This window comes from Lagenorhynchus albirostris, chromosome 19 (genome assembly GCF_949774975.1).
Source record: "Lagenorhynchus albirostris chromosome 19, mLagAlb1.1, whole genome shotgun sequence".
Classification (NCBI taxonomy): Eukaryota; Metazoa; Chordata; class Mammalia; order Artiodactyla; family Delphinidae; genus Lagenorhynchus; species Lagenorhynchus albirostris.
The window spans coordinates 13,903,396-14,042,839 of NC_083113.1; the positions used below are offsets into that span (position 1 = coordinate 13,903,396).

General features: G+C 48.4%; 6 protein-coding genes and 1 pseudogene across 16 annotated transcripts; 2 read left to right on the top strand and 5 right to left on the bottom strand.

The window, feature by feature from the left end:
* Positions 1-32,089: 32,089 nt before the first annotated feature.
* Positions 32,090-35,203, bottom strand: LOC132510259 (galectin-16-like; annotated as a pseudogene).
* A 14,876-nt stretch (positions 35,204-50,079) lies between these two features.
* Positions 50,080-55,780, top strand: EID2 (EP300 interacting inhibitor of differentiation 2). Its single transcript, XM_060130205.1, has 2 exons — positions 50,080-50,257; positions 54,834-55,780. The coding sequence occupies exons 1-2, from the start codon at positions 50,080-50,082 to the stop codon at positions 55,361-55,363; spliced, it is 708 nt and encodes a 235-aa protein (XP_059986188.1). The 3' UTR covers positions 55,364-55,780.
* An 11,773-nt stretch (positions 55,781-67,553) lies between these two features.
* Positions 67,554-81,002, bottom strand: DLL3 (delta like canonical Notch ligand 3). 5 transcript variants are annotated; one of them, XR_009536953.1, is made up of 10 exons: positions 76,192-78,763; positions 75,752-76,064; positions 74,839-74,896; positions 73,664-73,906; positions 72,519-72,736; positions 71,215-71,437; positions 69,333-69,912; positions 68,998-69,082; positions 68,564-68,658; positions 67,554-67,723 (listed from the first exon to the last, which is right to left on the bottom strand). XR_009536953.1 is itself a non-coding variant. In XM_060130201.1 (9 exons), the coding sequence occupies exons 1-9, from the start codon at positions 76,437-76,439 to the stop codon at positions 68,653-68,655; spliced, it is 1,971 nt and encodes a 656-aa protein (XP_059986184.1). In that variant the 5' UTR covers positions 76,440-78,760; the 3' UTR covers positions 68,454-68,652. The 5 variants fall into 5 exon arrangements, 3 of the variants coding, with proteins under 3 accessions (XP_059986184.1, XP_059986182.1, XP_059986185.1); XR_009536954.1 differs by lacking the exon at positions 67,554-67,723 and having other exon boundaries at positions 68,454-68,658; positions 69,312-69,912; positions 76,192-81,002; XM_060130201.1 differs by lacking the exon at positions 67,554-67,723 and having other exon boundaries at positions 68,454-68,658; positions 72,519-72,733; positions 76,192-78,760.
* Positions 81,003-81,131: 129 nt separating this feature from the next.
* TIMM50 (translocase of inner mitochondrial membrane 50) lies at positions 81,132-88,220 on the bottom strand. Of its 2 annotated transcripts, XM_060130203.1 has the most exons (12): positions 88,090-88,219; positions 87,805-87,930; positions 86,963-87,125; positions 86,400-86,431; positions 86,164-86,185; positions 84,638-84,696; positions 84,426-84,545; positions 83,918-84,022; positions 83,710-83,808; positions 82,577-82,733; positions 82,130-82,236; positions 81,132-81,341 (listed from the first exon to the last, which is right to left on the bottom strand). In XM_060130203.1, exons 1-12 carry the CDS (start codon positions 88,195-88,197, stop codon positions 81,240-81,242), a joined length of 1,200 nt encoding a protein of 399 aa, XP_059986186.1. In that variant the 5' UTR covers positions 88,198-88,219; the 3' UTR covers positions 81,132-81,239. The 2 variants fall into 2 exon arrangements, with proteins under 2 accessions (XP_059986186.1, XP_059986187.1); XM_060130204.1 differs by lacking the exon at positions 87,805-87,930 and having other exon boundaries at positions 88,090-88,220.
* A 1,359-nt stretch (positions 88,221-89,579) lies between these two features.
* SUPT5H (SPT5 homolog, DSIF elongation factor subunit) lies at positions 89,580-116,457 on the bottom strand. Of its 3 annotated transcripts, XM_060132695.1 has the most exons (30): positions 116,386-116,457; positions 116,037-116,114; positions 110,958-111,123; positions 107,266-107,331; positions 106,708-106,719; positions 106,118-106,187; positions 105,953-106,021; positions 105,778-105,843; positions 105,462-105,492; positions 104,655-104,723; positions 100,916-101,167; positions 99,631-99,720; positions 99,452-99,522; positions 97,773-97,878; positions 97,448-97,541; positions 97,223-97,359; positions 96,637-96,792; positions 96,391-96,537; positions 95,379-95,525; positions 95,167-95,292; positions 94,202-94,286; positions 93,758-93,877; positions 93,571-93,673; positions 93,360-93,487; positions 93,163-93,268; positions 92,551-92,709; positions 92,261-92,429; positions 91,942-92,145; positions 90,076-90,171; positions 89,580-89,988 (listed from the first exon to the last, which is right to left on the bottom strand). In XM_060132695.1, the coding sequence occupies exons 2-30, from the start codon at positions 116,109-116,111 to the stop codon at positions 89,845-89,847; spliced, it is 3,264 nt and encodes a 1,087-aa protein (XP_059988678.1). In that variant the 5' UTR covers positions 116,112-116,114; positions 116,386-116,457; the 3' UTR covers positions 89,580-89,844. The 3 variants fall into 3 exon arrangements, with proteins under 3 accessions (XP_059988678.1, XP_059988679.1, XP_059988680.1); XM_060132696.1 differs by lacking the exon at positions 106,708-106,719; XM_060132697.1 differs by lacking the exon at positions 95,167-95,292.
* Positions 116,458-122,077: 5,620 nt separating this feature from the next.
* On the top strand, positions 122,078-124,760 carry RPS16 (ribosomal protein S16). Of its 2 annotated transcripts, XM_060130107.1 has the most exons (5): positions 122,079-122,233; positions 122,371-122,472; positions 124,176-124,272; positions 124,374-124,421; positions 124,559-124,760. In XM_060130107.1, the coding sequence occupies exons 1-5, from the start codon at positions 122,186-122,188 to the stop codon at positions 124,702-124,704; spliced, it is 441 nt and encodes a 146-aa protein (XP_059986090.1). In that variant the 5' UTR covers positions 122,079-122,185; the 3' UTR covers positions 124,705-124,760. The 2 variants fall into 2 exon arrangements, with proteins under 2 accessions (XP_059986089.1, XP_059986090.1); XM_060130106.1 differs by having other exon boundaries at positions 122,078-122,233; positions 124,176-124,421.
* A 1,150-nt stretch (positions 124,761-125,910) lies between these two features.
* Positions 125,911-139,243, bottom strand: PLEKHG2 (pleckstrin homology and RhoGEF domain containing G2). Of its 3 annotated transcripts, XM_060129956.1 has the most exons (19): positions 138,384-139,242; positions 137,595-137,718; positions 136,523-136,794; positions 136,344-136,444; positions 135,360-135,426; positions 135,194-135,240; positions 134,804-134,954; positions 134,345-134,482; positions 133,954-134,154; positions 133,418-133,510; positions 133,242-133,328; positions 132,622-132,655; positions 132,429-132,530; positions 132,283-132,330; positions 132,167-132,205; positions 131,984-132,000; positions 131,622-131,798; positions 130,589-131,513; positions 125,911-130,506 (listed from the first exon to the last, which is right to left on the bottom strand). In XM_060129956.1, exons 2-19 carry the CDS (start codon positions 137,695-137,697, stop codon positions 128,936-128,938), a joined length of 4,173 nt encoding a protein of 1,390 aa, XP_059985939.1. In that variant the 5' UTR covers positions 137,698-137,718; positions 138,384-139,242; the 3' UTR covers positions 125,911-128,935. The 3 variants fall into 3 exon arrangements, with proteins under 3 accessions (XP_059985939.1, XP_059985941.1, XP_059985940.1); XM_060129958.1 differs by lacking the exon at positions 132,167-132,205 and having other exon boundaries at positions 138,384-139,243; XM_060129957.1 differs by lacking the exon at positions 138,384-139,242 and having other exon boundaries at positions 136,523-136,791; positions 137,595-138,226.
* Between the last annotated feature and the right edge of the window lie 201 nt (positions 139,244-139,444).

A 139,444-nucleotide genomic window follows, 5' to 3' on the forward strand; every position in this document is an offset into this window, starting at 1 on the left:
CCTACGTCTTCCCCCAGTCCAAAGAGCAAATTTCATCAGAGAAGTGAGAAAATGCAGAAACAAAAACAGGCAAGCAAGACAAAATAGTAATAGTTAATACCCATAAAACAAAGTCAAGGACCTTTAGTTCTTCCTAAAGGGCTACAGATGATATCCTGAGCCAAATGTATGCGTTGTTTTGCAGATACTAAAACCCTACCAGGTGGAAGACGTTAACTGCATGCTGACCACAAGCACATAGACCTCACACCAGCTGGAACGAGAAGGTTGATGATGTTAACTCCTGAAATACCACCCCGTTACCAATGAATCAGAAGAATGCCCATGAGCTGATCAGGGAGGCTGCATCCCTCTCCCTCATGCCATCTTTAAAAACTCTTCCCTAAAAGCCAACAGAGAATCCAGGTCTTTTAAGCATTCACCTTGCAACAAACACTGTACTTTGCTTCACCACAACCCAGTGTCAAGAGATTGGCTTTGCTGCACATTGGGCGAGTGGACCCAAGTTTGGTCCGGTAACAATTACAATGCATAAAGTTCTGTACACACAAGACTACGTATGCAATATAAATCATACATACAAAATTAAATCATATTTTTAAATGTAATCATTTGCAAGATTATGGAGTACCTGCCTCATATTGTTGCTTGGCCTCTGGGTTCAGCTTTAAAGAAAACACCGGCCTCAGGAAACTCAGAGCCTGAAAAAAAAAAAAAAGAACCATTTGTAACTCACAGAAATACATGGAAAGTTTGATAACCACTATAAAAATGTACCATAGAGCCTAGCTGCTCAAAGTGTGGTCTGTCGACCAGCAGCATCTGCATTACCTCGGAACTTGTTATAAATGGAGAATCTCAGGCCAACGGAATCACCATACCCAAGAAATCAGTATCTGCAGTTTAAACAGATTCCCAGGGAACTTAAAGGTACATTTGAGTTTAAAAAGCCCCATCAGGGGGCCTCCCTGGTGGCGCAGTGGTTGGGAGTCTGCCTGCCGATGCAGGGGGCACGGGTTCATGCCCCGGTCCGGAAAGATCCCACATGCCGCGGAGCGGCTGGGTCCGTGAGCCATGGCCGCTGAGCCTGCGCGTCCGGAGCCTGTGCTCCGCAACGGGAGAGGCCTCAGCGGTGAGGGGCCCTCGTACCGCAAAAAAAACAAAAAAAGCACCATCAGAGAGAGATACACAAGTATAAAATCTGTCTTTACCCTGAAACAGCCCTGCCTCTTGCCCTTGAAACTTTCTCAAGTAGAATCTCTCCCTTTCTCACTCCCCTTACCTCTGAAATGGGAGCTGGGTTAAAAGTTCTCCCTCCACCCGTTGTGCATTCTAGGTTTCCTCCCCATCTTTATGCAAAATACCACATTCCCTATACCTTTACATGGCGCCCTATTCCCCACCCCCACCCCACCCCCGCATCACAGGCTTTTTCCATACCACTAAGTGAGTTGAATTCAGGTGGGTGATGAGTTTATCTCTCTAGCCACTCAACTCAAATAAATGACCCTTTCCCAGCCTGCCTTGCATACACACTCAGGACATTGTTGTCACCTGGAGCCGGTCCAGGTGTATTGTTTTCACTTCAAACATCCAAGTCTGAGTCAATGTTGACCCTTCCCACTGATACACTATCACTTCTCGATAAATCCAGCTGCTTCTAGTCTGTCTTTTATACCCTCCAGTCCTGCCACCCCTCATTACTGTCTTTCCCCCTTTCATTCATGTATTTCAGTCCCTCCTTCTACCCACCCCCCATTCTGATGGGGACCATATCTCCATTCTAATTCTCCCCTCTTCTCTCCCTCTCTTCATCCACTCCTCTTATGCATAGACTTTTCAATGCACTTTTGCTCACTCTTGTCGTGGTCAAATTCAGTATGTCTCTCAAACTTTAGGTCGGGGGAGCCTAACTCAATTTATAGCTGATTTTGGAAGTGGAAGATGGGACACATTGTACAGAGAAGAACCAGGATTGTAACTCTCTCTCTTCCTCTGCAGTCTCCTTCAAAATTTCTCCTTATAACCCATAATTCCTGTTCTGCAATTCTCTGATTTGTCTGAACTTCTGTACTCTTTTCCAGGTACTTGGGCGCTCAAGTTGTGATACTGTTATTTATAATAAGAAATATATATTTTGTCTTAGTCTCTGCTCCTGACACAGAGCTCCTAAAACCCTTGGCATTTCCTGTGATGAGAGCCATAAAGGTGCTTTTCACTGTGTTCATGAGGTGACTTCTGGAGGGTATCACTTTGGGAAGTATAAACATTTTAACCATATTAATTCTTCCAACCCATGAATGCTGGTTATCTTTCCATTTAAATATGACTTCTCTAATTTTTATCAATTTTTTATAAACTTCAGTGTTCATGTGTTTTACCTGTTTGGTTAAGTTTATTCTTTTTTTTTTTTAATAAATAAATGTATTTATTTATTTTTGGCTGCATTGGGTCTTTGTTGTTGCATGCGGGCTTTCTTTCTTTTTTTTTTTTTCGCGGTACGCGGGCCTCTCACTGTTGTGGCCTCTCCCGTTGTGGAGCACAGGCTCCGGACGCGCAGGCTCAGCGGCCATGGCTCACGGGTCTAGCTGCTCCATGGCATGTGGGATCTTCCCGGACCGGGGCACGAACCCGTGTCCCCTGCACTGGCAGGCAGACTCTCAACCACTGCACCACCAGGGAAGCCCAGGGCTTTCTTTTTAGTTGCAGCAAGCGGAGGCTACTCTTCGTTGTGGTGCACAGGTCTCTCACTGGGTGGCTTCTCTTGTTGCAGAGCACGGGCTTTAGGCACGTGGGCTTCAGTAGTTGTGGCACATGGGCTCCGTAGTTGTGGCTCGTGGGCTTAGTTGCTCCACGGTATGTGGGATCCTCCCGGACCAAGGCTCGAACCCATGTCCCCTGCATTGGAAGGTGGATTCTTAACCACTGCACCACCAGGGAAGTCCCAGTTTCCATTTTATTCATCCCATTTCTTGATAACCACCTGACGATTCATAAACTGGTCCCCATACTCACAGAGGGCAAGGATAGACTAGAGAAAGATGTAGATCACGCTAGACTGGTGGGTGACAAGTCTAATGAGCAAAGAAACTTAGTTAAAAGGCTTCTCCTGGGTGGACACAAGACAAGTAGATCCCCACACCCACGCAACAAATCTTAACATGTTTATACAGAGGACTTAACTGGGTTCAGTCACACACTGACTTCGGATGGTCTCAGCAACACCTTACTCTCTCAAGGCTGTGTTCTTGCAGAAGCTTCCACTATGGGAAATGTGGGCAGAATGTACATTCCAAGGACAGAAGACGGGGTGAGGAGTCTCTCGTTGGCTGGGTTCGTCTCACAGGTCACATCCTCTGGATTACTTTCTCCGACATCACCTAAGCATCAGTGACGTGCGTGTTCACGCTGTAGGTGAGGGCTGGTGTTTGATGAAGTTGCAGCATCAGTTCCTGCTCTTGAGGGCTCAGGCATGGACTCTGCACAGCTCCATCAGCTGGGATTAGCATATGGGAAGACTCAGGGAGTCCTCAGTGGCAAAACTGCGGGTATCACTGACAGCCACAAGGGCTGCTTGGTACTCCTTGGTGATAGTGGATAAGGTCTTCCTGCTCTTCTTTTCTCCTCCAGTGTGAGGTCACAGCCGAAGGGATCACTCTTGGCAGCAAGATATGTGGGATGGGAGGATGTGGCGACACAGGTGAAATGCTTCTATTTCCTATAGGGACCTTCTTGGTTTTCCTGTGCCCCACACAGACACTGCTGCTGCTGCTGCTTTTTTTAATATTGAAGTACAGTTGATGTATAATATTATACAAATTACAGTTGTACAATACAGTGATTCACAAATTTTAAAGGTTATACTTCATTTATAGTTATTATAAAATATTTGCTATATAACCCACGTTTAATGATGCTCCAGTCTTTTCCACTGTGGCTGTACATTTCCCACCAACACTGTATGAAGGTTCCCTTTTCTCCATGTCCTCGCCAACATTTGTTATTTGTGTTCTTTTAGATGATGGCCATTCTGACAGGTGTGGGTTGGTATCTCATTGTGGTTCTGATTCGTATTTCTCTGATGATGAGCCATGTTGAGCATCTTTTCATGTGCCTGTTACCCTGCCACTTCTTTTTTTTTTTTTTTTTTTATTGCGATACGCGGGCCTCTCACTGCTGTGGCCTCTCCTGTTGCGGAGCACAGGCTCCGGACGTGCAGGCTCAGCGGCCATGGCTCACGGGCCCAGCCGCTCCGCGGCATGTGGGATCTTCCCGGACCAGGGCACGAACCCACGTCCCCTGCATCGGCAGGCGGACTCTCAACCACTGCGCCACCAGGGAAGCCCACCCTGCCACTTCTTAATTGAACTCCAGAGCTCTCCCAGAGCTATTTTCATCAGTGGATAATTATTAAATCATTGTTTTTTGTCAGGTACAAATGCTGGGACCACCTAGTCCACTATGTTGCTAATGTCACACTCCTAAATGCTTTTTTTTCTTTAGGAGATTAAGATGGTCCAAGGGAAATAGGTATTTTTACATGGTATTAACGGAGCTAGCTCAACTGAAACCAGCTAGGAAAACTAGTTGGTTTCTGCTGTTTCTCCAAAGACACCTGATGACTGTCCTTTATACTGAAATTTGGTTAAGGAGGCACTTAGAGGACAGAAATTGCTGGTAATGATGAAAGATAGAAGGATTTATTCTTTCAGAAAAAAAATAAATTCCTGGGCTGTGACGTGTTTAGACCGAAGTGGACCCATTAAAGGTGTTTAGAAATGTATCTCAGTTGATCAAGATTTGGATCACAGAACCTTCTCAGGATCCATGGATGTGTTTGCCATCACTGTGGAGACCAGGGCCTGCCCTACTCCCTCAGCTGGAGCACTTTGGGAAGAGGTACTGATCTAGACTGCTGGAATCCTCCTCCTCAGGTAAGACGTATAATTGTATAAGTTGATCCACGTCGTAAGGAGTGGAGGCCCAAGGAGGATCAGAGTCTCTGAAACTTATCTGCTGGAGATCATCAGGCAGAAAATCACAGGATGAATTGCGTGGAGTGGTGGCAGCCCCTTCATGTTGCTCAACACGAAAAGCCTTATGTAGTTCATGATAGGAAGCATCTGAGATGCCGCGACTCATGGGATGAGTGTTCCCTGAAGTGCCAGGTAAGGGCATCTCTTCCCCTTTCACTGAAATGACCTGTTGTGGGTCTTCTAGGGACAGATTGCGCTGAGATTGATCCTCTTTCCTCCTTTTGACACGCTGGTTTTTAAACCAAGTCTGGGAAGGGAAGAGATGAGCGGGTTAATAAGGGGGGATGTGTCCAAAGGGGAATCCTCATGTACCTCAGAAATTAGGTTGCTTTGGTGTGTGAAAGTGACTCTCACATGTCTTCATACTTATCTGAATGAGGAAGGTTCTTTCTATCCTCTCTGTCCTGGGATCCAGGGGGCAAAGGGAGTGTAGGATTGTGCTAGCAATTGGTAGAACAGGACAGAACACTTTAAGCCCAGAACACGAGGTATCTTTAAGAAAGTGGGTGTTGTCTTGGCGGATACTCTGGGTTCTCAGAGAGAGGATTCTGAAGCCTGAGAATATGCAGGGGGATTCTAGCTTGGGGTGCCTTCAGGATTCGTTCAGGGGTTCTTATGCCCTGAATATTCTGTGGGTACTTAGCTGCAAGGCATGTAGGTAATTGTGAATGTCATGATTAAGGAGAACCTAGAATAAACAGGAACAGACCCGAATGGGAGTATCTGAGATCCATCATCACCAAAGGATATCATCTAGCATTGTGGGCCTGCAGTCAGAAAGGCCTGGGTTCAAATTCTAGCTCTTGTGTTTATAATTCTCGGAAGGCAATTCCTCTCTGTGACCCTTGGTGTTCTTCAATAAAAGCAGTGGTCATCAGAACAAATATATAAAATGCTTAACATCTGTTCTGGCGCACAGCAATTTTTCAAGCAATCAGAATTATACTGATGACTAAATGTGTGTGAAACTCTGAGTTAGGTGTGCTATCTGGCTATATAGAGACAGACTCAGGGACATACCTTTATTATTGACTCATCAAGATGAATATCTGAAGAAAGTTCTTTTATAATGAACCAATTTGGGTACATGGTCTTTTCAAATGTATCTTTTAGTGCTCCAAGCTGTTCCCGGCTGAATTGTGTGCGGAATCGGCGAGCTGAATTTGGATTTCCTGTAAAAAGAATAGACAAAAATCTTTCATAAAAGATATATCCAGGGCTTCCCTGGTGGCGCAGTGGTTGAGAGTCCGCCTGCCGGTGCAGGGGACACAGGTTCGCGCCCCGGTCCAGGAAGGTCCCACGTGCCGTGGAGCAGCTGGGCCCATGAGCCATGGCCGCTGAGCCTGTGCGTCCGGAGCCTGTGCTCCGCAATGGGAGAGGCCACAACAGCGAGAGGCCCGCGTACTGCACACACACACAAAAAAAAAGATATATCCAATAATAAAGGTAGTGGATAAATCACAAGTAGTAAAATTGATTCAAAATTAATTTTGAGTCCAGAGATACATAAAATAAAAAGATGTAAAATGTGTCATCAAAAATATAAAATGTGGGGCTTCCCTGGTGGCGCAGTGGTTGAGAGTCTGCCTGCCGATGCAGGGGATACGGGTTCGTGCCCCGGTCCGGGAAGATCCCACATGCCGCGGAGCGGCTGGGCCCGTGAGCCATGGCCGCTGAGCCTGCGCGTCCGGAGCCTGTGCTCCGCAACCGGAGAGGCCACAACAGTGAGAGGCCTGCGTACCGCAAAAAAAAAAAAAAAAGATATATATATAGATAGATAGATAGATAGATAGATAGATAGATAACATGGGAGGGGGATTTAAAAATATAAAGTTTGGGATATGTTCAAAATTAAGTTACTATCAACTTAAAAGAGACTATCAAATACATAGTATATTATATATGTGAACCTCATGGTAACTACAAAGCAAACACTTAAATACCTAAAGAAAATGACAAAAGATATAAAAACACTAAAGAAAACAATCAAACCACAAGGGAAGAGAGAAAGAGAAGAAGAAAGGAACAGAGAGGACTACAAAAATAGCCAGAAAATAATTTTTAAATAGCAATAATTACATATCTATCAATAATTACTTTAAAGGTAAATGGACTAAACTCTCCAATCAAAAAACATAGGTGGCTGAATGGATAAATAAAAATTAAAAAAAAAAGAAGCAAGACCCTTCTATATGCTACCTGTAAAAGACACACTTCAAAACTGAAAACACTCACAGAATGAAATGAAGGGATCAAAAAAATATATACCATGCCGACGGGAAGGAAAAGAAAGCTAGGGTAGCAATACTTATATCAGAAAAAATAGACTTTAAAACAAAACATTGTAACAAAAGACAAAAAAGGAATTATAGAATGATAAAGGGGTCAATCCAACAAGAAGATATAACATTTGTAAACATTTCTGCCCCCAACATAGGAGGACATAAATATAGAAAGTAAATATTAAAGAAATAAAGAGAGAAATACACAGCAACAATAATAGTTAAGGACTTTAATATTACATTTTTAAGGAAACTACTTTCAAGCTAAAATTCTCTATGCAGCCAAATTTATCCTTCCATGTGACGACAGGATAAAGACACTTTCAGATGCTCATAGGTTCAACCAACTTATCTTCCGTGTACTACACGAAGATATAGTTCAACCCAGCAAAATAAAGAACGGTGGGTCAGGGAGGAGGAATGTCCCTGGCGGTCCAGTGGTTAAGAATCCGTGCTTCCAATGCAGGGGGCATGTGTTCGATCCCTGGTTGGGGAGCTAAGATCCTGTGTGTCACGCAGTATGGCAAAGAAAACAAAAACAAAAGTGGGGGGGATTTGTGTGGAAGAAAAGAGGATCCACACAAAAGGGTAACAAGGGGAATTCCCAGGTTGATTCCTATACACCAGGCCTGGAAAGCAAGCACCTGTGTAAAAGACACAATAGGCCCCAAACGTGCTAAGCCCCATGTCAGCAAACCAAAACTTAATACTTAACCTAACTCTAGTTTCAGCCCCTCTCAGGAATGTGACCTTTAATCAGTCAATCTAGAATTTCCTGGCCAGCACTAGTGAGCTAATCTTCCCTCAAAGGTGACCCCTGTCTTCCCCCAAAGGTGACTCTGCCTGAAATAATCCTTTCTTTTATTTATGACTTCCTTGTCTCACCCCTTTCTGCCTTTACAAACCTTCATTTTGGGACTTCCCTGGTGGCAGAGTGGTTAAGAATCCGCCTGCCAATGCAGGGGACACATGTTCGATCCCTGGTCCAGGAAGATCCCACATGCCTCGGAGCAACAAAGCCCGTGCACTGAGCCTGCTCTCTAGAGCCGGTATGCCACAACTACTGAGCCCGCGTGCTGCAACTACTGAAGCTTGCGTGCCTAGAGCCCATGCTCCGCAACAAGAGAAGCCACCACAATGAGAATCCCACGTATCGCAACGAAGAGTTGCCTCCGCTCTCAGCAACTAGAGAAAGCCCGTGCGCAGCCAAAAAGCAAAACAAAAAAAACCCTTCGTTTTGTACAGCTCCTCAGAAGCTCCTTTCTTTTTCCTAGATGGGATGTTACCCAGTTCATGAATTGTTATAATAAATAACAATAATAAAAATAAATAAATAATAGAGCCAATTAGATCTTCAAGTTTACTCAGTTGAATTTTGTTATTTAACACACCATATAAGAGACAATCAGGAAAATGGGTTCAATTGATTACCTGATGGGTTTGGGTCATCGGGAAAAAATACTGAATATGCCACAGGCCAAACTGATAAATCACACAGTTGAAAATTAAGAAAGATGCACCTTAAGCATATGAGGAAAAACGAAGAATATTAACACCTCAAATTGTGAAGTTTATGTGACGTGAGTCATTCTGGTATAAATTAATTCTGCAGGGAACAATATTTACATAAGTCTGATTAAAATAAATTGATATTGACTTAATCAAAACATTTTTAAATTTATTTCTTGGCCGCACCATGCGGCATGTGGGATCTTAGTTCCCCGACCAGGGATCAAACCTGTGCCCCCTGCTTTGGAAGCATGGAGTCTTAACCACTGGACTGCCAGGGAAGCCCCCAAAATATTAATATTAAAATATTATTAAATTACTTTAACTAACCAATAATCAAGTGTTAAAGTATTATTAACCTCTATTAGTAAGGTGTATAGAGTGAAAATGAGGAGGGATGGGGCTATGGATCTAAAATCTTCATCTACCAAACTGAGAGGACAATATATAAAATTGATGAATGAACTACTATTTTCATTAGTTCAGTATCAAACAATAGTGATGGAACATGTATCAGAAGAACCAGTTACAAGTTTTGATGAGTGGGCCTGTTGAGGCACAATACTGCTTTCTTCTATTATTAAAAGAAAATTGTCTTAAAGAAACAATTTAAGGGCTTCCCTGGTGGCGCAGTGGTTGAGAGTCTGCCTGCCGATGCAGGGGACACGGGTTCGTGCCCCGGTGCGGGAAGATCCCACGTGCCGCGGAGCGGCTGGGCCCGTGAGCCATGGCCGCTGAGCCTGCGCGTCCGGAGCCTGTGCTCCGCAACGGGAGAGGCCGCAACAGTGAGAGGCCCGCGTACCGCAAAAAAAAAAAAAAAACAATTTAAGGGGACTTCCATGGGGGTCCAGTGGTTGAGACTTTGTCTTCCACTGCAGGGGGTGTGTGTTTGATCCCTGGTCAGGGAGCTAAGATCCCACATGCCTCCGGGCCAAAAAACCAAAACATAAAACAGAAGCGATATTGTAACAAATTCGATAAAGACTTTAAAAATGGTCTACATTTTAAAAAACTTTTTAAAAATCTTTAAAAATAAAGAGTTTAAAAAGAAAATATGTATACAATTATATTCACATCCCTGGACAAGAAGGAGACTTCTAAACTAGGCTTTCCAAATACAATAATAAAAGGGAAATGTTGGTAAATATTCCAACATCAACATTTAAAATATCTGGGCAATAGAACTCATGAGTAAATTTAAAAACACAAGCCACAGATTGGGAGAATATATTTGCAACAAATATAAGAAATACATTATCGGTGTCTAGAATAAAACAAAAATGTTCTACTAAGCCTCAAGGTAAAAAAAAAAAAAAAAACCACAACACTAGAAAAATGGCAAAGAAGAGAAGTGGAAAATCAGCATAAGAGAAAAGCAAAACTTAAAAATAGACTTTAAAATAGAGTGAAGAGTCTCAATTTCACTGGTTAATAAAGAAATGGAATTGGATCAAATTTCAAGTACCCACTATTAAAAACAAAACCCCCCAAATGGAGTCACTTATGCTAAGCTCCACATCATCAAACAGAGACTTAATTTAGTTTCAGCTCTCCCAAAAATGGAATCTTAAACAAATCAATCAGGAATTACTCAATCAGCACTAGTTAGGTAACTGCCTGATAGACTCCTGCCGCCCCATAAAGGGAAGTAACCCTGCAATAATCAATCTGATTTTTTGCCTTGTATAACTTACTAGTTCCTGCTCCCTTCTGCACATAAAAATCATTCATTTTACACAGCTCCTCGGAGCTCCTTTTGATATGCTAGATTGGATGCTGCCTGATTCATGAATCGTTGAATAAAGCCAAGTAAGATCTTTAAAACTTTACTCAGTTGTTTTTTGAACACCACCAAATGGTTGACACTTAAAAAGTATGCCCGTACCAGATGTTAAAAAAGGTGGAGAAACAAAAACTCACATTACTGGTGGTGTAAATGGGGAAAACATTTGTATTCTACTACAAGTTAATCATTAAAGGGATGTTAAATTATACATAATAGCCCATCTCTGGGAACCCTGCCTCCCAGGTAATGATCATTAAGCTAAAATATCTTTGTTTAGCTCAGGAAACATCCTGACCAGGTCAACCTGTGAATGACTGCAGGAATGACTGGCAATCTGACACATCTGCTCCTGAGGCGATGGAAACCAGGAAATGTTTGACTTTACTCCCTCGCCTCTTAGCATAAAAGAAGCCTGAACTCAGGTAAGGTGATTCTTTGGGACATGAGTCCACCGTGGTGAGTCCACCGTGGTAACTCCACCATCTTCTCGGTCTGCCAGCTTTCTGAATAAAGTCGCTATTCCTTGCCCCAACAAGTCATCTCTCGATTTACTGGCCTGTTATGCAGCGAGCATATGCAGCGAGCAGAATGAGCTTGGACTCCGTAACACTGGTAGTCCAGTTACAAATTGTTTTTCAGATGCTCCCTGTTGGTATAACCCAGTGGTTCCCCAAACTGACAACCTGGTGTTGGCAAAGCCCAGGGGCTACCACAAAGTCTCACCCCTCTCACCTTACTTTATCACAACCCAAACACTCAACCTCTAGCATCTTAAGCAGACATTGCCTTTGCCCCAGCTTACCTGCCATGATATTTTTTACAAGTGCAGTGATTCAACCAGGTGTTTCCTGACTCTGAATTGTCGTCTATGTGTCTGCTGGGCTTAGAAGCCTAATATTTAAGCAAAATTTTAACAAAATCAGGTCTCTGCCCTACCCCTCCCTAAGGCCACACCCTCCAATCATCCACTCAACACATGCTTATTGAGAACCTATTCTGTGTCTGGTGCTGGGCAGGGTCCTGGGAATAAAAGTGTGAGTCCAGATTTCATCTCTGACCTCACACAGTGGAGGAAAATAAATGAAAGTCAAGGAAGAAATGAATAAAATGTTCAAAATTGTCACTCAGGACAAAAGAGTAAGTAAACAGGGTGCTGGGAGAAAGAATAAGTTTTGTAAGACACCTGAAATCGGAAGGTGAAGAAGGGGTTCTGTGGGTGGGCAACTCTTGGCCTGACCTGGGGTGCAAGAATGAGGTGTCTAGGGGACAGCTTGTGGAGGAGATGGACTGTCAAAGTCCCTGATATCCAGTTCTGCCCAGCTTTCCCACACGAGACAGCAGCAAACTCGGGTGAAGAACTTGGCAGGGCTTAAATCGTAGAGGAGGTCCTCGTAACTTACATTAAGGAGTTTGGATTTTGGACAGTCGAAAGCCCATGAAGAATTCTAAGCAAGGGAACTTAACATACGAATTGAATTTTAAAAAAAATCATGCCTCTCGGGACTTCCCTGGTGGCACAGTGGTTAAGACTCTGCCCTCCCAATGCAGGGGGCCCGGGTTCGATCCCTGGTCAGGGAACCAGATCCCGCATACATGCTGCAACTAAGAGTTCGCACACCACAGCTAAGGAGCCGGTGAGCCGCAACTAAGGAGCCCACCTGCTGTAACTAAGACCCAGCACAACTAACTAAATAAATTTTTTAAAAAATTAATAAATTTTTTAAATAAATAAATAAATAAAAATAACCATGCCTCTCTCTTGCCTCTTAGCTTCCCTTTCACTGGCCCTTTGTTCTTCATTTTTCTTCCACCTTCATTTATTTATTCTTCCTCAAGACATTTTTCTCTGTGATGGGTCTTACTCATGTATTTTGGTGAACATATATAAGCATTTCTGTAATTTCTGAGGCGATTTTCCCAGGATCCAGACTTGGAGCTTACTCTTTCCCAAAGACCATATGTACCTTGTTGAGCTTATTTTTTAATATGTACTCTGTTGAACTGGTCATTGGAGCCTCCTATAGTCTAGATATCCAGGTAGGGCTTGTAGTGGTTTTTTGTTTGTGTGAATAAACATTTTATTATGGAATAATTTTAGATTCATAGAAAAGTTGCAAAGATAATACAGAGAGTTTCCGTATACACTTCATCCAGCTGCCTCTAATGTTAAGATCTTACATACCCAAGTACACTTGCCAAAAGAAATTCACATTGGTATGTTAGTACTAACTAAATTTCAGACTTTATTTTGATTTCACCAGTTTTTCCACTAATGTCTTTTTTCAGACGTTATTTTTTTAGAGCAGTTCTAAGTTCCACACAAAATTGAAAGTAAGGTACAGAGACTTCCCATAAACCCTCCCCGTTATTCATGCCCCATTAGAGTGGTACATTTTTTATAATAGATGAACCTACACTGACACATCATAATCATCCAAAATCCATAGTTTACCTTAGGGTTCGCTCTTGGTGTTATACTTCCTATGGGTTTGGACACATGTGTAATAACATATCTTATATGTTATAAGATATTATAACATATTTTATATAACATAATAATAAAATATTATGCAGGGGATTTTCACTGCCCTAAAAATCCTCTGTGTTCAACCTACTCATCTCCCTCACCCTGGGGACCGCTGATAATTTTAGTGTCCCCATAGTTTCACCTTTTACTGAATGTCCTATAGTCAGAATCATACACTATGTAGCCTTTTCAGATTGGATTCTTTCACTTACTAATATGCCTTTAAGGTTCTTCCATGTCTTCTCATGGCTTCGTTCACTCATAGCACTGAGCAATATCCCAATTGTCTGGATGTACCACAGTTTATTTATCCATTCACCTACTGAGAAACACCTTGATTTCTTCCAGCTTTTGGCAATTATGAATAAAGCTGCTATAAACATTTATGTGCAGGTTTTCTATGGACAGAAGTTTTCAACTCCTTTGGGTAGACATTTAGGAGCACATGGTGAATCACATGGTGAGAATACGTTTAGCTTTGGAAGAAAACATCAAACTGTTGTTCCAAAGCAGCTGTACCATTCTGCACTCCCACCAGCAATGAATGAAATTTCCTGTCTCTCCACATCCTCACCAGTATTTGGTGTTGTCTGTGTTCTAAATTTTAGGCATACTAAAAGGTTGGTGGTGGTATCTTGTTGTTTTAATTTACAATTCCCTAATGATATTTGATGTTAAGCATCTTATTATAGATTTATCTGCCATCTGTGTATCTTTGTTAAGGCATCTGTTCAGATCTTTGGCCCATTTTTTTTTTTTTTTTTTTTTTTTTTTTTTTTGCCATACGCGGGCCTCTCACCGTTGTGGCCTCTCCCATTGCGGAGCACAGGCTCCGGACGCGCAGGCCCAGCGGCCATGGCTCACGGGCCCAGCCGCCCCGCGGCATGTGGGATCCTCCCGGACTGGGGCACGAGCCCGTGTCCCCTGCATCGGCAGGCGGACTCTCAACCACTGCGCCACCAGGGAAGCCCTTTTGGCCCATTTTTAAATTGACTTGTTCTTCTTCTTATTGTTGACTTTTTTTTTTTCAATGATGTGTTTATTTAATTAGCTCAATCACATCCCCTTTTTTTAACATCTTTATTGGAGTATAATTGCTTTACAATGGTATGTTAGTTTCTGCTTTATGACAAAGTGAATCAGCTATACATATACTTATATTCCCATATCTCTTCCCTCTTGCGTCTCCCTCCCACCCTCCCTATCCCACCCCTCTAGGTGGTCACAAAGCACCGAGCTGATCTTCCTGTGCTATGCGGCTGCTTCCCACTAGCTATCTATCTTACATTTGGTAGTGTATATATGTCCATGCCACTCTCTCACTTTGTCCTAGCTTAGCCTTCCCGCTCCCCATGTCCTCAAGTCCATTCTCTAGTAGGTCTGCGTCTTTATTCCCATCCTAGGTTCTTCACGACTTTTTTTTTAGATTCCATATATATGTGTTAGCATACAGTATTTGTTTTTCTCTTTCTGACTTACTTCACTCTGTATGACAGATTCTAGGTCCATCCACCTCACTACAAATAACTCAATTTCATTTCTTTTTGTGGCTGAATAATATTCCATTGCATATATGTGCCACATCTTCTTTATCCATTCATCTGTCGATGGACACTTAGGTTGCTTCCATGTCCTGGCTATTGTAAATAGAGCTGCAGTGAACATTGTGGTACATGACTCTTTTTGAATTATGGTTTTCTCAGGGTATATGCCCAGTAGTGGGATCGCTGGGTCGTATGGTAGTTCTATTTTTAGTTTTTTAAGGAACCTCCATACTGTTCTCCACAGTGGCTGTATCAATTTACATTCCCACCAACAGTGCAAGAGGGTTCCTTTTTCTCCACACTCTCTCCAGCATTTATTGTTTCTAGATTTTTTCATGATGGCCATTCTGACCGGTGTGAGATGATATCTCATTGTAGTTTTGATTTGCATTTCTCTAATGATTAATGATGTTGAGCATTCTTTCATGTGTTTGTTGGCAATATCTTCTTTGGAGAAATGGCTATTTAGGTCTGTTTAGGTTTATTGGTGACTTTTAAGAATTCTTTTATTTTGGACAAGAGTCTTATCAAGATATGTGTTCTGCAATTACTTTCTCCCAACCTGTGGCTTGTCTTCTCTTTCTCTTGAGAGTTTGCAGGGGTTTTTTTGTTTTTATTTTGTTTTGTTGTTTTACCAGAAGAGACTTTTTTTGGCCAGTAGTTCTCAAACTTTAGGGTACATGAGAGCACCTAGAGGGCTTATAAAAACACATAAGGCTGGGTCCCACCCTCAGAGTTCAGTATATATTGGGTTGGTCAAAAATTTCGTTAGATGCTGTGGAAAACCCAAACGAACTTTTTGGCCAACCCAATATATGTAGATATGGACTAAGACCCACAAATATACATTTTAAGAAGTTCCCAGGGCTTCCCTGGTGGCGCAGTGGTTGAGAGTCCGCCTGCCGATGCAGGGGACACTGGTTCGTGCCCCGGTCTGGGAAGATCCCACATGCTGCGGAGCGGCTAGGCCCGTGAGTCATGGCCGCTGAGCCTGCGCGTCTGGAGCCTGTGCTCCGCAACGGCAGAGGCCACAGCAGTGAGAGGCCCGCGTACCGCAAAAGAAAAAAAAAAAAGAAGTTCCCAGATGGGCTGATTTATTGATCTGGGAAACACACTTTGATGACCATTGTTCCTAGCAATCCCAGGGCAGTCTTTACATATATGTGGAGACCTATTGGTGGCTTCCTGGATGTACTATAAAGCCTTAGGACAACTCTATGTCTGTTATAAATATTTGCAACATCGAAATTTGATGGCAGTGTTTTCTTTTAAAGAACCATTTTAATTTAGGTCATTGTAGAGTCTAGAAATTTTAGGAATACTCAATTACCTTCTACTATAATTTCAATGTTTTGTGAAATTGTGTGCTTTCCATAACTTGGAGGGAATTTCGTTTGGAAGGGGTCACTTGCAACCCTGTAAAATTCACAGGTGAGTCACACTGTGGGAGAGAACAGCTAGATATTCAGCAATCACATTTCCTCTTTCCGAGGCATGTAGAAAATACATATGAATATTGATCTGTAATTTTCCCTTCTTGTGATATCTTTGTCTGCCTTTGTTATCAGAGTAACGTTGGCCTCATAGAAATTCAGCAGTGAAGCCGTCTCATCTAGGAGGGCTTTAGTTGGGAGGTTACTGATTCAATCTCTTTACTTTTATAGTTCTGTTCATACTTTATATTTTCTTCTTGAGTCAGTTGAGATATGTTAAAAAAAAAAAATTCTCTGAGTGGCCAGGATGGCAGAGTAGGAAGACCCTGAGCTCACCTCCTCCCATGGGCAAACCAAAACTACAACTATTTACAGAGCAACTATCTATGAGAACGACCCAAAGACTAGTTGAAAAGATCTACAAATAAAGATATAAAAGAGAATCCACAACAAGGTAAGTAGGAGGGGCAGAGATGCAGTACAGTCAAGACCAACACCCTTAGTTAGGCAACCCACAAACACGAGGATAATTACAACTGCAGAGGGTCTCCCGAAGGAGTGAGGGGTCTGAGCTCCCCAACCCAGGGGTTCTACATCAGGAAGACATACACCCGTAACGTTTGGCTTTGAAGGCCATTGGGACTTACTTTTGGGAGAGTCAGAGGGCTGTAGGAAACAGACTCCACTCTCTCATGCTCTGAGACCCAGGACAGGAGCAGTAATTTGAAAGGAACCTGTGTCAGACACACTTGCTGACCTTACAGAGCCTCTTAGAGGGGCAGGAGGAAACTGGGACTCACCCTGGGGAAACAGACCCTGCCAGCAGCCTTTTTGGGGTACTTATTCTACTATGAGGATACTGCTACTGGCAAGTGTCATTTTGGAATCCTCCCTCTAGCTTATTAGCACCAGGACTTAGACCCACCCATCAGTCAGTTGGCACCAGTCCTGGGATACCCAATACCAAGCAGGTAGATGCCTTGGCACGTGGCCCCACCAGCCAGAAGGTCCAGGACCCAGCCACACCCACCAGTGGGCTGGTACTAGCCCTGGGACCCATGGGGCCCCACAGCTAGCCTTCAGGACACGGCCCTGCCCACCAGTGGGTGACACCAACTCCGGGACCCACAGAACCCTGGAACAAAGACCCTGGGGCACAGCTCCACCCACCAGTGGGCTGACACCAGCTCTGGGAACCCCAAGCCCTGCAGCCAGAAATCCCAAGACCTGGCTCCACCCACCGGTGGTTCAGCAATAGCCCCAGGACACAGCCTCACTCACCAGTGTGTAGGCAGCAGCCCCAGGACCACCACAACCCTGCAGCCAGCCAGGTCGGGACCTGGTTCACCCACCACCAGGCTGGCACCAGCCTCAAGAAAGCTTGGGCTCCTGAGCCACCTGCCCCAGAATCTAGCCCCAAACAACAGCAGAACACCAGCTCTGGGACTCTGGCCCCTCAGCCATTCATACCAGAACCTGGCTCTGCCCACCAGTGGGCCAGTACTAGCCCCAGGACCCTTGGGGCTCCACAGCCAGCAGCCACGTGTCCCAGTCCCCACCCACCAGGAGGTCGGCACAAGGACACGGACTGAATGGGCCATGCAATCTCAGCTTCTTTGTTCTTCCCCTTGAAAAACAAAAAAACAAAAAAACCCTAATTCAAAGACCAGGTCAGAATGGATCTGAGATTTGTCTCATACTCCCTTGCTTGTCACCCTTCAATAAACCTTTGCTTTGCTGCAAACACACACTGTCAGAATTTGTCTTTCTGTGCCTCAGGCACAAGAGTCCTTGCTGGTTACAATTTGGCAACCATGAGCGGCCTCTCAGTTTCCTCTGAGGTCAGTGTCCATGGTCTGCTGGCCCTCTGCAGGTGCGGGGATTTCCATTTCCAGATCCAGCAGACGCCCAGGCCCCTTTGGCCCGGGGATCCAGCTGGGGAATTCCCTTTGCAACAGAGCATCAGCGACCCTAGGCAATGTTTGTTTTTTGTTGTTTTTTTTCTTTTTGCGGTAAGCGGGCCTCTCACCGTTGTGGCCTCTCCCGTTGCGGAGCACAGGCTCATATAAATGAGTTCTATTTAATTGGCTTAAAAGAAATTAAGTGCTGGCCTTCCAGAATCCACCTGCCAATACAGGGAACATGGGTTCGAGCCCTGGTCTGGGAAGATCCCACGTGCTGCGAAGCAACTAAGCTCGTGTGCCACAACTACTGAGCCCATGTGCCACAACTACTGAAGCCCGTGCACTTAGAGCCCGTGCTCCGCAACAAGAGAAGCCACTGCAGTGAGAAGCCCATGCACCACAACAAAGAGTAGCCCCTGCTCGCCACAACTAGAGAAAAGTCTGTGTGCAACAACGAAGACTCAATGCGGCCAAAATAAATACATTTATTTTTTAAAATAAGGTAAGGGGGGCTTCCTTGGTGGCGCAGTGGTTGAGAGTCTGCCTGCTGATGCAGGGGACATGGGTTCGTGCCCCGGTCCGGGAAGATCCCACATGCCGCGGAGCGGCTGCGCCCGTGAGCCATGGTCGCTGAGCCTGCGTCTGGAGCCTGTGCTCCGCAAGGGGAGAGGCCACAACAGTGAGAGGCCCGCGTACCGCAAAAAAAAAAAAAAAAAAAAAAAAAAAAAGGTAAGGGCTTCCCTGGTGGCACAGTGGTTGAGAGTCCGCCTGCCAATGCAGGAGACACGGGTTCGTGCCCCGGTCCGGGAAGATACCACATGCTGTGGAGTGGCTGGGCCCGTGAGCCATGGCCGCTGAGCCTGCGCGCCCGGAGCCTGTGCTCCACAACAGGAGAGGCCACAACAGTAAGAGGCCTGAGTACCGCAAAAAAAAATAAAAAATAAAAAAAGGTAAGAAATTAAGTGCTTATATCAATTCTTAGAAATATAAAAGAGACTAAGCTGAAGAATTTCAGGATCACATGACCTGGAAAATACTCAATATTAAATTACTATCTGATATTAAAGTTAACTGATGCTAGTTTAGCTTATTTAATTTAGACATGTCTCTAGAGTCATCACCATTAAGTATAATACTTTGAATGTACCTAGGTTTACTAGAAGTCAAATAAGATGTTATTTTATTTGTTGCAAATTTGTCAGCAAGAAAAATAACTTGATATGATGGGAAGTTAAATGTAAATAAAAGTTTTGGGGTGAACTCTTTAGGAATAATCATGTTTTATGACTGTCTACTTAAATAGCCTCTCCAGATTTTGGGAACTTGAAACTTTAGAGTTTTGCTAACTTAAGTTAAATGGTGGAAGTTTATTAAATATCTAGATCATACCCAAATAAACTAAGATACTGGAACATTGATTACTGAACATAGGCTTCCTTTTACAGAAAAACTAAAGATATTTGGGACTATTAATACATATATTTGGTGCTACGCTGCACATTTTCTATAAAAAGCACGTGGTTTTAGAAATTATGAAGAGCATTTATAAGTTACAGAGTGCTGTAACTTATAAATAATCTTACAGAGTGCTAATGTAAGAAAGTTTATAATTGCTTACTTCTTAGTTTTCACTAGAAATTAAGGTTTTTCAGAGTTGAGAATTCAAATGTATAAGAAACACATCTTTGTATACAAGGAAAAAGAAGGTATAAGGAATGGAAATCCATTTTGTTAAGGAAAAGAAAGTAATTTGGTCCAAAACTGGTTATTTCTAAATGGGAAAGAAAGTAATATGGATATAGAAAATTGTAGATTTGTGAGGGGGAAAAAAAAACTTTAAAAAGGAATTCTGGGCTTCCCTGGTGGCGCAGTGTTTGAGGGTCCGCCTGCAGATGCAGGGGACGCGGGTTCGTGCCCCGGTCCGGGAAGATCCCGCATGCCATGGAGTGGCTGGGCCCGTGAGCCATGGCCGCTGAGCCTGCGCGTCCGGAGCCTGTGCTCCGCAACGGGAGAGGCCACAACAGTGAGAGGCCCGCATACCGCAAAAAAAAAAAAAAAAAAAAAGGAATTCTATGTGTGGTCAGGACTAACTAAGATTAGAATTAATTTTATTGAATAAGGGAATTCTAATATTAAAGGTAAAGTAGTACAAACCTTGAATTAGGTTTTCTCCCTCTGTCAGAGGAACAAAGTATTCTTGGAATATTCATCCGCCCTTGATAACAGATTGTAAAATTTCTTTATCTTTTATTATCACTTTGGTTAAGGGACCAAGTATTGTTTCAGAGTGACCTGTGATCCTATTTGACCCAGTGTTTTGAAGTTTTTTGATATTTTTTACAAATTCCCAAATATCAAATTCTAGTTGAATTCTTTTGACCTCCAGCTACCTTTGAGACGCTTCACAGCGGGAATTTCCTGGCGGTCCAGTGGTTAGGACTCCAAGCTTCCACTGTAGGGGGCATGGGTTCAGTCCCTGGTCTGGGAACTAAGATCCCACATGCCACACAGCACGGCTGAGAGAGAGAGAGATGCTTCAGAGGAACCCTGAGGCACCTCAGAGAGATATATCAAACTAATTAGGATTATTCGGTATGTTAAATTACTTGGGAAATGTTGTCAAGTGATTGGAGATAAACATTCTTAGGTTTTACTAAATGTCATTAGTATAGATAATCTGGAAATTATATGAAATTTCTAAAACTTGGATATATCCTGGCATAATATTATCAGTCATATTTCAAGTTATTACCTTAAAGTGTTGTATGTCACAAGAGTAACCATTTTTCTTTGTTAATTGCATTGTAATCAGATCTTTAACCATACATTTTTAAGTCTTTTGTCCTTCATAGACAGTTATTGTTCTACTCATGCTTTTGCAAAAATACTTCATCTTCAAGAATATTCATAGAAAGGATTTTTTCACAAGCACAGGTTTCTGATAAATTTTGGATCATACCACTGAACTGGGTAAGAAATTAAATAATTCTAATGGAAACCCTAATGGTTTCATAAAACCGTTAACAAAATGGAATTCGTTATACAGGACGGAGAGAACTGGTGAACACGGGCAAAAATTTTATGTCTTATCTGAAATATTACTGGCTTTTAATCTGTGTTTTCCAGATATAAGGAAACATTTCCCCTCAAGATAATTATGAATGACAGCAACTTGATAAATTATAACTCTGTAAGCAGAACTGAAACATTTATCTTTTCTCTCTACTGATCCCTCCAGAATTGGAAACTCTTAAGTTCCAAGCAGGTTTATCAACTGAATAAGGAAGGGCACCTCCTGACAGGTGCAGAATTCTCAAGTACTCTGGGGACTTCAAGAAGACAGAAATTCACCTAAGTCTATAGAGAGCATAGTCCAAATCTATGGCCAGCTCTTGGCGTGGCATTGTGGCCTTGAGAGGCCTTTTAAAAGTTATTAAGATTCCTTATAAAAAGTTCCAGCACAGCTAATTTAAAAGAGCCTATGTAATCGATTACACTTATGTAAAAATCAGAACAAGTTTACTGAATCCAAGCTCATTTTGCAAACAAATTAGTCTCAATTTGGCTATATTTGGTAGAAATTAGGGTAATTTTACAGAGAAAAAGATTATGCTTCAGTGGATATTAAATTCTAATTTTGTTGATTGAGGTCTGTATTTACTGTCTAAGACTCACCTCTAAGATAGCTCCTTCCTGGTATGTTACATTATTGTAAAGTTTAACTGAATTACTGAAGGACATTTTAAGTTTACTTCTGAAGCTGATCACAGCAAGCTGTCTTTGGATGAAGATCAGATGCCCCAAGAACTGCAACCAGGAGATCTGTGCATACTGGAAAAGGCATCATTTAAAGGACTGCCTCCAACCTAGATAAAAGGTCCTTCATCAGGTACTCTTAAATAGCTCATATGCAATAAAACTGAAGCGAATTGACTCTTGAATATGTATTTCCCACTTAAGAAAGGGCTTTGCATTGGACTGGTCTATAGAAAGGCCTGCTGACCCCAAATGACATCCACATCAGGATGAGAAGTAAACCACAGCAGTGGTCGACAGCTGATCGACCACTGGACCAGGCTTGTAAGACCCATTCAACTAATTTAATTGAACTGTTCACAAGATGTTTATCTTCCTAGAACATGGAAAATTATTGTTTTACTTCTAACCATACTGTTAGCCCCAATATTTAAGATGGAAAGAAAATTCTCTAGTGAAGTTGTCACAGAGTATAGCTATTCATGACATGTCTCTGCTTGCTTTAAGTCTATGCTAAAAGCATGTATACAGTGTTTGTATGACAAATTGGTATAATTGATAAATAAAATGTATACCCTAGGGGCTTCCCTGGTGGCACAGGGATTGAGAGTCCGCCTGCCAATGCAGGGGACACGGGTTCGTGCCCCGGTCCGGGAAGATCCCACATGCTGTGGAGTGGCTGGGCCCGTGAGCCATGGCCGCTGAGCCTGCGTGTCCGGAGCCTGTGCTCTGCAACGGGAGAGGCCACAACAGTGAGAGGCCCACGTACCGCAAAAAAAAAAAAAAAAAAAAAAAAAAAAGTATACCCTATAAAATGCTTCCCCATTAGAATACCTCTGAGCTTGTTCACCATGTATGATTAGTTTTCTTCCAATGTGGATAACTAGGCAAAATATATATAAACAAAAAGTAGGCTTAGCACCAAATGACATCATGGTCCCAGGGCAGGCAGCAACCAACCACCCTGGCATCAAAGGACAAATATTTTGATCTAGCTAAAGATCTGCAATCAAAAGATGACAGAAGAAAATTTCACATATTGGGGACGTCATTCTGGCTTACACATTATTTAACTTAAACTGTATGCTGACCAGAGTGGTCTGTTTTTTGGACTATCAAACATGATTGTACACTTGCTTTAACCATTAAGGAAAGAATACATTTAGAAATCAAAATAGAGCTGGATGGCCATTGTGGACATGGTTTTAGACACATGCCTGTATTACTGTGAACCTGAATTTTCTGAACTGTATCAGAATCAAGGACACCACCATCCGTTCTCAAGACAGTATCTGCCAACTACAACATTAGAGTCTCAAGGTAACGGTGAAACCTTTCTCTTACTTAAGAATAGTAGTAACAAATGAAAGAGCTCAAGCTACAGCCTCTCAGAATAAAACACTAGATTCTTTATCCTGAATAGTACTCGACAATGAAATTGCTTTAGATTAGATTTTAGCAGAAAAAGGAGACAAATGCGTAGTGGCCAATAGCTCTTGTTTTGTATATGTTAATACCACATTACAAAATAAAACCTACTTAGATAAAATTAGGCAACTGGCTACAAGGCTAAAACAAGTCTCCCCAGAAGTGCCAGGTCCAGACTGTTTCTCAGGATTATTCTCCTGAATTCCTCAGGGAACAAGATCTGTTTGCCAAGGGTTATTAAATTTCTCGTTGTCGCTCCTCCACTTACTTTTAATTGGGTCTGTTGCACCAAAAGGGAGGACCAAGGGACTAAGTTCTTAATCATGAAAGACTCAGATCCAATACTTGGAACTCGGAATATTTCCAACTCAGTGCAGATTCCCCAAATTGAGGCAGGACTATGCCCTGTTTCAGCAGGAATTAGCTAGAGCAATCATTGCGTTGTTTCCTCAAAAATTTAGGGAAAGTTAAAACAGGAGTGGGGATTGAAACTGAATCCCCCTAAAACCAAGTCTCTTTACCAAGTTTTTGATTAATCTCTTCCCTTCGGACCTCAATCCTGTGCTAACTGAACACTACTCAAGCAGAATCAGATGACTAAAACTGCTGTTTTCGATAACATCATTAATGTACTAAAATTGCTATTACAGACATCATCATTAATGTACAAACTCAGGTTGTTTCTCCAGGGCAAAAAAGGAGCTAAGAAACTCCAGAGCCATGGACCACATGGCCAGAGAATCATATCCAGAGACATCCTGACTCCCGAAACTACATTAAGAAATGTCACAGAAACATCACAAGATGATGATTAACCCCAGCTTCTTTGTTCTTCCCCTTTATTTAAAAACAAAACCAAACCCAAACTCAAAGACCAGGTTGGAGTGAATTGGAGGGCTTGCCTCCCACTCCTTTCCTGGATGCCCTGCATAAACCCTTACTTTGCTGCACACACTCACTGAGAGTTTGTTTTTCTTGGCCACGGGCACACGAATCCTTGCTGGTTATACAACTGTCCTGGAAACTTACAAAAATGGCATAACAAGGCAGAAGAATGTTCTAGATTAAAAAGAGACTAAAGAGACATAACAACCCAATGGAATGCATGGAACGTGATTCGATTCTGGACTTAAAATCTGCTATACAGGACATGTTTTTGGACAATTGGGGAAATCTAAATATGGACTGTTATTTAGTTAGTTAGCTGGTTTCCAATTCTTAAGCAGTAGCAGAGCAGAACATACATCAGTCTTGTGGAAGGTACAAAAATGGGAGCTTAGTGCTTGCCAAGGGGGGAGGGGATCTGATAAGCACCTTAGGCTAAAGTTAAAGCTCTGAGAGGAATGCACCCTAGGGGAATAAGTGTATCAATCATCCCTCAAAGCAAATAAGACTGAATCTAATCAGCTCTGTTTTTATTTGGATGAAAGAATGTGTCCCCACTCTCACTGCCTGAAAAGTTAATCCACTTAGAGGAAGATAACACAATTTAAATGTTTAAGAATGCCTGCATCCAAAAAAGTACACAAACACTCACTTCATTAAAAATTTAGCAGGCAAAAAAAAAAAAAAAAATTTAGCAAGCATACCAGATCTATTTGTACAAGTCTACTTGCACACATTAGATTTGTGGAATCTAACTGCATTGAATGATTCAAAGCTCTGAAACCAGCATCCTATGATTATTTTATCTACTTGAGAAGACAGCACTCTCATAGTTTTATAATAAGAGTTAACATCTATTGGGTATTTTCTTTGTGCCACACAACGTTCTAACGTGTTTTCATATACTTCCTTTAATCTTCACAGAAACCACGTGATGCAGGTCTATTGTTGATTAGGCTTTACAAACGAGGACTTTAAAGGACAGAGAACTTAACTAACTTGTTACAATTCATGGGATAACAAATGGCAAAATCAGGTTTGTACCCAGCTAGTCTGAATCCAAAGTTTGCTGTCCTAATTGCAATGGCATTAATTGTTATCAGCCTCTCCTCTGAGCTTGGGACTTGTATATATTTACTTGTGAGCTCATCGTGAATGTCTTAAAGGACCTCTATACCTCCTAAATCAAACTGCTGATTTTATTCTCCCAAACTAACTTGCTGCAGTGTCACCCCTCTTAGTAACTGGGAGCAACATCCATCCATGTTTAACAAGTCAGAAACTCAATCTCCTCCCATCGGTCCAAGTCAAGTTTTCCTCCTAAACATCTCTCATGTACGTCCTCGTTCCTATCTCTATCATCATCTCTCAGTTGGACAACTAGTAATTGATTCAATTCCCTGCCCCTTGCACTCCATTCTCCAGGATGGAGGAAGACTGTATATTTTCAAATGCATATCTAATCATGTCACACTCCCTTATCACACATCAATGGTTTCCTGCTTCCAGGTGAAAACCCAACCCCTCACAATAGCACTCAGCTTGTCAGGAAACCCTGGCATACTTGTATTGCCTCATTTTTTCCTCTCACACTTTCTACTCCTACCATGCTGCGTTCTTTAGGTCTGTCATGCCAATTACACCTTTGCACAAACTGTTTTTCCACCTGGAAATTCTTCTCTCCTCTTTTATCCTAGTTAACTCTTACTCCTTTCTCAGATTCTAGATATTCTTCTTCAGGAAAATCTTACCTGACCTCACTGGCCAGGTCAATTCATCCTAGAATTAGCCCTCAAAGCCTTGTACCTTCCCTTTGTAAAAATCATCGTATTTGAATTTTTTTTCAGGGATTGTTGGGCAAATATTTCCATCTCTAGAACAGGAGAGCAGTGATCCAACCTGCTTTCCCCCACTTTTTAATGAAAAATTTCAAACATGCACCAAAGAAGAAGATTGTTAACCTAAAAACAATAAAACAGCCAGTTATCTTACCTGCAAAATAGATTTATTCAGGAGCACCAAAGAAGTGCAGTCCAGGACATGCAACTATGGTGAACCACATGCAAGTCCAGTAAAGAAAAGGAGAGGAAACTCTTTTATAGAGGAGAAGGGAAAGCTGGGAGAGGCTGTTATAAACAAGAAGTCCACTGGAGGGAACAGAGTTTAAAGTGTAGTGGATTTTCACTGGCTGAGCTGTTTCCAAGCAAAGAGAAAATCTTTCTTCCTCCTGTTGGCGTCATAAAATAAGGTCACTTTTTGCCAGAGATGCAAGGTACATCTCTTCCTGTTGGGATCTATGAAAACAGCCAGTGGTACATGCATGAGAGCTCCCTCTTCTGGCCCTCCAACTTCATTTTCGTGAGGTTTCCCTTTATTAATTTTCACAAGAAAGAATAATATAAAGAACCCCTATGTACCTACTATCCCACTTTAATTATGAATATTCTAACATTCTTGCTTCATTTTTCCTCCTACTTATTTTTCTGGAGGATTTTAAATGAAAACTCAGGCATATTGTCATTTTTCTTATAAATATTCCAGAATGTATCTCTAACAGATAAGGACTTTAAAAACATAATCACAGGGCTTCCCTGGTGGCGCAGTGGTTGAGTGGTTGAGAGTCTGCCTGCCGATGCAGGGGACACGGGTTCTAATTAGTACAGATTCAATTAGTACCGAGAGTAATGCTGCCGTGTTCTCCTTGATGCTACAAAAATTGTAAAACAAAAAGGAGGAAATGTAGTGGGATAACTGAGGACATGGAAAGGAGACGTGACCCATGAGCCACCCCCCCAGCAAACTGGGGGCAGGCGAATAAGCCAGAACTGCAAACAGCCCTGATTGCTTTGAGCCCCCCCCGGCAAACCGGGGGCATGCGAATAAGCCAGAACTGTGAACAGTGCTGAATGCTTTGAGCTCCCCCTCCAGCAAACCGGGGGCCTGCAAAAGAAGCATTGAGTGCTTTGGGCACTGATCCATGAGCTGTCCTCAGTCTAATCAGAGTGGTGGGAACGTAAGGAAATGTCCTTGCGCGACTTCAGTATAATCAGAATAATGGTGGGAACTTTGTGCTGTTCTTGCGCTCAAGGACGAAGCACGGCAGGTGCTCACGAAAGCCAATTATTGCTTGTATAACTAATAAAAACATAGGCTGCTGCTTTGGCACTTCTGAAATGTTAAGAAAACAAGTCTTAAAGTGTAAACCTAGATAATGCTTTAATAAAAGCTACCACAGCAGGACAGACGGCGCTGTTCTCCCTGAGCGAGCGGCCGCCCTCTACTGCTGTGCTGCGGCACAATTCATCTCGCGTGACGAGCTTACTTTCGGCTCTGTCCTAAGAAACTACAACACATATACAACGTAAATGCTACGCAAATCACTGTAAATGCCACGTAAATAACTGCCAGCATGCGGCGAATTCAAGTTTTGCTTTTCGGAACTTCCTGAAAATTTTTTTTTCAGATATTTTTGATCCACGGTTGGTTGAATCCATGAATCCCTCGGATACTGAGGGATGACTATACAGGGAAAAAATGGTACTGTTGACCCTTCAACAACACAGGTTTGAACTGCGTGGGTCCACTCATATGTGGATTTTTTTCAATAAATACACACAACAGTGCTACATAATCCCCAGTTGGTTGAATCTGAGGATGGGGAACTGTGGACACAGAACCGCGGGTGCAGAGTGCCCACTGGAAAGTTACAGATTTTTTTTTTACTTTTATTACTGATGTTTCTTTCTTTTTTTAACACCTTTATTGGAGAATAATTGCTTTACAGTGTTGTGTTAGTTTCTGCTGTATAACAAAGTGCATCAGCTGTATGTATAAATATATCCCCATATCCACTCCCTCTTGCATCTACCTCCCACCCTCCCTATCCCACCCCTCTAGGTGGTCACAAAGCACTGAGCTGATCTCCCCGTGTTATGCGGCTGCTTCCCACTAGCTAGCTATTTTACATTTAGTAGTGTGTATACGTCCATGCCACTCTCTCACTTCGTCCCAGCTTACCCTTCCCCCTCCCCGTGTCCTCAAGTCCATTCTCTACGTCTGTGTCTTTATTCCTATCCTCCCCCTACGTTCATCAGAACCACTTTCTCTTTTTAGATTCCGTACATATGTGTTAGCATATGGTATTTGTTTTTCTCTTTCTTATTTCACTCTGTATGACAGACTCTAGGTCCATCCACCTCAAGACAAATAACTCAATTTTGTTTCTTTTTATGGCTGAGTAATATTCCATTGTATATATGTGCCACATCTTCTTTATCCATTCATCTGTTGGTGGACACTTAGGATGCTTCCATGTCCTGGATATTGTAAATAGTGCTGCAATGAACATTGTGATACATGACTCTTTTTGAATTATGGTTTTCTCAGGGTATATGCCCAGTAGTGGGATTGCTGGGTCGTATGGTAGTTCTATTTTTAGTTTTTTAAGGAACCTCCATACCGTTCTCCATAGTGGCTGTATCAATTTACATTCCCACCAACAGTGCAAGAGGGCTCCTTTTCTCCACACCCTCTCCAGCATTTATTATTTGTAGACTTTTTGATGATGGCCATTCTGACCGGTGTGAGGTGATACCTCATTGTAGTTTTGATTTGTATTTCTCTAATGATTAGTGATGTTGAGCATCTTTTCATGTGTTTGTTGGCAATCTGTATATCTTCTTTGGAGAAATGTCTATTTAGGTCTTCTGCCCATGTTTGCATTGGGTTGTTTTTTTGACATTGAGCTGCATGAGCTGCTTGTATATTTTGGAGATTACTCCTTTGTCAGTTGCTTTGTTTGCAAATATTTTCTCCCATTCTGAGGGTTGTTTTTTGTCTTGTTTATGGTTTACTTTGCTGTGCAAAAGCTTTTAAGTCTCATTAGGTCCCATTTGCTTATTTTCGTTTTTATTTCCATTTCTCTAGGAGGTGGGTCAAAAAAGATCTCGCTGTGGTTTATGTCATAGAGTGTTCTGCCTATGTTTTCCTCCCAGAGTTTTATAGTGTCTGGCCTTACATTTAGATCTTTAATCCATTTTGACACTCAGATTTTTGACTGCACAAGGGGTCAGCCCTCTAACCCCTCCTGCCCCCCGCCCAAGTTGCTCAAGGGTCAACTCTATAATAGGATTTGGTACTATCCAGGGTTTCAGGCATCCATTGGGGGTCTTGGAACATAACCCCTGTTGCTAAGGGGGACGGCTATATATCTTTTCCAGTTACACTTTTCATTTCCTTTGAATAAATACCCAGAAGTGGAATTGCTGGATCCTATGGTACTTCTATTTTCCTTTTTATGAGAAAACTCCATACTGCTTTCCATAGTGGTTGCACCAATTTTCTCTCAACACTAAATATTTCACTCCGCTTGCCTCTTGCTTGCATGGTTTCTAAGGAGAAGTTAGATGTAATTCTTATTTTTGCTCCTCTATAGGTGTTTTTTTTCCTATGGCTTCTTTCAGAATTTTTTAATCTTTGATTCTCTGTAGTATGAACATGATGTGCCTAGATACAGGACTTTTGTTTTATTGTTCTGGGGGTGTTTGGGGGAGGAATTTATCCCACTAGGTGTTCTCTGAGCTTCCTGGATCTGTAGTTTGGTGTTTCACATGAATTTGGGGAAATTCTCAGCCGTTATTACTTCAAATATTTCCTCTGTTCCTTTCTCTCTTCTCCTTCTGGTATTCCCATTAAGCATATATTACACCTTTTGCAGTTGTCCCACAGTTTTTGTATATTCTGTTCTGGGTTTTTTCTTTCTTTCAGTCCTTTTTCTCTTTGTTTTTTAGTTTTGGAAGTTCCTATTGACATATCCTCTAGCTCAGAGATTCCTTCTTAGCTATATCTAATCTACTAATGGGCTCATCAAATGCATTCTTCATTTATGTAAGTTTTTTTAGTCTCTAGCATTTCTTTTTTATTCTTTCTTAGAATTTCCATCTCTCTGCGTATATTACCCATCTGTTCTTCTTCCTTAGAGCCCTTAGCGTAACTTTGTAGTAAGTTTTGAAATTGAATTGTCTGAATCTTTTGTTCTTTCTTCAGAATATTTTGGCCCTTTGGTTTGCCTTTCACTTCCATATGAATTTTAGGATCAGTTTTTCCATATCAGCCCACAAAGGCCACTAGCATTCTGACAGGGATTGCACTGAATCTTCAAATTGCACTGGAAAGTATTGCTACCTTAACAATATTTATAATTATCAATAATACTAACAACATTAAATCTTCCACCCCATGAAGATGGAATGTCTTTTCGTTTATTGAGGTCGGTTGTCTGTAATTTCTTTCAATGGTGTTTTGTCATTTTCAGTGTAGAAGTCTTGCACCTCCTTGGTTAGATTTACGCCTAAGGATTGTATTCTTTTTTATGCTATTCTAAAAGAATTGGTTTCTTAATTTCCTTTACAGATTGTTTATTCCTAAGGTACAGAAATAGGGAAGAATGCTCAGAGGGCCTGAAGATGACAAAAGCAACCAGCTTTCCTTTATGTATGGAGCATCTGGGAAATTGTGGGAATGCAGGGTCCCCAGAAACTTAGGAATTCATCAGGTCCAGAGATTGTGGTTTATCTGTCTCCAGAGGACCTCAGTCTGGAGGGGTCTGGAAGGACGTGGGCCCAGCTTCCTAGGTCACACTTCAGAACCCCGGAAAGCTTCTAGGTCTTCCTAAGTGAGAGGAGACAGAAACCAGGAAAGCCATGTACCAGGGTTTAAGTCACGTCTGCCTGAACACCTGACGTTCAGCTCCTGAGTTCAAACATCCCTCTAGGGCTGATTTCATCCTTGACTCATCAGTATCAAGTTCCCTTTGCCAATAACATCATTCTCTGGTCCTCTCAGCGTCACATAGGGTTCATACTGGAATATCTGTTGTGTATAAAGGTGTATTAGTGTGGGTTCATACTGGAATATCTGTTGTGTATAAAGGTATATTAGTGTAAGAGGTAGTAATGGTTAAATTTAAGTGTCAGCTTGACTGGGCCATGGGGTGCCAAGGTACTTTGGTTACATATTATTCTCAGTGCGTCTGTGAGAATGTTTCTGGACGAGATTAACATTTGAACTGGTGGCTTGAGTAAGGCAGACTGCCCTCCCTAATGTGGGTGGACTTCATCCAGTCACCTGAAGACCTGAAGAGAACAAAACAGCTGACCTTGCCTAGATCAGCTAGGCAAAAATCAGGGAGGATTTTTCCTGCCTTCAGAATGGAACTGAAACATTGCCTCTTCCTGGGCCTCATGACTTCAGACTGGAACTACATTATTTATTTATTTTTGGCAGCACCGAGCAACTTGCAGGACCAGGGATTGAACCCGCGCCCTCAGCAGTGAAAGCGAGGAGTCCTAACCATTGGACCACCAGGGAATTCCCTGGAACTACATCATTGACCCTCCTGGGTCTGCAGCTTGCTGACTCACCCTGAAGATCTTGGGACTTGTCAGCCTCCATAATCATGTAAACCAATTCCTTATAAAAAATCTCTTGATATATATAATTATGTATGTGTGTGTACACACATATATAAACACACACACTCACACCCTATTGGTTTTGTTTCTCTAGAGAACCCCGACTAATACTTGGGTCCAATAATTATTTGTGGGTGAATAAACAAGGGAAAAGAAGCTCACATACAAAGTTGTGTCCCTCCCTTACACGTCCCCAAACCTGTCCATCTTCTTCATAACATCCTGAGACACTCTCACTCTGTCTCTATTTCAGGGACAGCACTTGAGATTTTGGCCACCTGGACCCTTCCCAAACCACACTCCTCATTCCATACTTGGGACAACTTTCCCTTTGTGCCAAATCTGCCCTTGATGTCTTCCCTATGAGCAAGAACCAAGTCCTGGTTCATACTAGGAAGATTTTATTATCATTAGCGTAAGTGTGGCAACAGGGGGCTATCCTGGCATCTTCTGGGAGCTGCGCTGATCCTGCACATTATAAAAGAGTATAACGGGGTGGATATTTTCATTGCAAGATCTCCTGCCCCTCAACATACTTCCACTGAAGTAAGCACAATATCTCCCTTCACCTCCAGCATTTTTACAGACTATGAGGGCAGGCGGTGGGCAAAGACGTAGGTGGACTTGTTATTCACAAACACCTAAGGAAAGAGATATACTTCTTGTGAGTGCAGAACAATTAGGCCTCCTCCTTCCCTTTCCTCTTTTCATTGCCTGTAAAAATTCTTTACTCCATAAAAGCAAAGCAGTTCAAATAGCTCCTTCTCCAGGAAATCCTGCCATGACACTGCTGTAGGGAATCATCCCCCAGTGTCCACTTCCTTGCCTCCAGAGCTCCCCATCCCTGCTTTACCCTGATGACAGTGGGCCTGCACTTCTCCCTCCGCATTCCTGATTGTCCATGAGAGCAAGAGGCATATGGGATTCAGCTCTGAATCTCTGCTTGCACAGCATACATGGTAGTGCTCAAAAAGTTGTGTTCAATGATTTTCAATGCATAGGAGATATGTTTTCTGCCCTGAAGCACAGAGGACTGGGGGAGAATTGGCCTGTGACATGAGTGTCTTTGATAAGGAAGAGATGTGGCCAGTAGGGATTGAGAGATTTGATGTTTGAGCTGCAACTACAAACCTGGCACATTTTTGTTAAGACAAGATAAGCATCAGACTGGGAGGTAAACTTTTGTGGTTTAGCCCTATGAGGAGGAAAGGACGTGGCAGCCCATATCGAATTGGTGTGCTAAAGATGGGCTTAAGAAGATGTGCTGTGTATGTGTGTGTGTATATATATGCACACATACAAATAAAATGGAATGTTACTCAGCCATAAAAAAGAACGAAATATTGCCATTTGTAGCAACATGAATGGACCTAGAGAATATTATACTTGGTAAAGTTAAATCAGAGAAAGACCAATATGTTACGGATGTTACGGAAAAACCCGAATGAACTTTTTGGCCAATCCAACATGATATCATTTTTATGTGGAATCTAAAATAAAATAGAAATGAACCTATATACAAAATAGAAACAGACTCACAGACATAGAAAATAAACTTACAGATACCAAAGGGGAAAAGGGGGGGTCATAAATTAACAATATGCTAATAACAGATAGAAACTACTAGATGTAAAGTAGATAAGCAACAAAGATTTACTGTATAGTACAGGTAACTATATTCAATATCTTCTAATAACCTATAATGGAAAATAATCTGAAAATAAATAAGTGAAGATAGAAATATATAGTTGAATCACTTTGTTGTACACCTGAAACTAACACAATAATGTAAATCAACTAAACTTCAATTTTAAAAAGCACATGTGGCCTTCCCTGGTGGCACAGTGGTTAAGAATCCACTTGCCAGTGCAGGGGACACGGGTTCAAGCCCTGGTCCAGGAAGATCCTACATGCCACAGAGCAACTAACCCCGTGTGCCACAACTACTGAGCCTGCACTCTAGAGCCCACGAACCACAACTACTGAGCCCGAGTGCCACAACTACTGAAGCCCGCACGCCTAGAGCCTGTGCTCTGCAACAAGAGAAGTCACCGCAATGAGAAGCCCGTGCACTGCAACAAAGAGTAGCCCCCGCTCGCTGCAACTAGAGAAAGCCCGCGCACAGCAACGAAGACCCAACTCAGCCAAAAATAAATAAATTTGTTTAAAAAATAGAAAGCACATGTATTAAAACTACAAAACAAGGCTTCCCTGGTGGCACAGTGGTTGAGAGTCCGCCTGCCGATGCAGGGGACACGGGTTAGTACCCCACCCGGTCCGGGAAGACACCACATGCCACGGAGCAGCTGGGCCCGTGAGCCATGGCCGCTGAGCCTGCGCATCCGGAGACTGTGTTCCGCAACGGGAGAGGCCACAACAGTGAGAGGCCCACGTACCGCAAAAAAATATATATATATAAAACAAAAAATTGGTGTGTTGACATCAGATCAGATCAGAGTTGGACTCTGTTTCTCCACAGCAGCCCCACCACAGCCATGGTGCTCCACACCCCTCACCCTTAGGGCCCACACACCTGGTATTCATTCTCCAGCACCACAAGTCGAAGCTCAAATGGCTGCCCACGGCTTCCCTGGCACAAAAGGGTCAGAAGAAGCTATCTCTTCCTCTCCCCATCCCCCTTTCGTGGAGGCTGTTCATCACCATCATGTTGTTCGTGTAGACTCAGAAATGGAATGCGACGTTGCTGCCTCTCTCAGGACACATGCACAAATCCACCACAAACTCTGGGTTCTTTCTGCAAAGACAAGAGAATGGCTCCTTCATCCAGGCCTTTACTGAAGAAAACAACCTCCTCAGGGACAAACACAGTCCTTCTCTCTCTCTCTCTCCCTCCCTCCCTCTCTCCTTCCCCTTCCCCCACCCTCTTTCTCAAAATATATACCTTTCTTACTTTGCCATCTCTCTCTCTCTCTCTCTCTCTCTCTCTCTCTCTCTCTCTCTCTCACACACACACACACACACACACACACACACACACACACACAGGAAGGAAATTCCCGCCTGCAGTGTAATCTCACACTTTTGCATGAGCCACCTCAGCTCATTCTGGTGATTAAAGAAGACCAAAATGTTTCCAATGAGTGTTCCCCAAAACGCTAACACTCTCCCCTTGTGCTTCACCCTCCATCACACAAAAACTGGGATCTACTCACCCAGAGGGACACAGAAGATCTGCCTTGATCTTCACCGTATAACCCACAGTAAGGGAAACAGACTGCCAGTAGGGGTTCAGCTATGAAAGAGATGGATACATCGGTGAGTGACAGGCCAGTGTTTTCTCTCCCACACTGTTGCCCAGGGAGAATCAGGACATATAACATGGTTTTCTCTTGCAGCTCAGAGACATTAGCAGACCTCCAACAAGGAGACATTAATCTGAGTCCAGACATGCGCTCAGAGGCACAGATACACATATTACATAAAACACCTCCAAATCCAGAGAAAAAATATACAAAAGGACAATTAAGCAAATCCAACGATTCCCACTGACACACATATGTACACATTCTCTTTCCCATTCTCTACCAGTATTCATTCAATGATTTGTTCCCAGGTGACCTGGCACAAGAAGCAGAGGTAACCAGATTCCTTCTTCCCATCCTTTATACCAAGGATTCCATAGTCTCCAGTTGGGTCTTTCTTCCCTATTGAAACTGTTGTGTGCGAGTCTGTCTGTAGAAGGTGCCCTAGAAATGCTGTTAGGAGGTGGGTCACCCCTGATCCTTTTGCTCAGGCTATAGAGCCCTGCCTGCTATTCTTTTGAAATTTCTGACTCCAAAAGTGTATTCAGTCCACACTATCCAAAGTCCACTGTGATAATAAGAAGCAGCTTCTAACTGGAGATGCTGATATGCTTAATCTAAGTGCAGTTCTAGGTGTCTACGGATCAGCCACAATGATAAAATTATAACGAAGAGCTCCCTGGCTACCCTACTTCATAAATATAGCATGGTGCCTAACCCATGCTATATGCAACTGACTCTTTCTCTGACATCAAATCTATTCCAGAATCTTTGCTGGCAATTTCCCTATTCACCCTAGACTTGGAGGAACACACCACCTGGATAAGGATCCCAGTTCTGCCACTGTGGGACCTTATTAAGGAAATTTAACCTCTGCTAGACCCATTCTTCTTATATGTAAAATATTTGATGAACATAATCCCAAATCAAAGGGTTGTTAGTAAAGCAATCAGAGGGATCCATCCATTTATCTATTCATCCATTTATCCATTCATTTGACAATTGCTTATTGAGTGACTAACTGGCAGCAGGCTTTGTACTATTTGCATAAATGGAAAAGAACAGATAAAAATCTTGCTCCATGGAGCTTATACTCCAGTTGGAAAATATATGCAGTAACTTTTAAAATATAATACACAAGCAAAATATATAATGTATCAGAAGGGGATAAGTGTCTCGAAAAAGATGTTGGTGAACTTCCCTGGTGACACAGTGGTTACGAATCCGCCTGCCAGTGCAGGGGACACGGGTTCAAGTTGTGGTCCGGGAAGATCCCACATGCCATGGAGCAGCTAAGCCCGTGCACTGCAACTACTGAGCTTGCGCTCTAGAGCCCGCGCACCACAACTACTGAGGTCCACACACCTAGAGCCTGGGCTCCACAACAAGAGAAGCCACCACAATGAGAAGCTCGCGCACTGCAACGAAGAGTAGCCCCCGATCGCCGCAACTAAAGAAAGCCTGCACGCAGCAATGAAGACCCAACGCAGCCAAAAATAACATAAATAAGATAAATTAAATTTTTAAAAACGCTTAAGAAAAAAAGATGTTGGTAATGGAACAGAGCAGTCCACAGAGGGCTTAATTTGAAATAGGCTAGTTAAGGTAGTCCTCATTGAGGAGATGAGATTTGAGCAAAAGCTTGGAGAGGGTCAATAAAAGAGCCATGTGTATCTTGGGGAAGAACTTCCAGTCAGAGAGATCGGCTACCAATATGGACCACAATGTGAGAAGGCAACGTGAAGTTTTGAGGAACAGCAAGGATGACAGTATGACTGGAGTAAAGGGGGAGAGAGGCAGGATTTGAACTCGGGATATGGAAAAGTAGACCATAGGACGTTTGCTTTAAGTGAGATGGGAGCCCAAGGTAGAGGAGAGGGATCTGGTCTCATTTATGTATTTTTGTTTTTTTATAAATTTATTTATTTTTGGCTGTGTTGGGTCTTCGTTGCTACACACGGGCTTTTCTCTAGTTGCAGCGAGCGGGAGCTACTCTTTGTTGCAGTGTGCGGGCTTCTCATTGCGGTGGCTTCTCTTGTTGTGAAGCACAGGCTCTAGGCACGTGGGCTTCAGTAGTTGTGGCTCGTGGGCTCAGTAGTTGTGGCTCACGGGCTCTAGAGTGTAGGCTCCGTAGTTGTGGTGCACGGGCTTAGCTGCTCCGCGGCATGTGGGATCCTCCCGGACCAGGGCTTGAACCCGTGTCCCCTGTATTGGCAGGCGGATTCTTAACTGCTGCGCCACGAGGGAAGCCCTCATTTATGTTTTAAAAGGATTTCCTCTGCTGCTGTGTGGAAAACAGACTGTAGGTGCACCTGGACAAAATAAGAAAGACTACTCATAAGGCTATTACAGTAATCCTGGAGAGCGGTGATGGGGACCTGGATGAGGCTCGTGGAAATAGAGTTGGTAGAATTGTGGAGTTCAGTAAAGAGTCTCCCACCCATAGCAGTGAAGCCTGCAAGCCTTACAACACTGGACATGGCAGAGGCTCCCCATTCATCCTCTCCCTCCCCTCACAGTGATAGAGGCTATGAGTTCACCACCCCAGAAGAGCTCACCATCCCAGTGTCCCAGGCACTGAAACCAATGACACTGGCATCTGCAAGGCACCAAGAACCTTGGAGGCACAGGAAGTCATAATCAGGGCATGGAGCCTCACCTCTGACACAGACAGTGGAAGGTGGAAAGTGCTGACTCTCTATAACCAGAGGCGTCTCAGGCAAGAGAAACCAAAAACGTGTGCTATAGCACCACCTACTGGAAAAGCCTCTAATTTCTAACTTGTTGAATTGATAGAATCAAGAGGAAGAGTGTTTGCTACTTCAAAAGCACAGGCAGAACAATTCATCAGGCACCATGAAGAACCATGGTAACACTGTACCCCAAAAAGAAAATGCCAATTCTCCAGAAACCAAACTTAAAGTCAAGGAATACTGCAATCTAACTGAGAGCGAATTTAATACCTATCCCTCTCAAACTCTTCTAAATTATGAAGAGGAGAGAATGCTTCCTAACTCACTTTTTTTTGGCCAACGTTACCCTGATACCAACACCAGACAAAGACAACACACACCAAAAAAAATTCAGGCCATTATTTCTTATGAACATAGATGTAAAGATCCTCAACAAGGGAATTCCCTGGCAGTCCAGTGATTAGGACCCAGTGCTTTCACTGCCGGGGCCCGGGTTCAATCCCTGGTTGGGGAACTAATATCCCACAAGCCACGTGGTGCAACCAAAAAAAAAATCCTCAACAAAATATTAGCAAACTGAATAGAACATGTTACAGGATCATACACCATGGTCAAGTGGGCTGTATTCCAGGGATGCAAGGATGGTTCAACATCCAGATATCAATAAATGTGATACACCACATTAAAAAAATAAAGGATAAAAACCATGTGATCATCTCAATAGATACAGAAGAGTGTTTGCCAAGATTCAACCCCCAATAAGGATAAAAACTCTCAATAAATTGGGTATAGAAGAAACGCACCTCAAAATAGTAAAGGCCACATATGAAAAACCCACAGCAAACATCATGCTCAAGGAAAGCTATCTCCCTAAAATCAGGAACGAGACAAAGATGCCCACTCTGCCACTCCTATTATACATAATACTGGAAGTCCTAGCCAGCAATTAGGCAAGACAAAGAAAAAACGGCATCCAAATTGGAAAGGAAAAAAGAAAACTGACACTGGTTTTGTTTTGCTTTTTGTTGCTTGGTTTTTTGGGGTTTTTAAATATTTATTTATTTATTTATTTGGCTGCATCGGGTCTTAGTTGCGGCATGTAGGATATTCGTTGTGGCATACAGGATCTTTCATTGAGACACGCGGGTTTCTCCCTAGTTGCAGTGTGTGGGCTTCTCCCTAGCTGTGGTACACGGGCTCCAGAGTGTGCGGGCTCAGTAGTAGTTGCAGCACGCAGGCGCAGTTGCCTCACAGTATGTGGGATCTTAGTTCCCCAACCAGGGATCGAACCCGCATCCCGTGCATTGGAAGGCAGATTTTTAACCACTGGACCACCAGGGAAGTCCCTGACACTATTTTTGGATGTCATGATTTTATGTACAGAAAACTCTAACGACTCCATCAAAAATTATTAGAAATTATAAATGAATACAGTAAAGTTGCAGGGTACAAAATCAACAGACAAAAATATGTTGCATTTCTATATGCTAAAAATGAGTTAGCAGAAAGAGAAATTAAGAAAGAAATTGCAGGGAATTCCCTGGCAGTTCAGTGGGTTAGGACGCCGCACTTCCACTGCAGGGAGACGAGTTCAATGCTGTGCAGCATGGCCAAAAAATAAAAGAAAGAAAGAGAGAGAGAGAGAAAGCAATTGCCTTTACAATCACAACCAAGACAGGAATAAATTTAACCAAGGAGGTGAAAGACCTGTACGCTGAAAACTATACGACATTGAAAGAAATTGAACAAGACACAAATAAATGGAAACATAGCCCATGTTCATGGATTGGAAGAAATAACATTGCTAAAATGTCCATATTACCTATACAATTTACATACTCAATGCAATCCCTATCAAAATCTCAAAGACATTTTTTACAAATAGAACAAAAAATTCTAAAATTTATATGGACCCACAAAAGACCCCAAAAGCCAAAGCAATCCTGAGAAAAAGGAACAAAAGTGAAGATCACACTCTCTGGTTTCAAACTATATTAAAAAGCCATGGTACTGGCAGAAAAACACGGTAATCAAAACCACATGGTATTGGCAGAAAAACAGATACATAATCAATGGAACAGAATTGAGAGCCCCAAAAGAATCCACACATATACGGATAATGAATTTATGACAAAGGAGCAAAGAACATACAATGGAGAAAGGATACTCTCTTCAATAAACATTGGAAAAATTGAACAGCCACATGCAAAAAAAAAAAGAAAAACAATTACCTCATACCATACACAAAAATCAACTCAAAATCGATTAAATACTTGACTCTAAGACCTGAAACCATAACACCCCAGAAGAAAACATAGCCAGTACACTGATTGACATGTCTTAGCAATATATTTCTAGATATGTCACCTGCCACGAGGGAAACAAAAGCAAAAATAAACAAATGGAACTACATCAAACTAAAAAGCTTCTGCACAGTAAAGGAAACCATCAACAAAATTAAAAGATAACCTACCAAATGGGAAAAGATATTTGCAAATGATATATCTGTTAATATGCAAAGTATATAAAGAACTCCTACAACTCAACAACAACAAGAAAACAAACAACCCGATTAAAAAGCGGACGGGGGGCTTCCCTGGTGGCGCAGTGGTTGAGGGTCCGCCTGCCGATGCAGGGGACGGGGGTTCGTGCCCCGGTCTGGGAAGATCCCACATGCCGCGGAGCGGCTGGGCCCGTGAGCCATGGCCGCTGAGGCTGCGCGTCCGGAGCCTGTGCTCCGCAACGGGAGAGGCCACAACAGTGAGAGGCCTGCGTAATGAAAAAAAAAAAAAAAAAAAAGAGACAGCCAAAATAATGGATGCTTACTAAACTAATTGTGGTAATCATTTCATGATGTATTATGTTGTACACCTGAAACTTACACAGTACTGTGTGTCAATTATATCTCAATAAAAATGGAAGGAAAACAACCCGAGGGGAAAAAAAAAGAGACAGCCAAAATCATGGGGAGGAGGCTACATAGGGCATGGGTCTTCTGACTTATGGTTCTTGGGAAGTCATCCTTGGCCACTAGCTACTGTTCCACCCTCAGGCCCCAGTGACTTCACACTTCCCACATACCAAAAACACTAACGTCTCTGTAAAGAATTCCCAAGCGTAGAACAATCACAAAAAAACAGGCTCAGGAATGATGTCCAGCATCTCATTATCTAAACCAGGACCTGGTGCTCACGAAGTCAATGCGTATAGATCCTCAGGTGCAGTTCCTTTCAATGTGAGCGCTAAAGGGACATGATCTGCCTCACACGCACCAAGCACACAACGCTGAAAGAGACACAGGGGAAAAACGCAATCAACACACCCATTTTAAGAGGGGGCAGCAGGAGATGTATAGCAATCCTCGGTCCCTATCATTTCTGAAACCAGCCAGCCTCAAATCTATCATTCTCTACGGGACTCCTTCTCTGCAGCAATTGGCACCACCCTCCATTCTCAGCTTCTTATGAGTTCTTGCAAGACGGTAAAACAGGAGCTCCTTCCTTCTAGAGGCTCTGATCATCTGCTCCTTAGTAAAGTCTGGAGAACCACTTAGGAGACACGAGATATTGCCTACAAATAGACCAAGACAGATTGAAGAAAGTCCTCTGTGTCCACAAGGACTATCTCAGGCATCAGTTTTGATCATTCATATCATCTCTCACCACGCCCACCGTCACAGCTTGTTCTTCAACTGTAACCTTACTATCTGGTCTGCCTCTTTCCTTAACCTTCTCAACGTAACCTCCAGATACCTTGAGGGGGCAACTCACGGCTCACCGTGCTCTTCAGGCCTTTCTTCCTGGTCTCATTCCACAGGGGAATGAAATTTCCTCCTCTCTATCTGTAAACTCTTGGGTTCTGATTTGGCACAATCTCCTTCTTACACCTGCCCTGTCTCATTCTTGGTCACTTCAGCATTTTGAAAATGGATCGTAGAACCCCGTCAGTAGCCTGTAATTCATGTTTTGGGGAATTAGGCAATTCTTGGTCTAAGTGGATAAAAACTATCCTGTGGCCCACAGCTTACTGAGCAGAGCATGAGTTAGATTTTATAGCAACTTGTCCCTTGGCTGGTGGCTACTTCATTTGAATAAACTACAGAACCCTGCACAGTGGCCCTGCTAAACAAACATGTAATAACGGCCCTTCCCTGAGTGATATTTGTCAACCAGTCCACTTCACACAGATCGTTACATTCATCTCCATCTTAGATACTGCTCTGTGCTCAGGGTGGCCAGTAGAGATGTTTCAGATACAAATATTTGTAAATATTTTCAGATACAAAACTTTGAAGTGCCTCTGGTGACTTCCCCAGCCCCCATTTTCCTCAATCCTTCTCAATCCCTGATCATCTCTCAGCTAACAGGGCATTTCTCAAGAAATGGAAAGCCAGTCTTGGGTCCTAAAGCCTTCCCTTCTCAGTGCCTTTCGCTCTTCCCAGTCCGTGCCAGAGTCCCCAAAAGAAGAAGTTCTGTTCTGTGATAATTCTACTTTTTTTTAACATCTTTATCGGAGTATAGTTGCTTTACAATGGTGTGTTAGTTTCTACTGTATAACAAAGTGAATCAGGTATACATACACATATATCCCCATATCCCCTCCCTCTTGCGTCTCCCTCCCACCCTCCCTATCCCACCCCTCTAAGGTGGTCACAAAGCACCGAGCTGATCTCCCTGTGCTATGCGGCTGCTTCCCACTAGCCATCTGTTTTACATTTGGTAGTGTATATATGTCCATGCCACTCTCTCACTTCGCCCCAGCTTACCCTTCCCCCTCCCCGTGTCCTCAAGTTCATTCTCTAACTCTGTGTCTTTATTCCTGTCCTGCCCCTAGGTTCATTAGAACCTTTTTTTTTTTTTTTAGAATCCATGTATATGGATAATTCTATTCTTGATGCCCAAGTCCCCAAAAGCTGTTTCCCCTCTGTGGCGTGTCCGTGGTGCTGACTAATGATGGCTCTAATGTGGAAGCACATCTGTTTCCAAGTGAGGGGCAGGCAACACAGAATAAAAGGGCCTTTTTTTCTGATGAGTCATAGCACTAAATCTCTATGATGGACGCAACATAAATTCACTTTGGATTTTCTGTACAAAAATTTGCAGGGACTTCCCTGGCGGTCCAGTGGTTGGGACTCCCTGCTCCCACTGCAGAGGGCACGGATTCGAACCCTGGTCAGGGAACTAGGATCCCACATGCCGTGCGGCCACACACACACAAAAATTGCAAATTGTTTCAGATTCTACTAACAGGAATTCTTACGCAACAGAGTTTATTTAGAACTGAAGAAAAACTCAATTTTCATCAGCATTTCATATATTGATTACTCAACAACTGTTAAAATATTTTACATATTCTTCCTCCCAAAGAACCAAGATGCTGTAAAAGTTGCTCAAAAACAGCAAAAAATTTGCTGTTTTCATTTTCATAAAACTGCAATGGTAAAATAAACCTACATTCCATACTATGGTCTCATAAGCCATATATCAAGACGGATGGGATTTCCTCACCCTTCCCTCACAAAATAGATGAAACATTAATATAGGGATAATTCAACAAGAGTTGGCAATTACTCTGAATATTAAAGTACTAGTATGTTCTATCAATAAAGGGCTGATGTAAAAATTAAGCAGAAGTTACAATATTACCAACAACAAAAAAAGAAGAAATATACCACAGCATGTTTATGGCACTACTTCAATATTTTATTTTTAGGGACCACAAGATGAGTTAAGAAGTTCTGGTAAATATCAGAGAGGCAGGATCCCTATCACAAGGCCTTTGAGTACCAACATAAGAGGCTTATACTTTGTCCTGAGGACATCTGTGAGCCTTAGGAAGCTACAGAGCCGGAAAGCAACAAGGTCGTCTTCTGCCATCAGACACTATTTATTAAATAGAACAATGAATGAAGACCAAGTGTCTACCAAACCTGAAGACTGTCCCATCCCCAGGGCCCCTGCTGTGAAAGTTGTCACACGGAGAGAAAGCATGGTTTGGAAATCAGGGGATGTTAATTACATGGGCCCTGTCGCAGAGCAGCTACTCAAAACAGATGTGTGCAAGGAGTGCAGGAATAACCAAGTGAGTGAGTGTGCCCCAGTTCTACTCTGAATATTCAACCAGGGACACTGTTTTTTGTGGATCTCTCTGATATCTCCTCCCATCTCTCTTGGTGGTGAATGGCTGGTGCAGGACAGGAAGACAGAATCCACTGGTATAGGGAGCAGTTCTGGAAAACAGCCCAGACCCTAATGGGGCGCACCTTCAGATATGAATGAGCTGAGTACATTAAAAGGAACTGAGAACAGAACACAGGTTTCACTCCCTGCCTTTGTTTGACCTTTTGCAAACACAGCTAAGGCACCAACTTGGAGATTATACCCTGTGGTACTGGAGTACTGTCCCTCAAGATGCCTTATACCAACAACCACTGTATAGTATAGTTCTCAATAAGAGGTAGACATAGAATTGACCCCTCTCACCATGACTCCCATGACCCATTTTGGGGAATATGTGTTTCTGTTCCTGCGATTCCAGACCCTGCAGATCTAGAGGTCCTGGTTCCCAGGGGAGGAACCACTTCCGCCAGAGGACACAGCAAAAGCTCCATTAACCTTAAGCTTTCGTTGCCACCCAATCACTTTTGGGCTCTTCATGCCAAGAGAACAGCAAGCAAAGAAATAAATTACTATACTGGCAGGAAACAGGACTGCTGCTGTGTAATAGGAACAAGGAAGAATATGTCTAGAACTCTTGATGCCTCCATGCCCAGAACTAACTGTAGATGGGGAATTGCAGCATCATCAGTGTGATGAGGGAAAAGTAACCAGGGTTCAGATTGCTCAGACAGGAAGGTATATGTTTATTTCAACAAGTAAGCAACATAGATCAAGAGAAGTACTGGTCAAGTATGAGAGGAGTCTTGAACGTTAATATACAAACAAAATTCTGACCAAGACCAACTGTAGCAGTGAAGACCTCGTCCAACTGTATATCTTTAAAAACAAAACAAAACAAAAACAAGTGTTGGCTGCCAACTTGATAGAGCAGTGGCAGGATGGAGTGAACTTCTGTGAGGCACCAGTGGCCCTGAGTGGAGCAAGGGGTGACGCTAACAGAAACTATCAACACCCTGCCCATACTCCTTGGACCTTCAGTGTGCACCAGTAGATTTCCAACTGCCAGTATCTTCATCTGTGCATTATTATCCTCTTCTGGAACTATAGAAAGCCATACTGCCCACATATGCACGGCAATCTGGAAACGCCAAAGAATTAACATGTACTGTACCAGGAAATAACCCTAATCAATGAGACTTAGGAGTTGCCGTATAAATAGCCCAACACCCTCAACCCTCCAGTGAGAACATTCTGAGGCGTGTTTTGCACTGCTTTCCAAAGTTTTCACGTGGGCTTAAATTTCAGCTTTGCACTGTAGCTGCTGGCTTAATAGAGCACTCTTTATTGGCTGCCTTCCCTTCCCTGTTAACACACCCCTAACGCCCTTCTCTTCCCAAATAAATTACTTACACTTGTTCCCGGGTCTAAGGGTCTACTTCTGAAAAAACCCAAACTAAGACAAGTTATGCAATGTTTTTCAACAGTTTCCCTTGTTTGTTGCAACTTACGGATAGTTTATCTTAAATTTGCTTATGCATAAGACTCTTCATACCTTTCCCTTCGGATTTCATTCTCTAGTCTTCTAAATACAAATGGTGCATTATTTGTTTTGTTTCAGGTGAGAAAGCTCTTGATGTGTTCCTAGAGCTTACACTTTTTATAAACATTTCCACTGCATATGTGCCAGTTATTATTCCTAGTGTTACTAAAATAACTGTAAAATATGTATCCCAAAATTCCCTAAAGGCTACAAGTTATGTAAACAGAACCCAGCTCCCAGTCTTGTGTAGCCTCAATGCTTCTTTATGGATATTTTCTAGTTTCTGAGTCATATAGGCCTGACATTCCTTACCAGTGAGAGTACACATCCCTTCTACTAGTTAAGGTCTATAATAATTTGACAATTGCAGTATTAATTCCTCCTGCTATCCAAGCAAAATCCAGAGCCATGAATTCTGTAGGACTTTAGTTCCAATAGCCACCATCTCCATAGGTATCTGATTTGAAGAAGTTATCAGCAAGATCTTTTAGCTACTGGAATATGCAACCCCACTGATGGTAGTGTTATTCTCCAAATACATTGTCCTTTTCTTATATAACTGTGGTGGACTCTGCTAGTCTTTCACTAAGTCCCTTTCTTCTTTTGTCCTCAGCACAGAGCTAAGCACACTTCCTAACCCCCCTACCAGTTAAATGTTTACATGGATGACTTCTAGCCAATGGAATATAAGTGGTAGGCACCATGTCCAAGCCTGTCCCACAAAAACCTCCTGTGCAGGCTCCATTCTCCCTCTTCTGGCTGACTGGGATGCAAACCTCCAGGGTGACCTGGGAATCCAGGTGTTAATGATGGCAGGGCTGAAACCAACCTGGTTCCCTGAATGACAGCATAGAGAACTCCAAGTAAAAGGCAGGAATTGGTAGAATTCACTTTTCTTATGATTCAAATATATGCTATCTACAAGACACAAATTAGATTCAAAAACACAAACAGACAAAATTAAAAGGATGGAAAGACATATACCATGCAAACAGTAAACAAAAGAAAGCAGAGTGGCTATACTAATATTTGAGAAATAGTCTTCAAGATAAAAATTATTACTAGAGGGCTTCCCTGGTGGCGCAGTGGTTAAGAATCCTCCTGCCAATGCAGGGGACGCAGGTTCGAGCCTTGGTCTGGGAAGATCCCACATGCCGCAGAGCAACTAAGCCCGTGACCCACAACTGTTGAGCCCGCGTGCCACAACTACTGAGGCCTATGCACCTAGAGTCCACGCTCCACAACAAGAGAGGCCACCGCAATGAGAAGCCCACGACCACAACAAAGAGTAGCCCCCGCTCGCCACAACTAGAGAAGGCCTGCACGTAGCAACGAAGACCTAATGCAGCCAAAAATAAAAACAAAGAAATAAATTTATTTTAAAAAAATTATTACTAGAGACAAAGAATGACATTTTAAAAGGGGTCATTTCATCAAGAAGATATAACAAACATATAAGCACCTAACAACAGAGCCCCAAAATACATGAAGCAAAAAGCAGACTTGAATGGAGACAATTCGACAATAATGGAAACTTCAATACTCCACTTTCAATAATGGACAGACCAACTAGACAGAAAACCAAGGAAATATGAGACTTGCACAACACTATAAACCAAATAGTCCTTACAGAAGTCCACAGATCACCCAACAACAGGAGAATCCAGATTTTTCTCAAGTGCACATGGATCATTCTCCAGGAGAGATCATGTTAGGCCATAACACAATTCTCAAAATTTTTAAAGCACTGAAATCATACAAAGTATGTTGAGCGCAATGGAATTAAATTAGAAATCAATAACAGAAGGAAATTTGGGAAATTCCCAAATGTGTGGAAATTAAACAACACACTCCTAAATAACCAACTGGTCAAAGAAGAAATCATAAGAGAAATTTTCAAACAGTTTGAGATAAATGAAAACAAAATCACAACATACCTAAACTTATGAGATGCAGAAAAAGCAGTGTTTGCAGGGAAATTTATAGTTGGAAATACCTATATTAACGAAAATGAAAATTTTCAAATAAATAAACTAACCTTCCACCTTAAGAAACTAGAAGAGCGAACTAAACCCAAAACAAGCAGAAGGAAATCATAAAAATTACAACAGAAATAAATAGAGAGGAGAAAAACAATAGACAAAATCAAAAACCAAAATTTGGTTCCTTGAAAAGATTCACAAAATTGACAAACCGTTAGGTATACTGACCAAGAAAAAAGAGAGAATGCTCAAATTATTTGCAATTGGCAAAGAAACTATTTTTTAAAGTCTGTTAGAACTTACAAACATTCAGCAAAGTTACTGGACAAAACAACATGGGAACCGTCAGCATTCTTAAAGAGCAGCGTGAGAGTCCTTTTGCAATAAAGAGCCTATCCACACAGCAACTAAATGCTTAATGTTCCTAAAATTCAATCCAATAAAAGGCAGGAGAGATTTGTTTAAACTGTGAAATATATCATGCACATAAAACTTATAACAAACTAGAATAATTAAAATTTTAAAAAAACACAAAAAAATAGTCATGTACCCACCACCAAGCTTCAGAGATAAAAATATTAGTACCTGTGAGACAGGCTGGGACCTGGGAGCCTTTGCTGCAGTGCTTGCACCTGGACAAACATCTCCTAGAGCAGTAAAATACAAAGAAACTATAAGGGACTAAAAATAACTTCGTGCTGCACAGTTGAGGCAAATTATGAACAACAAGATACAGAAAGACCAAAAACCCACCCAGCACCACCAAGGGGGTGGCCGAAGCCAAGCCTCTGGCCTAACCCCTGCACCCACCTACCCTTACCCTCACCCCCATAAAAGGAACCAGCTGGCCACCCCCTCAGAGAGCCAGCAAGAGAAACTGTTACTTGTTTTCACTCCCTCCTGCTGCAGCAGGAGCCCCGGTAAAGCCTTGCCTGAATTTGTCTGCCTCTTATCGATTTTTATTGATTAAGGAGGCCAAGAACCCTGGTCGGTAACACCTGTGAATTTCTCTCGGTGTCCCTCCCCACTGCCTCTACTTGCTCACTTTCCCAAGTAAACTCCATTTTGAATTTCTCATTTATTGTTTTTAGTTACAGTTTTACTATCTACATCTAAAAACAATTAGAAAGAAAACTATAAAACTTTTATAATGTAGTAGAAAACCTTAATAAGTGGATACATACATACATCACATTAATGCAGGAGAAGAATCCATTTTAAAGATTCCAGTTCTTCCCTGAATTAAACTAAGAAGTCATGAATTTCTAAGCAAAATCCCAATAAGATGTTAAGGAAATTCTCAAACTGACTCAAAAATTCACACACAGTGTAAAAGTCCAAGGAGAGCTAAGACAATCTTGAAGAACTAGGAGGGAGGATTCAGCCTCATCCAATGTCAATAAGTCACGTATTAAAGCGTTTGATAGTAATTATAGTAAGACGATTTGTATTGGTGCAGATAAGCACATAAATTAACAGGAAAGAACAGACATGGGACTTCCCTGGCGGTCCAGTGGTTGACTCCAGGCTTCCACTACAAGGGGCATGGGCTTCGATCCCTGGTCAGGGAACTAGGACCCTGCATGCCACACAGCTCATAAGAAGAAGAAGAAGAAGGGGAAGGGGAAAGAAAAGAGCAGAAGTCCAGAAACAGACCCAAGCAGAGAGGTGGCATTACAAGGGAGTCTGGAAGACAGTTCCCCTAGAAATTAGAAGCAGGCTGGGCTGAAAGTCTGGGACGTTACAACAGTCGGGTAGGCAGAGGAGCCTGCCAGAGACTTAGACTTAAGACGAAAGGCAAGGGGCGGGGAGAAAGAAATGGAAAGGAGGGAGGCTGGGAGAAGAAGGAAGATGAAAGGGCAGGAGGACAGAGGGAAAGAGAGAAAGGGGGAATGGAAGGAGAAGGTAGCAGGGGAAGAGATGAGGAGGAGAAGGGAAATACGGGGGAGGGGAGGAAAGGAAAGAGAGAAGCAGGAAAGAGAAAAGGAGGTGAGGAACGCCAAGAGGGACAAGAGTTCATAACGCAGCAGCATGCATGGGAGGGCAGTTTCAGGTTTCTAGCATCAAAAGTTGCACAGCTTTCTAAAATAAAATAGGGACCCAGGGCTTCCCTGGTGGCGCAGTGGTTGAGAATCTGCCGGTTCGAGCCCTGGTCTGGGAGGATCCCACATGCCGCGGAGCAACTGGGCCCGTGAGCCACAACTACTGAGCCTGCGCGTCTGGAGCCTGTGCTCCGCAACAAGAGAGGCCGCAATAGTGAGTGGCCCCCGCTTGCCACAACTAGAGAAAGCCCTCGCACAGAAACGAAGACCCAACACAGCAAAAATAAATTAATAAACTCCTACCCCCAACATCTTCTTTAAAAAAAAAAAAAAGGGACCGAGACACTGATGGTGTAGGTGTGCCTTACCAAGAATTCTTGACTATGACTTCCCTGGTGGCGCAGTGGTTGAGAGTCCGCCTGCCGATGCAGGGGACATGGGCTCGTGCCCCGGTCCGGGAGGATCCCACATGCCGCGGGGCGGCTAGGCCCGTGAGCCATGGCCGCTGAGCCTGCGCGTCCGGAGCCTGTGCTCCGCGACGGGAGAGGCCGCAGCAGTGAGAGGCCTGCGTACCACAAACAAAAAAAAAAGAATTCTTGTCTAAAACTTAGAAGTATGAAGCAGCCCTTGTCATTCGTTGGGGACTGACAGCAACAAAGGCCTTGCCGAAACTTAGCATTATGAACCTTCTCACAGGCACGGTCACCACACAAGCATGCCAGTTAAACACAGCCGCGCGAGCCTACACGCTCACGTGCACGCACGCGCACAGAGATAGCACGAGCATGCGCACTCGCTCACGTGTTCACGCGCACAATTGTGCTGTTGCGTTGTTCCAAAGTTTCTGAGAAGCGGCCGCACGGGCTCCGCGGTCCGAGATGCCCAAGCTGCCCGCAGGCAGCAGTGTTCCGCCGACGGGCTGGGCGAATGGCGACCGCAACGTCCCGCAGGCGGAGGTCGGCGGCGGGAGGCGGGAGCCGGCCCCTACGGGGCCTGCGGAGCCCGGGGAAGGTCGGATGACGGACGAGGACAGAGAAGGCCCGGTGGCTGGGCCACGCGGGGACGGGTGTCCCCGAGAGTCGCCCCGGCAGGGGAACGGCCCCGACCCGGCCGAATTCCCACGACCTCAACGCGAGCCCGAAGGCTTCGAGCCTGACTTGGGACAGGCGCAGCCTTGGTTGTGGGGAAGAGGTGCCCAGCGCCCACGGCAGACGATTAAGAGGGTTTGACGAACCCAGCTGGGTGTGTTACGGATGTGTGTAGAGCAAGGGAAGTAGCCCACGATTCCAGCTGGCAAACGCGTTATCCCAGCGTCTGTCTGATTATACATTTATCAAAGATCTCTTTACATCTGTGGCTCTCAGTCACCTGGCTGCAGAACTCGGGTGCGATGAGCTGAAAGACAGGGAATAGTTTTCACCACCAAAAAAAAAAAGTTAATTATGTGAGGTGATGAAAGTGTTAACTAACCCTATTGTAATTATTTCAAAATATATACATGTATCAAACCATCACATTGTACAACTTAAACTTATACGTTACGTGTCAATTTCATCTCAATAAAGCTGAGGGGAAACATACCTTTCCTCTAGACTTCTATTTTAAGATCAGGCTTCTGCAGGACCATGCCTGTGGGCTTCCTAGAAACCCTTTCTTCTAGCTGGGAAGCTCACCCACGCACTGCCTCACATTTTCGAACTTTTAACAAAGGGTCATAAAGCCACACCTTTAATCTGATCTATACTCACAGGCTGTTTTTCACTTTGACAATCTTTTTTTTTCACTGGATGTGAAAAAGGCTTTTCTTTCCCAACCTAGCAAGTCATAGTCTCTCTACATTTCCTTTAAATTCTTCTGGAAGGTCAGCCAGTTCCTTCTATCGGTCAACCCTTTCTTGCTATGCTGTATCATACTCATCAGTGAGTAATCAGCATTATGCCTGGGTATCTCCTTAGCCAAATACTTTCTATTTTCTGTTTCTATTTCTATTTCTGGGTAATCACAGGCGACAGTTGGACAATTATTTCACTACATCATTATGAGTCATCATTTTTTCTGTTCCAATAACAATTTCCTCACTGTTTTCCCTACGTATCTTAGCCTTTTCTTAGGGTACTACCCAACTCCTGATACCAATTTCTGGAGCAGTTATCTATTGCCATAATAATGTTGCATGGCAAATCACATCAAGCATTTATTTAGTCTATGAGCCTAAAAGTCAGCTGGTGGCTCAGATGGAGCCGACCGATCTTCCCCCCCCGACCCTGCCACGAGCCAACCACAGGTTGAACCTGGGCCCCGGCAATGAAAGCACTGACTCCTAACCACTGGACCACCAGGGAATTCCCAGGACTGACTAATCTTGAATGCCTTGTCTGAGACCACTTTTCCCAGTCCCAGGTGTCTTCCACCGTCCAGCAAGCTGGTCCAGGATTGTTCTCATGGTCGAGACCGGAGTCCGAGAGAGAACGGAAGCATGAAATGCCTCTTGAGGCCCAGTCTCGAAACTGATACGCCATCATTTCTGCCACATCCTATCGGTCAAAGCAAGTCACAAGGCCAGTTCCGATTCAAGGGATGGAGAAAAGGAATCTACCTATTGATGAGAAGAGCTACAAACTATTATTACAAAGGGTGTAGAAACAGAGAGGATGGAGAATTGGGGCCACTTTTACAATTAATCTAGCACAGTAACAATCTTGGGAAAAGAGACAAGGCTTGTAACATCATGTTTAGACCTCAACACAGCATTAAATATCTCAGGAGAGATAAGCAAATCTAGAAAATCCCCTTAGAGAAAGAAGCACCTATATCCACCATTAAGTCAGCTCAAGCCCATCTAGTGAGCAGAACATGTAAGGCCTAGAATAATCAGGGGTAATAAAGAGGCAAGAATGACATCATGATTTCCCCAATTGTCCTAAGCCAGGTTCAGATTCTGAGTTGTGGTTTCAACCCCTATCCATAAAAGTACTGATTTAGGTCAACATGTGTATTTATCCTTTAAAGGAAGTCTTTGTTCCCAGTAAGGATAAATATCCCACCAGTGCTATTTATTACAGGCTTTTGCAGCTTTTGGGAGAAGAAGATCCAGTCCCTTTCCTTATAAACTCTTCACCTCCTCTTTTAAAATGTTAATTGTAAGACCATGGGTTTAAATTCTCTATTTTTTCCTGTAAAAATACACCAGCGTGGAGCCCCTGATATCAGCTCGCTTAATTGTTGAGTCTGCACCATGACTAAAACTGTCCTCAGATGATTCTGAAATGCTGGCGGTGAGTCAGAGACAAAGATGCTACAGCCGCTACACAGGAACAGTCTTGGGAGCAATAGCGAACCTGGAATCTATCTCAAATTTTTGCTTTCATCTCCCCACATGAGCACTTCTGTTTAATACACCATAATTTTCTCTAGAGCTATTCTTATCCCTGGATAATGGGAGGGCCTTTCAGCTTCAGCTGGAAGGTGATTTGGGGCCTCAAAAGACAGGACAGATATCTGCCTCCATAGTATTATAGCAAATTACTGCTATTTCTAGTTCCCCCTCTAATAATATGTTATTATACAAGTCTGGGGATTCTTCTATTAAATATTTGTGATTTTCCAGGCAGCCTGAGGGTGGCAGCAATGGACCTTTGGTCTCCAGACTAGCCTGGGAGCTGTCTTTAAGGAGCCACACACTTAGTCATTGCCCAGATGCTGGGGTGAAGCTGTGTTTGAAGCAGCACATAGGCTGGATGTTGTGTTTTATAAATGTGGTGCTTGGACCAGGAAAACAAAAATGCAACCTCGGGGCTTCCCTGGTGGCGCAATGGTTAAGAATCCGCCTGCCAGTGCAGGGGACACGGGTTCGAGCCCTGGTCCAAGCCCTGGTCCGGGAAGATCCTACATGCCGTGGAGCAACTAAGCCTGTGAGCCACAACTACTGAGCCTGCGCTCTAGAGTCCGCGAACCACAACTACTGAAGCCCGCACGCCTAGAGCCCGTGTTCCGCAACAAGAGAAGCCACCACAATGAGAAGCCCGCGCACCACGACGAAGAGTAGCCCCCACTCGCCGCAACTAAAGAAAGCCTGTGTGCAGCAACGAAGACCCAATTCCGCCAAAAATAAATAAATAAATAAATTTATTTTAAAAAGAAAATGCGGGCTTCCCTGGTGGCACAGTTGTTGAGAGTCCGCCTGCCGATGCAGGGGACACGGGTTCGTGGCCCTGGTCCGGGAAGATCTCACATGCCGCAGAGCGGCTGGGCCCGTGAGCCATGACCACTGAGCCTGCGCGTCCGGAGCCTGTGCTCCGCAACGGGAGAGGCCACAGCAGTGAGAGGCCCGCGTACCGCAAAAAGAAAAATAATAATGGTAATAGATATGTAACTATCAAGAAAATTAAGTCACCTAGAGGGGTGGGATAGGGAGGGTGGGAGGGAGACGCAAGAGGGAGGAGGTATGGGGATATATATATATATATGTATAGCTGACTCACTTTGTTATAAAGCAGAAACTAACACACCATTGTAAAGCAATTATACTCCAATAAAGATGTTAAAAAAAGAAAGAAAGAAAATGAAGTATTTATAACCACAATGAAAAGCATAGGTAAATCTCATAAAAATAATGTTGTGGGAAAGAAACGAGACACAAGAGTATGTAAAATTCAAAAAAACAAGCAAAATTAAACTACAGTATCAGAATGCAGCTCTAGGTAGTAAAACATAAAGAAAAGCAAAGAAGTAATTACCATACATATCAGTATAGTAGTTACCTCTGGGTAGAAAGGAGACAATAGTGATAAGAAGAGGGAAAGGATTCTGGGATACTAGAAATATTCAATTCCTTGACCCAGGTGGTGGTTACATGGACATTCACTTTGCGATAAATCATTCAGCCGTATATTTATATTTTGTATATTTTTCCTGCATGTTATATTGTACGCAAAAGATTTAGAAAAAAATTAATGTCCAAGAATAGCCAAAGCATTTTTTTTAATAACAAGGGAACGTTATTACAAAGTTTTAGTAATTAAGAGGATTGGTATGGGTGAAGATAGGCAAATGAATAAATGGAGAAGAATAAAGAACCACACCCTACCCCCAAAATAACCCATGAATCTAAACTATCTGGGTATATAATAGAAGTGGCATTATAATCACTAGAGAACAAGAAGGAAGAGGCATCCTAGGATGTAATCTTGGGAAAGCCAACAGGAAGCGATCTTGTGAGACTTTCCTTGTAGACATTAAACTAGTTGAAATGTAAAACAAGGCTCGACTCCGCCCTTAGACATTCTGGGTAACAGGGGAAGGTTTCAGGTGTGTTTGTTGGCTCTTCCGGCCGCTAGGTGGCACCTGGAAGATCGCAGGCGCGTGGGGATGACTCATGCGCAGTGCTCTTAGGTTCAGCCACAGGCCCTACGCTCGTGCACGTGGGTTTGCCCACAGCGTTGACCCGTGTGCACAGCGCTCACGCACGCGCATTTACTTGCAAACCGCTGATCGCGCTGTACCGTTATTCCCGTTTTTCTGAGAGCGGCCGAGCTGACCCCGCGGTCCGGGATGTCCGAGCTGCCCGCAGACAGCAGTGTCCCACCGAAGGGCGCGGCGAATGACAACGGCGACGTCCCGCAGGCGGAGGTAGGCGGCGGGAGGCGGGAGCCGGCCCCAGCGCAGCCTGTGGAGGCCAGGGACCGTCCGATGGCGGCGGCCAGGGAAGGTCCAGTGGCGGATGCCAGGGAAGGTCCGATGGCGGCGGCCAGGGAAGCCCGGATTGCAGAGGTTGCCCGATTGTTGGCGGAGCCAGCAGAGGAAGAGGGTCCTGAGGGCAGACGCCGGTCCAGGCCCGGGAACAGCCCCGGCCTGGCTGCGTTGCCGAATCTCCGCCTCCGTCACCCACTTGGCGTTTTAGGAATTAATTATCAGCAGCTCCTCCGCCACTATCTGGAACACTACCCGATTGCTCCTGGCAGAATTCAGGAGCTTGAAGGACGCCGCAGGAGATTTGTGGAAGCCTGCAGAGCAAGGGAAGCAGCGTTTGATGCCGAATATCAGCGGAATCCTCAGAGGATGGATTTTGATATTTTAACATTTAGTATAACTCTGACTGCATCTGAAATTATCAATCCTCTGATAGAAGAACTTGGTTGTGATAAGTTTATCGGTAGAGAATAATTTAGTGATGAAACTACTTCAAGAACCTCTGCGTCCAGTACAGTCATACCAATCCTGTAACTTGATTTTAAAAAGTCAAAGTATTTGAGAATAAGGCAAGGCACAGTTGAAAAAGAAAAGGAAGCTTATCAAGAAAAACCATCAGAAAAGAAATAGAAGAAAATAAAAAACGTTATGACTCCTCTAACGTCCTTTGAGTTTGTGATTGATCCAGATTGTTTTCCCTGCATTGTGGAAATGTCTTTTAGAATTGCTTCACTAAAGTGAAGAATGGTTTTATATAATGGAGACTTGATGAAGAAAAACTGCCAAGAGAGCCCATAGTGTAAGATTGATTTTGTGTTTTCTGAGGCATTTCAAATGAAAGGCAAAGTAAATACTGTATATATTACATGATAAATTATGTATTCAAGACTATCGGAAATTTCTGGATTTTTTCTTCCATTCAATTTTTAATACTTTTTTGGTAAATAATCTATTTATAAGCCCCCAAAATATAAAGTGTGCAATGAAAAGTCTTCTATCCCTTGCCCCCCGCCCACCCAGTACCTACCACAATTCCCATCTGTAACCACAGTACCTCTTCTGTCTTTTCAGTTTCCCTATGTATACACAAGCAAATACAAATCTGGGTGGGTTTTTTTTTTTCATTTCTTCACAAAAGTTGGCAAATTATATTTATTGATTTATGCATTGCATTTTCAGTAAGAACTTATCTTAAAGATCCTTCCAAACCACTACATTTCCTCATTCTTTTTTAGAGCTGCATTTTATTCCATTCTGTGGTTATGTTGTAATTTACTTAACCAGGAACATACTGATGGGCATTTAGGTTTTTTCCCATCATTTTCTATTGGCCAAAAAAGTTCCTATAATAGTTAATCTCGTCTGTATATCCCATGGCATGGGCACAAATACAGTATTGCTCTGATTCTAAATGCACTTTTCATATATTGACGTCTCTGAAATTGGGGTGTGTCTTACATTTGATGGTGTAATACAGCATTTTCATAAAAATAATAGTGCATATTATAATCAGCAGCTTCTTAGATTCCTTGTTATGTATAATATCTTAGTACGACTTTCCAGAGGTGAGAATTCTGAGGTGAATGCACTCATGTGAAAGTTTAGAGATATTACTAAGTTGCCTTCCATTCATGTTGTACCTCTTCACACTCCCACCAGCAACTGCTGAACATGGACATTTCCCCTGCAGCCTCACCAGCACAGTAAGTCATCAAGTGTCTGGATTTTGCCAGTCTATATAGTTGGAAAATGGTAGATCAGTTTTAATTTGCTTTTCTCTCATTATGAGGGAAGTTAAATATCTTTTCATTTGAGTCATACATATTCCCTTTTCCATGAACTATCTATTCAAAATCTTTTCTCCATTTCTTTCCTGAATAATTTTGTCCTTTCTTTATTGACTCTGTTAACTATTAATGAAATAGTGAGATGAGCTATGATAATAGCTTGTAATGTGAGTTATGGATAGTTTTTCCTAGGTTGTCATTTGTCTTTGGTTTTCCTGAAAGCCTTTTGGCATGGAGATTTTTGCTCTTGTTTCCTTTTATCTTTTAAACCTGCAAGATTTGGGGAATTCCTCGGTGGTCCAGTGATTAGGACTCAGTGCTTTCACTGCCGGGGCACGGGTTTGATCCCTGGTCGGGGAACTGAGATTCTGCAAGCCGTGCAGCGTGGCCAAAAAAAAAAAAAAAAGAGAGAGAAAAAACCTGCAAGATTTCGAAACTCGAGGTTTTCTCGGTGTGTGTGCATGTGTATGTATGTGTGTGGTTTTATTGTTCATATTTGAATTTTTGAACCATTCGGAATTTATCCCGATGTACAATATGAGGTAAGGATCCAAATTCTCTTTTTTAGGTGGCTGCCTGGCTGCCCCAACACCAGATACTAACTAGCCCATCTTTTCCCCACTAACTTTGTTTAAAGATGCCTCTTCATCATACACTAAACTTTTTAAAGTTTTCTAACTAGTTTTACAGGTAATAATGCTAAAACCTCTCATTATACTTCATTTTCAGAGTGTTCTGGCTATCTTTGTTTATTTATATTACTACGTCAACCTCAAAGTCAGCTTACCTTATTTCAAAGTTCTTTATTAGAATCACATTATATTTAATAAATCGAAGATAACTGCCATCACTAAGATATCCAAATTATTTATTTTTCCATTTTTTAAAGGCTTCCTTTGTATCCTTCAGAAGAGTATTAATGTTTGTCCTTAAATTAGTGTTCCTAAAGTAGGTCTTTTACAGGTCTAATCATTTATTCCTAGACATTTTATCTTTTATGTTTTTTCTATAGTAAATGAGGATTATCGCTGTTATATTTTCTAAAAGCTTGCCTATGTATTTGAAAATAATTCATTTCTGCATATTTATTTGATAGCCTGTTAACATACTGAATTCTCTTACTGTTTTACAGTAGTTTTTCATTTGAATCTCCTAGATTGGGGAACAAGTCGTATGCAAATAGTGACAGTATTGCCTCTTTTATAATGTTTATACTTCTGACTTCTTTCTCTTTATACATTAGACAGAAGGTACTTTATTGGTACCTTCTTTCTAATGTAAAATAATATGAATGATAGTGAAGCATCATTAACTTGTCCTAATTTTGTAGAAATTCTTCACATATTCATCTCTCACTATTTGTACATGTGTGTGTTTTATCTAGAGTGGTTACAGAATTTTGTCAAAGGCCTTTTCATAATCCATGAAGGTGTTATTTTTATATCCACCACCATGATTGCATTCTTCAAATGATCCTTATTTACAAATGAGATATAATCCTTTTTTTTTTTTTTGCCTCGCCAAGTGACTTGCAGGATCTTGGTTCCCCGACCAGGGATCGAACCTGGGCCCGGCAGTGAAAGCGCCAAGTCCTAACCACTGGACCGCCAGGGAATTCCCTTGGCCACTTCTTAGATCCCATTTCTATGAGACCTCCATGCGCATGAACTAAATTTTGTTTCTTTTTCTCCTGTTAATCTGTCTTGTGTCAATTTTATTATTAGTCCAGCCACAAAACCTCAAGATGGGTCCAAGGGAAAATTTCCCCCTCCCTGACAGTTCCTTCATACGTTTCCAATCACATCCACTCACACGACCGACCCCTTCACTTTGGTAGACTTGAGTGAAAATCTGGTGGGTCGCAGGGCTGGGGTCATCCCCTGAAGGACAAGCCTCCCCACCTGGCTGGTTCCTTTCAACTTCTCCCCTTCCCTCCTCTTCACCTTTCATCTCAGGAGCAAAATCAAGTCCTCTTCTTGTCTCTCAAAGCATTTTAAGGAGCCTCTTCTCTTGCTTGAACAATTTCAGCTGCAGTGTCAGCACGTACAGTGGCTTCTTCCCCAGAGTTTAGCCAAACTCCCCAGGTCAGGGACACAGTCCTCTGTTACAGACACCATAGCTCTAAGTTCAGGGGTCCCCAGGCCACTCCCACGTCTGACCAGCAGGCTACAAGTTTGAGGATTCCCAGTTCCCATGCAGTTTCAATAATTTGCTAAAAAAAAAAAGACTTGGGGGCTTCCCTGGTGGCGCAGTGGTTGAGAGTCCGCCTGCCAATGCAGGGGACATGGGTTCGTGCCCCGGTCTGGGAGTATCCCACGTGCCGCGGAGCGGCTGGGCCCGTGAGCCATGGCCGCTGAGCCTGCGCGTCCGGAGCCTGTGCTCTGCAACGGGAGAGGCCACAACAGTGAGAGAGAGGCCTGTGTAAAAAAAAAAAAAAAAAAAAAAGACTCACAGAACTCAAGAAAGCATTACAGTTATGATTACAATTTCATGATAGCAAAGGATACAAATCATAACCAGCTAAAGGGAAAGACGAGTAGGACCAAGTCTGGGAGAGTCCCAAACATGATATTACTGCCATCCTCAGGGATGCATCATCCTCCGGCACGTGCAGAGCATTTACCAATCAGGGACGCTCAACGAGCCCTGAAGTTAGGCCGAAATCGCGAGGCTTAAACCCTCTAAGACTCCCAGGGATGGCCCAAGGGGTTCCCCACACACACCAGTAACAAAGACACTCCTATTGTAATGGGGATGGGGCGGCCGTTACCGCGCGACAGTTACCGGGCAACCGTTGCTCTGTAACGAACCATAGCTTGCCTCTGGCGCTACAGTTACCAGGCAACCGTTACCGGGAGACCGCTAATGCGGGACCGTTAGAGCGAGACCGCTAGCCTGGCCGGTTAGAGGGCCCCTTCTGCCAGTCAGGCGGTTGGTGGTTCTCTGGAGAAAAGTGAGGTAAGAGGCGGATCCCGGCCTTCTCCCGGGGGCTCTCCAGGCACTCTGGCCTTGGGCCAGCAGGTGAGCTGGGGGGCTGGGGATAGGCTGGGGGCTGTGTCCTGCAGGGCGCCAGAGCCCTCGCCAAGGCCCCCCACTGGCCGGGCCCAGGCCTTGAGGCTGCGGTGAACCTCGCGACCTAATGGCAGCGGCAGTCTGCGTGGGACGCAGTTTGCGGGACCTGGCCCCCGCCGTTTGGGCGGCCTGAGGAGCCTGAGGGCCGGCTGGGTCCTAGGCGTCTGGCTCCCTCAGTGATGACAGCTGTGCAGGGTCTGGGGACCTGGTCCTGAGGGCACTGCCAGCTGGGATCTGCCTCTTCAGCCGGGAGACCCAGACTGGGTGCCGGACGAACGCTCCTGGGCAGGGTAACTGGCCCCCGCAGGGACCCCCTCCTCTTAGCCAGGACCTGGACCTCGGAGGGTGAAAGTTGAGCCTTAGGACCTTGCCCTTTCTTGTCAGAACAGAGAATAACATTTGTTGGCTGGAGATTTACAGGAACATCATTACCTGACCGTGACCTGACCTCAAGAACAAAGGATCTGACACCAAGAAATTTACAACTAACCACGCCCCTCCCTCACCGTTGCTATAAAAGGGCTTTGCTGAACGCTTTCAGGGAGTTCAGGGTTTTTCAGGCATGAACCACCCATCTCCTTGCATGGCCCTGCCATAAACCTTTCTCTGCTCCAAACTCGGACGTTTTGGTATTGTTTGGCCTCACTGTGCGTCGGGCACACTGACTTGCATTCGGTAACACTATCGCTGGAAATTCCAAAGATTTGGAATTTGGAATTTGGTTACCTTCTGGTAATTAGGGACAAAGTCCAATCAAATTAACATGATGGTTCTTCCAAACCAATACTGGCCTCTCTTTACGAATTCTGGGGGAAATTAGTCTCTGCCCCTAATACTGATGTTCCAGTTATCTCTTGCTGTGTAACTAACTACCCTAAAACTTAATGGCTTTAAGCAACAGCCATTTTATCACTGCTCACTCTTCTGTAGGTTGACCGAAATCAGCTCAGCAGTTCTGCTCCACGTGATGGTGGCCAGGAGCTCAGCTGGGCTGGAATGTCCTGGACGGGTCACTCACGTGCCTGTCATATTGGTGGGAAAAGGCTGGAAGGCTGGGCCTCTCCCTGTATGCAGTTTCAAACCCTCTTCCTCTCCACCTTGCTCTCCAATAGTGTAGCCAGATTTCTTATGTGGCCGCCTCAGGGCTTCCAAAAGTGCAAAGGTGGGAAGCTGCCGGGCCTTCAGACTCAGGCCCAGAGCTAGCACACATCCGCCTCCTTCTGTGGGTTACACAGGCCCAGCCCATTTCAGGGAGGAGAGGCAATACCCAAGGAAGTGACTCCTGAGCACTGTGGTTTATGGGGAGCCATCTTTGGAAACCAGTCCCCACAGGTGATATAACCACCATCGCCATTGGTTGAGAGTTTATGGTGATCCAGGCACAGATCTTGGTGCTTTATTTATGGCATCTCACAGAATTCTCACCATGGTGTGAGGTAAAGAGTATTAGCATATCCATTTTATAGATGAGAAAACTGAGGCTTACTAGCTGTATCAGTCAGGGTTCTTCTGAGAAATAGAACCAATAGGAAAGCCATGATCTAGGCACATGGGCTTCTGTCTTTCTGTGTGTGTGTGTGTGTAATGTATATTGTATATGTATACATATATATTGTATATACAGAGAGAGAAAGAGATCTTAAGGAATTCATTCACAGGATTGTGGAGGCTGGCAAGTGCAAAATCTGTGGGGCAGGCCAGCAGCCTGGAGATTTAGGTAAAGTTAATGTTGTGGTCCTGAATGTGAAGGCTGGAAACTCAGGGAGAATATCTATGTTGCAATCTAGAGGAGAATTCCACTTTTTCAGGAAACTTTAGTTTTTGCTCTTACAGAACTAAGATCCCGCAAGATCTTTTTGGCTCTGCACGGCCAAAAAAATAAAATAAAATATATATATATATATATATATATATCTTCAAGTGATTAGATGAGGCAAGTCTGCTTTATTTAGAGCCAACTGTTTATAAATCTTAATCACTTCTAGGAAATATCTTTACAGCAACATCTTAGACTAGTGTTTGACCAAACAGCTGGTCATCATAGTCTAGCCAAGTGGACACAGAATTTATCATCACACTTACCCAAGTTCACACAGCTAAGAAGCAGTAGAATTAGGGCTCAAACCCAGCTTTCTTGCCTCCAAAACTCATACTAATAATCAATTCATCAGTGATTGCCAAAATGAACCACCTTTAGAAATGAACTGGAGTGCTGACCAGAAATTTTTTTCCCAGGACTCCACTCTGACTCTAGAAGACACTTCTTGAGATGGCTACCCACTACGTCCTCCTTTCTCCAGGAATCTCACCCCACCCTCTTAATGCTATTTGACCTTTGTGACTTCACTTCCGCTCCAACTGTAGTTGATTTGACCAACGATGGCACTTCAACTAGGCTGAGCCAATGAGATACTCGAATACTGGAGCTGGACTGTCAAGGTTCAAATCCCTATTCCACTTCTTACCAGCAGTGAGCTCTAAGGTGAATTACTCTACTTCTCTGGATCAGTCTTTCATCTGTAAAATGGGGGTAATGTTAACAATATCGACAGTTACATTATGAAAAATTACCCAAAGCCTACAAGTAAGACAAGTGATGACTTCATGTCCTTTCTTTTCTTTTTTTTTTTTAAATTAATTTATTTTTGGCTGCATTGGGTCCTCGTTGCTGTGCGCGGGCTTTTCCCTAGCTGTGGCGAGTGGGGGCTACTCTTAGTTGCGGTGCTCGGACTTCTCACTGCGGTGGCTTCTCTTGTTGCGGAGCACAGGCTCTAGGTGCACGGGCTTCAGTAGTTGTGGATCGCAGGCTCTAGAGCACAGGCTCAGTAGTTGTGATGCATGGGCTTAGTTGCTCCGCAGCATGTGGAGCCCCGACCAGGGCTCAAACCCGTGTCCCCTGAATTGACAGGCAGATTCTTAACCACTGCGCCACCAGGGAAGCCCTTCATTTTTTAATATTTTTAAAAATCATTAGGGAAGTCCCTGGCGGTCTAGTGGTTAGGACTCCAAGTTCTCAGTGCCGAGGGCCCGGGTTTGATCCCTGGTCAGGGAACTAAAATCCCACAGGCCTGTCAGGCACAGACACCCAAAAAAAAAAAAAGTTACATGTTAACAGTTTTATGAAAAATAACTGTTTCAGAAGAATGATGTCAGCAACATGGCAGATGAAAAACTCTGTCTCTTCAATCTACAGCCGCTAAAACATCCACAACACAACAAAGGTACCTCTGTCCAACACACCAGGTGTCCAGAGAATTCACACATCTGAACAGCTACAGGGGTATGTACAGGGACACACAGAGGAGGCGGAACTGAGGGAACAGGGAGGTGGTTCCTGCAAACCCAGCTCTCCTGCCATGGCAGCTGAGGCCGCAGTCCCAGAGAGCCAGTAACAATAGCAGAGGAAGCGGCACACACGACTCTAACCTCCCAGCGGCAGCGGTGCCCACAGTCACCGGTAGCAGTGGAGCCTGAGATCCCATCCCTCCAGCTGCTGAGGCACCCACAGTTCTGACCCCTGGCCACCCACTCGCAGCGGTGGAGCCGGCAAACCTTACAATACTGGCAGAGGCGCCAGGTGCAACACCACTCGCCCGCCACCATCGCCCTCCCCCAGGGGCGGAGTCTGCAAGGGGCGGGGATCCCGAATGTAAGAGAAGAGCACATCATCTCCGAGCCCCAGGCGGAACACCAGCAGGAAACAAGGCACCAATGACCCCGGAGGCACAAGGAGCAATAAAGAGGGCTTGAAGCAACGATAAAGGTAGTGGAGTGTGGAAAATGCAGACTCTCAAACATAACCGGAGGCAGCGCAGGGAAGAGAAACCCAAACCTTGTGCTATATCTCCACCTACTGGAAAACAGAAGAAACGCCTCAATTTTTTTTTTTTTTTTTCCTCTTTTTTTCTCTTTCTTTTTGGCCGTGGCCCTTGGCTTGCCGGATCTTAGTTCCCCCACCAGGGACTGAACCGGGGCTATGGAAGTGAAAGCGCCGAGTGCTAACCATTGCACCGCCAGGGAACTCCCTGAAACGCCTCAGTTTCTAACTTGTTAAATCGTTAGCATCAAGCAGAAAGGTGTCCCCTACTTCAGATGCTTGAGCAGAGGAGCAACTCATCAAGCACCATGAAGAACCACGGTAACACTGTAACACGAAAGGAAATGACAATTCTCCAGAAACCAAACTTAAAGTCGCAGACTACTGAGATCTCACTGATGGAGAATTTAAAATAGGTCTATGAAGAAACTCAAGGAGCTACAAGAAAACTCAGAAAGGTAGTTCAATGAGCTCAGGAATAAAATTAATGTACAGAAGAAATACTTTACCAAAGAGATTGAAACTCTAAAGAAGAATCAAACAGAAATTCTGGAGCGGAAGAGCAAAATAAACGAGATGAAGAATGCATTAGAAAGCATTGGAAATAGAGCACACTATATGGAAAAGAGAATTAGCAAGCTTGAAGATAGAACTCTGTGATACAAGTAGAAGAGGAAAGAGAAATAAGATTTTTTAAATGAGGAAACCCAGCAAGGCTCACATTCAGATTTGATGGAGAAATCAAAAGCTTTACAGACAGGCAAAAGCTAAAAGAATTCAGCACCATCAAACCAGCTTCACAACAAATGTTAAAGGAACTTCTCTAAGCGAAAAAAAAAAGGCCACAACTAGAAAAAAGAATACTACGGAAAGAAAAGGCTCACTGGCGAAGTCAAACATACAGCAAAGATGGGAAATCATCCACACACAAAGCTAGTAGGGAGGTTAAAAGACAAAAGTAGTAAAATCTGTATCCACAATCTGTGTGCACAATCTGTATCCACAATAAGCAGTTAAGGCATACACAAAACAATTAGATGTAAAATATGATGTCAAAAAACAGTAATTGTGGGACTTCCCTGGTGGCACAGTGGTTGGGAATCCGCCTGCCGGTGCAGGGGACACGGGTTCCAGCCCTGGTCTGGGAGGGTCCCGCATGCCGCGGAGCAACTAAGCCCGTGCGCCACAACTACTGAAGCCTGCGCGCCTAGAGCCCGTGCACCACAACGAAGAGTAGCCCCCGCTCACCGCAGCTAGAGAAAGCCCGCGTGCAGCGGTGAAGACCCAGTGCAGCCAAAAATTAATTAATTAATTACATATTAAAAAAAAAAAAAGTAGTGCTTCCCTGGTGGCGCAGTGGTTGAGAGTCCGCCTGCCGATGCAGGGGACACGGGTTCGTGCCCCGGTCCAGGAAGATCCCACATGCCGCGGAGCAGCTGGGCCCGTGAGCCATGGCCGCTGAGCCTGTTCATCCGGAGCCTGTGCATCCGGAGCCTGTGCTCCGCAACGGGAGAGGCCACAACAGTGAGAGGCCCGCGTACGGCAAAAAAATAAAAATAATTAATTACCTTAAATATAAAGGGACTAAATGCTCCAAGATTTGCAAAAAATGTAAAACAATGTCACTTTTCTCACTGAATTATTTTTTTGGGGAAATGATTATATTTTCATAAAAAATATTATTTATGTTAACATGTAATGGGCTTATTGTTTTAAATTGGTTTTAGGATTTCTCAGTTTTAATTCCTAAGATATGAATAACAGTAGATGAATACACATAAACAAAAGCTGTTTGGGACGATCAATAACTTTTACAAGTGTAGGTGGGCCTGAGACCAAACAATTTGAGCACTGCTGCTCTGAGCTTGGCAATCCATTCCTATTTGCTAGGGACTGATTGGCCTGAGATGGACATTTGACCCCAGTATGGCCAATCAGATTTAAGAGCATATCTGCTAAACCTCTGGAAAGGACTTTTCTCCTTGAAAATGCAGATTTTATTTTATAATCAATTAATAAACATATTTTTTAACTTCTCAATTTATTTATTTATTTTTGGCTGTGCTGGGTCTTCATTGCTGCACGCAGGCTTTCTCTAGTTGCGGCGTGTGGCTCAGTAGTTGTGGCACACAGGCTTAGTTGCCCTAAGGCATGTGGGATCTTCTCGGACCAGGGATCAAACCCATGTCCCCTGCACTGACAAGTGGATTCTTAACTGCTGGACCACCAGGGAAGTCCAGTCCAATACTATTAGGTCAGGTACAGACCTTATTCAGATTAATGGAAGGGTTTCAAACAGAAGTCCACTGTGCTTCCCAACCCCTGAGAGCCCCTCCTGTGCTAAACCTTGGGCCTGGGTCCCCGAAACCAGGAAGATCAAGAAAGACACTGAATTTTCTGTGCGATTCTAGGCAAGCGTCTCCCCCTCTCTGGGCTTCACTTTGCCCCTCTGTGAAATGAACTTCAAATGGGCTTTCCTCTTATAGCATATTGAGAAGTAATATTTACTGAGCATCTATTGCATGCCAGCCTCTGTTGTAAAATGCTTTGTACTTATTAACTCATTTAATACTCACAAACTTGTGAAGCAGATTCTACTACTAGTTTCATTTTACAGATAAGGAAATTAAGGCACCGAGAGGTAAAGTGACTTGTCTGAATACATGGCAGAACCAGGTCTGAACCAAAGCAGTCTGATTTCTGTGCATTTGTAGGCTTTTTGGTTTTTTGTCTTGGTTTGTGCTTTTTTGGAGTGATCATTTAGGTTGCTTTATTTGCTACTGCCATTGTGCTAAATGCAATAAGTGTATGCCTGATTTAAAGCTCTGTCAAAAGAGAAAAAAAAATGACAAGTTTCTCCTTGGTGTGCAATGCCTTCCACCTTACTCCTCTGGGGCCCTGCTTCCTTTCACCTTTAAACTGAAGGATTTGGACCAGAGAATAACTTTCTCTTCCCTGCAAGCTCTGATCATCTGAGATAGTCTTCCTTGCCCCAGAGGCTACGACCTTAGGCTGAGCCTGCAGCAGCCTATGAGACAAAGCGATAGAACAGAGCCTGCACTTTAAAGGGCCTCCAGACTTGGGTGTGGGACTCTTCCCTTGTGGTGGTGAATCAGAGGACTCTGGCCATCACTCTTTGATAATCCAGCCAGTACTGTTCCTGTGATGACTCACCGACATGTACAGTGATGGTGCCAAGACTCTGAGATAGGTGAGGCATCCTTGACACCAGAAGTGCATCAAAGGGGGGAATCCATGGGATTCAGCTGCCTGCCTTCAGCTTGCATGCAGTCACTGATCAAAAATACACGATGAAGGGACTTCCCTGGTGGCGCAGTGGTTAAGAATCCACCTGCCAATGCAGGGAACACGAGTTCGACCCCTGGTCCGGGAAGATCCCACATGCCGCAGAGCGACTAAGCCCATGCACCACTGCTACTGAGCCTGCGCTCTAGAGCCCGCGAGCCACAATTACTGAGCCCACATGCCACAACTACTGAAGCCCGCGCACCTACAGCCCTGCTCTGCAACGAGACAAGCCACCACAATGAGAAGCCCGTGCACCGCAATGAAGAGTAGCCCACGCTCACCGCAACTAGAGAAAGCCCACACGCAGCAACGAGGACCCAACGCAGCTAAAAATAAATACATAAAATAAATAAATTTTTTAAAAAATACGTGATGAATGTAACACAGTTTCCCATCTTTGCTTTTAAATTGAGTTCTGCTCTCTCGGCAGGTGGTATAATTTGTTCAAGGCAGCAAAGACTCGGCCTCTGAATATCGCGTTGTCTTTGAAGGAACAATGGGCTGGTGTTGATGTCTGCCTTTAATCTCAATTTAAATATCATTTGATAGTACGCTTTTGTTTCAATGTCCATATTCCTTAATGGTACAGTTAAATCTCATGACACAGAAATTCAATATAGCGAAACTTGAAAGGAGAATTTGTATGTATAAGTATTTATTCAATATATGGTATTGTTGACTGAATTAAAATATGTGGATCCCTTGGCTGATGTTCTAATAAAAGGACTCCTTCATTTGTTCATTTGTTGCTATATTCCATTTGTTACTTTTCTCTGTTCTCTCATCTTCAGTTCCTATGATTTTGCTCATTTCCACAAGTGCTTGGGCACTGTTCCAGCCTACTCCCCACTAGAAAATATGGGGAAGGAGGATTGGCAGAAATTGGCTGATGCAGGCTTTTTATATTTTCAGTGGTAGAAGCAGTATTAGATGTGTGATGAACTGTCTTAGGATAGTCCCCAAATTTAGGAAGCTTACCCCTCTCTGCTAGATCTTACCTAGATTTGTTCCATCTCATCAGGAAGGAGCTGCAGCGGTTACTCCACTCTCTGAGCCTCCCATTCCCCTGTAAAATAGTTACTTTCTGCTCTCACTGACTGGTTCTGTCCGTTTGCCTGCCAGGTACAGTACTTATATCTAGTAACAAATGCTGATTTTTGATACAGAAAGGGACACTCCTTTGCCCACATATTCCATGTGGTTTGGACAGGCTGACCTTAATCCCTGCCACGCACTAGACAGACGGCCAAGCCTGGCCAATCAAAATAAGCCATACTGCCTGGCCCCTAGTTTGAGCAAGGCCATGTGACAAGCCAGGGCCAATGAAAGCCTGTCTACATATGAAGTCATCCTAGAGACAACTGGAGGAAAACACTGAGCCCCTGAATCCAGCCCTGCTAAAGCTACACCTGCCACAGGATTTTCACTTTTATAAACTAATAAATTCTCTTGTTTATTTAAACTACTTTGAGTTGTTTCTGACCCCTGCAGTAGAGTCCTATTATTCTTCTCAGGAGACAAAATCTCTCCCCTCAGCCCCAAAACCACATACAAAGCACACAACTTGATGAGTCAAAGCTGATCAAACTAAGAGCCTTTATAGATGTCTCTGGAGAGATGGGGAAAGAAAAAGATAGGATATAAATAACCATTATGTACAACGTCCAATGGTAAAACCCTCCCCTTCACCTCTTCCAGCTTGAACTCCAAAGTGTCTGAAGCAGAGAATACAAAAATATCCATGTTCTGTCCCCAGGTGCTGATGGAGAAGGGGCAGCTCAGGCCTAGAAACAAAGTAGGAAGCATTAGAAAGGTCTGCCCCTCCACCTCCCCTCCCTCTCCCCAGTGAGTGGAAATCAGTGGAGAAGCTCTGGCTGAGGCTCCCCACTGTGACCTCTTGAGGCCCAAAGGTCATCCAAAGAGAAGATGCCAAGTAGCTCAAAACGATAGCAAAAGGCATGCAAGATAGAACTAAATTAAGTCAAAACTGAAAAATGGGCAGAGGACCTTCCAGAGACACTACCCTCTTCATTTTACAGATAAAGGAGAGCTACAGGAAAAGCAGGAGCTGCCTCTGCCCAACATGCCCAACGTGCGCAGGGTGGGGAAAGGTGGGTAACTACCTCCCGAGCATAGATACAAGGAGCAGATATGACGTAAACCGAACGAGCGTCTCCATCTTCAGGGCGATTCCAATCTGAGGACGGGCTGCGGGAGGAAAAGAATAAGATCCAGACACTTTAAATTCTCATATCTTGTTTTCCCACCCACCAAGGAAGGGAACCCAAAGCCAACCAGAGGAATTGTGAAACGACCCAACCAGAAAAAGGTTGGAGCTGGGATAAGAGAAAGGGACCAATCAAGGAAGGCCCATCAAGGAATCAGGCCAATTGCACTACGGAGATTGATGCAAGAAGCCGAGAGGGACAAGGCTTACGTCTGCGGCCAAGCCCCTCACCTCGGGCCATCCCCGGCACCTTCCCGCGTCCTCATGTTGTTGAGTGCATCAGGGAGCGCGTGGACCGATGGCTCCGGTGTCCCCGCCAGCAAGCGAGATCCAGTATCCCGGCCAGGGCCACGGCGTCGCACGTGGACCAGCAAGAGCGCAGAGCCGGCCAAGCCCGCGGCCACCAGCAGTCCCAAAGCCGGTGGCAAAAGGAAACGCTGCGGGTCCCCCGACCTCAGACCCGGCGGAGCCACGGGCAACGCGCCTGCGCCGTCGGGGTGAACCGGGAACTCGCACCGCGCGCCCATGTAGCCGGGCGCGCAGGCGCAGACGAGACCGGAGAAATGCGCGTAGCAGCGCCCGCCGTGGGCGCAGGGGCGCGCGGCGCATGGGTCGGCGCGCTCGCGGCAGTCGCGGCCACCGAAGCCCAGCGCGCAGGAGCAGCGGCGCGCGCCGCCGCCCTCCAGGCAGGTGCCGCCATTGGCGCAGGCGCGGCTGGCGCAGTCATCCAGGTCGTGTTCGCAGCGTGGCCCCGCGAAGCCCGCGCGGCAGCGGCAGCGCAGGGCGTGGCCCAGATCCAGGCAGAGCCCGCCTGTGGGGAAGAGGGCGTCAGGGGCGCGGCTCGATTGAGGGGAGTCCCCCAGGCCCGGCGCTCGAAGCCTGCCCGCGATTTCTTCTCAGCTCGGTGATCCCCGCCCTCATTTTTTCTCTGGGCGCCCCTCTACCGTCTAACTCTAGGGCCAGCCTCTGGGAGTTTGCCTGTAAAACCGACCCGCCTCTTTTCCCCCGGTGAAGTCTTGGATTAACTCGGCCTCACACCTCTTTGATTCTCTGGGTCTCTTTCTCTTTTTCTCTCGGCTTTAACCGTACTGAAATAGTTTCAACAGTTCTGGAACGACGGGTTTGAACCACCTGGCCTTTGCCCGTGCCTTCTTCTCCCTTTTCCCTTCCTCCTTTTCTCTCATTCTTTTCACCTGTTCTCTTCTCGAGCTCATCCTCCAGGTCTGTGCTCAGGTGTCCCCTCCTCCAGAAAGCCATCCGATTCTTCCTCCATCCCAACCCTCCTCTGGCTCCATCTCAGGGTAACACCAGAATCCTCCCCATAACCCATGAAGCCCTACAGGATCTGTCCCAGTCACCTCCCTGACCTCATCTCTCACCAGCCTACCCTCACTCCCTCTGCTCCAACCACACTGGCTTCCCTGCGATGCTGAACACACCAGGCATATTCCTACCTCAGGGTCTTTGCACTTGTTCATCCCTCTGCCTGGAACATACTCTTCCCTCATATCCCCCCACGGCTGCCTCCCTACCTGCAGCATGGTCTTCCTTACCCACTCTAGCTAAAATGTCAACCTGCCACCCCATACACACTACTTCTCATCCCCCTTCTGGCTTTTTTTTTTTTTTCATTTTTTTGTTTGTTTTATTTTTGGCGGCACCTCACGGCTTTTGGGATCTTAGCTCCCCGACCAGGGATTGAACCCATGCCCCCTGCAGTGGAACCACAGAGTCCTAACCACCAGGGGATTCCCTATTCTTAGTTTTTATCACCACAAAACCTCCTATATTTACTCATTGATCTTCTTTATTGTCTCTCTGCTCCATCAGCTCTGTGAGGGTGGGGGTTTTCATCTCATTCCCTACTGTATCCCCGGAACAGGGCCTGGCACACAGTAGATGCTCAATAAATAGTTATGAGATAGGAATGTCACCTCGCCCATTTTACAGAAGAACAAACTGAGGCTGGGCAGAGGGGAGCCCAGCCGCAGACCGAGAGGAGGCAAAGTCAGGATCCCCACCCGGGACTGTGTGAGCCAAGCCCTGCTCTTGCCCACTGACCATGCAGGGACCCCCACTCCCCACCCTCACCGCTCTGTGCTCCCCACCTCACCATTCCGGCATGGCTGCAGGCTGCACCGGTCTACCCTCTTCTCACAATTGGAGCCTTGGAAACCGGGCGGGCAACGGCAGATGTAGGCAGAGTCGGGGTCCGCACCTCCCACACACAAGCCGCCGTTGAAGCAAGGTCCATCCGCACATGTCACCCCGCTCACCTCACACCGCAACCCGTAGAACCCACGGGGACAGGTGCATTCGAAGGACCCCGGGGTCTCCTGAGCACAGGCAAGAGGACTTTGGATCAGCATCTCCTTAGAAATCCCATCCCTGTCCTTAGTCTTTTTTCTTTTTTTTTTGGCCGCCCAGTGCGGCATGAGGGATCTTAGTTCCCTGACCAGAGATTGAACCCATGCCTCCTGCGGTGAAAGCATGGAGTCTTAACCACTGGACCGCCAGGGAAGTCCCCCCTTCCTCAGTCTTGACCACTGGGGGGCTGCTCCTGGTCTAGTCCCACCTCCTAGGGTGTAGGGGCCTCACCGAGGAAGTCCCTGAGGCCGAGACAAACTCTCTGTTCCACGTTTCTGGGTCTGCACATCCAACCCCACAGAGGGGAGGCTCTGGAGGCCCGGAGAGATCCCGTTCCCACCTCTACACCTTTGCTGCCAAATGCTGCCCGCCCTGTTTGCCCTCCCCGATGCTGTCCTCATGGCCCAGGCCTAATTCCAGGTCTCAGCTCTAAGCCCACCTCCTCCATGGAGCCTTCCCTGGATCTCCCCTTCTCAGGCCCTCCCCCTAACTTGAACGCTGAGTGTTTCTCACTGTCCCATGGTGGCAGTGTCCAGGTGGCCCACACCAGGCTCTGCTTCATCCCAGGCTCACTCCCACCACCACACCTTCGCTTCCCCCAGGCCACTCGTCCGGTCTAGCTTCTCCAGTCGCCTCCTGTCTGCCAAATGGGGCTTACTTCAGAAGCCCCAGCCCGGGTCCATCTTCAGAAGCCTTCTCTGATGCCCGCCCTTCCCTAATCCTCAACCCACTCGGCCCCACCACCCCTACCTTGAGGTCTGACTTGTTCTCTACCCCATAGGCGGGGCAGTTTGTGGCCCGATAGGATCCCTCATCATTCCCACATCTACACCTTTAGGTGCCACCCACTGGGGCTGCTCTCCCCAACATGTCATCCTACTTCAAGGCCCCAGATGCAGGCTGGACACCTCCAGGAAGCCCTCCCTGATAGCTGTCCCAGCCGCCCCCCCTCCCCCCCGCAAGGCTGTTGTCTCATGGAGCCCCAGACAGGGGACTCCCTGGGAAAAGTATTACCCAGGATCGGGGGGTGGGGGTGTGTGTGATACTGACACTACAGCTGCCTCCGTTGGCACACGGATTCCCATCACAGGGCCCAGGCCCGGGTACGAGGCATCCAGTGGTAGCAGAGGATGGGCCCCTGGGGCTGAGGCAGCTGCTGGTGGAGACAGGGATTGTGCAGAGGGGCCCAGTCCAGCCCTCCAGGCATCGACATTCATCGGGCTGCTCACAGAAGCCGTGCTCTGGGCTGCAGCCTGCTCGACATGCTGCTATGGGGGAAGGAGAGGCAGAGGGAAGAGGAATATTGATGAAGGGAGGATAGGAAATCAGAGAAATTTCTGAGCACTTTCCGGGCATCACTTGTTTCATCTTTGTGACTGTCAACCCAATGGGCTAGATGGTATTGCGACTCCCAGTTTACAGACAGGGAAACTGAGGCCCTGAGAGGCAGGGTGATTTACCCAGCTAGGAAGTGGCACAGCTAGGATCTGAACCCAGACCAATGAGTTCCAGAGTCTGTGCTCTTGGAAGGAAAATGGAGTGGAGGTTCCCAGGTCTGAGCTTGGAGAGAGGAGAATGAAGGAAGAGGATTGAGGAGGGACCCTTGGCCTTTCAGGGGAAATGGGAGGGCCTTGGATTAGGGGAGGTCTGGGAGGATCTGGATAAGCCTGGGGGTCCTAGGGGATTCAGTGGGGCTCAGACATTGGGATATCTAGGGTGGGTTGAGGGACCCCAAGCTTTAGAACGCAGTGGGGTCTAGAGTGTAATCACAGGGAGGGAGGATGGTGGAACCCCTGCGGGGGATGGGAGGAGCTTCCAAAGCTCCTGAGTGGGGGTAGGCAGGGCGCCAGAATTAGAAGAGCTTTGGGGTCCGAGCATCTGGAAAGGGGTATGGGTATAGATTAGGGGAGGAACTGGGGGTACAAGGGCGGGAAATGGGTGTGCGGTTCTTATTTGGGGAGACAAGTGTGCTGGGAAGAGGGAAGGGGGCTGGAGTGCCCAGGCAGGGCTGGAGAGAAGTCTAGGGTCCTTAGCTTCCCAGAAAGTGGTAGCTGGATCATGGGAGCAGGCTGAAGACCATGAGTGAAGCTGGCGAGGGGTTCTCGGGTCCCCAGTTCCCTGAAGAGGGTAACTAGGTTGTGAAAGGAGCCGGAGGGGCCGTGACGGGATGGGGTGGGGTTGAACGCAGGACTCACGCGGTGCCTCGCATTTGTCCTCAATCTGCGGGCAGGGGCGCAGTTCCGGGCCACACCGCGAGGGGGCGCCGCGCGAGCGGCAGAGGCGCGCGCACGCGGCCCCAACGGCCGGCGGCTCGCAGCGCGCGCGGTAGGAGAAGCGCAGCTCCCAGGCGCCTGCGCGCTGCACGTCCCAGGCCCACGGGCTCCCGGCCGACAGGCGACGCCGGCCCGCCACGCGCGCCAGCAGGCTCCAAGCGGGCCCTGAGGTGAGAAGGGAGATGTGCTAGGCTGCGGCCCGCCGCGGTCTCGGGATGGAGACGGAGCGCGCAGGCTCGCACTCTCCCTTCCCATCTTAAGAAGCCAAAACACCCCTTTTGAGTCCTGAGAATGGCAGTTACTTAGCAAGGCTGCAAACTCCCCTAATGCGCCCTGGGATCTTCGATGACGCGAACCCTATGACCATCATGATGATAACAGTTCTCCCAGAGAAGCCGAAGTGCCCCTATATTTTGCCCCAGAATCTTTGTATATTAAAGTAGCTATGAGACCCCTAACACCCTGGGACATATGATATCCCTAATATGGCCAAAGGGCAATGACAGGTCTTTGAAGTGAGGTCAAAAACACCCCCAAATTGTGTCTCAGGATTTTCCTATATCAAAATGGTGACAGAACCCCCCCGCCTCTGGGCCTTATATAGCATCAAAGTCCCCCTCGAATTAAGGTTAAGATCATCCCATATCCCTCCCTGAAACCTCTCTGGTGAAACTGCAACGTCCCAAAGAGGTCCTGAGGCCCTCTGTATGGACAAGGTGACAGAGCTTTGCCTACAAGAACCAGAAAGTAACTCATATTGTACCCTGGGTTCTCAAAATCAGATGGTGACAGAGCAGGACTGTGAAACGCTGCTGCTTCGACTCCAAGATAGTAAGAGAGCTTCTTCCCGCCTCTCCCTGCCCCCACCCCGCTTTGCCTGGTATCAGGACATTTCTGTGTCGACATGCCAAGAGCCCTGGGGCTGTCAACACCCAGCACGACACTCCGGGAGCTGTGATGACATCATGGGTCCAGCAATCCCATGAATGCCCCACCCTACAGACAGCCCCATGTCACCCTCCTGGACCTCACATCGGGCCCCAACTCCCTGGCTCTCCCACACTCTACACTGAAATCCCAGAATTGAAGATACTCACCTCCAATCTGTTCTCCTAACTCCTCTCTCCAGGTTTCAATGATGAGAGAGAAGGTGCCCTGGTTGGGTGGAGGAAGGTGGAGAGGGAAGAATGAAGACAGTGGTCAGGGCAGGTAGGTACTCAATGAAGCCCAGATTTTAAGAGGTAAAGAGTGATGACCATTCCAGGGACCAGACAGGCAAGGGACAATTCCCAGAGGCTGGCCCAGGCAAGGAATGACTGTTTTGGCTTTCTTTATTGAGCACTTACTATGTGGTAAGCACTATACTCAAGATACCTGGTTGAATCTCTCAAAAGGGACCACTGTAATGTACCATGATGATCCCATTTTACAGATGAGGATACTGAGGCTGGAAAAGGGAAAGTCACTTGCCCCAAAGCATAAGCATCTAGAATTCAAGAACAATTCTGTTCACCTTTATGCTTTTGGGGTTGTGGGATGGGAAGTAGGATTTTGGAGGTGAAAAAGTCATGGATACAGGCCCCAACTGGAAGGTCTGAGAAGAGATAAGGTGAGAGGATATTGGGGGTTCCCAAGACAGAGTGTGAAAGTCTCCCTAGGTGCAAGGAAATTTGGGGACAAAGATGAGGATACCAGTGTTTAAGGATCCCCAAGGAACAGGGGTAGGGTCCTGTGAATTGAGGATTTCTAGAAGGTGAGTTTGGGGTTCTGGGAATTCAGGGTTCCAGGCATGCAAGGCTGTGATCTGGGATTCCCTAGAGGGAAATTCGGAATCAGAAAATTTGGGTTTATGGGTAGGGTTTATGGGTCTGAGAATGTGAGATTCCAGATGATGGAGTTACTGGGAATTTGGGGTCCCCAGGGGGCAGAGTCTTGGAAGTTGGAGGGCAGATGGCAGTCGAGGTTTGGGTAAGGCCCCCAGCACGAGCGTGCCCCGGGGCTGGGTCTCACCGGCCAGGCGTCCCGGAAGGGCACGCGCATGAGGCCGTCTGGCAGCGGCAAGTCAGGCGCTGGCGCTCCGGGCTGCGCAGTGTAGACCGGTCCGCGCGCACTCAGCGCCGCGCCCAGGGTGCACGGAGACTCGGCGGCCTCCTCGGAGATCCCTGGCTTCAGGCAAACCCTGAAGAAGAGGCGGCAGGTGTCCCCGGCCTTGCAGGGGGACCGCGGGGCGCCCGGGCCTGGTCCCGGCCCAAAAGAGTGGATCTGCAGCTCGAAGACGCCGGCCGGCCGTGTCTGGGGCGGAAAGGGGTACAGGGTGAGGGGACTACGGGGACCCAGACGTCTCATCCGCCCCGCGCCCCCCTCCCCAAGACCCCCGGGTCGCACACCCTCCCATCCACCCTTTCCACTCGGGCTCCGACCTGGGGAAGGAAAAAGAGCGCCAGGATCACCGTCGGGGAGAGGAGCTGGGGCATCTGCGGGGAGACCATGGCCTTCCGGAGGTCTTGGGAGCTGCAGCTGCTGGCTCCGGAGCCTTATATCTGAGAGGACAGCTCCGCCCCTTCGGGCAGCCGCCGGCTCCAGGGGACCCTAGGGGAGGAGGTCGCAGGGGAAGGAGAGCGTGCTGGAGCAGCCGTGAGACTGTGTCGTGGCCACAGGCAATGCAGTGAGTGTACATCTTATATGCGGTTGTGGGCATGATTTGTGTGGCTGAGGATAGGGTGGGGTGGGGGGGGTTAAGCTTGTGTGTGAGGTTGGATATGATTTTAAAACTCTGTGTGTGGTGTGTGAGCCAGAGCTACTGGAGGGTGTACATGACTGTGATTGTGTGTCTAGGTCAGATTGTGTGGCTCCACGTGTGCTTGAAATTGTATATGGTTAAGCCTCTTTGTGAGGCTGTAAATAATTCTAAGATTCTGTGTGTGTGTGCGTGTGTGTGTATGTATACACGCACACACACACCTGCATGGGAGAATGGAGATGTACATGATTTCATGGTTGTGTGACTTTTGAGATTCTGTGGCTGTGTAGATGCTTCTCTGTTCAGGTGTACAAAAATGTGTTAGCTCCTGGGCCACTGTGTGTAGTCACAGGAACCTGTGACTTTGTGGTCTGTGCAGGTGCCTCTAGGTGGCTGTGTGTGTTTGTGTGTGTGGTAAGGTCTGTGCAAGGTTGTGAATGGCTGAGGGTTTGTGTGTGAAGGAGGCTGGGTGTGGGAGGTCCATGAGTGTAGCCCTGTGTGGATACGATGAAGATCCAGTGTTCTTTGTGGACCCGTGTGTGTGTGTGTGTGTGTGTGTGTGTGTGTGTGTGTGTGTGTGTGTGAGCACGCGCGCATGCTCGAGTGTGTTTCCCCTCCCCAAAACAAAGCCACCCTCCCCAAACCCGCATCACGGATGCACCAGACGCTAGGGCGAGCAGCCCCCGCCTCAGAGGGGGCTCCCAGCTGTATGTAAATGCTGCCATCTGCTGGGCGGCCGCGCCCCTCCCCCTTTGGGCCGCAGCTGGGCTGCCCGTTTGGCCTCCGGAAGGTGTGAGCAGCAAATGGGCAGGAAATTCGGTCCTCACAGATCAGGGGCCCGCTCCCTCACTCCAGGATGAATGGGGGGCGGGGGGCACCCGGCGCCCTCCAGAAGCTCCTTAGTATTCCAGGACCACCGCAAGGAAAGCCAGTTAGAGCAGATGTTCCAGCCCTCCGGTCCCAATCATTTACTCTGCCAGGTGCTGAGCAAAGCCCTTTAGATGGAGTAAATTTTTTTTTTCCAGAAGAAAAAAATTTAACACTTAGAAGCTAATAATTATAGGGGGAGATACAGGTTCAATTATATACGTACATATTTTTCTTTTGGAGAAGGTGCTCAATAAAGCACAGCCCAGTAGAGCCAGGCATACAGTAAGTGCTCAGTCATTTTTAATGAATGAAAGAACTCAATCTAAACAGTTTTGTCATAATCCTGAGGACGGGAGTCATGGAAGGGTTTTGAACAGGGGAGGGCCATGGTCAATTGTGCAGAACATCCCAGGTTCCTTTGCACAGGTTTTTCTTCTACTTGATATATTCTTTCCACTTCCTTCTTTTTAAATTGTTACCAGACTTCACCTCCTATAGGAGGCCTTCCCTAACACCCCCCAAGGGGGTCAGGCACCTCTTCTGAGTTCCCACAGCCCCTGGGGACTCCTCTATCCCAGCCCCAACCACTCTGGCCTATGAGGTCTTTCTAAGCACAAATCTGACCATGTCCCTCTCCTACATAGACTCTTCCATGGCTCCCCAGTGCCTCCCAGCTTCTGAAATTCTAAGGTTGACATTTAAGGCCCTCCCTCCACATCCCCCTACTCAAACAGGTTCTGTGGCCCCAAAGCACAGAGCCAGACCTTGTGGACCCCAGTTAATGGGAGGCAAATTAGGGCCTGTACTGGGGTAGGTAAAGGAGTGAGCCTCCCATTACAGGAACTATTCAAATGAGATCTGGACAGTTATTAGAAGCTGTGGGAGAAGGCAAATTCCTGCCGTGGATAATAACTGGGGAGGTAACAATTTCCACGTCTGAGATAGCTCAAAATTTTTAAAGATTGTAAAAATAGCCAGCGTTTATTGAGGGTCTCTGCCAGGCACGATAGTGTTTCATGTGAATTCTCTCAAGTCTGTACGTGTACTTTAAGGGATTTCCAAGCATCTTTTTGGCTATCTAGGACTTTTCCTTATGTGCCCACCTTAGAGCCCACAGAAGGCTATGCTGAGGTGACATCTGCAAAGACCTGAAGGAGGGGAGGGAGTGAGCTATATGGATCCTGGGGAAAAAACATTCCTGGCAGAGGGCATAGAAAGTGCAAAGGCCCTGGGGTGACCATGCCTGGCACACCCAGATATCCCCATGGTTTGTCTCATTTCATTCTGGTCTCTGCTCAAATACACCCTCTCAAGAGGCCTTCTCTGACTGTCCCATTCAATCTAAAACAGCACTCCTGTTCCCAAACCACTCTATCTCCTTCCCATGCTTTCCTGTATGCATTTATTTTACCCCAAGAAATATCTGACCACTTTCTGTCTCCTCCATGAGAACATCAGCTCCTTTTTTTCTAGAGCTTTTCCTCTAGTTTGTTCACCAGTACACCCTTGTGCCTAAAATGAGGGCTGGCAGTCAGTACTTAGGATATATTTGTTGAGTAAGCAAATGAGAAGTACTATTATTAACCTCTTATGAATGAGTAAACTGAGATGCTTGAGACCTTGCCCAGGGTCACAGGGCTTGCAAGTGGCGTGCAACCTGGGAATTCAGCCCCTGCTGGGATATGCCTCAACACTGGCCCAATCCTGCCCACTGGATGACGCCCTAATGCAGCCCTAGCACCGAGCATTTGATATAAACATCCTACGCCATGTCACGTAAGCAGCGTCTCAGAGGCCACCTGGCACAAGTCAAACCTTCTCCCATCCAGCTTTAAGCAGGTGTGACCTGACAGACAGCACCATCCCTGAACCAGCATCAATGTCGGGGAGAGGCCTTGGAGGAACCCACTGGACACTGAAGCATGTGCCACCCAGAGTGCTAACCTTAACCCCCAGGGCCACGGGCCAATGGACAAACGTACTTCCTCCTTTCATGCCCCGTGGATGGACAGATCTGAGTCACATTTCAAAAGCTTCTCAGAAGGTCCCATGGGTCACCCCCTGTGGTTGGCGAGCACTCACTTGCAGTGGCTCCCTCCGTCCACAAACCCTCTCCCCAGGATCATGTTCCCCAAATACCTTGCTTTCAGTTAGGAGTTTCCAACACTCAAAGCCACCTGCAAAGGAAACACAGGCCCTCCCTCAATCCTGCAGATGCTCTCAAGCTAGGGAATCCTGAGGATATCGAGGAAACTCTCTCCTGGATTACAAATGGTACACCTCAGGGTGGGGGTGGAGGGCTGCAAATGTTACTTATTTGTAGACCTCTGTGAGCCTTGCTTAAAAATCTAGAGTTCAAGTTCAATCTGGCCCACACAGTTTCAAATACATTTTAATTCTTTTCACAAATACCAGGGAAGGGTTTTTAAAAGTATCTAACTGGTACAAGCACTAAATGCTGGCTAGAGCAGGAGAGGCTGAGACAGCCGGGGGGCAGGCAACTGCCAAAATGGTACAGGACATTTCAGTCTGGGAAGAACCAGCATGGCCTGGTAACAATAAGCCCCACTGAATATACATGCAGCCTGCGCATGAGCTGTCCCATTTACTCCTCGCAGCCACTCTATTACAATGGGTATTATCATCGCCCCCATTTTAGAGATGAGGCAAGGGAGGCAGAAAGGTGCTCCCAAGGTGCATACAGCTACCATCTGAGTGCCTACCTGGGGGACCTCACTGAGCCTTCAAGCCTAGCCTATGAGGTAGGGACTATTATTTCACAGACGTGGAAACTGAGGCACCGAGAAGGGAAGTAACTTGCTCATTTGCTTGTGATCACACAAGTCAGGACATGGCATAGAGCTTGGATCCGAACTTGGATTTGGGTTTATAAAAGTCTGGAGGGACTTCTCTGGCGGTCCAGTGGTTAAGACTCCGTGTTTCCACTGCAGCAGGCTTTGATCCCTGGTCAGGGAACTAAGATCCCATATGCTGCGCTGCTGCGCGGCCAATAACAACCAGTCTGGAACTCAACACTCCTAGATAATACCCAAATGTGCTGTCCATTGCAGGAGCCAGTAGTCACACGCGGCTATTTAATTAAAATGAAACAAAATTAAAAATCTCATCCCTCAGTTACCCTTGCCACATCTCAAGTACTCAATGGCCCCATGAGGCCACTGGCTGCTCTACCGGACAGTGGAGATACATGACACGGGGTACACATCGCGGAAAGCTCCACTGCAGAGTGCTGCTACAGTCTGTTTTAGTTAGGAGCCAACATTTTTAAATTGGGAGATTTAATATAACAACCCCTTTCCTGGCTTCTACTGAAAAACCAGATCAAGCAACTCTAGGCCCACCTTCCCACAGGGCCATGGTTGGCAGAGCTGAGCAGCAGCTGCCCTCGTGAGATGGGGTGGGGCAGCCTCTGGTCCACTGAAGCCCCATGCGCCCACACTTCACACATTTACACAGCAGCCTGGCGGCTACCTGTATTTCAACCCACAGTGCCGTCCTCTCTTCTCTTTTCCATAGGGAATCTGGGGCCAAAGAGGGAGATGCACTTTCACAGACCACGTGGCACATGGGAAGACACGGCTAGGGCAGGGCAGGGCCCTACACAGGTTTTCGGATTCCCAGGCCAGAGTTAAAACCAACCATCACCCCCCAGAGCGCCCTTGCTGCTCAGCAGCCGATCAGCCGCTGTGGGACGACCCCCGAAGAGTCCCACACTGCACCCTGATGCCCCCATCTGGACACTCTCCGGACACAGCAGTGTGGCGTCTGGGATGAACTTTATTGGACATGTGGTTGGCCAAGCCGTGGTCTGGGAGCACTGGGCCTGGGGCCCAGAACCCAGGCACTGAGTTTGAGGAGGCCCAGAGGTCAGGGCTGTTTGGAGCGAGGCCACAAGCGGCTGGTAAGGGAGCCAAAGAAGAGGTTCTGCTTGCTGGATTTGGAGAGCTCAGCCAGGCGCTGCTGCTCCTCCTGGAGTTGGGGGCAGACAGAGTGGGAGAGTCAGCCCAGGGGCCACCTTCCTTAAACCTTTGCCCAGCCCAGACACAGGATGCACCCAGAACCTAAGGACCCAGTTCAGACACTGGCAAAAGCCAGCTTTGAGCCACAGAAGCCCAGACTCAAATCCCAGGGGGCCTGTCCCCTGAACCCTGGGAACCTAACCCAGGCCCTACACTGGACTACAACATGTTACTCCCTAAGCCCCCAGTGCCCAGTCTTGAGCCCTAAGACCCCTGTCTGGATGCTGAGGGACCCCAGGCCCAAATCTCCAGGGATTCCTCCTTTGGGTACTCAGGAGCTCTAGCCAGGAACACAACCCCAAACTCGATCAACCTCAGCCTAGACTCCTCGGAATCTCTTTCTCAGACTCAATTCATATTCTTATCCCCACTTAAAAATTAGAGGATCACAGGTCATCAGAACTCCTTGCCCAAACCCTTGGGCCAAGTGTCCAAGGATCCCTCTTCCCAGACCTGATCCAAACCCCCACCCCACAAAATACCAGGACCCCCAGACCATCAAGGCCTCTGGACCTATCTCAAATGCTTAGCGTTTCCTGCCTCCTGTGCTCAGCGCAGGCTGCAGAATCAATTCGCCCCTCATTAAAGGGCCCCCTGGGACGGGTGGTGTGAAAGAGAAGGCAGTTGCTCAAGGTCACACAGCCGGAGTGGAGACAAGCTGCTCCAGGGCTCCGCCTTCAAGAGCTTGGGGAACTGACGGTGACACCCCCCATCCACGCTGGGAAGCTGAGGACTCACCTGCTCCAGCCGGCTTTGCCGCTGCTTGAAAGCCTCCAGTGGGTCTTCCTCCAGGGCGTAGTGCTCCAGCACAGTTCGGACATCCTCCACACCATTCAGAGCAATGGCTGTGGGGATAGCAGGTGGGGGTCAGCCAGCTGACGGTCAGAGGGAGGCAGGGCCCGCAAGGGTAAAGGTCAGACCGGAGTGGGGTCAGAGCTACGTGGAACATTTCTCAGCATTCTAAAAGGGATTCCCCTGAATATTCCCAGGCATCCCCTAAACATTCCAGAGAAGCATCCCAAACATTCTAAGAAGCTTCTAAAGACTGCAAGATGCTCATGGATCTCCTGCATCGCAAGTCCCTGGTTTCATATAAAAAACAAGCCAGAATCAAGCATCTTATCATTCCTCTTGAATGTCAAAGGCTCCAGGGTCAGAGGCCAGGAGGTCAGGGGTCAGCCTTACTCTTCAGGAAGGCAGATAGGTCCAATAAGACCCGGTCATCGGAGTTGCCATTCCAGGGCCGCAGGGCGACACCATTGTAGGGCTGTAGGCGGAAGGCTTCCTTCTTGCAGTCCACGACTACTACTCGGGCTGGATCCCGATTCAGACACGAAATGTCCTGGAAGTGGATGACAGGTCAGGTCAAGGCCTGTGCTCCTTCCCTTCCCACCAGGAACCCCCAGAGGGAGAGAGAGGTGGACAGACTACACATGCACTTGGTATCACACACTGGGATCATCACGACACGGCCTCCCGAAGACCAGGCTGGGATGAAGACATCAAACCTAGCAGGGAGCAGAGGAGCTAGTCACACAGATTCCTAGACCCAGGGCCTGGTGCTCAGGCAGGCTGACTTGGAGGTTCCCTGGGGAGGGAGGTGGCACTTGTGTATTTAACCACTGCCCCAGGTGATTGTGACAAGCTGCACGTTTGTAAACTTCTCACAGATAGAGGTGCTGACTGATCCACAGCAACACACAGGGAGTCACACAAAGACAGGTACCCAGACAGACCCTTCAAGACCCTCAATCACAGCCCATGTCCTTCCGAACCCTGAAAAACTACACAGACCCCCAGACCCAAGACACAGTGAGAAACCCAACAGACACCAAGACCCATGGATACCTGGACAAAGACCCACAAAGAGGCCCATTCACAGCCCCACAGACTCCTGGACCCCTGGATATATCATTGGTCACAGCAACAGATCCCAAGTCAAATTCCAACACAGTCTCATTTAAACTATTATAATTACATAGTCCCAGAGACACTCAGCTCCAGATACAGAGACAAAAATCCACTTCCAAATGTCATGTCCCTACCCCGTACTCCCAACTGTTTTCTTTGGAGAGACCCCATTTTCCCCTGCTCCCACTCCCAGATTCTGGGACAGAGAAAAGGGCGTAGAGGCCCAGCCCAGGCTGGCGTCAGGCTAGTGTCCTACCAGATTCAGACCTGGGGCAGAACCAGAAGCAGCCGGTTGCTTCTCAACCAGAAACAGATTGAGGCTGGGGTCAGAGCTAGGTCCTCTTTCCTTTGGGAAGTGCCAGCCCTCCCCCAAATCCCAGAGCCCCACCATGGCCCCCACATGGCACCTTAACGTGGTGCCCATCCATGTATCTCGTGGCGTCCCGGAACAGGCGGTAGGAGATGAAGCCGTGGGGGTCCACGCTGTCGATGAGTGGAAAGGCAGTCTGGGGGGTGGGGTCGGGGGGAGAACAAGGTCAGGCTGAGCCTTGGCCCTGCAGCTCTCCCTCACCTCCTGCCACATCGACCATCCCGCCCCTGCCCCGGGGGCCTCACCATGCCAGTCTCTGATGTAAAGATGACGATTTCATACAAAGGGGCGAGCTGCTGGAATAAGGTCTCGATGCCTGGACGCTTCTTAAACCTCCAGCCAGTGGCCAGCTGGAAAGGCAGTGAGAACAGTGAAACACTGAGACCCAGAGGTCCCTGTAGCCCCAAGAGAACAAAGACCCAGTCTCAGGGGATTCCCGGAACCAGAATGCTCTCTCCATCTCTGTGGCTCTTGGAGGGGTGCAGGAGCACATGGCTGTGGCTGAGGGCCCAGGAGTATGGAGGACGTGACTCCCCTATGGCACTTACTGTGTGCCAAGGCACACTTACAACTACCTCCGGGCTGCGGAGTAGCACAGTTGAGGGAAGCAAGGCAATGAGGGGTGATACCTCTTCCCCTGGATCACAGAGTGGAACTGGGGCCTCCAGAGTCTATGCTCTTAACCACATCATCATAAGCCGGCCACCCAGCCCTATCTGGTGTCCCTAACCCGCTGCCTTCCCCAGGACACACCGACCACTCAGGGTGCAAGAGGACACCAGTGAGCTCCAAGACCAGTGTGTATGGTGGTTGGTAGTACGGCTCCCGCAGAGGGTCTGGGAGAAGGCAGGGGCTGGTGGGCTCGATGATCATCTGTGAAAGAGAGATGTAATGGGGGCACTCAGACAAGGAGGCAGGAGGCTGGGGGTGAAGGGATAGGGACTGGGCCCAGGGCTCCTGCTCACCTGTCTATAATCTTTGAAATATTTGTATGTCCGGCGCAACTGCTGTACCAGAATTGGATCTAGGAGAACACCAGGGCACAAAGGGATTCCAAGATAAGCCACTGCTCAACCTCCTGGACAAACCAGGGGTTTATTTATCTACCAGATACAAACAGGTCTACATACCCACCTGGTTTGAAACAGCTCATTTCCGAGCACAAAGATAAAAAGCAATGACATATCTAACTGCCAGGTATGAACAAATGTTTTTATTCACCTGTCAAGTTTTAATCTGAATACTTATATCCACACACCACCCCAGATATAAAACAGAATACTTATACATCTGCCCACTTAAATCCCACATACATATAAATAAATCTGCTGACATCATGCCAGTATATTTAGTCCATTTTGAACCTCTAGGTTTCTAGATGTGCCCACTTTAATCAAGTATGTGAAATCTAGTTAAGCCACGATAAACATACACACATCTATACACTTTAAACTAGTGGTTCTCAACTAGAAGCAGTTTTGTTCCTCGCTTCCCAGAAAATTCTGCGATGTCTGGAGACATTTTTGACCGTCACAATACTGGCATCTAGTGGATCGAGGCCCAGGATGCTGCTAAACATCCTACAATGCATAGGACACTCCCCTACAACAAAGAATTACATGATCTATAGCATCAGAATGGCTGAGGCTGACAAATTTTGGATAAGTGAATACACCAAATCCAGTTTAAAACAGAAATCTTACATGACTACCTTCTTCAATACAATATTTTTAGTGCAGTTAAACTACTGTCTGTGGGCCTGCCTTTTTGAAACCAAAATATCGAAACACCACTTAAGCTAATAAACACACACACTTTAAAACTACAAGTTTACCTGCCCAACTTAAATCAGTATACTGCCTTGTTTAAACCAGTATGATTCTACATCTGCCCAGTTAAACCAGCATACTTACCTACCTGCCTAGTTTAAAACAATCAATGTACTAACATGCCAGTTTGCAAACATCCCTACCACAAGTGGCTTTCTGGACCTACCAATTTTATATTTCTCTTGGGAGGGACCAGATGTGATAAAATTAACAACTACTCTCTACTATCCAACTTGTCAGAAGCTCCCTAAGAGCTGGTTAATCATAAGGGGGAGGAAGGAAGGAGGCATTGTTTCGGAAATGAGGAGTTGGATGGGGTAGGGACCTGGTGGGAAAAAAAGAAGCTGTCATAAAGAAGGGGGTGAGGGGCTGCAGATGCTCAGATCTAAGGCACAGGAAGTCATGTGTCTGGCGATAGAAAGCCCAGTTCTCCCCAAGCACTCCCACCCACCTAGGATTCCCCTCCCCCATCTATCTGTCCCTGACCATCTGCTCTTGGGCTGAGGGGCCAGGGAAGGGGGCTGGAGTTTTATATGCCCCTCCCCCCAAGCCATCCAGCTGCTGACTCCCCTACCTCCCAATGGAGGGGTGGGGGAGCACCAAATGGGGAGGGCACAGTAGAGAGGGTCAGGGGACCCCAGAATCTGTGCTTGTCTACTCACCGTTGTCGAATTCATCGGGAATCTGGGAGGTAGATAGAAAAATGGAGGGTTTGGGATGGCAGAGGCAGAACCCCATCACACCCAGAAAAGGAATCTCCAGGGCCCTGGGAAGAGTAGGCAAAGGTCCCTGGGAGGGAGAGGTTCACCCCAGACCAGAAAGAGCCTGAACAGGCCAAATGGGAGGAGACCCACAGGATGGGACCCCTGGTAAGGCTCTGGGTCTCTCTCCAGCTCACCTTGGCACCATTTTCATCCACAGAGTTGTTTCCTGTAAGGCAGATAGTGATGAATGAGAGGACTGAGGATCCAGTCTCCTGGGTTTTACAGAAGGAAAAGGGCAGGGGGCCTAGTCTCCTGGGTCTGAGGGAAGCGGGCTAGAACATCATGGCCTCCTGGGAGAGAGGAAGGGGCTGGTAGCCAGGATACCTGGGCCTCTGAGACAAGAAGGGCTGGGGCAGAGTCTCCTGGGTCTCTGAGGAATGAAGGGACTAGGGGGACGGTTGGAGTTTTGGGTGCTGAGGGAAGAGGTAGCTTAGGGGGGTGGGCCCAGCCTATCCTTCCTTCTCTTCCAATTGACTCCCCCCATAGCTTAGTGCAGGAACCAACTAGAAAGAGTAGAACGTTGAGTAGAGAGGCAGTAGGGAGACTTCCCTCATTTCCAAATTCTAGTTGGCTGCCCTATTGAGGGAGGAGCCAGGGAATGAAGACGGGTGAAGCCCTTAGGGGAAAGAGGGGGAAGTTCCCAAGCAGAATAGCGGGCCAACAGAACAAAACTGGTGGGCAAGGGTACGTTCCTCACCAAAAATATAGATGACGCTCACGGTCCCACCAGCCCCGAGCAGCCCAGCAAGCCAGAGTGCAACTTTTTTGGCATAGCTGGGACCCTCCGAGTTCCTCTGCTGCTGTGGCCCCTGGGTCTGGGCCTTAGCGCCTGCTCGGCTCCCAATCTCTGTAGCCTGCAACTGAAAGGGGGTAGGTTGGCCAAGAGAGGAGAGAAAGAAGGTCAGGGTGATTTGGGCACCCTGGTCTGAGAAGAATCGAGGTTGGGAGCCAGGAAGCAACCACCCACATGGCCTCCAGGTGTTGTGTGCCTGGAGGAGCAGGCAGGAGACTGGGTCTCTCAGAAGGGTCAAGAACTAAACTGTCTGGCGCCAGGATCCCAGGGGTTCAAGAGTTGACAAGCTCTGGTGCCCGGGATCCCAAAAGCAAAAGATTGGAGGGCCTGGAGCCGGAAAAAGCTGGGCAGGGAGATAAGATGAGGGAGCCTAGCTGAACACTGGGATTCCTGGAGCAAGACAATGAAGGACACTCAAGGGGATAGGACGGAGAGTTAAGTCCTCCGGACGCCTGGGGCTCACAGTAGCGGGGTATGGAGGGGGAGAGAATGGGAGCGGGGCATGGAGGGGGAGAGAATGGGAGCGGGGCCGGAGGGGCAATCGCTTGCTGCGGCTTAGGGCACGGAAGTAATGGACCCGGAGGTCAGAATGACTGGGTCTCTGTCAAGATGGAGGCAGGTCAAATCAGAAGCCCGAACATCTACCTCACCACCACCACCACCACCACCACCACCACCGCGGGGGAAATACCCGCAAGGCCAGGCTGGGACTCCAGCGTCCCCGGATCTTCCCCTTCAAGTATTACCTGAACAGTCACTGAGATGGGGGAACAGATGACTCCCCTCCCCCGGCGCCCACGTGCGGTCGAGGAGGTGGGGTCCAGAGGACGCACTTGAGCCCCCAAGCATCTAGCCCGGGACGCAAGCGCTGCCTACCCCGGGAAGCGGGGAAGAGACCCAAAATGCTGGCGGTGTTCCATTCAGCACCCTGAGGTGCTGCGTCCCAGAACCTCCGGGCGGCGGCGGTCCGCCTGGAACTCCAGGAAGGAGCCCCAGCACCCGGAGGCCACCCCCACCCCCACCCCGCTCACCTGGTCCGGGGCCCGAGGGGGCGGCGTCGCGAGCCTCGCGCACAGCCCCCGCGCGCCTTGCCGGAGCCCGCTCCGCAATCGCAGGAACGGCGCCGCTGAGGCCGCCATCTTGCGCTGACGCCACGCTACCCCGCCCCCTCACTCTCTCCCCGCCCCGGGCCGGGGCCGCGGCCAATGGGTGGTGCAGGAGAGGGGCGGGTGGACGGGAGCCCGAGAGAGACAAAGGGCTGCGGGCGCACTGCCGCGGGCACTCCAACTAGGACTGGGAGACAGGCGGCACCACGCCCCCCTCGCGCCGGACGGCGTTCCACCGCCCACGCCCCAGGTCGGCGCCGGACACCCACTGCTCCGAGGTGAAGCGGAAGCCCTAACGGAGGGAACCTGTGGCTGCGTGATTTGTCCTACAACCTGAAAGCCACCTTCACACACCTTCTTACTCACGTGCGGCCCAGAGGCCTCATCCGTCTTCCTTCCCATTCTCCGAACCCTTTCTTGCCCCTCCTCCCGTGAGCTTCTTAAAATGGGTCTGGAAAACCAGCCAGTTTCATGGAGGTTCAGCCAAAAGAACAGCTGCCCGTATCTGGCGGACTCGGGGTATTAAGAGGAAGTCCATGAATTAGAGGCTACAGGAACCACGATGAATCTTCCTCAAATTATTTTGAGAGGAAAACAAGTCATACTGTTTATGTAAACTTTAAAAACATGTAAATCACCACACAACATTTAGGGACATTTACTAAGGTAGTAAATGTACAAAGTCAGGAAAAGACAGGATTCAGGGTGCGGTTACTTCTGGAGGGGAATGGACTGGGTGTGCTGCTCGAGTGGGTCCTTACTATCCGGTACACATATGGTTCCTATGCTGGGTGGTGGGGACATGGGTGCTCCTGACATACCTTTTTAAACATTTGAACTATTTTATAATACAGTTTATATTACATTTGTAAAGAGACATGTGAATATCAAATGAGGAAAGTGAAGAAAGGTCAAGTACTAAGCCCACTCTCCACACTGCTCCCCATCCCCACGCCCTTACACAAGCTACAGCAGTTCTGGTGTCACTGCTATGTGGGCTCAAGAGAAAAAACTATCAAATGCTGTAACCTGCACCAAAGGAGCAATATAGGCTTCCTGTTACAGCACCAAAGGAGCAATATAGGCTTCCTGAGGGATACTCACCGATTTTCACTTAACTCTAGCATGAGTAAGATGTAACTTTGTCAATCACATGGCAGGCTCTGTTCTAATAATCTCTTTCCAATGTCTTAAACATTCAACAGCCCTCTGGGGTAGGGAGTATCATTTTCTAGATGGGGAAACAGGCTTTTGTAGGACTGTTATTTGCCTAAGACCACACAGCGTGGAAGTAAGTGGGGTCTGCAAATGACCCCACTTACAAACCAGAACACACACACACACACACACACACACACACACACACACACACACACACACACACACACACACACACACACACACACACACACGACTTTTGACCAAACAGCTTTTTATTGAAAGACCGTAACACAAAAGAAAGCTGGGGAAGGTGGGGACTGTCCCTGTCGACTCTACTCTGATTCCCATGAATATCAGGGAGGGAGACAGGAACCCAGAAAGGAAAATAAAAGAAATCCTGATCAACCCGGCTAGCCCTGCTCCAGGGCCCAGATCCTGTGTCAGAGCCAAGGGCCAGGAAAGGAAGGAGGGACACTCTCCATCTACCAGATTCATCTGCCAAAGTCCACCCTGCCTGCCTCAAGCCTCCAGGAGCTTCCCCAGGAAGCGGAGGTTGAGGATCTTGAGCTGTTCATCAAGGTCCATGCGGACTATGCCATCCTCGCCATCAATGCTCAGCAGGACACCTGTGGCTTCCCGATCCTCACCCAGGATCACCTTCACCTGGGGGGGGGCGGGGACAACACGACACATGGGGTCACGGTCCTTGGCAGCAGCCCAATGCCCCCACATCCCTTTGTCCTCCCTTACCTTGTTGTTCTTGGTCGGGGTGATGGGCTCCAGGTGCTCACTGGAGATGCTGACAACCTTCTCGCTGTCCTTCAGGTATACGGAACACATGCCTCCCTGGGGGTGGGGACAGCCTGGTCAGCCTGGCCTGCTCCCAACACAGGACTGATACCGCCCACCCCCCAAGGGACATAGGATCAGGGCTTATTCTAAGAAGTCACTTTCCCAAAGTGACACAGGGGCAGGAAAGGTGAAGGCTGGGCCTGGTTCCAAGGCCTGGGGTCTGTGGTGTATGGGGGCAGGGTGATCAGATCAGCAAGGGAAGCTCCAGCATGAAGCTAACTTAGGCCAAAAGGGAGACTGTTTCTCAGGCTCTTGACTCATCGTGTCCCAAACTGGCCTCAGTTTCTTCCCCACACTCGCTTCTCATCCTGGGTCTCCGTCTCAAGGATGGCCCAATGGTCCCCGGCACCAGCCAGAGCTCTAGACCTCGTCTTAGTCAGCAACTTCACCAACAACCTCCAGCTCTGAGGCCTGTCCATTCAGCCTCCTGAGGGTCTCTCCCACCTCCCTCTTTCCTCTCCTCCCCACAGCCCTGTAGTACAGCCTGACCTCCCTCTGGGCTCCCAGCCCCAATCCAACTATGACAGAGCAACATAGTGAATTGATTCCAAACCACGGATCTGATCCCACCACTCCCCTGCTTAGATTCCTCCACCACCTACCAGTGCCCTCAGGACACAATCCAAGTTCCCCAGGCTGGCATGTGACCAGCTCCAGCCACTCCTCTGGCCTCATCACTCACCTTCCCCCTTGAATCTTTATGTTCCAGCCACAATGAAGAGACTTCAACCCCCCAATTTGTGGCAGGCTTTCCCTCACCTCCAGGCCTTTGCACGGGCACTCTATCTAGAACACACTCAACCCCTTCCCCAGCCATTTCTCTCGGCTTACTCATGTTCATTCTTCAGGTCTCAGCGCAGATGTCACCTTCTGCCGGAAGCCATCCCTGATCCCTTCCAAAGTTGGATAAGGTGCCTCCCTGGGTTCACATAGCTCCCCTTGCCCTCTGGGCTTCCTATATCCCAGCTCTGGCCACTTGGGCTGTCACTGTCTGGAGACGTGTCTGTCTCCCCCACTGGAATGTGAAATCTGTGAGGGTAGGGCCTGGAGCTGTCTTCCTCTCTGGTGTTTAATTAATTCAATTAATATTTACTGAGGGGCCAACAAGGTGTCAGTCCCTCATCTAGGAACTGGGGCTACTTGGGAAGAAAATATAGGCTTGTAATCAAAGAACCACACCAGGGTAAACTTTAAGCTTTTAAACAGGTAGATAACATGAAAAAGAATTACATGGACCCATAAGAGACAGATCTGAGACAGCCCAAGTGCTTTCTTGAAGGATGAGTAGGAGTTAACTAGACAAAGAATGGCAGGAAGAGAGTTCTAGACAGAGGAAAGTAATAAGCAAAGGCCCTGAGGCTGCTGAGAATTCAGTGACTGAGAAGAATGGAGAGAGGCCAGCAGAGCTGGAGCTGGGAACGCCCGGGGGGCGTGGGTGCCTGGCGCTAAGCCGAAGCCTGGCACAGAGGAGCACTTAGTCCATGTTACTGAACTGATCTTAGAAGAGTATGTCAAAAAGTAACCACACTCCTGGGTGCCAGTCACTGTCCCAGGCCGCTGGGGGCCCAGCCATGAGCACAAAAGGCAGAAGTCCCTGGCCTGTAGAGCTTACATGCCAAACCTTTCCACATCTGTTTTTCCAGCTATAAATGAGTACTGGAAAATGGGGATAGACAGTTAAAAAGAAAACAGAAAACAGTAACCAGAGAGACTGGGGACCCCAAAGGAAGGGATGCCCGCCCACCCACCAGCCTGGGCGCTTACCGTGACACTGCGGATGACGCCTGTCTGCCCCACCACTTGTGTATCCAGGTAGGTGTCCCGCACCTTCACCTGGATGTCAGTGGTCACCCAGTCGCTGGAGTTCTGCTCAATGCCTGAGCCCGGTGTGTGTGGGTTGTAGCCACCAGGGGAGGGAGCTCCAGGTGTCATCGGACTATAGCCAACAGGGCTGGGGCTGGGGCTGGCCTGTAGGGAAAAAGGGATGGGGTCATTGGGAACAGGTTATTTGGCCTGGTTGTCCCTATAGGCCCAAGGCCCATCCTAGCCCACCACCCTCAAGGGCGTGCCAAGTGAGCAGTACCTGATAGGCCATGGGCGAGGGGGTGGGGTGGTAGCTGGCTGGGGAGTGGGTGTTCTGGTAGCCTGCTGGGCTTGGCGCCACCTGGTGGTAGCTCTGGGGGCTGGGGCTGGGCTGGTAGGAGCCTTGCGGGGAGGGGGCTGCATAGGGGGAGAACTGGTCTGTGTTGTACCTGCAGGGACAAGGAGAGGTGGGGGGCATTAGCTGGGGGCATTAGAAGGGGAGAGAAGGAGGTGGTGGCAGTGGGGAGGGTTTGGACAGCGGTTGATAAGGCCTAGCCCCAGTGGACTCACATGGCTGGCGTCCCTGGCGTCTGCGGGTTGTACTGTGGGTTGACCTGCGGGGACGAGGGGTCTGGGTAGCCAGGTGTTTGGGGATTGGGGGTGCCCCCATAGGCCTGTGGGGATGGTGTAGGCTCATCATCGAACGCGTACTCATATTCTTCCTCAGCCCTGTTGGGGAGAGACGTCTGTTGAGAATGACTGTGGTGATCGCAATGATATAGCAAATGCTTCCAGAACAGCGCTGAACACCAGGCAAAACCAAGGCAACTTCATCCTCACAAACAGCCCCACCCAGAGGCCTCCATTTCACAGGTGAGGAGACTTGGGAAATAGAGATGAGGTTGCCCAAAGTCACATGACCAAGATCACACAATTTGTCTCCAAGCCCAGGTCTTGACCACAGCATGCTACTACGATGGGAGCTGGAAAGATTACTTTGCCCCCAGCCCCAGCCTTGCCTACCCCTTCACATAACCAGCCTGGGGCTGAGCAGAGAACACAGGGTGGACCACACAGACCGGTCCATCACACAGAAACACAGCAGAACCATTCACGCACATGGGCACACACACCCAGTGGCTCAGGGAACCCCGCCCCAGCCCCCAAGCTCCTGGCCCTCACCGTGACGGTGTGTTAGGATTGTTGGGGTCCCAGGCCCCACTCTGGGCAGGAGTGCGGCTGCCATCATGCAGGGGCGTCTGAGAGCCATAATGCGGGGTGCGACTACCTGGAACGGGAGAGATGTGTGTCCATCAGTTCTGTCCTGGCTCCAGATCCCCCCACATTGCCCCTCATCCCCGTCCCGTGGGAGTGCTCACCATCCTGGAGAGGCGTCTGAGAGCCGTACATGGGCGTGCGGGAGCCAGAGCCGTACATGGGCGTCTGGGAGCCATACATGGGTGTCCGCCCATAGGTCGAGGTCATGCCGCCCGGGCGCCGTGAGCCCCTGTAGACACAGAGAACAAGCGGGGTGAGTAGGGCTCTTGCACCACCCAACAACCTCCCTCCCAGCCCTGCCCTGGCCCGTACACTGTGGTGAGGCGCTGACGGTCCACTGAGATGGTCTGGCAGGTGGAGTGCAGCTCCACGCGGGCTGTGGACTCCGTGGCATCTTTTACCACGCCAATGTAGCCTGGTGGGGAGGCAGGAGGTCAGGCTGGGTGGGCTCTCCTTCACCGTGCCCCTCCCCAGGCCTCCACACAGTCTTGCAGGTCACCTTTGTAAGGCCCCTGGGAGATGCGCACAGTCTGGCCGATGAGCTCGTTGTCTCTCCGCCCCCGGCCCCTGCTCATGCCGCCGCTGCCACCACCCGGGCTGCCAAAGCCACCACGCTGACCTGGGGAAGAAGACTGTCACCAGTCCCTGGGGCCATCCTCTCATGTGCTGTGCCCACAGTCAGGGTACCCTCCAGCCCCCTCTTCACCTGACTCCCTCCACTCTTGGGTTAGGAGGCTCCTCTGGGGGCCCACCACCAGAGCCCTGGGCTTTCCCATCACAGCCCTAGCCACCCTGAGCTGCACTGTGGTAGGGGGTCGGGTCTCCCCTGGGCTGTGAGCCCCATCATGGTCGGGCCAGCCCAGAGCAGACACTCAGTGAGTGTGGGCTGAACAGCCTCTCTCTTCCACCCCCCAGACATATCCCCACCCCAAATTCCCCTCACCTCCAGCACTGGGGTGCATGGGGCTGCTGATCCGGGGGCTCATAGGGGCAAAGCCACCTACTGTGAAGTTGGTCACATCTCGCGGCTGGGGAAAGGGCAAGAAGTGAACAGGAAGGCAGGGCCTGGATGACAGGCTCCCAGCCCCTGAACCACACTGCCTGCTGCCATTTGGGAACAGTTCCTGATTGAACCTGCCCAGCAGCCTTGCCTCCCTCCTTCTGGTCACAATGCCTCAATTTCCCTTTGGGAAAACAGTCACCCCTATGCCATTGTGGGCCTGTCAATCAAGAGGCCCAGGCCTCCCTTGGGCAAGGAGATTAAAATGTGGTAGTCAGGAATTTAAACCCCCAGTGACACAGAAACTGCAAGCCATGGGAATTCAGCATTCCACCTGCAGGGCCTGAGAAAACCATCTCCTGGTCCCAGCTCCCCAGATCCCAGGTTTGATTTCCTTTCTGATACCTGGTTCTGTACAACTTCCCTACAAAGCCCACCTCAGGAACTCTGCTTTCCCCTGAGACATTCAGGTGGCTCTCTGACCCTTCCTTCAGGTCTCTGCTCAAATGCCACCTGCAGCAGCGCCCATCATTCTCTGTCTCCTTATCCCGTTTTATTTTTCTTCATAGTGCTTGCCATCAGTCCCAATTGTATTATGCATGTATTTATTTATCTGTTCATCTCCAGAGCAGCAGCACTAGAAAGGCAGAGATTTTTCTGTCTTGTTCACTGCCGTACCCCCAGTGTCAAGCACCTAACAGGTGCACAATAAAACTGAATGAACAAATTATTTGGTAAATAGCTCAATATCCCAATAACCCTTTTTTTCCATACTTTGCCAAGGATCTGACACTGACACTTGCCCTCCTAATCCTCCACAAGCCCATTCTTGTCACTCCTGGGGCCAGGGTAGGTCAGAGAGCCGAGTCAGGTGGCCAACAGACAGGGTGCCACCATGCCTGTCTCACCTTCGAGCCCCCTGCCAGCACCAGATGGCGGGTCTTGCAGACAAACATGCCCCCGTTCTCTACCAGTTTCTTGCAATGCAGGAAGGCGAAGCTGCGGAAGAGATGGCGAATCTCGCCCTCCCGGCCCTGGATGGGGAAGGACAGTCACTCTCGTGGCCATGCCCCACCCCAACTCTTTCAGATGTGACAGACGGGCAGGAGCTTATACTCACTGAGTGGGGGCCATCAATGACCTTGACAATGTCTTTCACATGGATGTTGTTCTGTTCTGAGTCCAGGGCCACGGCAAAGCGGTTGTCCTTCTTCCGGGTCACAGCCTGGTGCCTGACAGTCACCACCTTCCCATACATGTTCAGCACCTACGGAGGGAGGGGAGGGGATACTGAGGGGATGAGAGTAGAAAGGGGTGAGGTGGAGCAGGGCTTCCCTACAGTGGGATGATTATTCCTGTAGGAGACTGTCCCAAGCTCTGCAGGACGTCTAGACTCCCTGACTCTGGGGCAGGTAATGTCAGAGAACCACCCCCCAGGCACTGGGTCAACCGAAAATGTCCCCAGTCATATTCCAAAACACCCTCTGGGAGGAGCCTCCATTCCAACTGAGCATCAGGGACCTGAGAGATGAGCAGAGGAATAGATGTTAACATAACAGCTAATGTCTACCCCTCACTCTGTGCCAGACCCATGCTAAATTCTTCACACAAGATTTCACTGAGGCCTCAAAATTTCCCTCTGAGATGGATGCTGTCACAATTCCCATTTTATAGAGGGGAAATCTCAGGCCCAGAGAGGGCAAGTTACTAGCCCAGGGTCATACAGCACAGAGCAACAGAGCTGAGATGTGAATCCAGAGCCCAGGGTCCTAAGCATTTACGCTCTGTGGCTCCCACATGCACGGTGAAGGGGAGGAAGGCACCAGCAGCACCCAGCCCTTGAGAAAGCACCGAATGCCTGGGTACGTATCTGATGTCACGGATTCAGTCACAACTAACGAAGTATATGCTGCTGCTATCTTCTTTTTACAGGGTGTGATACTGAGGCACCGAGAGGGTAAATGACACGCACTTGCCTGATACCACACAGCTGGCCATGGGTGACAGAGCCAGGTCTGCAACCCTGAGCAGTCTGGGATCTTAGCCACCATGTGCGGCCACCTCCCAGGATGAGGAGCTGGAGGGAGAGGAAGCCCCTAGAGTAAGCCTGCCTCTGCGTGCAGCACACACACCTGGAAGGTCTCCCGCTCCAGTCGCACGATGACACCCACGGTCTGGGGGTCCAGCTGCACCAGCTCCCCCCATTCATGCTGGCCCCCGACATCCACACCTGATGCCGTCTCCGAGCAGAGCTGCAGGTCCCGGGGGAGCACCTTCAGCTGTGGGAGACGGGAAAGGGTGAAGCAGGGTCCACGTGGCTCATCGGCCTCGGTCTCCTCCTGGCACATTCACCCCACTCCCAGCCCTCCACTAGCTACCTCGTGCATGGTGAGGTCCGAGAAGAGGATGACGAAGTTCTCCTCCACCCGCACAATGAGGCCTGTGTCGCCCTCGAACCGGCCGGCAATCACCTTCACGTGGTCCCCCATCTTGAAGTACTTCCGAAGTTCCTGGGCCGGGAACTCCAGCATGTCCTAGGGATCGGGTGTGAGGACAACAAGCAAGTCAGGGGAAGTCACCACAACCCATCTGTCTCCCCATCTTCAGATTCCACTCGTGGTCTCAGAAAGACCCTGGCCAAAACCCACTCCAGGCTCACCCCCAACCACAGACTACCCCAGGCCACCTGGACCAACCTCAGCCTGCCCCTGAGACTCAGGATATCAGCCTGGACAACCCTTTACCCCGCACAGAGACAGCCTGTCCCCAAGACATATGACACCAGACTAGACACCTCCTCAGACCCACCTGGAGACAGCCTCACCCCAGACACACCATGCTGGGCCTAGACAAGCCTCAGACACAACCACCCCTAAGCAAACTAAAACCAGTGACCTCAAGATTACTCCATGGTTTCGTCATGCCCTCAACCCACCACGTACACACGGGCAGCATGGTACCCACCTTGAGGTCCTCGTGCTTGGGCATTATGGTGATCTTGTTGCCATCCACGCTGAGGATCTTGCCCTGCAGGTTGATGAGCTCACCCTCACACACCTCCACGTTGTCCCCAGGTTGGAAGTTGTGTTCCCGCTCCTTCCCTGTGGGGGCAGGCACAGGGCTAACTTGAGGGCTGCTCACCATGGGCTGCCCCCTCCTTGGCCTGGGTTACTGACCAGGACCAAATACCTGTGCTTTCAGTCACCACCTCGAGGTCGATGCCCTCTGGCTGGTCCTCAAATTTCTCCAGCTCAGAGAGTGTGGGCTTCACACCCTCCGTGATCTGAGCCCCAAGAGACAAGAGGAAGAGAAGGAAGTGGATGAAAGTCAGTGTCACAGCCCGGCTGAGCGGACTGGAGAGATGGTGAGATTAATCCCCTGGGGATACTCCTAACTTGAGGATCCAAGACAAGCCCAGATAACCCACTGTTCTGGGGCCTGGACTGCAGGAGGGAGAAAGCTTGGCCTCCCCGCTTCCCACCACCATTAGCACGACCCCCTCTGGGACCCTCACCACAGCAGACATGGCAAAGCTCTTGAACAGAAAGCCCTTCCGGCTGTAACGGTTCCCCTCGAAGATGAGGAAGTCACCATCAGAGGCAACATCACCCCCCAGGGACCTGGGAGTTTGTGGGGGAGAGAACATTGGAAGTGGAGGTTAAGAGGAGAATCTTGCTGTACCTCAGTCTCCTCTGCTGGCAAAGGGGGAAAAGGGCACAGGATGCCTGAGCCATCCCCCCCCAAAACACACACCCCTTGGCGAGAGTGACCTCTCACAAAGCCCGAAGGCCCCGCCTCAACAGAAGGGCGCACAGCACCCACCTTCTTGCACCCTGCTGCCCCCCGTCCCTGCTTTATTTTCCACTACAGCAAGTTTGACCCATCTTCCTAACTAGAATGGCAGCTCCAGAAGGGGGGGACTTAGCATCTTTTATTCACTATTTCCCCTATAACAGGGCCTGGCACACAGCAGGCACTCAGTGAGTACTAGCTAGACAAAGTATCAGACACTGCTAACAGTTAACACTCACGGACACATATGACCTCACCGACTCCTCCCCAAAGCCCATGACATCAGTAATATGAGCCTTGTTTCCAGGGAAATGAGAGAAGGAGGCTCAGGGAGGGCACACCACATGGCCAACATGGCCGAGCCCTTGAGTCTGAGAGTCAAGATTCAAATGCAGGGCGGTGGGACTCCCAAGCCTGTGCTTAACTCTAATGGCCCTGTATGTGGGACAGGGGGACCTTAGTTCCTGCCCATGCTTCTAGAGTGGGGAGGGAAAGCCTGCCCCGCTCTCAAAAACGGAGCGCTAGGGAGCAGGCTGAGCTCCTCCTGCCAACTGCTCAATCATCTCATTCCCACGCTACATTTGGCAAGAGGCGAGACTGCTCAGCTGCGCATGTCTGGGCACTGCGTCAGACCGGCTACTGGGGGGCAGGGAAGGGTCACTCTAGTTTGTGCTCAGCAGGGGATGTCCAGATGAGTGGAGACCACTGGTGTAAATGAGTCCAATTCAGGCATGTGAAGTATTAATCTGGCCTGGCCTGGAGGTATTAGCCCAGGCTGGCAAATCAAAAGGCTCATTCTACAGTCCAGCCTTTAAGAGAATGAAAAACTGGCTGCTCATGATGTGTTTCCGGAACAGGACCAGAGGAAAAGTGTCACTGGCTCTTGTTTCTCCAACTCCTCCTCTCCTGCCCTCCCGCTGGAGCCCCCGGCAGCCCTGGAACACTGGAAACCCTGGACTGCTCCAATGCTCTATCCAGCGGGGAGGGGGAGGGAGACACCCTGAGTGGAAGGGGCTCTGTACCCACAACTGAGGTGTCCAGGCATCAGGAGATGAGGGTAAGAGACTTTATAAAGCCTGATGTGTCGATAAATCTCATTGCAATATGTGATACCATTAATCACACTTACTAGGTGTCAAGTGTTGTTCTGGGTACACACACATATTAAATCATTTGAGTCTCAATACAATCCTAGGAAGTGGGGGTTACTATTATAATCTTTGCAGCAGAGGAAACCAAGGCACAAGGATGTTAAATAACATGGCTAAGGCTATACTGCCAAGTTAACCACTCACAAACCACGGATGGCTCCGGGAGCCCAGCCCTGTGGGGGAACCTGCAAAGGCATATCCTACACCACAGCTCTGGGCACCCGGCCTGGCCCAGCCCAAGGACACTCACCTGATCTTTTCTGCATCAAATAGCCTCTGTGGAGGCCGCTTAAACTTCTTCCTTTTGGCAAACCAGTCTTTCTGTGTAGGAAAAGGGGCATGAGTAGGAAGGGTGAGGGACGAGGGCTTGGCCACCAGCAGGGGTATCAAGCACCCCCTCTCCCCACTGGCAGCACATCCCCACGATACCAAGCTCATTCGGGCCTTGATGCGGTCGTAGTCGATGCGTGGGATCATCTTTAGGGAGATGGTGTTTTGGCTGGGCTCCACGTAATCCACCTGAGAAGGCCAGACAGGTGGTCAGCAGGGGCCCAGCCCTCCCCTCCTGACCCCGGACACAGAAAGGGAAAGGAGATGCCAGGAAGGGCAAGGGACAGAGGGTGATGGGGAAGAAATGAAACTGCTGACAAGTCCCCCAAATTCACTCTCTAGCCTGTCTTCCCTCCATTCTGAAACTGAGTATCCACTACCATCCTGACATCTCCACCTGGATGTCTAGAAGGTCCCGCACACCCAGCGTAACTGCAACTAACCTCCTGATTGCCCCAAACCCACTCCTCTCCCCATCTTGTCCCTCTCCATCCTTCCTTCTTCTCAGGCACACAACGTGGGAGGCATTCTTCACTCTTTTTCTCTTACACCCATATCCAACCTGGTAGCAAAACTGTCAGCTCTGCCTTCAAAAATTCTGACCTCTCCCCCCTCCTCTACTACTGCAGCCTCAGTCCTGTCCTACCATCACCTGCCACCTAGGCTGTGGCAGCAGTCTCCTCACTGGTCTCCCTGCTCCCGTGGCCCATCCAGTCTATTGCAGGGTTTCTCATCTGGGTAATAAGCCTTTGTCGTGGCGGCCGTCCCGCGCCTTGACGGATGTTAGCAGCACCCCTGGCTTCTAGCCCCTAGATATCAGACTCAACTCCCTCCCCAGGTGAAACAACCAGAAATGTCTCCATTCATTGTGCAAGGTCCCCTGGGGGTACCCCTGCTTGAGAACCAGTGGTCTAGTCCCAATGCAGTCAGCAGCGTAATCCTATCAAAATCCAAGCCACACTGTATCCCTTAGAACCCTCCCATCTGACTCCAGTAAAAGCCAAAGCTCTAGGATGAGTCACAGGCCCCGTTGCCTTCCTGAACTCATCTCCTGCCACTCTCACCCTCATTCACTCTGCTTCAGCCAGTGACGGTCCTAGCTCATGGGCTGCCTTCTGCCACATCCCTTCCCCGAGAACTCCGCGTGGCTCACTCCCTCACCACCTTCAGATCTTTACTCAACACGCATAGAACATGCACAAAAGATGGTTATCCCTTTCCTGTGTGCTCACAACAAAGTCCAGACTCTGCTTCACCTGATCCTTGTGGGGTTCTGCTCTCTGCACTAGTCAGGGGGCTGGAAAGGACAAAGAGAAAGGAGGGGAGGACAGAACAGAGAGCCCTGGCCTCCTCGGCCACCCCAGCCCAGCCCAGCCCCAGACACCTGAGCGATGTCGTCCTTATAGATGCCCCGCTTGAGGCGGACCCAGGATTTTGGTTTCAGGTTGGCCACCTCCTTCACCACTTTGAGCACATCTGTCATCTCCTTGATGGGCACCATCTGCTGGTTCCAGTAGCCAAGCCGCAGGTTGCCCACGCCCTCGATGGCCTGCTTCACATGGGTCTGCTTGTAGGCCTCCACGTAGATGTAGCCCTTCACATGCTCTGGTGCCACTACCGACTTAATCTGCAGGGGCTGGAGGGCCGAGCCAGTGAAAAGAGACAGTGAGACACGACTGCTGGTACCAGTAATGACCGCCACCTCAGCAGTCTCTCTTCTAGGAATTTATCCCACAGCAACACGTTTGTGCAATGACCCCCACACAGGGACATTCACTGCAGAGCCATTTAGCATAGAAAACAAACAAGACTGGAAATTTTTAAATGCCCCCAAAGAAAGACTTGTTAAGTTATGGAATAACCATATAGACACAACTCGTTTTACTGCTCTTTGGCTTTATAGCACTTTGTAGCTATTGTGTTTTTTACAACTGAAGGTTTGTGACAGCCCTGCAGGGAGCAAGTCTATCGGTGCCATTTTCCCAACAGCAATACTTTTTAGTTAAGGTCTGTACATTGTTTTTTTTAGACATAATGCTATGACACACTTAATAGAATACAGTATAGTGTAAACATAAGTGTTGCATGCAGTGGGGAACAAAAAAATTCATGTGACTTGCTTTACTATGATATTCACTTTATTGTGAGGGTCTGGAACCAGTATCTCCGAGGTCTGCCTGTACCATGAAATACAATGTAGTACTTAAAAAAAACAATGAGATGGATCTATATGTAGTGACACAGAAAGACATCCAACATATGTTCTGTGGAAAAAGCAACTAGAACCAAAGAGAGCTGGAGTGACTATACTAACAGCAGAGCAGACTTAAAGACAAAAATTGTTACCAGAGACAGAGGACATTTAATAATGATAAAAAGTTCAATCCATCAAGAAGATATAAGAATTATAAATATATATGAACCTAACAACAGAGCCTCAAAATACAGGAAGCAAAACCCAACAGTAATGAAGAGAGAAATTGGTAATTCACCAATAATAACTGGCGATTACAATACCCCACCTTCGACAATGGACAGAACAATTAGACAAAAGATCAACAAGAAAACAGAACACTTGAGCAACTCTACAAACCAACAAGACCTATCAGACATCTATAGCTAGAACAGTCTGTCAAACAGCAGTGGAATTCTCAGGGGCACACTGAACACTCTCCAGGATAAACCATATGTTAGGCCACAACACAAGTCTCAAATGTAAAAGGATTGAAATCATATGAAGTATAATATATTCTTCAACCACACAGAATGAAGTCAGAAATCAAAGGAAATTTACAAGGTTCACAAATATGCGGAACACACTTCTAAGTAACCAGTGGGTCAAAGAAGAAATAGTAAGGGAAATTTTAAAATATTTTGAGATGATGAAAACAAAAACACAACATACTAAATTTATGGGATGCAGAAAAAGCCGTGCTTAGAGATAAATTTACAGCTGTAAACACCAACTGAAAAAAAATTTTTTTCAAATCAATAACCTAACCTTCCACCTTAAGAAACTAGAAGAGAAAGAGGAAATTAATCCCAAAGCAAGCAGAAGGAAGAAATAATAAAGATCAGAGTGGAAATAAGTAAAATAGAGGTTAGAAAAACAATAGAGAAGACCATCAAAACCAAAAGTTGGTTCTTTGAAAAGATCAACAAATTTGACAAACCTTTAGCCAGACTGACCAAGAAAAAAAAGAAAAAACTCAAATTACCAAAATCAGGAATGAAAGAAAGGACATTACTACCAACCAAACTTACAGAATTTTAAGGCATACTATGAATAACTGCATGACAATAAATTAGATAACCTAAAGGAAATGAATGTTTTGTAGAAAGACATAAATTACTACAACTGACTCAAAAAGAAATAGAAAATGTGAATAGACCTATAAGAGGTAAAAATATTGAATTAATAAGCAAAAAACATACACACACACACACACACACACACACACACACACACACACACACACACACACACACACACACACACACACACTCTCTCTCTCACAGACACACACACATACCCAAAGCCCAGGATTAGATGGCTTCACTGGTGAAATCTACCAAACATCTAAAAAATTAATACCACTCCTTCACAAATTCTTCCAAAAAATAGAAGAGGGGGGAACATTCCCAATTAATCCTATGAATCCATTATTACCCTGATACCAAAACCAGACAGAGACATCATAAGAAAACTACAGACCAACATCCCTTATAAATATAGATGCAAAAATCTGTAATGAAATAGTAGAAGACCAAATCCAGCAACATGTTTTCATACAGTACGTGAATTATATTTCAATTTTTTAAAAAGCACCTAGTTTGTTTCCGTATTCGCTGTGATAGTGAAAAATGGAAACCACCTTATGTTTACTGTCATGGAAAGATGACTATGGTATTGACAAAAGGCTCTCTGCAGAATGATACGTATATAATACCATTTTATTTTTTTTTAATACCTATTTTTCAATATGCAGAGAAGACAGTCTGGAAAGACACACAAACCAACAGTAATTACTTCTGAAAAATGGGACTTGGGTATGGAGAGATTTTGGCTTTCATGATATACATGTACCACTTCAGTCCCATCTCAAATGGGGTCACTAGAATCTCGCCCAGGGCATAGGGTAGAAGTTTGAGCACATTCAAAATCATGATTTGCAAATCCTGCAACTGTCCACTTGGTCCCACTGACACACACCCACTGTTTTGGCAGGTAAAAGCTATGCACTCAGCCTAACACAAATCATATTCAGTGAGAAAGTTACCAACCAGCACGTCCTGGTTCCAAAACTAACAATTACGCCTATGATAACAATTACACTTACTGAACACAAGCTGCAGAACAAGTCCCGGCTAAGGATTGGACATATTCAAATATACTTAATCCTAACGATGCTGAGGGGCAAGCAAGGGGCGCAACGAGGGGAAGCGGCTTGATAGAGGTCACACAGTGAGGAAGCAGCAGGGGCAGGATTCAAAACCAAGGAGTCTAAAGAAAAATCTGTGCCCTTAATGCAGCATCTGCTGCCTTGCACGCAGCCAGCATTACTTCATGTTTTGTGTGTTGTGTGTGAATGAGCCCTTAAGGGGCAGGGACCAGCTCTGGCATGGTCACAGCTGTATCCTCAGCATCTCCCAATGCCGGGACCAGCCCAGAGGAGGGGCTCAGTGGATTTTGATAACTGAGTGAAAGAGAGAAGGAAGGAATTCTCCTCCCCAAAGGCCTGTTCTGTGATGCACTTAGCCACACTGCCCTATGGTGGGACTCGCAACCAAACAGTAAGAGGGTGACAGCTGCCCACCAGGGTTGGTGAACAGGCAGAACTCGTTCTCAGGCAGAAAAGGCTCAGGGAGCTAGATGGTTGACTTCCAGAGGGGTGCAGAGGCTGGGGAATCCTGCCAGAAATGCAGAGAGAATAAAGACAGTACCTCTATAAGGCATGAAGAACACTTTGATCCAGAAAGTGGTCATTTTCTAGCTGAAGCAGCTCACCTACCAGGCAGTGCTGCTCAGTGCAAGGGGTATCTGGTACCCCTGAACCTGTACTGTCCCTCACTCTGGGCTTTACCTGTCTCTCACCCACAAGTTGCTTGCCTACCCAACTTACCGTGTCTGTAAACTGGTATGCAATGAACTTGCGCATCAAGGAAATGGCTGTGGCCCGTTCCTCCCCAATCTGGAAGAAGAAAGGCAGACTTAAGAGAAATGACAAGATGGAGAACAGGACATAGAAAAGGGGGCAGGAGACAGCAGCAAGAAAGACAGAGTCAGGGGAGGGCAAGATAAGGGTAGGGGATTAAGAGGTACAAACTACTATGTATAAAATAAAATAAAGCTTTAAGAATATATTGTACAACACAGGGGACATAGCCAATATTTTCTAATAACTATAAATGGAGTATCTTTAAAATATTGTGAATCACTATGTTGTGCACCTGAAATTTACATAATATTGTAAGCCAATTATACCTCAATGAAAAAAAGAAAGAAAGAATCATCAAGCAAAAAAGATAAAGTAAGATAGTGGGAATTCCCTGGCGGTCCAGTGGTTGGACTTGGCACTCTCACTGCCAGGGGCCTGGGTTCGATCCCTGGTTGAGGAACTAAGATCCTGCAAGCCACGTGGCGTGGCCAAAAAAAAGATAAAGTAGGAGAGAGGGAGGAGCAAGAGAGATGGAGAGATTACAGAGCAAGAGTAATGGACAGCAAGAAAAACAGGGAGGAGACACTGAGTGAGGGAGGGAGAGGGGAGGGGAGGAGGAGGGTGGGGGGAGAGAGACGGATGTAGAGGCAGACAGAAGGAAGAGAGTGACAGATCAAGAAGACCCAGGAAAGACAGAAGGAGAGTTCCCCCCAATGAGGCTGCCTCTCCCATTCCCCTGCCTCCCCCAAGCCATGAGGCCAGAGCACATACCTTACATTTGACAGTCCACAGATTGGGATCCCTGACAGGAGAGGAAAAGGAAGCCTTTTAGTGAAACTGTCTCCTGATCATGAAACATACAAATCACCACACCCATCCTTCTTCCTCTCCCTCCACACCCTCTCCCTTCTCCATCCTTCCATCCATAAGCAGACAGGAGAACAGTGCCAATCTGCCCTTCCCCTCTTTTCCCACCATCCACCACTCTGTGTGACACTGTGACCTGATTTATTTCAGGGAGTGAGCCGTGTGGGCACATCACCCCAGTAAAAATTCCCACCTCGGCCCTCCTGTCCCACCCCCTTACTTGACTCCCGGGAGCAGCTGCTGCTGGGTGATGTCATCCGAGAGCTCATCGGAACCTCCATACACCCTGGAGAGAGAAGGGCCGTCAGGAAGGAAGGGGTCTGTCAGACCCCTGACCCTTCTCGGAAAGGAACCACCTGCTCCCAGCCTCCCATCAGCCCAGCCCACACCCTTACGTCTCTCCCACAGATGACTTTGCGTATTTCTTCATGTAATACTCGCCCAGTTCTTCTTCTCGCTGGTCCCTGGGGTGTGAGGGGGAAAGTAAACAAGAATTGAAGGTTGAGGAGAGGAGGGTGGGCTGACCTGCCCCCAAACCTCCCTTTCCCCTCACTGCTTACCTCCAGAGGTTTTGTAGGCGGCGAGCCCCGGAACGGTCTTCATCCAAGACAACATTGTCGATATTGGAGGCTGCAAAAAAAATGGGCAGATGGGGTGAGTAAGGGGAGATGAAGAGCAAGCAGGGGCCTGGAGAAAGCGGTGAGGGTTAAGGGGGTCAGAGGTGGGTCCTGGGGCAACAGATGCCTCACTGAGGAAACCCCTAACCCTCACCTTCCTATTCTGGCCTACTCAACATCCTGCTTCTCAGTGTCCTCCTTGGGGATGGGGCCCAGCAGTTGGGGACATCCAGCTGTTCCCCATCTCATCGCCACTGCCTAAGCACATCCTGAACTCCATCCCAGCCCCCCAACCCCTTCACCCTGCTACCGGCAATGCTCACACTCACACACACACATAAACACATACACACTTTCCCAGGCCAACAACTGCTGGAGACCTGGCCCCAGACCCCCTGCCTCTGGACCCTACGTGAGTCAGAGCCCCCGGGGCCGGGGAGGGGTCAGGGGTGAGGGAGGGTGCCACAGGCAGGAAGGAGGAGATGTCAGGATATGGGAGGAGGGTCGGGGAAGCACACTTTTCAGGTTCTTACCTTCAATCTCTTCTACTTGGAGGAAGAGGAGGTGGTGGTGGTGGTGGTGGTGGTGGTGGTAGTGGTGGTGGTGGTGGTGGGCGAGGGCAGACAAAGTATGAGCCAAATTATAGCAGCGAAATCAACCAATGGGTTGGGGGAAGGGGAAGGGAGGGACACAAGAAGGTTGAAAATCAAAAGTAAAGGCCAGGCACCAGGTGGTGGGGGGAGAAGCCGAAATGTATGAGGCGCACAGAACGGAAAATAACAGGGAAGGGGTGGCACTGGCCCAGGAAGTGGGGGGTATCTTGGGATAGAGCCTGTCCCACCCCCACAGCCCCCAGAAGGGATTCACTGGGGCCCTAGGAGCCCAGAGTCCTCTCCCCACAGCCCCCATCCCCCCAACTCATGGGCCTAAAAGGAAAAGGGTGCGGAGCTGGCCTCTCTGGCAACGACAGAAAGAAGCAAGGTGAGGAGGGTGTGGGTTGGGGTGGCTCCGGGCATGGGGGTGGGGGTGGGCTCTCAAGGCCCTCTCGGCCACACCCCCAGTGGTCTCCCAGAGGTGGGGCCCACACACACCTTTCTCCAGGATGTCCTCTGCTCCATCCTCCCACTGGTCCTCATCCTCATACTCATCGTCCACATCTGAAACGGAAACGCCAGGTGATCAGGGGGGCATCCAGGGAAAAGATGACTTCATGACAACAGCTCCCAGGAAACATCTCCTCTGGGCAACAGGCACTACAAATCCCCACCTCACAGGTCAGGACACTGAGGCTTGGACAGGTGAGGCTCTCACCCAAAGCCTCAGAACTGCCTCAAGCAGTAGGGTCAGGTCTAATGTGCAGATCCGCCTGACTCTAGAAGTCATCCCTCCCCCTACCATCCACAGATCCATTTTAAAAATATGATAAAAATAAGCAAGCAGAAAAGTTCCCTCCCAACTATCAAGGGAAGGGAAAATTGGTATATAGTTTTATTTGTTTGTTTTTTTAAAGATAGGATTTGTGGTTTGTTGGTTTTATTATTATTCGCTTACATTTGTAACAGCCAACCCTTATTGAGAGCGTACTGTGTGCCCTGCCCGCCTCTGAGTACTTCCCAAATTCCTCATTGAATCATCCTGGCAACCCTAAGGGAGGTACCACCATTGTTCTCATTTTACAGTAAGGGCTCTGAAACCCAGAGAGGTCACCTAACTTGCCTAAAGACTCTCAGCTGATACCTGAGAGGCAGTCTGGCTCCAGGGTCCATGCGCTTAACCTCTCCACTACATAACATATACTCTTGTATGTATTGAATATTACACTAAAAACTGAAACAACACACAACGAAAAAATCCAAAGCGTACAGAGGATGTAAGTGTACAGTGAGTCTCCCTCCCATTTCTAACCCCTTTCAATCCCCTTTCTCAGATGCAACTGTGTGACCAGCTTCTAGTCTAGAGGTAATCTGACCTTATACAAGAAATGCATATAAATCCCCCACCACTATTTTCCCTTCACACAATTTTTTTTCCTATAAACTTATTTATTATTTATTTATTTATAGCTGCATTGGGTCTTTGTTGCTGCACGCGGGCTTTCTCTAGCTGTGGTGAGCGGGGGCTACTCTTCACTGTGGTTGCGTGCTTCTTACTGCGATGGCTTCTCTTGTTGCGGAGCACGGGCTCTAGGCACGCAGGCTTCAGGAGTTGTGGCATGCGGGCTCAGTAGTTGTGGCTCGCGGGCTCAGTTGTTGTGGCTCGCGGGCTCTAGAACGCAGGCTCAGTAGTTGTGGCGCATGGGCTTAGTTGCTCCACGGCATGTGGGATCTTCCCGGACCGGGACTCAAACCCGTGTCCCCTGCATTGGCAGGTGGATTCTTAACCACTGTGCCACCAAGGAAGTCCCCTTCCACACACCTTTTTAACACACTGTTCTGTCCCACCCTCTTTTTTAAAGCAGTACTAGTAGCTTGGAGTTCTTCCATAGCAGCACACGCCTCATTATCTGTCCTGTAGTTCATTATACCAGGCTCTTATCATCGATGGGCATTTAGATCACCAAACATTTGCAACTGCAAACAGGACCGTAGCAAGTGTCTTTGTTCTTGTATCCTTATGTACCTGTGGGGTGATCTCCTAAAAGGGAATTGCTGGATCTAGGGTCCTGATGTGGTAGATGTTAATGGGCATCGCCACAGGCAGTGCTGAATGTCACTCCCACCACCACCAAGTAGGTGTCCCTAGTGGCCCACATCTTTGTCACATGGCATGTTATCCGTTCTCTTGATCTGAGCCCATCTGCTGTCTAAGACTTTCTCTCTAAGCAAGGACTCCCTCCCTTTCAGCCTTTCAGAAAAGGGCCGAAGCTCTCTGAGAACCAGGAACACCTAGAGCATCTCCTGCCCCTCTGTTCCCTGGTTTCCTCTCAGGTAAGAAGGTCCCAAGAAAATGAAGGGTGGTGTTTCAAGTCGCTCCTCTTTACCTGCGTGTGGGAAACAAGCATTCTCATGTATGGATGGTGGGAGTACCAAGTAGCAACATTTTCAGGAGCTGATATTTGGCCAAAGATATCAAAAAGCTTTAAAAACATATGCATCGGGCTTCCCCGGTGGCGCAGTGGTTGAGAGTCCGCCTGCCGATGCAGGGGACACGGGTTCGCACCCTGGTCCTGGAAGATCCCACATGCTGCGGAGCGGCTGGGCCCGTGAGCCATGGCCGCTGAGCCTGTGCGTCTGGAGCACAGCTCCACGACGCGGGAGGCCACAACAGTGAGAGGCCCGCGTACCTCAAAAAAAAAAAAAAAGATCCCATTTGTCCAGCAATTTGACTTATAGGGATTTACCATGTAAAAAATCTGCCACGTCTGTGTTAGTTGAAAAAACTACATCTTCATTTTCACTAATCTCTAAGTGAAATTTAGTATTTACATCAATTATGCGCAATGGCAACAAACCACAGTAGTGTTAGCCATGCAATCTGATAATTTTCATAGCACAGTACAGCTATAAATATCTTAAAATATTACTCACAGTGTTACTTCAAAATTAGATTCTTAACAGATCCTCCACTAAATCTTGTTATTTCAATGTGCTAAAAAAGAAGCACATACATCACAATGTTCTCTTAATATTTAGATACTGTATTTCAATATAATTGTTTTCTTTGGAATCCTGTGTATTTTTTTAAATGCATTTCAGAACATGATTCTGAGAAGGGTCAGGGAATCACACTTCCATAGGTTTCACCAGACTCCAAAAGGGGTCACGGTACAAAAAAGATTAAGAATGCCTGATCTAGGTAATAACTTGCATATGTGAGTCTAAATGTTATATGAAGATGCTCAAGGCAGTGCTGCTTATACTACTGAAAACTACAAACAACATCAATGTCCCACAAGAGACTGGTTCAATAAAGCACATCACAGAATGGAACAATGTGCAGCCATTGGAAAAAAAGATATTTCAACAGTGATGATGATGATGATGAGAGCAGCTAAAACTTACAGAGTACTTGCCAAATGTTCAGAAAACTTTCCTTACAAGAATTAACTCATTTAACCTAAACTATCTATGTTATATCTACCTCCACAAGCATTGAACAGAAAAGCAGTTACAGAACAGCAGAGACATTGTGGGTCTATGTAACATAAATAATAACCCTGTTTTCTGAGGGCCTACTGCAGGCTGGGCATTATACTTTGGGCTGCCATCAGCTTGACGTGCTTTACATGCATAGTCCCCCAAATCCCCAAAATATCCCTGCTGAAGTCGGCAGAACTGCCTGTCCCCCTGTACAAGGGGGAAAAGAGGCTCAGACAGACAGGCAGCAACTTGCCCAGGGCCACGTGGAGAAAAGAGCAGAGCGAGGCCAGAAGGGACCTGCATCTGTCAGCCTCCACTACCCTGTCCAGCTGCCTACTTCTAGGTCATCTGAGCTTTTCACGATAAGTAGTTTTTTAAAGGAGGATAATGGCATTGTAACTGGGTTTTAAAAGGATCTATCTTATAGGAATACATATGAAATATTTTGGGGTTAAATTGTGTATTTGGGATTGGCTTCAACATCATCCAGTGGTGGGTGGGAGTGAGCAGGAATAAGCAAAACAGGGCAGCACTGAGCTGTTCACTACTGATGCTACGTGATGGCACACGGGGGCTCCGTAAACTACCCTACGATTGTGTGTTTGACATTTACCAAAAGAAAATGTTTAAAAAGTACATTGGAGAAATAGAACTGAAGGTGGAAATCCAGCCTCTGCTCGGCACTCGCCAGCCCTGTCACATACCAGCCTCATCCAGAATGAAGCCGCCGTGGCGGGGTTTCTTGGGGGGCCGGTCATCATCTTCCTCCTCCTCTTCCTCATCATATTCCTCCTCCTCTTCCTCCTCCTCTTCTTCCTCAGGCTCTTCCTCCTTCTCACTACCTGCTGCACTCCGCCGCTCCTCCTCTACCTGCAGGGTCAGGTAGGGTTGGGGCACCAGTGTACTGAAACCCCCAAATCCAGACACCATGCTCTCCACCCCTAAATCTGACCTCAGCTCTGCCTGGACGATCACAGCCCCCTCTGCTCTGCATACATGTCCTTCCACCCTGGCCAGGCCTCCCTGGTAGCCATCCTATCTCAGTGACAGCACCGCCATCCACCCAACCAATATCTGGGAGCTGACCCCACCCCCCAAACTAGATCTCCTTGCTAGCCTCCACCGAGCCTTTAAATGTTATCACTCCACTAGGTTTGGTCCTTGGCTCTTGTCTCTCTCCATGCTACAACTCCCCTGGGCCATCTCATCCACTCCCTTGGCTGTGGTGGACATCTCTGTGATGACTCCCACGTCTGTTTCCAGTCCACACTGCTGCCAAGGCCACTGACCGCCTCTCACAGCTATTCTATGGACATTCTTTGGTCCTTACCTATAAGACCTCTCACACCACCGACCACTCTTTATGCAGGGAAACGCTCTTCCCTTGGTGTCTGCCACATCGCACTCTCCTGGCTTTTCTCCAACCTCTCCGCCTGCTCCTCTGCAGGCTCCCTTTACTGTGCTCACCTCTCAAATACTGGCTTCAATCACCAGGGTTCAACCAAGGGCCCACTTTCCTTCTCCCTCCATGCACCCTCTTCCTGGCCATTTTACCTTCCACGATCTCACTGTCTCTGTAGATGACATCCCTTCGGTCTCCAGTCCCCTACTTTTTTCCAGAACTAGAGACCCTCCTGTGCCAGCAGCCTCCTGGATACCTTCCTCAGATGTCCTCTGAGCCCTTCACAACCACCACACCCCAAACTGGCCTCTGTGTCTTCCCCTAGACCTGTGCTTGCCTCCTCTAGCTCCCATCAGGCACCAAATTCTTGACCTTTCTGCTTTTTGAGCATCGTCTCTTCAATCCGTCCCTTATTCCCCATCTGCACAGCCCCTAGCCTAGGCTAGAACGTTGCCCTCTAAATCTGAATCCTTGCCCCAGCTTCCTTTCTTGTCTCTTGGCCTCCAATCCCTCTTTTTCATACAAACCACAAAAGGAAATGACCCACACAAAACAGTGTTCCCCAAACTTCAACCTTTCGCTCATTAACTTCATGACTTTTTGCCATGTCCACATCGGTACAACCCATTTATCTAATATTTTCTTTAAATTCACTAAAATGTTTACTTCTGAGGCAAACTTTTTTGTTTTGAAATGTTTCAGAAGTTAAAACTCTTTAAAGGTTAGCTAGTTATAGACAGAAAGTAACCATAAAGATAAAAGTAATGTTACTAAGTCCCAACATGATATTGTTGCCTGCTGCAGGCTAAGTCTAAGGCCTGTTCTCCCTGCCAAACACAGAGACTAGCAAATTTCAGAAAGGTGTTCAAGACACAGTAGCACTAAAGTGAAACTTTCTCCATGACCCAATTAAAAGATAGGGTGTACAACTAAAAAGAAAATAACTTTCTCACTAAATGAGTCAATGTAGCTTCAGGTCTTATTCTTATTCCACCTAAAAGCACTTCTCATTACTCCCCACCTGGAAAACATCCTACAGTCTTGGGAAACTATGACCTAAAACACGAATCCCTTGGTGGTCCAGTGGTTAAGACTCCACACTTCTGCAGGGGGAATGGGTTCAATCCCTGGTCAGGGAACTAAGATCCCACACGCGCACCATGCGGCCAAAAAACAAAAACAAACCAAAACAAAACAAAAAAACACGAATCTGATCATTTGGTGCCCTGCTTAAAACACAGCCACGGCTTCCCACTGCCCTCAGGTAAAGAACCAGCTCCCTAGCAGCCTGGTCTGGGAGTGCACACTGTGCCCTCTGCCTCTCCCTCTCATCCGCCTCGCTGGGCTCCCCCTCCTAAATGCTAGGTTTGAGCCACACTGAACCACTTGCAGCATGCTCTCATAGCACTGTCCATCATCCATGCCAGTCCTCAGCATAAAAAGCCTTTCTCTTCTGCCTCTTGTTCATACTTCAATCAAAATACCCTCTCCTTTTTATTATTTCTCATAACTTACATACAATTAAATATATTCTTTTGTATATTATCTAATAATATTTAAAAAATCAAAATCCATTGTATACCAAAGATAACCCCTAGACATTAATTATAGAGTCCACTTGGAAACAACATACATAGTTACTCATAAATCTTCTGTAGTTGAAAGCTTTTAGCTATGAAATTCTTCCCCCTTCATATGAGGACTTTATGTTCCATAATGAAGGTAAATTGTTCCTACTTTGGGACAATTTGCCTTCTTTATTTAAGTGATACTAGTTAGTCCTTTGGCTGCCTAGAAATTTTAAAAACAACTGATAACTACATCTACTGCCTGCAAGAGAATAAAGGAAAAGGAGCATATGAGGCAATCTCATACATTATTGATAAACACATACAAAGACAATATTGGTACAAAGCTATTTCTCCATATAGCAACTCTGAATTTTATTAATAAATACATATATATATCAAAGATTAATAAAAGAATAAAATTATCCAAAAAAAAAAAATACCCTCTCTTCCAGGAAATGATGCCCAGGAAGTGACGCCTGCCCTCTCCCCACCAGGGAAAGTCAGGCACATTCTCTGGGCTCACAACTCTCTGGGCTTCCTCCATCACAGCCCTGACCACCGAGAGCTAGCTCCCTAAGTGAAAGGCCCATGCTATCTCAGGCATTGCTGGGTCCCTAACACACCACCCAGCCTGGGGCTGGGAACAGAAAATGACTTTAAAAAAATAAGGCTGACCCTTGAATAACATGGAGGTCAAGGGCTTCAACCCTCTGTGTAGTCAAAAATCCACACATAACTTATGGCCAGCCATCCGAATACAAGGTTCCTCCGTATCCACGGTTCTGCATCTCAGGATTCAACCAATCTTGGATCATGCAGTACAATTTACTATTGAACAAAAATCCACATATAAGTGGACCCGAGCAGTTCAAATCCATCGTGTTCAAGGGTCAATTCTATTTGCTTAATACAGAATCCTAACTAGCCCACAACGTCCCTTACTTTAACAACTCACACTACAAGAGGACCACAGCCTGACTTCTAGGAACCTTGTCATCATCGCCCTGGCTCAGTCCCAACAGTCTTCTTTCCAAACCTGGCTCCGCATCCTCTGAGGAGATAGCTCTCACTACTATCTCTATGTTACCTCAAGGCTTGAACGTGCTCTTACACAGTCCGTCCTCAGCATCCCCTGGAGTAACCATCTGCTTATAAAACTACCTCCACCTCAAGACAGAGAGCTCATGAGGGTCTCATTACCATCAGGCTTTAACCACAAGCAAAGTGTCTTGAAGCCAAGAGTCAGAGACCAAGGACTCAATGAGACAGCTTCAAGTAAAGGCCCTTCGTGTCATCTTCCCTCTTGTCCCATTCCCACCATGGCAAGCTGAGGACTCCCCAAAGGACGCAACAAGGATTAACAATCAAATGCCTGCAGAGGGCAAACAGGAAACGTAAATAAGTAGGGCAGCTCAAGGGAAACCTATGGCACTCTTCACCTACCTTATGTTTTCCAGAACACAGGTTTATGAAATCTTTCCTTTTCTTAAATCTGCATGATGACAAATGGCAATTAATATATCCCGGGAACTGGAGAAAATTCCTAACTTTAAAGAAGGGGTGCCACTTCTTGAGAAAAGGGCTGGGGTGTCACTCAGATTGCTGGCTCCTCCCATTGTCCCAGAAAAGCAAGAGAGCTTGATTTTTGCATGAAATTTCTACAAGTGTTGGCAACTAACTTAAGCAATAAGTTAACGTTTCTATAATCATACTGCCATCTCTTTGTTTGTCTGTAATTGTTGCCTACTAAGTGTAAACTCTGTGAAGGCAGAAATTTGCCTTGCTCCACTCTCTCCAACGCCTAGGAAGTGTCTGGAACATAGCAATAGATGCTCAAACATTTACCTGTTCAACAAACAAGTAAATGAGAAATAAATAAAACAGGCTAATAGCTAATAAAATAATATCTGAAATCAGCTATGTCCCAGGAAATGTTTATTTGGTTCCTAAAACAGTGACATTCAACAGACCCCTTTGGGTTGAAGCTAAAGTGATCCTTTCAAAATATTAGATCACATGCTTCCTTTGCTCAAAACCTTCTCATGGCTTCATCTCACTCAGTTAAGGACAAATTCCTCACCACAGCCTTTAAGATTCGACAAGATCTGGCTCCTGTTACTTCTATGTTGCACTCACTCTGATCCAGCCAAACTGAACTTCTTGTCACTTTCTGAACACCACAGACATGCTCCCAACTTTGCACTTGCAGTTCCCCATTACTGGAACACCCTTCTTCCACATGACATGACTCACTCACTCACCTCACAAATCTTTTTCCAAATGTCACCCTCCCAGACTCACCATGATCACCCTACCCAAAGTGCAACCAGCACTCCCTATTCCCCTTCTCTACTCTACTTTTCTCCAGAGTGCCTTCTAGCTCACTAAATGATTTACTTCTCAGTTACGTTTGTTTACCCTCACCAGAGCAAAGAAAGATTCTAAAAATCTGTTTTGTTTACTGGCGTAGCCCAAGGGTAAAGAAGTGCGTCTAGCATGTAGTAGACGCTAGAAGTATATTTCTGGAATGACTGAGCACACCTAAATATAAAAACTAATAGTGAGTTCTTACTATATGCCAAGTCCTTCAAACACATCACTTGTTACATCACTGGACCCGGAACATCCCGGGTCTCCAGCACCTGAGCCTCTGCTTGACTTGGGCTTGCCTACTTCCCTATCTCTCCCGACAACCTGGAAGCTCCCAGAGGCCAGAGATCCTTCTGATCCCCGCTAAGCTTCCACATCGGCCGTTCTGCCCTGGTCCTGTCCCCAGGCGCAACGCCTCCCCCAGCGTCCCAGCCACAGACCTCGGCCTCCTCGCCGTCACTGCTGCGCTCGCTGTCCTCCTCCTCGGAGAAGTTGCTGTCTTCGCTGTCCGACATCTTCTGCTCGCAGGAAAAGACGGCGGCCTCAGCGCTTCCCCCAGTTCCGAGCCCCACCCCGAGCCTCAGTTTCCCCTCGGGTTCCCGGGGAGAAGAAAAACCCCTCAGCGCACTTCCGGCAGCCTTGATCCGGCAACCGTGATCCCAAAATGGGACCACCCCCCGACACACGCCACCCGCTATACCTCCCGAGTCCCCTAATCTGGTCTCTACACCTCCTTGGCCCCCGGCGACTCCCGGGCCTGCCACCACGGCCTCCAACCCAACCGCTCACCGTTCAGGTGCCACCTCCGCCTTCGGCACCAGCTGCTGTTCACACGACGCCTGGCTGAGACTGACGTGACTCTCGCGAGAACCTACCACTTGGCCCCGCCTAACGCGAGATTTCTGGGGCTCATCCCCGGTGACGCACTTCCAGGACGCCATCTTGAGAGTGGCAGAGATGTCTTAAAGTAGAGCGTGGAGCTGACATCTTGGGATGGTCAAATCGGAGTGTTATAACACCCTGGGATCGGCCTTTTCTAGCCAGAAATAAGTGCTTGCTTGAATTTAGTCCAGATCACTAACGTGGTGTGCCAAGCCGTGAGGAAGCATGAGATTAGCATATAATAACAAATTTGCAAATAAATCAGACTTTATCTCACAGCCTCTGAAACATTCCTAGGAGGTAGATACCCCTACTTTATATACAAGGTAACCAAAGCTCAAAAATAAACTATGTAGGGACTTCCATGGTGGCGCAGTGGTTGAGAATCCGCCTGCCAATGCAGGGGATACGGGTTCGTGACCCGGTCCGGGAAGATCCCACATGCCGCGGAGCGGCTGGGCCCGTGAGCCATGGCCGCTGAGCCTGGGCGTCCGGAGCCTATGCTCCGCAACGGGAGAGGCCACAACAGTGAGAGGCCCGAGTACCGCAAAAAAATAAAAAATAAAAAAGAATCCACCTGCCAATGTAGGCGACACGGGTTTAAGCCCTGGTCCGGGAAGATTCCACATGCCGCAGAGCAACTAAGCCCATGCACCACAACCACTGAGCCTGCGCTCTAGAGCCCGCGAGCTACAACTACTGAGCCGGCGTGCCACAACTACCGAAGCCTGCATGCCTAGAGCCCATGCTTGGCAACAAGAGAAGCCACCGCAATGAGAAGCCCGCGCACCTCAATGAAGAGTAGCCCCCCGCTCACCACAACTAGAGAAAGCCTGCGCGCAGCAACAAAGACCCAACGCAGCCAAAACTAAATAAATGAATAAATAAATTTATATTTTAAAAAATGTATGTAAATTATGTCTCAATAAAGTTGATTTTAAAAATATAGATGTTCAGCAAATATCGCATATTAACGCATATATGTGGAACCTAGAAAAATGGTACAGATGAACCGGTTTGCAGGGCAGAAATAGAGACCCAGATGTAGAGAACAAACGTATGGACACCAAGGGGGGAAAGCGGCAGGGGGTGGGGGAGCGGTGGGATGAACTGGGATTGACATATATACACTAATATGTATAAAATAGATAACTAACAAGAACCTGCTGTATAAAAAAATAAATAAAATTCAAATATTCAAAAAATACATATATAGATGTTCAGGATTCACCAGAGACCAATTGTCAAATTCTCTGGGCTGGGACCTGGCCATCAGCAACACTTAAAAGTTTTCCAGGGCTTCCCTGGTGGCGCAGTGGTTGAGAATCCGCCTGCCGATGCAGGGGATACGGGTTCGTGCCCCGGTCCGGGAAGATCCCACATGCCGCAGAGCGGCTGGGTCCGTGGGGCATGGCCGCTGAGTCTGCGCATCCGGAGCCTGTGCTCCGCAATGGGAGAGGCCACAACAGTGAGAGGCCCGCTTACCGCAAAAAAAAAAAAAAAAAAAAGTTTTCCAGGTGGTGACTATTTGCAGCCAGGAATGTGAGCCACAAGACTCTTCCTGTCCTCAAGGGATGGGGATGAGTTTGGAGGACAGGTGTGCAATTCTCGGTCCCTTCCTGGAAGAGGAGAGAGGAGGGAGTATCTGAAAGAGAGGGACAACAACGGGGACAGGTGTGGGCAATTTATCCAACCCTCTGCCCCAGTAGGTCAGAGACTTCAGGCTTCAGATCTCACCTTATTTTTTACTTTCTCTCCTCTTCCCCTGGCTTCTGGGGCTCTGGGTGAGATCCTCTGGCCTAGAAGGAGAAGACTTGGGGTTTGGGAACTGGGGCTGAAGACCGAATCTCCTCTCCCTCTCTCCACGCAGCCTCTCCGGGAGTACCGGGGAGTCTGTATCCTCCCAGGTTCGTGCTGAGGGCAGATGCTGAGCACAAGCACCCTGTAATAACTCCAAGAGTTTGGCCAGAAAAAGATGGACAGGTCTCTGAGGGTGTCCTCCACAGGGTGGACAAGGGCCCCAGCCAGTCACCCACCTGAGGGCATCCAATAGGCGCTGTAGCCGGAACACAGCAGTCTCCATGGATGGGCCCTCCTCAAACCCAATCACAGACAGCTCCAGCCAGAAGCAGCCTAGAGCCTCAGCAGGACACACCTGTGGGGACAGAATGATCTGGTGTCTCTGGGCAAGGGCTGATCCCAAGTCCTCACCCCCACAATTTCTGACTTGTGGCCTGGGACAAGCCCCTTCACTTCTCTGAGCCTCAGTTTCCTCGTCTGTAAAGTGGAACTCTGAATAATCCCTACCTGCTACCTTCACTGGAAGTGCACCTGTGTAAGTTAGAAAAAGACACTCCTTCCTTAAAGTACTTCTAAGTGCTGATTTTGTTAGAACAAGATACTTTACTGCCGTCTGCTGGAAATTGACAAACATATCCAGGATGAGAATACTGTCCTTGTAGATGTGGGATTCTTGTGCAGTGTACACCTTCACATCCATACATGATGGCCTTGTTTACCTCATAGGGTCAGTGTGAAGAGTAATTAAGCTAATATGCTGACGAGTACCTGGCACAGGGTAAGCACTATATGAGAATAGCTGTAATCATCACCATCATCCTTTGTTGTGATTATGTGCCAGTCACTGTAGTAGGTGTTGGAGACAGCAGTGAATAAAATATATTTGTTGGATGTCCCTGGTGGCGCAGTGGTTAAGAATCCGCCTGCCAATGAAGGGGACACGGGTTTGAGCCCTGGTCCGGGAAGATCCCACATGCCACGGAGCAACTAAGCCCATGTGCCACAACTACTGAGCCCAAGTGCCACAGCCACTAAAGCCTACAGGCCTAGAGCCCGTGCTCTGCATCCAGAGAAGCCACCGCAATGAGAAGCCCGCGTTCCGCAATGAAGAGTAGCCCCAGCTCCCTGCAACTAGAGAAGGCCTGCGCGCAGCAATGAAGACACAATGCAGGCCATATATATCCGTCAAGGCTGGGGTGGGTCAGGAGCTGGACAGCCAGAATGCCAGCCTGCCTGTCTCCTGGCCTTAACATGTGCATGTTCTGAGCCTAGTGGGCTCTCCCTAAACTTCCAACTTCAGTAAGGAGCTAATGAGATACCCACCAAAAGATCATCTGCGGTGTAAAGAGTACCATCAGTTTTGCTTCCCTACAATGGCGAGGTAGGGAGTAAAATCAGATTTTGGTGGGGGGGAGAGACTGGCCTTTCCTCAAACATGCCCCCCACCCACTCCCTAACTAGCCTGCCCCTGTCTGCTGGCTCTTCCCTCCCTACTCACCAGCAACTTCATGATGGCAATGAGGAAGCAGAAAGTCTCCCTTGGGCAGAAGGGTGGTCCTAGGCCTCCCAAGGGCAGCACCAGCAGGAGGATGGTCCAGAGAGGCCACATGGGCACCCTGCCCACCCCCAGACTTTCTCTGGTTCCGGCCTGGGGTCCTGGAAACAAGAGGTACAGAGAGTGGGAGCAAGTTGGAAAACTGGAATAGGTGAGGGAATTGCCCCCTTTCCCTCCCTTCCAGCTTTACTCAATCCACAGATACCCAGGAAATGTACTCCAAGAAGTTGGAGGAGATGGTGACGCTAGAGTAGGGAGGACCTAGGTCAGGGGACTCCCAGACCCGCTTCTTTCCCCCCACCCAAGATACCAGACTTAGCAAGGCTACGAGGATCACCGTGGAGAGACTGGAGAGTTTGGAAGCTTCCCCTGCCCCCCAAACAGGCCCATAAGGCAGTACAGAGTGTGTGAAAGCATGTGCATTCTGTGGCCTGTCTTCTCACTGGAAAACACCAGGGTTAGGCTTTATCTGTGTCTGCAGGTACATATTTGGGAGTCTCTGCTCTGCTTTCTACTTCTATTTCTGTTGAAAGTGTCTTGGAATCTTCGCGCCTGCCTGTACCTGCCTGTCTTCTTTCTCTGAGGGTTGGCCTCTCTGCCTCTGGATCTCTGTCACTTGTGTCTCCTGGCTCTATCTTTGACTGACCTGGTGTCTCTCTTCTTTTTCCTCTCCTCTGTTGGTCCCGTCTTTGCCTTCTCCTCCATGTGTGCCTGTCTCTCTCTTGTGCTGTGTATCTGTCCGTGGGTCCCTCCAAGTCAGCCACTGGGTCTTCCCTTCCTCTCTCCCCGGGGCCTGGCTCCTCTCCCTCTCTCACCCTTTAGGAGCTGGATTCTGAGCTGCAGGATCCTCCCTCCGGCCCCTGACCTGCCCACCAATCTCCACCCTGTCTTGGACCCTCCAGGAACAGGTGAGCCACCACATCCTTTTGCACTTTGGACTCCAGACCCAGTGCTGCCAGAGAAACTGAGGCAACGGTGGGCTCCCTGCAGCCCTGAGAGGGAGCTCTGGGCTAGGAAGGGAGCATCCTGAGTGGTGGGGGGCCAGGGAGCTACCCAATCCTGAGGTTCCTCAGATGGGCTGGGGGGACTGGGGATAGAGCAGTGGTCCCCAACCTTTTTGGCACCAGGGACCGTTTTCGTGGAAGACAATTTTTCCAAGGACCGGGGGTGGGGGTGAGGATGGTTTCGGGATGATTCAAGTGCATTACATTTATTGTGCACTTTATTTCTATTATTATTACATCAACTCCACCTCAGATCACCCGGCGTTAGATCCTGAGGGTTGGGGACCCCTGGGATAGAGAATTCTGTGTGGGAGGGGCCTAGAGAGGAGGGTGATTTTGGGGGGTCCGGAGAAAGAGGGTTCTCAGATAGAGACTCTGAAGAGTAGAATTTTGGAGCGTCTCCAAGGAGTGGGGGATTCTAGTGGGGAGGCAAATTTCAGGGGAGACAATTGCTGGGGAGAGGAGGCTCTGAAGGAAAACAAATTCTTGGGAAAGGTAGATTTTGAGGGAGGGGGCTCTGAAAGTGATGATTTTGTGAAAACGGGTTCTAGGGGGACAGTTGCGGGAAAAGCGGAATGGGGGAGAAGGAGTTTCTGAAGAAGGGGGATTCTAGGGCTCGTGGGTCTGAGGAGAGAAAGATTCTGGGGAGAATTATGGCGGGGGGAAAGGGCCCTGAGTGGAGGGAGATTCAGGGAAAGAAAGAGTCTAGTGTGAGGATTCTGAGGAGGGGGTTTTGGGAGAAGACCTCTCAGAGAAAAATTCTGGCAGGAGGAGACTCTAAAAGAAAGGAAGTTCTGGTGAAAGCCAGACTCTGGGGTAGGGGCCTCTAAGAGGAAAAGGATTCTGGGGGGACTCTCTAAGGAGGTGGGTTCTAGGACGTAGGGGGAGTCTGAATCCTGCCAGGTTTCTCAGAAGGGAACTCTAGAGGGGAAGAAGATTGCCGATGATGAAGCAGTAACACAAACCTCCTTCGAAAAGGGCGATAATCGGTTGCGTATGGGAGCGGAGGGAGGTTATTAAAGAGCCTAAATGCAAATGAGAACTGGCGGTGATCAAGGAAGACCAAGGATGTGAATTTCGTCTTGTCCGCACCCTTCTCTGTCAGCCCCCCGACACCCTTCAAGCCCCGCCCCTTCCGCTCCCGGGGCCCGCCCCCTCCTCCGCTCTCTGGACCCACCTTCCCGCCGCCAATCCAAAGCCCCGCCCACTAGCCGTAAAGCTCCCTCCTGTCGCGAAGGTGAGCACAACGCGCCTGCGCAGACCGTGAAAAGCAGCCAGGTTGGGCCCGCATTTTCCTTTTCCGGTTGCGGCGCCGCACGGTGAAGAGCTCCTGTGAACGCTCGCAGCCATGCCGGCTAAGGGCCCTCTGCAGTCGGTGCAGGTCTTCGGACGCAAGGTAAGCCGGGCTCCCGATGGTAGGGGCGAGAGGAGGCCTGGGTCGGGGAGAGGCTTGTGGGCAGGGTTCTGGGGTCGACTTGGGAGCCGGGGCCCGGAGCTCACGTGGCTCCGTTATTTTCCCTTCGCTTTCCGCAGAAGACGGCCACGGCCGTGGCGCACTGCAAACGAGGTAACGGCCTCATCAAGGTGAACGGGCGACCCCTGGAGATGATCGAACCTCGCACGCTGCAGTACAAGGTACCGGAATTAAGGATGGTTGTTTGGGTTGAGTGGAGGGTTCTGGAGATGGAGATGTTGGAGTAAGTGGGTTCCTGGAGTTCGTCGATCTTGGAAGCTGAAGGGTCTGGTGTCAATAATGGGACGTTTAGGAGCTGAGTAGGGGACAGAAAAATGGGGTATTTGTCGATGAATGGAGTCGGGTGTTGGGGGTTCAGGCGATGTTACAAAAGCTTGAATTGAGAGTGAAAACGTGGATGTTGAAGATTAAGCAGGTGCTTAACTGGGTTATTTGGAAGCTCACTCAGTTTTGGGGACCGGATGGCATGGGGATTACCCAAGTTTATGTGGTCTGATTTCTTGAAATAAGTTAATAGGGATATAAGATTGTTTATTTCTTAATGTTTTGACTTTTAGGGTAGTATACACTCTCCGACAACAGGAATCAATGTTTTGTTCTTCGAAACATTGTGAATAAAGTAGGGTTTGAATATTGTACATACTTAATAAGCATTATAAGAATTTGAGTTTGTTCTGCTTGGCTGTGAAAGGAGTTCCTCCTCTCTCTGTCTGAGCCTCAGTTTCTTTTTTTTTTTTCCCCTGAATAAAGTTTTATTGGAAGGTCTCAGTTTCTTTGGCTCAGAATGGAAAGAGATCCGAATTTGATTTCTGCCGTTTCTAGCTGAGTGATTTGAGGCAGTAACTTACCTTTTCTGTAAAATAGGAATAATTCCTACCTTGGAGGGCTGTTGTGAGGGTAAATTGGATTTTCCTTGTGAGGTTGTTGGTGTGTGTGAGAATGCATTTGTTAAGTCTATTGCTTTTAAAGGTGAAGAATAACATCTCCGTTGCAGAATTAGTTAAAACTTAATAAGGTGGTGTCTGAGATTCCTTTGTATAGCAGATAATTGAGTATTGTGGCTTATTCTTACTGTCAGTTTACTCGAAGGCTTTGTGTGTGCAGCCTGTGTTGAGAGCTGGAGACAAATCAGTGACCCTGATGGCTTCAGGGCCTGCCGCCACAGAGCTCCCAATCCAGTGGGGGAGACACATTGGACCCCAGTACCAGACACTGCTCCAAAGTAGTCAAAGCTGGCGTACAGGAGCCCAGAGAAGGTTTCTGGCTCAAAGCTGGGTGGAAGCTTCAGAGCAGGGTTGGGGGAGACTTGTGAGCTGAGGCCTGAAGTAGGTAAAACAAAATAGGGTTATAGCATAGTTGTAATTTTTCTGGAAATCTGTGAGACTCAACGGGAGGGCACAGAGCTCAGGTGGGGAAAGCACGTGACGTAGCTCAGGAGTGGCTTTTCACTGTTTGGGGCAGCCTTGGTGGCTGCAGAGGTGTTCCTTAGTGTTGGGCTAAAGTGCCAGCATTCTAAGAATCAGTCTTTTTTTTTTTTTTTTTTTCAGGAGGGTGTCTTTTTTGTTTGTTTGTTTGTTTTAAGAATCAGTCTTAAAGAAAGGTAATCTGATGTCCAGAGGGAAACACAGGAGGGAGCCCACCTCAAGTTTCAGGTTGCCTTCAGCGATCTCTTCTGTCTTGGAAACGCCCCTGCTCTGCTGGCTGTGCAGAGTGCCTTGAGTAACAGCCCAACCCTCTTCCACTAATACTTTGAGGCCAGTGGTGGCCGAAGCTACTTGGAGAGAATTGTGGAGGAATGTTCGGTGAGGTGGCTTGGCTGCCCAGGTTGTGATCTAAAATCCTGTCATGCTTCCTGTTGCTCTAGCTACTGGAACCTGTTCTGCTTCTGGGCAAGGAGCGATTTGCTGGTGTTGACATCCGTGTCCGAGTGAAGGGTGGTGGTCATGTAGCTCAGATTTATGGTGAGTCCCAGGAACTGGGCACATGGGTGGAAGGTGGGTCCTACCCTTGGGTGTTCCTAAAGTTGATGTACCTTTTTTGTGTGTGTGTTTCTTTCTCACAGCAATCCGCCAGTCCATCTCCAAAGCCTTGGTGGCCTATTACCAGAAATGTGAGTGAGGGTGGGTCCTTCCCATCAGGTGGGGGGGGCAGGTCAAGGTCTAGCTCTGGCACTCTTGCATTTAGTCACAAAGAGCAGGAGGACACTTCCTGGCGTATCTAAATCTTTACCCCTACTTTAATCCCCAGACGTGGATGAGGCTTCCAAGAAGGAGATCAAAGACATCCTCATCCAGTATGACCGGACCCTGCTGGTAGCTGATCCCCGTCGCTGCGAATCCAAAAAGTTTGGAGGTCCTGGTGCCCGTGCTCGCTACCAGAAATCCTACCGTTAAGCCTGTCGTAAAGATCAGGGTTCACCTTTATAATAAAAATGTTACGGGATTTAAGGATTCAAGGACTATGCTGTGGTCTTCTGAGGTGGTCTTTGTCTAAAAGGAATACAGGAGATGCCCCAGAAGCCTTTCTAGAGGCTACCACTCGTGGTAGGAGATGGGTTGGGTTGGAGAGGCTGGTGGGAGCAGCCCTGGTCTCAGTTTCTGTGCACCTCCAGTAGAGTCCAGTGTGTTGGCACAGCTGAGGTGGGCGTGGTTCTAGGTCATTGGTTGTGTGGGGTATCCTTGTGAGTTTTTTTTTTCCCCAATCTTTTTGCTGTTGTTTTATTTTTTAATTTATTTTTAAATATTTATTTATGTGGCTGTGCCGGGTCTTAGTTGTGGCATGTGGGATCTAGTCCCTGACCAGGGGTCAAACCCAGGCCCCTTGCATTGGAATGTGGAGTGTTAGCCACTGCGCCACAAGGGAAGTCTCTTTGCTGTTGTTTTAATGACATGTCAGAGAAGAGCAGGGAAAATGTGTAAGATCAATAATCTTTACTACAAAGTGAGGAGAAACTGCCTGGATGGAGTCTTTAAGTCAGCAACTAAGAGCCATCCATGCCTGTGTTGGGAAAGGAATTTTCCTTAATGCCAACCTGTAGTGTAGATAGGATTGAGATTGGGGCAGGGGGCTGTAACCACCCCATTGTGGATGGGTGCATGATTTCCCCGATTGGCCACATCCTTCAGGTTGTCAACAATAACTCCTGAGAAAGTCTGCCACACCCCCATGGCCTCCTTAAAGCAGGTCCCAGTTATGCTCAGTGTGGTGACTGTCCTTATGGGCCTGGGAACATATAGGTCTGAGAACTTGTTCATCTATTGTGTCTGCCATGGGATGATAATAGCTGACTTAGGTGGGCTCTCAGTTGCTACCACTGGGCTGCAGAGATGATAGAGCATTTCCATCATGGAAGAAAGTTCTGTGGGATGGCCCTGGTATACGTATTGGGAAGTACTGTTTGTGAATTAAGTTGCCTTCAGTTTCTTTCCCCATTTTTAAAGGAAGCTAGTGAACATCATTGGGGTGGGAAGGGCATCTGTGCTTCCATACCAGCCTTTGTAGCCAACCTGGATACTTAAGCGATCTGCCCCCAAGTGGGCTTCCTCACTACTCCCCCTGCTGAGTACTGGCAAGAACATCATTACACACTTAATCAAGGAGAGTTTCACAAATTTTCTTTATAAAAGAAGGACCTTGGGATTTACTGACTAGTTGCCCTTTTTGTATGTCTGCCTTACCAAAACCGTAGCCACATAGCCACATGTGGCCGCCAAGCTGGGCTGCACTGATGAGAACATTGTCACAGGAAAATTCTGTGGGACAGCACTGGTGTACAGAGAAAACATACAAAGTGCTTCTTACAGATGGAGAATGGCGTTGATTGAGCTCCATCTGGTTGCCAGGCTAAGTGTTTACAACATCCCTGTGAGGTTGGCAACAGGTGTCTTCGTGTTAGCTGGTGAGAAAGTTAGCCTAGTGGCTAAATAACTTACCAAGTTTTGCACTGGAGCTGGAGTTAACTCGGGTTAACTGGGTTTGGCTGGCATTAACCTAAACATCCCAAGGAGGGCAGCAGTGTCCCAAAGAAGGCAGTGGACAGCTGCCCTTTCCCTTTTCAAGCCTGTCTTAATTGCAGCTCTAAAGACAGTTTACAAAAGGCAGGCTGTAGTAGACCAGCAAGAAAGGTATTCCTGAGGAGGCGTTGGAGCTGGGGTTATGAAGCAGAGGTAGGAGTCGGGCAGGCAGGAGGAATGGAATTCAGGGGCAGGGAGTAGGAGGGCCCGAGGCAGGCCTAGTGCCCAGGGTTTTCGCACGGGGTCCAGAGACCCCCTTACTGAGACTCTTAGCCCCCTCCCAGAGGCACAGCTGGGACGCATCTGGAGTGGCTGAGGGGGCTTGCCTCTCCTTCCTCACTCCAAGCCTTGGAGTAGATGGCCTCCTTCCTCCCTGCTGCCTCCTCAAATACCAGGAATTCCGGCACCGCTGGGAGCCCAGGCCAGGCTGGGAACTTTCTTTCAGCTGGGAATGTGCAGCCGGGGGCGGAAGAGGGGAGGGCCAGCCTCAGCCCTGACCTTTGTCGGGAGGCTGCAGCGGAGCAGGTCCAGGCCAAGAAGCCGACTCAGCCTAGGCTCTGGTGTATGGCATGGTAACCACTCAATAACTGAATAGAAGCCAGCAGCTGACGCTTACTGAGCCAGGACTTACTCAGTTTACCCAGCTAATGACCAATTACCTAGGGCCTTTGGAGCACCAGGCTGCAAGCCCCTTGTGGGCAAGGAATTATTCCCTGTTGTGCCCCCAGTGACAAGAACAGCGCCTGACACACTCAAGTAAAAGTGCCGACGGGCTTGGCAGTGTGGATGAGTCCCAGCTCTGCTCCTTCCCACTTGTTTGGGCAAGTCCCTTATCCTCTATGTGCCTCAGTTTCCTCATCTCTAAAGTGGGGGGTAAGAATCATCCTCACTTGCCTTTTAGGGATGTTGTGAGGACTCAGAGTGAACGAGTTCAAATAAAGTGACTAATGTCTGTGGAATGCAGTTAGTACTCAATAACAGCATTTTTTGTTGTTGCCGTTAATTGATTGTTAAAACCAGACTCTTAGGCTCCTGCCTTGGAGGTTCTCATTCCATGGGTTGGGACTAGATCCTGGGGCATCTGATTTGAACACTGCCTCGGTGAGTCAGGCTTAAATACATTTGGGAAGTAAGGATACGCTCACTGAAACTTTCCGATGATCCTGCGAGGCAGGTATTGCTGTCCTCATTGTGCAGATGAGGAAACCGAGGCTCGGAGGGAAGTTAACACACCAAGTACTAGAAAAGCTGGGACTTCAACTCAGCCATGATGCTGCGGTGTCTCAGAGAATTCCAGGGAAGACTAAACAGATGATGCACTAAAGCACAAGAGGTTAAGTGTTCAATAAAAGCAGCTAATATGACGAAAGAAACTGCTTAAATTGTGCTTCTCACTGGGCATACCACTGCTGGGAGGAGGACAGAACGATCTTAATATAAAAGCCTTTGTCCCTAAGACCTGAATTACTTTGGGGTGTGGGGGCATATTGAGGCACTGTAGAGGTCCCCAACTAGAGAGAGGGAGTAAAGAGATCTGATAGAAGAATTCGATGGGTGGGTACGAGAACTGGAATACTTAGGAGGGTGGAGAGTGGTTGCCAAGAGAAATAAGGCAGATGTGGGACCCTTCTGCCAGAACCCCAAACCTGATCCATTTTGGCATTAGCGGGGAACTTGTCTCCGAAATTTTGTAGTACCAAGACCCAGAAGGATCCAATTAAGGAGGGATGGATGTAAAGAGATTAAAATGGTTGGATGGATGGTGGCAGAGATGGTTAAATGGACGGTTGGCTCGATGGATTAGGAGATGGTTGAGTGATGAGATGTACGAATGAATGGACATAGATGGGAATATGGAGGGACAAATGGATGAATGGAGAGAGTTGGTTGGAGAAGATGGACAGGTGGGATAATAGATGAGTGGATTGACGGAGGAACGGGTGCTAGATGGGGGGTGGGGTAGGATGATGGATGAATAGGGTAGAGAAAGTTGAATAAAGCAAGACATATGGGTGGGATGATGGATTGGAAGACGGATGGACAGAGGGAGATGACGGAGAGATAGCTGGGTGGATAGAATTGGCTAAGTAGATGAGAGGAATAGATGATGGTGGGACAGACACATCAACTGGATAAACTGCTAAGGGAATGAATTTTGAGGGATCTGCTTGGGAGAAAGCTTCTTAACTTGGCCTTCCTAGATAGGCATCAAGCAGTTCATAAACCCTCTAGAATCACACACCAAACTGTAATGGGTCCAGTCTTCAGTAATTCTCAAAGGAGTTTGAGATTCCCCAAATTTTCAGAACGACTGATTTGTGCTGTATCAGACCTTCCCATTCATTGTCGTCTTCTGTCATCCCCCACGGCCCCCAGAATGGGAAAGATACATAATTTCATAATATTAACAAAATATTAATGACATCCCCTTCCCCATCCCTGTTGGGTTAATCCAGGTTAAGTAATAAGGCCCATGTGCCAAAGACGCCAGGTGTTGGAAAGCTGTGGCAATTTTTAGACCTGTGTTCAGCGTCTGGACTTCCGGGTGAATTCTGAGGGTCTGTGGCATCTGGCTGAAGTCTCTGCTTTTCAAGAAGCGCGACATCCTGGCTCACATGTGGAAAGGGGCGTCAGGAGCCCCCTGGGCTCTGCGAAGGCCCACTGATTCCTGGGGGGTTGCCAAGAGAGCAGGGTGGTTCAACCTGACCTGGGCCTTGGCTGGCTGTAGCCGCCCGCCACCCCCGACGTGGATGTTGACCGTGGTGGCATAGCTGAGCCTCCTGGCTGGGGGCGCTGGGGGTTGAGGCTGGGGTGGCGGTGAAGGTGCCCGTGACGTGGGGGCGGAGGAGGGCCAAGGGCCCCGGGAGGCCGGGGGAGCCTCTCCTCCAGGCCCTTGCCGCCGCGCCAGGCTCTGGCTGATGTATGAGGCTGCCAGGTATCTTGACAGGGCAGCTGCGTTGGAGCCCAGGAGCTGCCGGGTTGTGAGTGGGGGACTGTGGGGTGGGCTCAAGTCTGACGACTCTGACCTGGCAACATGGGAGACCGCGTGGCCTCCTTGTTTAGACAAAACCACCGTGGTCTGGACTCGGGTGGGTAACAGGCCCTGAATGTCCCGAGGGCCCCCTTGCTCAGGCAAAGGTGGGGCAGCTGGAACATGGTCGTTGGTGAGGCTCTTCTGCTCCAACAAAGGTGTCAGTTTCTGACCCTGGAGGTCTGTGAGGCTTTGCTCCTCAAGCAGAGGCGCAGCAGCTGGACCCTGGATGTCCGGGAGGCCTCCCTGCTGGGGCAAAGGTGGGAGGGCTTGGACCTGGGTGTCCGTGAGGCCTTGTGGCTGCGGGGAAGGTACGGCAGCTGGAACCTGAAAGTGTGGGAGGTCCCGGGGCAAGGACGGCAGAGTGTTGGCTGGGGTCTGATGGTCTAGGTGGCCTCCATGTGCAGGCAAAGGTGAGGTACCCGGAACCTGAATGTCAGGGAGGTCGTGTTGCAAGGGCACTGGGGTGTCAGCTGGGATCTGAGGGTCTAGGCTGCTTCTGTGTATAAGCAAAGGATCGACGGCTTGGCCACAGGCAGTGGCTGGGGACTGAACAGCCCTAGAATCTTCTTGCTTAGTTAACGGGGTGTTGGTTGAGCTCTGGCTGTCCAGGTGGCCTTCTCGCTTGGGCGTAGGAGTGGCGGCTAAAGCCATGACATCAGAGCAACTTCCCCGCTTAGGCAAAGCTGGGGTGATTGGAACTTGGATGTCCACGTGGCATCCTTGCTCAGGAAAAGAGGTGGTAGATGGAACCGGTATATCCACGTGGCCTCTATGCTCCGGCAAAGGAGTGGCAGCTGGAACTTGGATTTCCGGGTGGCCTTCTTGATCCGGCAAAGTTGTAATAGCTGGCATCTGGCCGTTGGGGGGGTCTTCCTGCTTGGGCAAAGGTGTGGTGGCTGGAATCCGGATATTCCAGAGGCCTCCTTGCTCAGGCAGAGGGGTAGCAGCTGGAACCTGGATGCCCAGATGGTGTTGCTCAGGCAAACTTGAAACATTTAGACGCTGGCCGTCCAGGCAGCCTCGCTGCTTAGTCACAGCTGTGGCAGCTTGAACCTGGGCAACAGGGCTTAGGGGGACAGATTCCTGGGCGCAGGTCAGCGAGAAGGCCAGCTCACATACGAGCACATGTCCAAAGGCAGGCAGGGGCCCTGTATGCAAAGCAAGGTGGAGAGAGTTAGGATGGATGCCCCCACATGGGCTGCGTCTGCCAACCACATACCTGGACCTCACCTGGCTCAGCCTGCTCACGGGGCAGGCAGGGCAACAGCTGCGGCTGGGCCAGAGCCCGTGGCCGGCGGCGGGGGGCGTTGGCTGATGCCCGGGTCTCAGCCCGCTGCATCTGCTGGATCCGCTCGCTGTAAAGCCGGGCCAACTCTCGCACTCGGGACGCTGACCTCTCCGAAGTTGGGGCTCCTGCCTTCCCGCTTCCGCTGCCTCCACTTAGATCTGAATCCTCCAGGATCAGCAGCGGCTCTGGGAAACCTGGCCGGGCCGGCCGCCCCTGCTCCAGTGCCCGCCAGGCACTCCGGATTTCTGAGCAAGGGCGGAACTCCAGCTCATCTGGGAATTCCTGACCTTGGGTGACATCCCGGGGCTGGAAAGCTGGGTATGATACTCCTTCACCCTCCTCTTGGCCTGCCCTGCTTTCTGAGGAGGGCTCTCCCAGTTTTCCAGAACTGCTTCCAGGGAAGAGCTCTCTCCTGGTGGCTAGAGCCTCATCCGGCTCCTGCAGAGGTCCCTGGAGCCAGGAGTCACAGGGGAGGGTGGGAGCGTTGGAGAGACTAGGAATGTCGGGGACACTGGGTATGGCTGGAAGGCAGGGCATTTCAAAAACACTGGAAATGTCAGAGAGACTGGGAAGGCGGGGCATTTGGGGAATTTCAGAAAGGCTGGGAATTTCAGGGAGGTTGGGTACATCAGGACTTTTGGAAAGGCTGGGAATGTCAGGAATTTCAGCCGCAATGGAACTTTCAAGCCCCTCTAGGACGTGGAGTGGGGAAGGGCCCCGTTCATCCGTATCCAGCTCTTCTTCCTCCTCCTCTTCTGAAGAGTCCCGGCTGGGCAGGGCTTGGAATGCGAGGGTGTCACTGTCGCCTGGCACCTGGGAATCTCCGGGGAACTTGGGCATGTCATGGGGGGGTGGCTGTAGTGGGCACTGAGGAAGAAGCCCAAGGTATCAGAGTGGGTTGGCCCCCCTGACCCCCAGGCTGTGCCTGCCCAGGCCCAGAGCCCCAAGGACACCGTGAGGGGATGCCCGACTCACCCCTGGATCCCGGAGGCCTCTTTGGTTTAGCAGCTCCAGGATTTCTTCAGTGATTGAGGTCCCAGAGGGGTCCAGCGTGGGGGGCCCAGTGTCCTCCAGGTCCTCAGGGGGTTCAGAAGCTGGAACTGGTGGCAGAGGCTCTAAGGGCGGGTAGAGCTCCCCCTCACTGCCAGTGTGCTGTGAGGAAGGAAAGGAAGGAGGGCAGGAGTCCAGGGCCCCATCCCCCTCCTCCCTGAGACAGAGGAATCCAGTCCCCAGCCCCCTTCTTCTTCAGACCCAGCACTTTGGAACCCAAGCTCCCTCCTCCCTCAGACCCAGGAGTCCAGGACCCAAAACAAACCCTGTCCCAGGATGTTTCTCACCTTGAGTCTAGGCTTAGCTGGGGATGAAGACATGAGAAAGAGAAAAGAGTGAGATGTAAGAACAAGTGTTATTCCTTGTCATTGATGAGCTGCCCCTATCACCCCTCCCTCACGAACTCTGGGCATCCCCGGGAACAGACAGACAGACAGGGACGGAGCAGGCCGGGGTGGGTGGTCCCTCACCGTTCTGTGGAAACATGACGTAAGGGTCCTTCAGGGGCTCTGGAGGGAGGACACAGTGATGTCAGGGGCCAGGTCCCACCTGATGCCTAGTTCACTTTTAGGTGAAGGGTACTCACCAGACTGTCTGCGGCCACGGCGGGTAGTGGTGGGTCCTGGAGATGGAGCTATGGGAGAGGCGGATCAGAACCTTGTTAGGAGCCCAGCTCCAGGCTTCTGGGGGAGGAGTGGAGGGAGAGGGAACTCAGGGTTCCATCTCTTTTACCTGTGTTCCTTCGTCCAGGGGTGAAACTTCTAGCATCTCGAGGTCGGGGAGACCCAAGTGGAGGTGTCAGGGGCTCTGGGATAGACTTACTTTTAGGAGCACCTGCAGGGAGAGATTTGGGGCTAACACTTTACTTTTTCTTAGAAGTGATTCCTCTACTGCCACATCCTCCCAACACAGGGCCCCAACTCACAGTGCAGGCTGTTTTCAAGGAGAACTTGTTTTGCCTGAAAGAGACAAGGATGAGGGATGAGGGGGCTGGTCCCTGAGCACCCCAGTCACGGTCCTATTAAAGGTGCTGCTGGGCTTCCCTGGTGGCGCAGTGGTTGAGAGTCCGCCTGCCGATGTAGGCGACACGGGTTCATGCCCCGGTCCGGGAAGATCCCACATGCCGTGGAGCAGCTGGGCCCGTGAGCCATGGCCGCTGAGCCTGCGCGTCTGGAGCCTGTGCTCCGCAACGGGAGAGGCCATGACAGTGAGAGGCCCGCGTACCGCAAAAAAAAAAAAAAAGGGCGCTACCACATGTCAGGTGCCTTACACGACTGATAATGACTAATCCTCACCGCAACCCTATGAGGTTGATGCCTATCATTCTTCCAGGTGAGGAAACTGAAGCCAGAGAGGTTAAATTACTTGCCTAAAGTCACAAAGCAGGGATGTGATGGAGCTGGGATCGAAACCCCGGCAACGTAACGCTACAATTTAACTACCATGTTCTAAGACGGCACCCCCTGCAGTCAGGGTTTTTCGGTGTTACTGGGGGAGGGGAGTCTCCAGCACCCTGAGGACCCCCCGCGGTGGCAGGAGCTGTACCTTGGCAGGGATGGAGGCGGGGTGATTCTCAAAGAAGAGGCGCTGGAGACAGTGAATCCACAGCCTCTTCTCTTCTTGGTTCTTGGCCTGGGGGCAGGGTGGGGTGGAATGGGGAGCCAGGGGTGAGGTCTAGGGACTGGGGGATCCCTGCCCGCCCAGCCCCACCCTCTGCTCACCTGGAGCAGGTGTCTGTGCTTGGGAATGGTCAGATCAGACACCTTGAACCCTAGAGGGTCTCGAGGGCTCTCAGTCACACTCAGGTTGCAACACTGGATGAGGGGCAGAGAGGGGAGGCAAGTTCAGAGGCCTCAGACTCATCCATGTGCCCCTCGTGTGTATCTGGGTCCCTACCCCCTAGAAAGATGTCCCCTTTCCCCCTGTCAACCCTCCCCACCAGGCTGGGCTCAGCTCTCCCTCACCAGCCCTCCCCGCCTCATCTGGATCAAGAAGACATGCCTGCCCATGAAGATGCTTGTCTGGTGGGCAAATCCAGGTCCTCCCCCTCCAGGCCCGCACCACCCGTGCATCCCACTGGCCTCACCCCTCCTTATTAAACCCTGCCCCCCCACCTCGGACTCAAGAAAACATGGCCCTTTTAAGCTGGGTTGTCCCTCCTTGCGGATCCTGCCCCCAGCCTTTAGGTCTACAGGTATGCGTGTATAGAACATACCTGGCAGGTAACATTCTGGCCCCGCCCCATCCCTGAACTCACGAAGATGTGGCCCTTGTATGTGTATTCTGGTCCCCGGCGCTTGGCCACGAGCAGCATCCGTGAGAACAGAAAGAGCAGCCGTTCACCCCCTCGAAGTCGGGGGCCGCCCCCTCCACCACCTCGGAATGCGCCCTCCAGCACCAGCTCGCCAAAAGCACTGAGCTCCGGACCGGTCCAGCCACCCAGCCGCCGCTGCACCTCCTGCCGGGACCCCGCCAGGTGCAGCGGGCACAGGAACACACCGGTGGGCGGTGTACGCATACCAACACGGGGGTTAGCAACCAGACTGCGCTGTCCCAGCCCGCCCTCCAACGCACGGACCGAACCCCGCAAAGGCCATCACGCCCGCTGCCCCCCATGCCGCCGGTCCCAGCCCTCTCCCAGGGGTCACCTGGAGGCGCGCAGCGTGCTCCTGCTTGCGTTTCATGTCATTGATGTACCAGGCGACCGCTGTCATGGACACGATAGCCTCCTCCACCAACTCGCGGCCCCCGGCGTCTGGGCCCTCCACCCAGTGCTTGCCTAGCTCCTGGAGGGCAGCCACAGGCACCCAGGGAGTGGAAGAGGAACAGAGAAAGAAAGAATGACAAGGATAAGAGAGAGAGAGAAATAAAGGCAGGGGCAGAGGCGGAGAGAGACAAACAGGCAAAGACACGAAGTGAAATCAGCTGGCGCCAGCCCCCACTGCCAGCAAGACCCTGCCCCAAGCACCGGCCCAGTTTCTAGGGACGGGATGCCTCCCCAGGCCTTGCCCAACTCGTCCAGGGTCCACTCTCCAGATGTTCCACCAGGTGGCCAATGGACAGGACCTTGCCCCTCCCCAAGCAGCCCCCCAGGGGCCACAGCTGACCTGCAGCAGCAGATGGTACTTGAGGATGCGCTGAACAGGCTTCAGCAGGAAGCTCTGCAGGGGCAGTGAGTGGTGGAGCTGGGCCTGGCGCTCCTGCAGCCACAGGGCTGCTGGCGGAGACACTGACAGCTCCCGGAGCAGGGCCAGGGAGCTGGGGGCACAGCACAGGTCAGGGAGACTTGCAGCTACAGTGGGCAAGGCTGGGAGGGGTCAGGGAGTGGCCAGGGTTTTGGAACTCTCAGGGGCCCACCCGGGTCGGGGTGGGGTGGGGAGAGGGTGGACGCCGTCACGGTATGGCAGGAGCTGGATGGGTCCGGGTGGAGGGAGCTTGGCCGGCACATCAGCTCGTGGGCACAGCCTGGGGCCCTGCAGGGGCTCCTTGGCCCTCACCTCGGGTAGTTCATGCAGTACAACGTGTAGATGTCAAAATCCTCGCTCTGTGGGCAGCAAGGGAGTCAGGGAGACCTCAGTTCCCGACTCCCCATGACCCCCCCGCAACGCCTAGCCCAGGCCTGCTCCCCCCTTACCCAGGCCCCAGCCCAGGCCCTCGCCTCACCCTCTGCACGAAGCACTCGGCGATGCCCCCGGCACTGCTGCTGCCCTCCAGGTCCTCCAGGAGCTCGCTGTGGAGGGGAGAGGGAGGGTGAGGGGGTGCCCCTGCCCCCCAGCCCCCCATGGGGAGGACTCCAGGAGACTGGGGCCCTGGTGGCTGCCAGGATCTCTCAAGGGATGTCATGTCCATACGAAGGGTCCTCTGATCGCGACATGGGGGACTGCAACCTGCTCAGACTTTGTCCTTGGTTACCATTACATTCCTCGGCCGGAGATCTTGTCACAGCTGGCATGAGCCTGGGGCATCTCATGGCACAACCCAGGGAGAGGGGTGTCAGGACGCTCAGAGCTGTGACGATCTTAAGATCCCACTGTGACCCCGAGACCTTGTCGTGACTCACGAACCTCCTGCAGTAACTTTAAGTGTAATTAGGGAATTCCCTGGTGGTCCAGTGGTTAGGACTCCGCGCTTTCGCTGCCGGGTCTGGGTTCAATCCCTGGTTGGGGAACTAAGATCCCACAAGCCAAGCAGTGCGGCCAAAAAATAATAATAATCAGTGTAATTAGGTGTCATCAAGACACTCGGTGTCATGCTCCTTGGACTGAGTGGCCAACCATTCTGGTTTGTCTGGGACTGAGGGGTTTCCCAGGATGAGCTGGTCACACAAATGCTCACACTGTCACGATCCTCAGGCCCCACACAAGCCTTGGATTCATCACGATCCCAGACCTGACATAGCGATAGCCCCATCTCGCTGCCTGGACCCCTCCCGATATCTGGACCTCATCTGGGCCCTCAGGCTCCCATCCACCTCACTCCTCTACCACTCTGGATCCTCACTCCCCATCATGACCCCTGCCCAACGTCATGACGCCCCGTGTTCCAGACTGGACAGGGCACTGTGAGGTGCCAAGGTTGGGGTTAGAACACAGCCTGCCTCCCCGACCCCCCGAGCCAGCGCTGCTGCCCATCCCACCCGTCCCTGACCTGCTGAACTCGTAGATGTCCTCAATGTTGGCAAACAGCGTGCCCACCTGCTCCGCGCTCAGCCCCAGAACCCCGCCGTCCAGCAGAGGGCCCAAGTAGTCCTGTGGGAATGACTGGGGTTACAGGGGTGGAGGGGCTGGCCTGGGTCCCCACTGCACTTGGGTGCCTACCCGCCTCACCTCCACGATGCTGCGGAGGTCCCGGACATAGGCCCGCTCCGTCTCCACGATCTCACGGGCCACACGCTCCAGCCTCGAGGGTTTCGCCGAAGCTGGGGTCCCCACGGGCGACAGATGCAGGCGGATGGGGGGCCCCGGAAGGGGCTCTGGCCTGGAGGCCAAGCAGGCTGGGGTGGGCCCCGGAGCCGGGTCCCCCTCTGAGCCCACTGTGCTCAGGGATGTGGAGCTCCCAGAACCTCGGGGGGAGGCCATGGCGGGGGTTGCAGGGGCTGCTGGGGGTGTGGAAGAGGCGATCAGGGGGTCTCCCCAACTGAGTTAGTGCGCTTAGCCCCCACGCTCACCCACCCCTGCTCAACAGCTCTCCCATGGGCTCCCTGCTCCCCTCACTGTGCCCTGTCCTCTCCCTTCAGGGTCCTCTCTGGACTGCTGGTCTCCATTCCTTAAATCCACCTCCATGTGTCATCCTGGGAGAACTTTATTAATTGGCCTGACTCTGTCACTCCCATGAGTATAACCCCATTCCTGCCCTCAGGGTAAAGTCCAGATTCCTCAGATCCACAGGGGCCTGTGCAAGGTGGCCATTAGAGACCTTTCCAGTCTGCTCTCGTCCCAACACACCACTTCTTACCCTCTGGACTCCAGTCACACTCAGCTTCTTTCAGTTACTCAAATAAGCAGCCTCTTCTCACCTCTGTGCCCCTGCACATACTGTTCCCTCTGTGCAGAACACTCTTCCTTGCCTCGCTCAACTCATTCCTCCTCATCTTTCAATTCTCAGTTTAGATGTCCCCTCCTCCAGGAAGCCTCCCTGGACCTCCCAGATTAAGTTCCCACAGTCCCCGGGGCTTTCCTCATCCCAGCCCTGACCATTCTATGCTGGGCTTCCCCTCTGGACTATCATGGTATGGGGATGGGTCCATCTCCCGGACCAGACCTGAAGCTCTGTGCACGCAGGGCTGGGGCTGTCTTGGTCAGCCTGTGTTGCCAGCACTGGGTCAGCCCCAGAGCGTTGCAGTGTCTTTCATGAAAGAATGAATGCCCAGCAGGCTCCACCCCTCCCTCACAGGCTCACCTGTCCGAGTCTCACACACAGCCGCACAGTCACACACTTCACCTCTGCGGCCGAGGCTAGGGCTGGGTTTGGACAGGCCCAGTCCACGGGCTCCTTCGGGCATGGCTGAGTGGCTCAGCGGCTTCTGCAGAAAGACCCCCTTCCTGGATATCAGGACCCCATAGGCCTCCCTGCCCCCCACGCTCAGAGGCTGGGGTCTGAGAATGAACAGTGTGGTCTAAATCCTGGGAGGGGGCCCTGGGAGTAACTACTGGGGGAGACAGAGGCAAAGTGATAGAAAGAGGGGAGCAAGGAGAGATAACACTGAGAAAAAGATGGAAAGGGTGAGACAAAAGAGTAAAGCGAGCGAAAGAGTCGTCCAAGCTGTGAGTCTGCTGTGTCTGGGGCCGGAGGCTCAGGGATCCTGGGAACGTTTGGGCTCCGGCTGGAGCCGAGGGCGAGGGGCAGGGCTGGGAAAAAGCCGTGGGCGGGAGGCCGCGGGGTCCCAGGGGAGGGCGGAGGAGGCTGGGGGACCGGATGCCAGGGTCCTGCAGACGGCTCCCTCCCCCGCGGAGAGCTGCGAGTTGGGGCGCTGGCCCTGAGTTCTCGACCCCCTCCAGCCAGTCCCTCCGTGATCCACTCACTGTTCCCACCGCCGCAGCTCCCCTGCAGCGCCTCCCCACACCCCTCTAGCCCCCAACTCCCGCCAGCTCCTCCGCTCGCCCCCCGCCGGCACGCCCCCTCATTGTTCAGCGGCAGCGGCGCCGCCCCCTCCCCCAACCCGTCGGGGCCCCTCGCCTCCCCCCTCACCTCCCGGGGAGTCTCCAGCCCCGAACCGAGGCAGCCCAGTTCCTATTCGACCCTAGCACGGTCCCCGGGGAGGCGCAGAGCCGGGACTCCTGGGTCTCTCTGCAAGTCAGGGGTTTGAACTTCGGGCTCTCAGGATCCGTGAGCCAGAATCCGGGGTCTCTCGGAGGATGGGGTGCAGTGGTCCAAATTTCTTTGGTCCTCTAAATGGAAGATGCTGGGGGCGTCGACTCTTGAGTCTCAGATGGGGGTGCTGGGAACCCAAATTCCTGAGTCTTCTAGATGGGGCCGTGGGGTGGGGGGGCCGGATTCCTGAGTTCCCCTAACTCTGAGCAGGGATTAAACCAACTCCAGGAGGGAGCGCAGGGAGCCCCAAATTCCAGGGTCCTCTTGAAGTAGTTGGCGCTTCAACCCCAAACGGGCTGGATGGGGCGCTAGGAGTCCGTATCCCAAGTTCCTCAAACCCGGGGAGTCCTGGGTTCAGCTTTATGGGAAACTCTGGAGGGAATCTCCGGTCTGGGATCCTAAATTCTTGGAAACCGGGTGCAGGAAGCTCGGCCTCCAGGGTCGCGCGGCGCTGATGTCCCGGACTCCTAGCTCCTCCAGGAGGGGGCGCTGGGCACCTGGATATCTGGGGTCCTCTAGCCTGGACGCTGGGGCCTGGGCTTCGGGGTCCCTCAGGACGCGGTGCAGTTTCGGGAGGCTGGAGTCTGCGACTGTGGACCCCTCAGGCTCCGGGATGGGTGGCGCCGGCTCTGGCGGCGGCGGCGGCGCCACATACATCTGTGGCTGGAGAGCCCGGTCCCAGCAGTGGGGCGGGGGGCGGTCGCCTGGGGCTTCCCCTCCCCCCAGCCGCCCGGGCTCATATCCTGTTCCCGCCCGCAGGGGGGAGGGGCCGCCTTCCGGCCGGCCAGCCAACGAAGAGTTAAGACCCCTCCTCTCTGGTTTCTGAATATTCATGAGAAGGCGAGTCCCAGGCAGGCTACACCCCCACATTCCAAAAGCCTCGCGGACTTTTCCCTTTTACAGCAAGAGCCTTCCAGGCGTGAGAATCCGGAACTGGT

What these genes read in the sequence shown, in the direction of transcription:
- EID2 (XM_060130205.1), top strand. Translation starts at nt 50,080, where the DNA reads ATGCCCAAGCTGCCCGCAGGCAGCAGTGTTCCGCCGACGGGCTGGGCG. An exon ending in AGGCCCGGTGGCTGGGCCAC is followed by an intron (nt 50,258 to 54,833) that starts GCGGGGACGGGT and finishes AGGCGGAGGTAG; the next exon opens with GCGGCGGGAGGCGGGAGCCG.
- DLL3 (XM_060130199.1), bottom strand. Translation starts at nt 76,439, where the DNA reads ATGCCCACAACCGCATATAAGATGTACACTCACTGCATTGCCTGTGGC. An exon ending in CCTTCCGGGACGCCTGGCCG is followed by an intron (nt 74,897 to 75,751) that starts GTGAGACCCAGC and finishes CCACCCAACCAG; the next exon opens with GGCACCTTCTCTCTCATCAT. An exon ending in GTTAGGAGAACAGATTGGAG is followed by an intron (nt 73,907 to 74,838) that starts GTGAGTATCTTC and finishes TTCTCACCTCAG; the next exon opens with GGCCCGCTTGGAGCCTGCTG.
- TIMM50 (XM_060130203.1), bottom strand. Translation starts at nt 88,197, where the DNA reads ATGGCGGCCTCAGCGGCGCCGTTCCTGCGATTGCGGAGCGGGCTCCGG. An exon ending in TCTTGCACCCTGAGTGGTCG is followed by an intron (nt 84,023 to 84,425) that starts GTGTGTCCTGGG and finishes CTGCCTTTCCAG; the next exon opens with CTGGCCACTGGCTGGAGGTT. An exon ending in TGGATGGGCACCACGTTAAG is followed by an intron (nt 82,734 to 83,709) that starts GTGCCATGTGGG and finishes ATCCACTTCCAG; the next exon opens with GACATTTCGTGTCTGAATCG.
- SUPT5H (XM_060132695.1), bottom strand. Translation starts at nt 116,111, where the DNA reads ATGTCGGACAGCGAAGACAGCAACTTCTCCGAGGAGGAGGACAGCGAG. An exon ending in ATAAGGACGACATCGCTCAG is followed by an intron (nt 99,721 to 100,915) that starts GTGTCTGGGGCT and finishes TGGCCTTCTCAG; the next exon opens with GTGGATTACGTGGAGCCCAG. An exon ending in CGGACCTCACCATGCACGAG is followed by an intron (nt 96,538 to 96,636) that starts GTAGCTAGTGGA and finishes CGTCTCCCACAG; the next exon opens with CTGAAGGTGCTCCCCCGGGA.
- RPS16 (XM_060130106.1), top strand. Translation starts at nt 122,186, where the DNA reads ATGCCGGCTAAGGGCCCTCTGCAGTCGGTGCAGGTCTTCGGACGCAAG. An exon ending in TGCAGGTCTTCGGACGCAAG is followed by an intron (nt 122,234 to 122,370) that starts GTAAGCCGGGCT and finishes CGCTTTCCGCAG; the next exon opens with AAGACGGCCACGGCCGTGGC. An exon ending in GGTGGCCTATTACCAGAAAT is followed by an intron (nt 124,422 to 124,558) that starts GTGAGTGAGGGT and finishes TTTAATCCCCAG; the next exon opens with ACGTGGATGAGGCTTCCAAG.
- PLEKHG2 (XM_060129956.1), bottom strand. Translation starts at nt 137,697, where the DNA reads ATGCCCGAAGGAGCCCGTGGACTGGGCCTGTCCAAACCCAGCCCTAGC. An exon ending in TGTGTGTGAGACTCGGACAG is followed by an intron (nt 136,795 to 137,594) that starts GTGAGCCTGTGA and finishes CCACACCCCCAG; the next exon opens with CAGCCCCTGCAACCCCCGCC. An exon ending in CCGCCTCCATCCCTGCCAAG is followed by an intron (nt 132,656 to 133,241) that starts GTACAGCTCCTG and finishes TGTCTCTTTCAG; the next exon opens with GCAAAACAAGTTCTCCTTGA.